The sequence below is a fragment of the Hyaena hyaena genome, unplaced genomic scaffold, assembly GCF_003009895.1.
Source record: "Hyaena hyaena isolate Hyena2069 unplaced genomic scaffold, ASM300989v1 scaffold_378, whole genome shotgun sequence".
NCBI classification, from domain to species: Eukaryota; Metazoa; Chordata; class Mammalia; order Carnivora; family Hyaenidae; genus Hyaena; species Hyaena hyaena.
Window position 1 is genome coordinate 737183 of NW_024081009.1, and position 144179 is coordinate 881361.

General features: G+C 41.0%; 2 protein-coding genes and 1 pseudogene across 8 annotated transcripts; 2 read left to right on the forward strand and 1 right to left on the reverse strand.

The window, feature by feature from the left end:
* Nucleotides 1-15257: 15257 nt before the first annotated feature.
* MYL4 (myosin light chain 4) lies at nt 15258-43850 on the reverse strand. Of its 2 annotated transcripts, none has more exons than XM_039250650.1 (8): nt 43613-43850; nt 27111-27261; nt 23882-23909; nt 18472-18621; nt 17071-17244; nt 16516-16593; nt 15913-15957; nt 15258-15419 (listed from the first exon to the last, which is right to left on the reverse strand). In XM_039250650.1, the coding sequence occupies exons 1-7, from the start codon at nt 43633-43635 to the stop codon at nt 15929-15931; spliced, it is 633 nt and encodes a 210-aa protein (XP_039106581.1). In that variant the 5' UTR covers nt 43636-43850; the 3' UTR covers nt 15258-15419; nt 15913-15928. The 2 variants fall into 2 exon arrangements, with proteins under 2 accessions (XP_039106581.1, XP_039106582.1); XM_039250651.1 differs by having other exon boundaries at nt 43242-43850.
* A 123-nt stretch (nt 43851-43973) lies between these two features.
* On the forward strand, nt 43974-117595 carry CDC27 (cell division cycle 27). 6 transcript variants are annotated; one of them, XM_039250644.1, is made up of 19 exons: nt 43974-44141; nt 59101-59176; nt 69359-69506; nt 71109-71234; nt 76016-76113; nt 76874-77028; nt 77130-77341; nt 78340-78454; nt 81163-81278; nt 88777-88876; nt 89830-90037; nt 90244-90416; nt 93076-93228; nt 95199-95407; nt 100065-100182; nt 105182-105310; nt 112164-112238; nt 113047-113203; nt 114818-117595. In XM_039250644.1, exons 1-19 carry the CDS (start codon nt 44115-44117, stop codon nt 114898-114900), a joined length of 2478 nt encoding a protein of 825 aa, XP_039106575.1. In that variant the 5' UTR covers nt 43974-44114; the 3' UTR covers nt 114901-117595. The 6 variants fall into 6 exon arrangements, with proteins under 6 accessions (XP_039106575.1, XP_039106576.1, XP_039106577.1 ...); XM_039250645.1 differs by having other exon boundaries at nt 90247-90416; XM_039250646.1 differs by having other exon boundaries at nt 113111-113203; nt 114818-114908.
* Nucleotides 95775-97813, forward strand: LOC120244251 (annotated as a pseudogene).
* Nucleotides 117596-144179: the final 26584 nt, after the last annotated feature.

Below are 144179 nucleotides of genomic sequence, written 5' to 3' on the forward strand. Positions count from 1 at the left end.
AGGGTCAGAGAGAGAGGGAGACACAGAATCCGAAGCAGGCTCCAGGCTCTGAGCTGTCAGCACAGAGCCGGACGCGGGGCTCGAACCCACGAACCGTGAGATCATGACCTGAGCCGAAGTTGGATGCTTAACCGACTGAGCCACCCAGGCGCCCCTGGCCTCCACTGTTTCTGATGAGAAGTCAGCCACCTCTGACATTCTTGTTCCCCTGTCTTTTCCCTCTGTTTGTTTGTTTTGAACTCATTTACACTTAGAGAAAAATTGCAAAATCCTATAGACTTCTGTCTCATCCTTCACCCAGTTTCCTCTAATGTTAACATCCTATATTACCAAGTCATAATTATCAGACGCAGGAAAATAACATAGACACAGTAGTATTAACTAATCTAGATACAATATTTGGATTTTGCCAATATGCCCCCTAATGTCCGTTTTCCAGTCCAGGATACAATGTGACATTTTCTCAGTCTATTTCTTTCCTCACCTTGACAATTTTGTGTCAATTATTAGGCCTATGATGTGTCCCCCAGTTTGGGTCTGTCTGATGTTTTCTCGTGATTGAGACATTCTAGAAAGAATACCACAATAATGGCGTGCTCGTGGACACATCATATCAGGAGGTACATGATAACAGTATGTCTTGTTACTTATGATGGTAACCTTGGTCGCGTGGCTCAGGTGGTATCAGCCAGACTTCTTCACTATAAAGTTACTACTTTCCTCTTTGTAATTAATAAATATTTTATGGAAAGACACTTCAATTCCATACAAATATCCATTTTTCTTCATACTTTCACTAATTTTAGCACCTATTAATGGTTCTTGACCGCTATCAATTGCATGGTGTTTGATTAATAGTGATTTCTACTTCCTTTTTTCCTTCCACCACTATAAATTGGAGTTCCACAATAAGGAAGGGTCACCTCTTCGCTATCACTTTAAAATTTTGGGATGCCTGGGTGGCTCAATCTGTTAAGCGTTCAACTTTGGCTCAGGTCATGATCTCACAGTTCATGAGTTCCAGCCCCATGTGCTGACAGCTCAGAGCCTGGAACCTGCTTCAGATTCTGTGTCCCCCCCACTTCTCTCTACCCCTCCCCCACTCGACTCTGTCTCACTGTCTCTCAAAAATAAATGTTAAAAATGTTAAATAATTAAATAATAACATATTAATTGAGCAACGATACTGGACACTGACTGTCCATTCTGTGGCTTTCCCAAGTGCCAGCGGATAGAGGAGAGAGGTGTTCAATGCATGACATGTAAAAGATCTTCTCTAAGATCTATTTAAGAGGCACAAATCATATTATCTGGCCCTTTGCCTGACCATAGGTAGACTGACACCAAACTAGGGATCCTTCCCCTCACTTATCTGTCCCACTGCAGAAGCCCGAGTCTTGTTCAGTTCCTCACTGTCCCACCACCGTAAGTTGGAGGAACCAGGCTTGTGGCCATTTCCTAGACCTCTTGCCTTAAAAGTCATGCTTTAATTCCCAATTGTACGAAGGGTCAAAGTCTTTGGATTCAGGCCCTTCCCCTACCTCTTATTAATTACATGATCTTGAAAAAGTCCAAATCTTCTCTATACTCATTTCCTGTGTCTGTAAAAAAATAACCATCTGGTCCCTGCCCTTTTCCTCACCACCAATCCCACTCTAACTCTAACCCTCACCCCTCAACACACACACATCGTTAGGAGGTTCTATGAGACCGTGGATATGAAAGCCCTTTGGAATCTGAAAAGGACAGAGGAATCTGTAATTATTATTGTTACTATTTGTGGACAGACTATAGATGTCTCAATGCAAGTCCATTCCTGTAGTTAAGGAGACTAAGTGTGGAACAGCATATTGGCTCAGAATCTTCTCCTCCTACACATTTGACAGAGCCTCTTCTGTCCATTGAGAAAAGGATGACCTAACTGTTCCTTTGGCTTGAAATAAAATGGGCTTTTAAGAGTACACAGTGACTAAAAATGATATAGCTTGGAATTTCTAGGCTTCGGAGAGCTCTCTGAGAAAGTGCTCCTAGATTTCATCAAGGTTGTTGGGGAGAGAGGAGTTCAACTTTGGCATTTTACATTCATTCACGAGCACATATCAAGTACCTGCTATGTTCCAGGTCCTTCTCAAGATATGGTAGCAAAGGACACCAGGCCCTGCCCTCCTGGAGCTTGAGCCCAGTTGGGCCCAAGACAAGCAATTTCTGCCTTGGAATGCATCCTCTCATGAACCAGAACTAGCTCTGCTGAGGAAAAAAAAAAAAAAAACAACAACAGTGAGAGCCTAAGGGCTTTCCATCACAGCTTAGTATACAAGGTACCACCTGGCCGAGACTGGATTCGAGCTCTAGGCCCACAGAAGGCATCGTATAACTGCTTACACTTCATCTGAAACCAATCCAGGCCCTTTCCCCATCCGACCCTGAGGCCAGGCTAACGCCTTGTTCTGATAACAGGGCTGCTGCTTGGCTTCTGGCCCCAAATTCCTGTTTTGGTATCTTTCTAAATCCCCGGTCCTTGAGATTCTGCTCCAGTGAATACAGCTTGCAGCTGAGCTCCACAACACATGTCTTAGCCCTTTCAAGCTCTCCTTGCTCGCCTTCTTGAGAGAGAGTAATGTAAGGATTGAACTCACAATAGTCCGGTGGCCAGGATTCAAATCCTAGCTCCACCATTTGTTAGTAACCTGGAGCAAGTTACTTAACTTCACTAGGCCTCAGTTTCCCCATCTGCAAAATGGGAGTTAGAGGGGGGAAAATTAACAGAAGTCCATTAGCACAGTCACTGGCATGTAGTAAGTGTTCGATAAATGTAAGCTAGTTTTTCCGCCTAAGGATCAACTCATGTCTGCTGGATTCCAGGTCAAAGTCCCCACATTCTGCCTATGAGTCAAGACACCAAGACACCGGCGGCTCTGTATTGCTCCTATCGCTAGGCCCCTGGACAATGTTGGCCAAATTAAAGTCGGAGGACATTATAGGCTGTGGGTGGGTTGTTGCTGGGCAAACTGGCCATCCTCTGATAGCTCCTAGGTCACGTTCCCTGCCCCATACTGATCTGTGGCTGATATTTGGCATATAGATAATGGTATATTGCATATATATCCTTCTCTTTTCATATGCCTCCTTCTTTACAAATATTGATTATCTTCCTTAATCCTCATAATAACTTTTTACAGAGGCAGAAGTGAAGCTTGGAGGGATAAAGAAGCAAGTAGCAGTAGCAGTAGCCATGGTCATAGTAGGAATATTTTAGCTGCCATTTTTTTTGTGGTTATTACACACAAAATTATGCTAAGAATTTTTACTTTACTTACTCAGCACAAAATAAGCATGGAAAGCCTGACTTTACCAGTGAAAAAAGGGAGGCTGAGAGAGATGGAGGAATTAGCTGAAGGCACCCAGGTAGAGGGTGGCAAAGCTGGATTGAAAAACAGGTTGATCTGATTCCATAACCCATTGTCTCCCTCACTCTAAATGTGGGTATAGGATGGTAGACACCCCCAAAAGTTTCAAGTGGGCATTGCTATGTTAACAAGAGAAATTCCTATTGGAATAAAACATTCTTGTACTGCCCATTTCTGAGATAAAATTGGGAAGTCCACAAAGAAAAAGTTATCTGTAGGGTCCCAGCAGTCCACATCAAGCTAAGGAAGTCTACACGAGGGAATTATGGCCCATGAAGGCACAAAAGGCCTTTTTCCTCAGAAAAGGTTTCTCCCTACCCTCCCACCCCCTAGGGCTGCTCTATTTCCAGGTCCTGACCACTTCCTGTCTTGACTATTATAAGAAGGTCTCAGCCATGCCCGGCTGACTTCTTAGATACGGCAGCCACACCGGAAAAACCTGGGCACTAGACCAAGGTCTGGGGCAAACAGAGGGCCTCTGGGATTCAGCCTTTCCCTGAAAGGATGACAAACCCTGGGATGACTGTGAGCTGGGAGTGTGATCAGCAGTATGGCTCACTTCCCCATGGCTCTGGCTGTTTCCCACCCAGTAAGACCTGCAGTCGTGGGCCCTGACCTGGAAGCCACGAGGCCTGAGGAACTGAGGAAGATGTGGAAGGGAGAGCCATGCCTCCTGCACCTTCACCCGGACCCCTGGCAGGAGAGCACCTCAACCTCTCTGGCCCCCCCCTTCCCCCACTCTCTTCTCCACCCCTCTTGCTCCATTCTCCTCCCCTCAGGGGCTCACACCTGTGACCCAAGGGCCTATTCCCCATCCCTAGCCAGTTTCTCCCAACTGCCATTCATCTGTCCTTCTGATCCTGTTTCTTCGGTCCTTCCCTAGCAGCTCTGCACACTCACCCCCATCCCCCAAATGCTCAGAGGAATTTGTCTGTGATAAACTCTTCAACTGAGACCATCCTACTTTAATGAATGCCTTGTTCTTCCTGGAGCTTTCCAGAATGCGATGTTTCCTATTGATTCAGAATTCTTACTGGGCAATCCACTGAATAAGCTAAGATGACAGAGTGGTAACAACTTCATAGCCAACATTTACTGACGGCTTTTTTTTTTTTTTTTCAATTTTTAAATGTTTATTTTTGAGAGAGAGACAGAGCATGAGCAGGGGTGGGGCAGAGAGAGAGAGTGGGAGACACAGAATCTGAAGCAGGCCCCAGGCTCTGAGCTGTCACCACAGAGCCTGATGTGGGGCTCAAACCCACAAAATGTGAGATCATGACCTGAGCTGAAGTCGGACATTTAAATGACTGAGCCACCCAGGAACCCCTATTGAGGGCTTATTATGCCACAGCCACTGTGCTAAGTGCTTCATATATATTATCTTGTAAAACCCTCACAGAACCCCTTAATGAGATGAGTATTGTTTTTATCCCCATTTATCAGATGAGGACAATAAAGTACAGAAAGGAACAGTCACTTGACCAAAGTCACTCATTGATAAGCCATAGTCCTCAGCTCCAAAACCTGACATTCTGACTTCTGAGCCCAAACATTCAATTAACAAGCCACATCCAGGATCCTTCAATGCCTAGGCCACCCCCCTGCCAAAGTGGTTGATAATGGACATTTGGGACACTCTGGCACGAATCATGGGTGCCTTTTGAGGCAGGGGGACAGAACTTTCAAAGCCCCTCAAAAACTAATTGGCGTGTGGCAGCAGATGGAGGACACGCACATGATAAAATTGCCAAAGTTTCAAGAAATAAGCCACGCAGTTCTAAGTCCTAAGTCCCAGCCCTATCTATCTGTGGCAATTTTTAATTGTATTTTTTTATCAAGATAGGAAAAAAGCAAGTAAAAAATGCTGGAGTGATTGTGTATCAAGACCACTCCTGGGGCTCCTGGGTGGTTCAGTCAGTTGAGCATCTGACTTCAGCTTAGGTCATGATCTCACAGTTCATGAGTTCAAGCTCCGCGTTAGGTTCTGTGCTGACAGCTCAGAGCCTGGAGCCTGCTTCGGATTCTGTGTCTCCCTCTCTCTCTGCCCTCCTCTCGCACTTTGTCTCTCTCTCAAAATATAAATAAACATTAAAAAAAAAAAAAAGACTACTCCTAACAAGTCCAAACCTGCAGGGAAAAAGAACTTTAGTTACCTGTCCACCCAAGCGGCCAATCTTATCACACCAGTGACTCACTGCCCCCCCCCCCCACTCTGCCCTAGAATACTCTCTTCCTTGTTCATCTCCCCCACTCAGCAACCCTCAAGATTCAGTTCAACCAGATGCCCCAGATGCTACAAAGAAAGGGCCAGGGGGGCAGGGTCACCGGGGAGCATCCCCTCATCTCACTTTCTCAACTGGAGCCAGGAGTAGCATTCACCGGTTCCTTTGAGGCCTGCTGCCTGGGAAGGGTCTCTGGTCACTTTCTTACTCCAAATCACCTCAGTATTCTAGAGTTCGGAGCCACTGGTTTGTTTGTTTTTGTTTGTTTGTTTGTTTTAACCTGCTGGCACATTTGTATACATGCAGCTCAGGGACTCGGGAGTGGGGAAGGGCCTCCAAGGAAGGCAAGGGGACTATAGCTGGAAACTCAATCCAGGCTTAGGCAGCAAATGAATGCGGGACTGATTCCTGAAGTTTCTGCTGGCTCATGAAGTGCCCTTGTGAGGCTTAGCCTCTATCAGCCTCAGTTTCCTCATTTGTAGAGTGGGGATAATCACATCTGCCCCAGGAGGAGTAATGGAAAGAAGAAATAAGGCGCCTGGGTGCCTCAGTCAGCTAAGCATCCAACTCTTGATTTTGGCTCAGGTCATGAGCTCATGGTTTGTGAGATGGAGTCCCTCATCAGGGTCTGTGCAGACAGCACAGAACCTGCTTGGGATTCTCTCTCTACCTTTCCCTGCACCTCCCCCACTCATTCTCTCTCTCTCTCTCTCTCTCTCTCTGTGTCTCTTGCTCCTGCTCTTTCTCTCTCTGTCAAAAATAAATACTTAAAAATTTTTTCTAATTAAAAAACAGTAAATGAACAATGTATACAAAGTACAGAAGAGCATTAGCACAGGGTAGGTATGCAGTAAAGGCAATTGCTATTATAATGAACATTATTTCTTCTCCATTTATTTGCAAGGTATTTCTGTTATATTGGGGGCTTCCCAGGAGAATAATAGTTCTTGAGTGCACTTGCCATGATGAGCACTGAGTGATGTATGGAATTGTGGAATCACTACCTTGTACGCCTGAACTAATATGACACCATATGGTAACCACGCTGGAATTAAAAAAGTTTTAAAGGAGAATAGTTCCTTCATTTTTCTCCTTTTGCTAGAGTTGTTCCCTCTTCCTAGAACATTCTTCTCCCCTGTAGAGCTAATAGTTACTAAGTCCTTACAATGTGACACTGTTTTAAGTGCTTTACATGTATTAATTCCCGAATTCGTCTCCTAATAAGCAAATGAGGTCAGTACTACCATTATCTCCATTTTGCAAATAGGGAAATTGAGGCTCAGAGAAGCTGAGACACTTGCTGGAAGGTCACACGGCTCCTAAGCATAGACCCACTGTGACCCTGAGACTACATTCTCTCTTTTTTCTAAATGTTTATTCATTTTTGAGAGAGAGAGCATGAGCAGGGAAGGGGCAGAGAGAGAGAGGGAGACAGAGAATTCGAAGCAGGCTCTGGGCTGAGAGCAACAAGCCTGACGTGGGGCTTGAACTCACAAACCATGACATCATGCCCTGAGCTGAAGTCAGACACCCCCTTGAGACTCTGCTCTTAACCACTGCTCTACCACTTCTGTGAGTGTGGATCAAAATCACCCCCAGCCTCTACACTTTCAATACCAGCTCCAACTGCCCCCAAAGAGCCTCCTGTGATTTCCTAACTGGAAATAAAGCCTACTTCTCCCTTTCAAGTCCCCCCCCCCCACACTTTCTTTGCTAGTATCGCTCTTATAAGCCTTTGCCTTCTGCTTGATATTTTCGTGTTTGTGCACAAAACACGTCTTAGCTTGCCTATCAGTCTTGATATTCCTTGAGGGCAAGGATCCGATTCTATTCAGTTTCCTAAACCCCAAAGGCCTGGCACAATACCAGCTTTTTCTTTATAAGAGACTAGACACTGGCAAACTATCACAAAGACAAAATTCTAAGTCAAATGAAAAGTTGCAGCACCAGCAATAAAATGCACTAAGTCAATGTTTGTGGAACTCTTCACATTCCAACTGGTAACCGTGCTGTCAACACTGGATGTTTGGCCCTGGCTTCCTCATAGCATGGAGGACACAGAGGAGCTGAGTTCAGAGAATGAGCATGGGTGGGGATGGAATGGGAGAAGGGGTAGTAGGGTCCAGGGGGCTACTTTTTAAATCTCCTTTGAAGCCTGAGGGTCAGGAGGCTGAGGGAGCCCAGACACCAGCCCAGCCAGATGTGCTGTTTCCAGTCCTCGGGTGCTAAGAACAGAGTCCCATATGCCCACAGAGAAACCTGAGACACAGACACCCCCAAGCCCCCGTTGGGGGTGTCCCTTAGCTGCCGGATGCACCATAGATGTAAACACAGAATGACACATACTCTCTTGGGGATGACCAAAAATTTATGAGATGAGAGTCATCTCCATTTGACAATAGACTCTGTCTAAGAAAAATGAAACTGGTAGGAGAGTAGGCATGAGAATACTGACCACCAAGAGGATTCACATCCACAGGGAACCCACTGTTTGAGAACAAAAGCCCAGAGGATGCCACCGAATGTGATAAGGGGAGAAGTGACGGTAGAAATTCAATAATTCAATAAGCTCCACACTGGGTGTTATATGGGAACCAACTTGACAATAAACTATTTTTAAAAATTCAAAAATTAAAAAATAAATAAAAAAAGCTCCAGCGCTGGGGGCAAGGGGGAGGGTTTCACACACAGGAAGATCCAGCTTGGTAGGAACACACAGTCAACTAAAAGTGGGGCCACAGATGAAGTAGAATTGCCTCTTTAAACCTAAGTGTGACTCAGGGATGTCTGGGAGAGAGGCAGAAGTGAAGAGAGTCCTTCGAGAAGGGGGTGAGCTATCTTAGAGGTCATGGTAGCCTGGAAAGAACTCTGGCCACACCAGATGCAATATCAAAACATTCAGGGAAAAGATAAACAGAATCCCACAAAGGCTCCGAAAAAACAGTTCTTACCCTTTTTTTGGGTCTCTGACCCCTTTGAAAATATGATGAAAAGTATCAATCTTCTTGGAAAAAGAGCACGAATGTGCCCACAAGAGTCTTTAAAGTTAAAAATCTCTATTCCTAGCACCAGGATAATGGGTGGTATTCAAAAGTAAATCGCAAACAACTAAATAAGGAAATAGGTGGGGAAGGGGCTCCAAAGAGGCTGATGGAGCTGAGGAAAGGGAGTTCTGAGGGTTCTTATCCATAAAGGTGGAAGGAAGGGCAGCTGAGGGCTGATTCTGAACATAAACTTGGGGCATGGGGCTGAGAGGAACAAGGCCAAGAAGGCATAGGTCCTAAATGAGGTGAAAATTTTTTAATGTTAGAATTAATAAAAATATGATGTACCTATGTTCAGAGCAAGAAGAACAAGAAGGGTACAATCCTTTGTGCTGGCAATTTTGACTTCAGTTCCATCTTTTCTGTCCAAAAGATTAATTTCCAGACTCTAAAGTGTGCAAGTAGGGCACCTGGGTGGCTCAGTTGATCAAGCGTCCAACTTCTGTTCCGGTTTTGATCTCACAGTTCGTGGATTCAAGCTCTACATCAGGCTGATGCTGACAACTCAGAGCCTGGAACATACTTTGGACTCTGTATCTCCCTCTCTCTCTGCCTCTCCCCTGCTCATGCTCTGTCTTTCTCTCTCTCTCTCTCTCTCAAAAATAAATATTTAAAAAAATTGAAGTATGCAAGCACATTGCTAAGAGAGAACTGAGCCCCAGATAGAACAAGTTAGACAGCAACTGGCCACGTGAAATGGATACAAGAATCTTGGCCTGAAACAAGCACCTGCTGGCAGGCGCTCAGCTGAGGAAAGAAGAAATGCAAATTTCTGTCATGGGGAATGTTGTTACATCTTTTCTGGGTTGTTTTGAAAGGCAGATCCAGGACTAGCTGATGCAAATCTCAGAAGTGTAGATATCAGATTCTTACTAAGAAGAGTATCAGAGTTGTTCTCAAAATGGAATGGGTTACTTTGAGAGGTATTGAGTCCCAGGTCATGGTAATATTCAAGTGAACAATGGGTAGTCATGTTACAAGGCTTTGATGGAAGAGTTTGAACTAGAGGTCTCTTCCCAACCTGGAAGTCTATAATTCTGTGGTTCTACAAGGTTAGGGGAGAAAAGAAAGTACTTTCCCACTTACCTTTAGATTGTTTTCATATCTCTTCTCTGCCTCTGAGTTTGGCACACATCACTCCAGAGTGGGGTCCCTGCTCACCCTTCCATCCTCTCTCTCTTCCTTTCTCCCTGCCTCTCATCCCATTCTCCAGTTCTTTTTCTCTCTCTCCTTTTATTCTTCCCTATTTCTTTTTACCAAATCCTAAAAGACAGAGACTCTGGTTCCAGTTGGTGGAGATCCAAGCTTGCCACACCTCTTCTGTGAGAGCTCTCACTGCTCTGCGGGAGCCCAAGTCTCTCCCTTGATCCATAGACTTATACTGCCTGGTGTCCTTTCTTCTATTTTGTCTTTTAACATAGTTTAACTTTTCACATTCAGGTCATTTGTCCTCCAGTAGAGTGTAAACTCATGGAGTGACACCACAGACCATGGGTGACTTTGGTTTGGTTTGGTTTGGTTTAGTTTTTAATCTCCCAAAGCACCTACTCTTGGGCACTCCATAGTTCTTCTGAGTGAATGCTTTCTACCACTGAAGGTTTTAGACGTGTATACACAACAGCAATGAAAAGAGAGCAAATGGACAATGGCGGAATAGCAAGAAGCTTGTTGAGTTCTAAATGATCAGTATCAGAGAGTTGGAAGGGATTAACGATGAGCTAATCATCCTCCTCATTTTGCAACTTGTAGAACTGAAGACAAGCACGGATGCGATATAGGAGCCGACTGGACGTGTCCAGAATAGTGTCCTCTCTTTGACCCCTTATTGCAAAATTTTGTGGGATTACTGAAGCAAGCTAACTGCTAGTTGTGAGTCTTTGAAAGTGAATAAAACCCCCATTTTCCTGAAGGCATAGTGATAGACTGAGTGACTTAAGGTCCCTTCCAGCCCAGCCTGGGAATTCCTCTTCCTCTGCCTCTCGGGGTCCAGCTGTGCGATCACACACCTGGGCGTCCAGCGGAAGCATGCCGCTGCAATTCTGCCATCTAGCGGTAGGAGGCTGATATTGCACCACCAGCCGTCTCCACCAACACACCTCCCACCTGAAAGCCCAAGTTACCAAAGGCGTTTTTCGGGACGCTACCCAAACACGTGATGGCACTATGCCACATGCTGCTCTCCAGTGATTACACTCCACTGGAAGTCTCCAGGGTTTTCTCTAGCGCTGATATCTTCGGTTCCAACTTGGCAGCTGGTTAAGGAGACTAAATTGTGGCCATTGATAATTAGCACAGAGACTTGCAGCGAAAGGCTGCAGAGGGGGGCAGCCTGACTTGGGTCTTGAAGGGTGGGAATCATTTGCTCAGAAAGAAGAGCACACAACAGAAGGGAGGAATAAAATGGATGAAGTGGACATGAGGGCGAGGAGGGAGATGAGGAGGAGGAGGAAGCAAAATGGAGGAGCTAAGGAGGAGAAAGAGTTCAGCAGGCTACATCAAGTGGTGTCCCTAGGAGAGTAGAGTCAAATAAAGGAGGAAACTGACAGAAAGCTTTGGGAATGACCAGTAGCTTTTGGGGAGGTTTTTTAAGTCCTAATTGAGGAAGCAACTTCATGAAAATGGCATTCTAGGAATATTAATATTATACCATGCTACAGCCTTCAACTAGAGGGAGGAAATTAAAAGACTAAAGGGTGGAGTTTGTTGTTGTTATTCTGTGTCATGTCTTAAAAATCTTAAATGGGGATAATGACTCTTATGTCCCAGGCTGCTATGAGAAAAAGTGATGTGAAGTGCTTAGCCCAGTGCCCGGCACATAATAGGTGTTCACTGAGTTGATAATGCTCTTTATTATCATCTCTCTGAAATCTGCCTTTGGCCTCAGCAGACCCCATTCCATAATCACCTTAGCTCTAGTGACTGCCTTCCCCATTTTGTCTCTGGGAGCAGGACAGACTCTGGGCTTAGGAGCCAGGATGCACACAATGACCTTTGGACAGGAGGTACGGAAGGGGCAGAGCAGGGAGAGTGTAAGAAGGAGCCTTCCCTAAATCTCCTCCCTGTGTCCTACCTTGGTTCATCCCCTCTGACTGTGGGAACTTTCAATGAAGCTACCCATCCTCTCTGAGCCGGAGCAGGAAGCCTCCTCTGCAGCATCTGTCCACAGGTTTGGAGTGGTGAGGAAGCTGCATCAGGGTCTGTGTTTATTGTCCCAATCCCTGGGAGACGGGAAGCCTGGCCTATGGGCACATTCAGTCACCTTCGTCCTTCCACAAGGACCATCATTGACCATCACCCCATCAAGATGGCACCATTGCTGGCTCCAGGCTAGAGCCCTCCTCCCATCTGCACAGGATCTGGGACGGCCCTTGCCCCCTTCCCCCTACCTTCATTCGATCTCCTGAAGGGCCACCCTCTTAGAGCCATAGTCGGCCACCCCTCAGGGTGGTGGAAGGAACCACAGTGGGCTCAGTCCTATTCCTATAGAGTATATGGTCTGCTAGGGAACTGAATTATGCTTCCAAATTCAGCCCTCAAATCGAATTCCTTAAATTCATATGTTGAAGCTCCAGCTCCCCATCCCCAATGTGAAGGCATTTGGAGGTGGGGCCTTTGATAATCATATTTGGGCAAAGTCACGATTGTAGAGCCCTCAAAATGGATTTACCTCTGTCTCTCTTCCTCTCCTCTCCCCACTTTTTCTCCTCTCTGGGAATACAACAGGAAAACCGGAAGAGAGTCCTCACCAGCCCAAGCAGGCTGGTACCCTGACCTCAGACTTCCAGCCCCCAGAACCGTGAGACATAAATGACTGTTGTTTAAGCGCCCATGGTCTGTGGTATTTTGTCATGGCGGCCCGAGCAGATGAAGACATGGCCTGAGTTGTGGTTTGAAATCCTGGAAGTCAGTCCAAAGAAAAACTTGGAAATAGGTCACCTTTCACCCACACCTCTTCTCAGGTGGGGCACGTGCTGAGCCTGACTGGCGCGCCAGGCCGGAGGGAGGCTGTGGAGGGACGGGGTGACTAAGAGGACAAGGGCATGAACAAGCCCAATGCCATAGAAGTCGTGCTGGTGTCAGAGGAGGATGCTTCCGGAACTCCTCCTCCTCCTCCGGTAGCAGTGGTAGCAGAGCCAGAGCAGCCATCTTAGACCCTGAACAGAGGTCATAGATAAAAGGAGCCTGGGTGCCGAGGACTTTGTGCAGAATGGCTGCCACCATCCCAGCCCTGGATTGCCAACCTCTGCACTTCAATGGGAGGGAAAGATGCACTTTTGTTTCTTTCAAACTGCTTTTGGTCTTCGTAACTCACAGACGAATATAACCATAACTGATAGCGCATTCCAAGAATGTTGGCTGTTGTCTGTCACACGATTACAACCATTTAATGTCTGTCTTCCCCTTAGATTGTAGGCTCCACGAGGGCAGGGACCATGACCGTACAGTGAATCCCCAAGGCCCAAGCCAGTGCCATCCACACAGTAGGCACCCAGTAAGTGTCTATTGAAGGAGTTGGTAAGCCCTGTTCAAGACCTTCTTGCTCTCTGGGGCTGAGCACCAGCCTTGGGGCATCTTTACCTTTAGGTCCCACTTCAAGCCCATCTCCCAGGGAGAATCTTCCCTGTCACTTCCTTCTGGTTCCTCTCCTTCCAGGTCCCCTGGAACTTACACTATAAGTTACAAGGATGAAGTCGTCCTGCTGCTGTTACGCTATTTGGCAATCATTTCCTGGTTAGTCCCTGGATGCTCCTGCCATTGCTGAACTGGACCATATGTTACTTTGGCAAGGAAAACACTTCCAGTTTTGTAATCATTGGGAGTTTTAGCCCCGATTCCTCACAAATGCATATAGTGAACAATAAACACTTTGTGAAGAAAGGAAGGAAGGAAATCTGATGAGGCCCCGACATGGAGGCAGAATGTCAGATTTCAAGTTGGGGAAGATGATTTTCAAAAAGGAGAAATAAATAAGGTCAAAAAAGAGTAGTCAGAATGGTAGGGAGTAAACAAGAGTGAAAAACTCCCAAGAGCCTAACTTGGAAAAAAATTTCAAAGGCAGGTTGGTGTTGAAAATGGGAAAAATAGGAGATTCTGGGAAAGTGGGCTGGACTTCTGTTAGCTGTGACCTTGGATAAGTCACTTCACCTCTAACGATCCATTTCTTTTATTTTTACAGTTAGGTCTGGCTCAATCAGTGTTCTTCTGGTTGTGTTCCAAGGAACCCAAATAGAGATTCCAAGAAGCTGGAATCCAGCCCACCGCCTCAGCCAGAGAGCTCGGTTCCCATCAGCTTCATGACTGGTTTCCCCATAGAGTAGAAGTCAGTTTAGCTAAAACAGTTTAAAAACCACTGGAGTCAACGACCCCTCTTACAACTACATAAAGATCTCTGGTTTTATGATTCAAACAGTTTACTCCCAAAGCGGGACCCCTCTTCAAAGGAAGAAGGCTTATACATGGGCCTTGGTCTCCTCTTCCCAGCCAGACTACAAATTCTGAGAAGGGCAAACTTGGGCTTGTGGTTCTCTGCTTCCCACGACAATCTTCCCATTTGGGCTCATGGAATCCCAACAATGGCTGGATTTATAGATGTTCCACAAAGTTCTGTGGTTGGATGTCCCAGCAGGGCAGCAGAAAGGCTGTGAGAAGGAGAATCGAATCCACTCTGGGGAGTTCTCAGGGATAAAAGGACCCCCATACAGGAGTAACTGGGCCCTGGAACTCCCATATAAGTGGTTCTGCTCTTGGGTGTGTTGTCTTTAACTTCATCACATCCTCTATCTCCTTCCCAATCCTGGTTTTCTCATCTCTCTCCTTTTCCCACTTGCCTTTTGCTGCTCCCTTGCCCTCCCAGGCAGAGGTCTGTGCTCCCTCTGACCCTGACACTTTCCAGGGCCCTGAGCTGGAGTCCTGGGTATGGAGCCCAGGGTTTGAGCAGTGAATCAGGAGGATGTCCAGGATACGCAGGGCTGAATAGGGTCCTGGGGGCTTTGTACTCAGGGAAAGAGGCACCTACAGGGGCCCACATCAAGTAACAAGGACCATACACTAAATGTGGTTACATACATGCAGTGGAATGCTATTCATCATTAAAAAACAAGGGAATTCTGACATAGGTCACATCATGGATGAACCTTGAGGACATTATGCTGAGTGAAACAAGCCAGATGCAAAAAGACGAATGCTGTATGACTCCACTTCCATGAGATACCTAAATCAGTCAAATTAATGGATATAGAAAGTAGAATGGTGATCACCAGGGGCTTGGGGAAGAGGGAAATGGGGAGCTAGTGTTTCATGAATATACAATTGCAGTTTTGTAAAATTAAAAGGTTCTGGAGATTGGTTACACAGTGTGAATATGCTTAACACTATAGACCTATACACTAAAAATGGTTAAGATGGAAATTTTATATTATGTGTATTTTGTCTCCCAGATGCCAGATACTACTCATTTCTCTGAGGAAAATGCATGAAAATTCATCTCTCTCTCTCTCTCTCTCTCTCTCTCTCTCTCTCACACACACACACACACACACACACACCTCAATTAATTACTTTTAAAAACACAATTCAGAGACTGGTTGGAATCCAAGAATTTGGCCCGGCTCGCCCCAGCTGTTTATTCACAGGGAGTCCTCGGGGCTGTGACACAGCAGTTAAGTCCAGGACCCCAGCTCCAGCTCAGTCACTCTGGGCCACTTGCTTAACTCGCCCCAGAAAGGCTAAGGCCAAGGGCCAGGCACCTGAAAGAAAGTGCTAGATGAACCCCCACACCTTATCACAAACCCCATACCCCAATCAGGATGGGCCTCGGCTCAGGGGAGCTCAGAGGAGGGAGTGAATAGGAACACAGTCCAGAGCACCAGCCAGGAGCACTCTCTCCTCTACCCAGGACCTGGTTTTCGCACATGCAGGAGCCTATACAGGAGGCCCAGGCCTAAGGGACCCTTAGAGACCCTAAGAAAGGCCATAAGGTATGACTGATGGGGGTCAAGATAGGGTGCAGAGACCAAGGAGAGCACATGGCCAGGCTGGAAGGGAGCAAGGGTGGGAGGCAGGAGCACAGAGAGCAAAGGTAGGCAGACCAGGTTGCTCTCCCATCGTGACCCCCCCACCCCCACCGCCCCGTTTCCCCTGAGGGGCTGGGTTGGAACAGAAAAGCTCTAGGGCATGTAGTGGTATTTGGGAGCCCCTGGCAGACCCCAGAAGGGGCCAGGAGGGAGAGGCCGCACTCACCCTGGAGAGGTCTGCTTCACCCAGACATGATGTGTTTGACAAAGGCTGAGAAAGAAAACAGAAATCAGTCACGCACTTGGCACCTCCCAGCCCCTGGGACCTCTTCCCCTCCCATATACTGCCAGACTTCCAACCTTCCCCTCTCCTTTTCCCCAGACCATGACTCTTTCTCTTATTTGGGGTTGATGGGGAGCAGCTGGAGGAAGAGACGGACCCTCTGCCCTGTGTCTTCTCAGCTGACAGTCCGAGATGGACAAAATGAGCTCCATTGTCTCTGCTAATCCCTGCAACCTTGAGAAAGGTGCCAGCACAACCCCATTGCTGAGATTTAAAAAAACTAAGGCTCAGAGAGGTAAGTGACTTGATCCAAGTCACACAGCTGGCCTATCACAGATCTATCTCCAAACTCTGGGCTCTTTCCGTTATAATATGCTGTTCACTCCAAGGATGGAAAAGAACATCCAATGGGAGCCGACCATCACCCATGTGGTCCACACAGCTTCCAGGCCCTGGATCTGCCTTGTCCTAGTCTACAGATCCGCCCAGCCCAAACTGTGCCCGCCATGCCTGGGTGCCCGAGGAAGTGAGGCCATGACCCAGTACCTTCATAATTGATGCAGCCATTGGCATCCTCTTGCCCAGCCAACAGCTGTTCCACTTCAGCCTCAGTCATCTTCTCTCCTGGGATTGGAGAAGTAGGCTCTGAGTTACAGATGGCCAAGGAGGGACAGGCAAAACCCAAGCACCACCTCGAGGCCCAAGGCTCCCCGGGACTGGGAGGGGGACATCCAAGCTTTGGAAGGGAAGCAAGTGTCTTAGATCCCTCCTACTCCCCGAGGCCTCGCCCTCTGCCCTACAGCCAGCACTGGGCCAGCAGACTAGGACCTCAGTGACTGAGGCAATGCCAAGGTCAGAAGCCCTGGGTTCCATGTTTCACGCTTCAGCCCTGCCTGCTCTGCCAACCTGCTCTTCTCTCCTCCCAAGCCCAGCTGAGCAAACCCAGTTGGGGAAGGTTGTTCCTACAGAGCCTGGGGAGATAGGACCTGAATCAGGATGTGATCCTCAGAACACAGGGGCCCTTGGACACCCCCAACATATGCCACTTGGGCACTTCCCACCCCTCCATTCCTCCCACCAGAGCTCCACCAGCCTGCATACCCAGGGTGGCAAGGACATGGCGAAGCTCGGCGCCCATGACGGTGCCATTGCTCTCCTTGTCAAACACGCGCAGCCCCTCCACAAAGTCCTCGTAGGTGCCCTGCTCCTTGTTGCGGGAGATGTGCTGCAGGATGGGCAGGAACGTCTCAAAGTCCAGCATCTTGGCATTCATCTCTGTAGGCGGGAAGGAAAGAATGTGCTGGGAGCAGAGGGTCAGCAGGGAGCCTTGCCCCAGCTCTGCCAGGCCAGGACCAGGGCAGAAGGGAAAAGCTGCCATGACTCCCACCCAGACCTCTCCTCCCGGTGGCCAGCTAGGCAGGAGAGCTAAGGGTGACTGCAGCAGGATCTGAGGGCACCCAAAGTGTCACAGAACCAGGCCTCACATTCACAAGGTAGACTTGTGATATGTGACAGGTCACAGAGGTAAACTGATAAGATTACAAAAAAGAGAATTTTGCAAAATTCTTCCTTTGGGTTTCATTACTAGACCACGTTGCCTGGAGCAACTCTGAATCAATAATTTTTATAAATTTGCAATCCTTCTGTGACTAGCCCACTTCTCCCATGTTGTAGTGTGTTGAAAGCTTTACTTTTTAAATACCACAAGAGTTGGCAATTCTTTCTTTTATAACAACATAGGAACCTCCAAACATGGAAATTCCAGGACATCTTTTAATCTCTAAGCAGGCCTGCTGGTCCTCTGACCCTTTCCTGTCCACATCCTTCACCCCACACTGCTGTCATCACCAGCAAGAGAAGGAGGGGAAGGATCCATGTGGGGCCCAGGAAGCCACTAGAGATGCCCCCCAGCCCCCACTGGGGGGCTCTGGCCAGGTCTGCCTGCCTCACCTAGTGCCCACACCTCTCAGGACATGTGTGTCAGAGCAGCTGTTAACCTTACTACCATACATGACAAGTGACATTCACAAATGGGACACATTCCCTTGTGCAACTTTGGAAACTCATTCCCCAAAACCTACTGAATGCAAATGAGCAAAAGAGACATCTTTACAGAGCTCATCTCCAGTCTGCTCTAACTTCTATTAAATGAGTAATTTGCAATCTTCAGTGCTCTGACCCTCATTAGAAACTAAGTATTTGTGATACAACTCATAGTGGTCACAGGACATTTCAGGGTAAGAGCAACTGGGTGCAGGGGTGCCAGCGGGTGGTTCGTGGTCAGATCCCCACCTCGCCTCCCTGCCCCCTGAGGCATCAGAGGAAGACACTGAAGCAATATAATGTCACTCTTGCTCTCCAGGAGCTCCGACCTCACTAGGAAAACAAGAACAGCTCCTAACCTGGGGAGGCGGGGCTGGCCTTGAAGGGTTAAAGTGGGAGAAGAGAAAGAGCCCCAGGGGCCGTGGGACAGACACCAAGAGCTACAAGGCCCACACTGACCTTCAGGCTTGGGCTTGCCAAGGACGCGCAGCACCTCGGCGTTGGTGGGGTTCTGGCCCAGTGCCCGCAGCACGTCCCCACACTGCCCATAGGTGATCTTCATCTCCCCAGTCGGCGTCCGGTCAAACAATGAGAAAGCCTCTTTGAACTCTGCAGAGAGAAGACCTGACTGCAGGCCCCTGGGCTGAGGCTGATCAGCCTCCACCTGCCCAGGATGAAGGGCAGCTCAATGTGATTGATAAAGCATTTGTATTTCCCCTTGGCCATCGTTCCAGCCGCTCCTTAGAACTACCCCACAGCATCTTCTGACAATCAAAGGGGAATCCTGGAGACTGCGTGACCTACTCCAGCGCTCCGCCTGGGGTCTCTTCTATCAGTCATGGTCATATAACCTCCCCTGCCTCACTGCTGCCATCCATCCACCCTCCCCTGCTGTAGGGGAGGTGCCTGACTGTCAAAAATGGCAGGGAAGTGAAAACAGCACAAGCTCAGAAGTCAGGATTCCCTGGTTCTCATCTTGGCTCTGCTGAGTAGCTCAGAATAAGCCCAGCTAAGATTCCGTTTCCTTGTGCAAACACAGGGAGCAAGGCTCCACTGAGTGTCAAAGGAGGTGGCAGTGGGGGGCCGGGGGGGCACACTGCAAAGTGATAAGACCTGTTCGAAAGCTGGCTACTATCAGCACTGCCTTTTCCAGGCCAGACAAGCTGACCTGGTGGAGACAGTCAGAGCACCCCAGCTCTAACACTGACTTGCTAGTGGCCTTGAGCAAACTACTAGCCTCAGTGGGCCCTCCTTTTTTAGCTCTAAGCAGGGATACAATGTCCACCTGAGTGGGTTGCTGGGGGGCAGGGGGGGTTGCCAAGTGCACCAAGCATGTTGTCTAGTGTATTTTAAAGGAATCCAACAAATGGTGGCTATTGTATTCCCTACTTCCAGAGCCAGCTCAGAGCTGGGACTAGACTCCCTGAAGGTACCAGGTCAGGTATCATAGAGGCAGGGCCGAATTAAGGCACTCCTGGGCCTTTTGCAGAGAACTTTAATTCCTCATTAATTTGGATTCAACCAGTTCATTACTGGGGATAATCCGGACTGGGAATGGCAAAGAAATGGTTTACTAAGCAGATAGATTAACAATATAAACCAAAGAACCACTTAGGAAGAAAGCTGCTTTTAATCCTCACCAAGTACTTTAGAAACACTTATCCCTTAGAGGCTGTTTAGGGATTATTTACAAACCATTCTGCACATCAAAGCAAGTTCCCCCAAGATGGTTACTTGCAAGTCTTTATTGGGCTTTGTAAGAATTTAAAAACATATAAAACCACATGTCTTTCAATTACTGAATAATTGAGTTCAAATTCCATTTCCATTGCTTACTAGCTGTATGACCTTAAGCAAGTAAATATTTAACCTCCATAAACCTCTCCTCTTCTGTAAATGACACCTACCTCATAGGGTTCTTAAATTACATTCAAATTGAATACAATAATGTATGTTACAAATCTTAAGAAAATATCCAGTGTATAGTAAATACTCAAACAATGGTGTATTATCTCACTACCACTTAGCTATGTGATCCTGGCCAGGCCACTTAACCTCACCGAACCTTGGTTTCCTCCTTTGCCAAAAGGAAATGACACCCACCTCACAGTTTTGTTAGGATAAAAAAAAAATTTTTTTTTTAACTTTTAAGGCAATGATCATGACTTCTAGCACAAATTTGGTGCTCAGTGAATACGTGTGAGCCGAATCTGAACTCAGACTTTTTGATCTTTTTTTAGTTCATTCTGAAGACTGAGGTCAGAGTTAATAAAAGAAGGAGTCCCCTCATCAAAGAACATAATGAAACTCACTAGGAGGGTGGAACATAAGGAGGGAAAGTGATAAGAACAATGACCTGTATTTGATCACTTACAATGGACCAAGCTCTGCACTAATAATGTTGTAAGGACATTTCAAAAACCTTATGTTGGGGCGCCTGGGTGGCTTAGTCAGTTAAGCGTCCGACTTTAGCTTAGGTCATGATCTCACGGTTCGTGGGTTCGAGCCCAGCGTCGGGCTCTGTGCTAACTGCCAGCTCAGAGCCTGGAGCCTGTTTCAGAGTCTGTAACTCCCTCTCTCTCTGACCCTCCCCTGCTCACGCTGTCTTTCTCTCTCTCTCTCTCTCTCTCCTAGAAATAAATAAAACATTAAAAAAACACACACACACAAACCTTATGCTATAGGTATTGCTACCCTCATTTATAGGTTAGTGTGCATGTGACTTCTGGCCAAGGATTCAGGACACCAAGGAAACAGTGAGGAGGGGGGAGGAGGGGAGAAGGATCTGCTGTGCCTGCTAATGCTCCAGCCTGCTGCAGAGTCCTGGTGTGCACAGAAGCCCTAAACACTGAAGTTTAGGGCTGCTACTAGGCAGAAGACAAAGCCAGTGCGATCTTGGGGTGTATGAGAAGTGATGTTCGTGGGCTCAGAAGAAACCTCTTCTCAATAGTCTGTAGTAGTCAGGTGCTTACTAGAGCAATGAGCAAATGTGGTAATCCCTTCCTACAAGAATATGGAAATCTGGAGAGGGACTGGTAAATCAAGAGTTAGAAGCTAATTCCTATGAGAAAAAAAAAATAGCATTTAAAAAATGGGACCAGAGCACCTCAGTGGCTCAGTCAGTTGAATCTCTGATTTTGACTCAGGTCATGATCTCTAGGTTTATGAGTTCTAGCCTCACACCAGGCTCTCTGCTGTCAGCGTGGAGCCCACTTTGGATCCTCTGTCTCCCTCTCTCTGTGCCGCTCCTCCACTCATGCCTCCTGCTCTCAAAAATGAATAAACATTTTGTTAAGACAAAATGGAACCATATCACCTGGAGAATATAAAGCTATGACAGGATTCAACAACTATCTTCAAGTAGATGAAAGATATGTAGAGGATTCTGAATAGAGTCACAGAATTTCTGAATTGAAAAGAACCAAATATATTACTTTGCCAATAAGAATATTAAGGTTCAAAAAAGTGTCTTGCCCAAAGTCTCATGGCCAATAATGGTAGAATTAGAGCTAATGCCAAAATCTGATTCCAAATAACATTCTTTCTAGCATACCACACAAAACTATCTTCAGCTTCATCAAAGAGCAAATGAAGAGATAGCAAGAGTAAAATTAAAACAGAAACAATTCCAGTCCAAAATAAGAAACAATACCTTCAAGGTCAGAGGGATGACAGACTGAAAGGAGTTAGGCCACAGCCCCAAAAATCCTTAAGGAGGAAAAGAGACAACCAGCTGTTGCCCTTGGCTCTGACCACAATTCCCACTTGGGAAATGAAAAGTTGGTATCATTAGTTGACTTTGTAGTCCTCATGAGTACCACTATGCTCATGTCTACACCAAAGTATATACTTAAGTAAAATACACTGATGTGAGTTTTAAGTGTTTTGCAGCACTGCAGGCTATTGACTGAAAGTGAGTGTCTACAGAGTGTTGCAAAAGCAGAGTCAGATTCAATTCATAAATTTCAAAATGTATCCACTAGTTGTCATGCCCTGTTTTTGGGTAAACTGGCATCACTTTTTGGGAAGGCAGTTTGGCAATAACTATTACAGTTTAAAATGCATGTATCCTTTGACCTACTGCTAGGAAGTTCCTCTGGGGAAAGCATGCTGATACCCCCCAACTGGAAACTGCCTGAAGGTCTATCACTGCTAGCCTGATTAAATTAAAAGGTACATCCATTCTTTTTTAGAGAATGTAATTCTTAGGGCGCCTGGGTAGCTCACTCAGTTAAGCATCGGACTCTTGATTTCAGCTCAGGTCATGAGCTCACGCCTTGTGAGATCGAGCCCTGAGTAGGGCTCTGCACTGACAACGTGGAGGCTGCTTGGGATTCTCTCTCTCCCTCTGTCTCAGCCCCTACCCACCCCAAAATAAATAAATTAATTTAAAAAAATAAAATAATGTAATTTTTAAAATGAAGAACTGTTTGTGTTAACTATAAAAAGATACCAAGATACAGTATTAAGTAATATATATTATATATTAGTAAATCCAAATATGTATTAAGTAGAAAGTATAGGACAGTATGTATCACATGACTCAATATATATAAATTTTTTAAATACATACTGATATACTACTATATTTTCTCAAAGGACATATAGTCTTATTAACAATGGATTTGGGAGAGGGATCAGCATGAGAGGAAAGCAAGGGGAAAATATTTTTATTTTTCATTATTTACTTTTAAGTAGTATATGGTTTTTCAACCATTTATTAGTCTACTTTTTAAAAATATAGTGTGTGCTTAAAATCAAGGGGTTGGATCAGAGGACCTTTCGAGGTCCCTCCCAGCTCCCATGATTTTATGTCCTGGAGGCATCTGGTGGGGAAAACGGATAAGGTGCAATGGCCATGAGCCCCAGCTATAAAGTAGATATCACTTGATGAAATATTCTATTCTCAGAACAGCAGACTCCTACAGGAGATGGCCAGTAATCAGGTGGCAGGGTAGGAGATCTTGAGGCTTATCTTGAAGCTGTACTTAATATCACTTTATGTCTTCCTCAGAGGTGGAGAAGGGTTGGTGGTGGGAATCACAGGTGGACTACACACCTCGAAGTCACCATTGGCCCTTCCTCCTTTAGCGGGTGAGCACCTCAGCAGGCTACAGGATGAGGGAGAGGATGTCAATGACCTAAGGAGGGCTTTCCAATACCAGGAACAGAAATGAGAGTTCTAAATATCTTGAATAGCAGGTTTGGGCAGTGGACGGGGAAAAAAGACATTTGTGCTATGCATCTACTATGTTCCAGGCAGTCTAGCAGAATAGGTGAGAATTCAGGTCTGGAATCAGATTGCCTGAGTTTGAATCCTGGCTCCACCACCAACTGCCTGTGTAAGATTGGGCAAACTACCAAACCTGTCTGTGCCTCAGTGTTATCACTATAAAATGTGAGTAGTAACAGTCTCTGCCTCATGAGGTTGTTGTGAGAATTAAGTGAGTTAATCCACGTAAAATACTTAAGAAATAACACACTTAGGGGTACCTGGGTGGCTCAGTCAGTTAAGCATCTGACTCTTGGTTTGCATTCAGGTCATGACCCCAGGGCTCCGTGCTGGGCATGGAGCCTGCTTAGGTCTCCATTTCTCCCCCCACCCCCAAGACCCTCCCCACCCCCACTCACTCTCTCTGAAAAACGAAAGAGAGAGGGAGGAAGGCAGGCAGGAAGGAAGGAAGGATAGACATATCTGTTGTAGTTGAAAATGGGCACACAGAAAACCTTTGGCAAATTCAGGTTATCGATGATGATGACAGTGACTATTATTACCGAGATGACAACTGCTCCTCTCCCTCCTCCTCCTCCTCCAGGAAAGTGCAACAGAGGGTGTGGGGGTGGGGGGAGTGGGGTTGTCAGGACTCACCTTCGATCTGGTCAGCAGTGAAGTCTATCTGTGGGGAGGGAAACACAGGAATGAGGGCTGAGACTGCCAAAGGCTCCCAAAGCACAAGTGGCCTGGAGTCACCTCCCATGGGCCACCAATGAGCAGGGCAGGAGACTGAGCCCAGAACCCCAGTCTCCTGATGGAGGAGCCACAGCTGACAGGCTATCACATAGCACAGCCGCCAGAGCACCTGCCGTCATTACCACTTGTGAAGCCATGGCTCACAATGAGAGGGAAAGAGAAATACCCTAGATGCTGACTCCCTTTTATAATTTCTTTGGATCAAAGGTAAATAATTCCTCATCGTAGCCGGCAAAAAACTGCACTCACTTTCATCCCTACTTTGCAATCCACCGCAATCCCTCCCCCACTGGGCGCCCACCACTCCTCACCCTCTGTCTCCCTCTTCCACTGGCGATACACATCCTTCTATCACGCCTTCCTTTCCCTCACCCCATTCCACCCCCACCTCTCCCTCGTAGGCACTGGGACAGCGAAACTAGTTTAGGTGGGTCCTCGATGTTTCATGACCTGTGGTCCTGCCTCTAGATATCCCCGGGTGGGGGGCCCCTTGAGGCCAGGGTTCCCTTGGAGCAGGCATTTTTGTTACTGTTCACAGAAATGCCTGGCGCCGGGTAGGGCCTCAAAGACTATGTGTTGAGGAAACGAATAAATTTTGGATTCGCCCCCACAACTCATGATAATCCAATGCTGAGTACAGAAGAGGCAGGTGGGAAGCTCTGAAAATGAATGGTAATGAACAAGCATGAGTCATCATTGTAATTTGGAATTTTGTGTGTTACTTCCTCGTCCTTCCCTAGCACCACCCTCCCCACCAGCGATGGTAACCACTCCTGGCACATCTTCTAGGATGGTCATTTCTAGTCCTAACTCTGCCACCTATGCTGTGGCCCCTCTCTGCCCCCCACAGGTTGACCTCTATTAATGGGGACTTCCGGGGGTGACTGGAAGGAGTTAGGAGAGTGAGGAGGAGTTACACTGGGTTGGGAAGGAAACTGGCAGTGGCCAGAAATGGGCTTTGCTGAAGGTGGGGTTGGTCAGGAAGGTAAAGGAACCCCTAAAATAGGGTAAAGGATGCTTCGCATGAACTCTCTGAGGAAATGGTGCATCATAATGTGTTAAGCCCCAGGAGTAATTGTGCAAGAGAAATTAGTATGAAAACATAAAATCAGTATAAATGGTCGTAACCACACATATTGAGCTTAAGTTTACTTTTGTTCTATCTTTGAGTGGAGTCTTCTAAGCAAAGGAACTGGATAAGTACAATAAAAGGAGAAACAGTCCTCATGAAGCATACGTAAATTCTTTTTTCACTTTAAAGCAATTTCAACAACCCTAATGATTGGAAGCTCCAGACATAGGAAAGAGGACTGCAACCAGGGGTGAGAAACTGGGGGAGGTGGGTAGATGGAAAGAAGCAAAAGGCCAAAGAGAAGGCTCTGATCAGAGGTCACTAGGCAACTGCCATCCAGATGCCAGGGACCAGACTGTCCTACAGAGTAGCGCATCATCAGAACAAAGCAGATATAAAAGCATCCTGGGTGCCTGGGTGGCTCGAGTCAGTTGAGCGTCCACTCAGGTCATGATCCCAGGGTCATGGGATTGAGTCCCTGTCAGACTGTAAGCTGAATGTGGAGCCTGCTTGAGATTCTCTCTCTCTCTCTCTCTCTCTCCCCCTCTGCCTTTCCGCCGCTCACACTTGTGTGGTTGCTCTCTGTCTCTCTCTCTCAAAAATGAAAAATAAAGTCATCATCCTTGTTTGTCTCTTTCTTTAAAAAATTGTTTTTTAAAGAAATAAAAGCATTCTGATGGGGGTGGGAGTAGTCAGCTTTCCTTGCTAGGCTCTGCCCATAGTGGGAGTCGTGTATGACCCAGGAACTTTCAAGGTCTTACACTATTGCCCCCATGTGGACCATAACCAAGCCCAGGGATGTGCAACTGCCTCCATCTCTTGGCCAATCCAGTTCTGCTTGACTCCTGACCCTTGTAGTGATTACCATAGATCGACCCCAGGTCCTTGGCACAACTGCAAGGTGTCAGGGGGCTGTGGGTGCTGGGAGGAACACTGAAGCGGCCAGGGAGGGTCATCCAAATTAGAGCCCAGAGCTTGTTTCCCTGCCTGCTTATCACAGAACCCAGTCCTGAGCTCTTATTTTGATCTAATTCCTCGCCACCCCCAGCCTTGCACTGGTGGATATCCCCAGGGGCCCACCACTCCCAACCTGTTATTAATAGCTCTTCATACCAGTAGCACTTGACCTCTTACATTCTGGTGCCAAGGCTCAGAACTGCTCCACTCTCCAGAGGCCTCTGACCCCTCCTTCCTCGGCCCATCCCCTCCCAGACCCATTCCTTCAGCAGCTGGACCTGATAGCTGGGAGGCCTAAAGTGACTGAGTCAGCAGGCAGGGCCTACACCAGCTCCAGGGAGAGGAACCTTCTGGTGTGAGAGGGAGCAGGGAAGGCAAAGAGGGGAGAGGGCCAGGGCACCAGAAGAAACCAGGCTCCCTTCTCTCACCAGGTTAGAGGGAAGGTCTCAGCCTGCGATGGGCCAGTTCACTGCTCACTCCAGCCAGGAGCCCAGACTGAGGCCACAGAGGGAGGGAACCACCTGGGGAGGGGAGGGGAGGGGAGGGGAGAGGGAACCAGCCTCCTCTCACCTTATCTAGAGCTTCTCCTACCCCACGACCCACCCACTGCAAGGGTCTTACAGGCAAAGCCTTTCCCAGACCCCCTGCTCCCTCACTGTTTAAATCACTTCCTCCAAGATGCACTGGCAGTTAGCATTACGTGTCTCTTCTCCAGAAGGACACTGTACTACCTCTGAGGAAAGGGCCAGTCTCTTTTTCTTTGCTATGGTGGCTCCCACAGTGCCTTAAAATTTAAGGCTGAATGGTTGGTTGGTTGCTTGCTTGCTTGCTTGCTTGTACCTCCCTGCCATTCTAACTGTGCTGGGTAAATTAGGGGTGACAGAGCAGAAACCCATTCCTGAGGGGAAAGGCCTACAACCCCAAGTACCCCCACCAGCTCCGACACCAGCTCCCCCGCCCTGTGCACTGTGTTGTGGGGCATGGACACCACAGCCCTCACCCCAGTCCCACCTCCAGGAAGTAGATCTCCAAGGTCCAGGACAGCCAGGATCCTGAATTTCATCCCCTCCTTCTTCCCAGTGGCGGAGGCTCACTCACCTTGACACTCTTGGGGTCAAAGGCAGGTTCCTTGGGGGGTTCTGGAGCTGGGGCAGGAGCAGGGGCTGGGGCAGCCTTGGCTGCTTCCTTCTTAGGCTCAGGCTTCTTGGGAGGCATGTTGTCCTGTTGGGATCTTCGGTGGAGGTGGGAGGTGGGAAGGAATCAAGAGATGTGGCGCCTGGGAGATGAGACAGGAGACTGGGCCGCCTCCCTCCCCTTTTATCCTGGGCAGGAGCCCCCACAGAGGGGCTGGGTGAGAGCAAGAGCATCTGTTCTGACTATAAAAGGAAGAAACACCAGCAGGGTACAGCTGACAACTGTGTATTGTCACCAGGTTTGGGGCAATGAGCCCCCCACCCCCACCTCACACTCCTCCTGGCCTCCACCTCTGGGACAGGCTGAACCCTTCCTGCCAATCGGTGGAAACCCAGAGGGGCCAGGGAAACAGACCCTCTCAAAAATGCCAGAGTCCAGCCAGAGAGATGAGCTGACTTGAGCAGTTGATAACCCTCACACAAAGCCCAGGGGAGGGTGAGGCTTTTTTTAGCCCCTCCTGAGCAGAGGCAGCCCACTGCACATTCCTTTTAAGCCAGGCTCCTTTAAGCTGAGAGCCACTCTGGGGCCTCGGCTCTGCCTCCGGCCTGGAGCCCTGAAGCAACAGCTGGTCCAGTCAACCCACACTGTCCCCACACCCTCCCTCTCCACGGGGTAAAGCCCTCCATCCTCCAGAGCAGGCAACCTAGGAGCTCCATCGGACTCAAGTCCCTGGGTTTATCTCCTCCTTCCCCACCAACCTCAATCATTCATTCAACAAGTACTGAGCACTGAACTTGTGCCTGGGGGGTCTCAGGTGAGAGGCAGGGAGGTGTGGCTGAAAGTCAATGAGGCTGGAGGTCAGAAAACTAACTCACTCTGTGCCCCTGGACTCTGTGTGTATGCATGTGCAGGTGTGTGTGTGTGTGTGTGTGTGTGGTACTTACTGTATACCAGGCAGTTAAGTGCTTTCATATAAAACCTCATTTCATCTTTGCCACAACCCTATAAAATAGATATTATTATTACTCCTCTTTTGCACTTGAGGAGATTGAAACTAAAAGTGGTCGGGTAATTAGCGTCACTCAGCTAATTAGCTATGACCTGGATTACAGCCCAGGTATGTCTGATTCTAAAGTTTATGCTTAAATCATTGATAGCACAATCCAATTTATGGGGCAGGTGTGCACAGATACGTCCATGTCCATCAGAAAGCTCAGGATGGTTACACACTAAACTGTTAGAAAGAAATACTCCTGGAAACTGGGGGGGGGGGGGGGGGAGAAGGGAGCAGGACAGCAATTTGTAGTTTTGTACTGTTTTCACTAACTGTATAGTGGAAATTTTTACAATGAGCATGTACTGTTTTTGTAAAAAACGCTGGAAGTCTATAAAGTGTTCAGAAAACATCAACAAAAGCTTATCCACCACACAGAATTGGTTTCAGCTGAACTTTAAGACTACAGTTCAGAGGGTAAGGAGAGGGCAAGCTGAGAGAAGCAGAAAAGTCCAGTTTCCTCGCCTTTAACACAGGGTTGCAGACTCCGCCACGCCGGCTCTCTGCCAGCTCCCCGCCAGCTCCTAGGGTTGCAAGTCCAGGAGCCAGCAGCGCCCACCGGCCCATTCTCCAGGCTCCCCGAGCCCACGCTCCATTTCCCAGATCTTTCCTAACTGAAAGGGCCCTTAAAGTTGGTCTTAGCCTACCTGGTTTTGTAAGTGAGGAGTCTAATGCCCAGAGAGACCTTTAGGCAGCCTCCAGACATCCAGCTATTTATAGGCACAGCTGAGCCAGTTAATTCTGGCCCCCAGTGTGTGGAGCTTACTCTACTCCACCGCTCCCGTAGCCTAGGTGTGCTCTCGCCACTGGCAAGCAGGGAAGCCTTTAAAGGAAACTGAGGCAGGAAAAGGGGCCAGGACTTGCCCGAAGGGGAACTAGAGCAGGATGCAAACCCTAGGCCAGTACTGGTCCTGGCTGGGACAGCAAACAGCTACTCGCTCTTTCACCTCACCCTACCCCTTTTCTGCCTCACCTTCTTCCTTTGACTTTGTGTTACCTGCTTCCCAGTGCCTCTGCTTGCACCTTTCCTTTTCCCTGTCTGTCCCTTCCCTGACATCCTCATTCCCCACGGGGCTGGGAGCCCAGGTGGTTGGTGAGGAGGAAGGAGGAGAGCGGAAGCCCTGCCTCTCCCCTCCTCTACTCCCACTGCATCCCCTTCCTGGACCAGGGGTGCTGCAGGTTTGCGAAGACACACAGGCCAGGGCTTGGTGGAAGGCTGCAAGCCAGAAGCACGAAGATCCAGACACTAGCCCTGGCCTGGCCAGCCACTCCCCCAATCTGGGCCTCAGCTTGCTTATCTCTAAAATGAGAGATAATCAGGAGCTCTCAAACAGTGCTCAACAGACACCCAGGTCTTCCTTAACTTCTTCTGGCTGTAAGGGACACAGAGAGGCCAGGTTCGCAGCTCTCCCTGCCATTTGAGCCAGCATTACTCCTGAGTTTTATGTACTGGGGCCCCAGGATCATTTTCTAAAAAAGTATTCTGTGGTTTAAGAGTCTAAAAATAACGGCTGATTGGGATGCTCTCAGACGTCCCCTTCCCGCTAAGAAACAAGTTATTCTCACCATTCTAATAAGAAGTTTGATCCTCAAAAGAGTTGGCGGCGGGGTGGGGGTGGGGGCGCCTGGGTGGATCTGTCAGTTGTGTCAGACTTGATTTCAGCTCGGGTCATGATCTCACTGTTCGTGGGTTAGAGCCCCACATTGGGCAGTGCAGAGCCTGCTTGGGATTCTCTCTCCCTCTTTCCTTTAATTTCATTTATCTTTTTCTTTTTTCATTTTTTTTACATTCATTTATTTTGACAGACACAGTGAGACAGAACACAAGGTAGGGAGGGGCAGAGAGCAAAGGAGACACTGAATCTGAAGCAGCCTCCAGGCTCTGAGCAGGCTTTCAGCAGAGAGCCCAACATGGGGCTTGAACCTACCAACTATGAGATCATGACCTGAGCTGAAGTCAGATGCTCAATCGACTGAGCTACTCAGGTGCCCTTTCTTTTTCTTTTTCTTTTCTTTTCTTTTCTTTTCTTTTCTTTTCTTTTCTTTTCTTTTCTTTTCTTTTCTTTTCTTTTCTTCCTCCCTCCCTCCCTCCCTCCCTCTCTCTCTCTCTCTCTCTTTCTTTCTTTCTTTCTTTCCTTCTTTCTTTTAATTCTAAGGAGAAGCAAAATATCCAGTCTGCTTGGGAACAGAGCTATGAGCTTAGAAAGCTGGGAAAACCAAATGGGGCTCGCTGAGCACTTGCCAACACGGAAAGGGTATGTGTGGGCTTTAGAGGCAGGCAGACAAGCATAGGGCTGAATCCCCGTTTTGCATTTCCTAATCTTGGGCTCAGTTCCCTAAGGACCTTCCACAGTAAACATTTCCTTCTCAAGCTGTTGTGAGATCTGCGTGAAACATCGTAAGCAAGCCTCACAAACCATCCCTGGAACCCTGGAAACACTCCTGGCTGTGAATTTCATTTTGCTTTCCCAGGCAGATGAAGCTAGACAAATGTTCAGGTTTCACAGGCTTCCCAGAAGGAATTCTAGGAGGGGGGACCACAGGGAGGAGGGACAGGTAAGGTGGCAGTGGCTGCTGGGATTATAAGGTGTAGGTTTAGGAATGAGGAAGAGGTGGAAAGGAATGGGGGCGGGGGGAGGATGGCAGCTGGGTAGCCACAGTGTGACATATTTTGTGGCTCCAAAAGCATGTAGCAAGTCCCCTGGGCCAGGAGGCCTGCGTGTCAGCCACACTCAGATGAGGTGCCAGCCTGCCTGAAACCGTAGGCCACAAGTGCCCCAGCAGGGGAGGAGACACTCCTCAAACCAGTTTCTGATTCTTTAAGCAACGCCAGCTTAAAAAGTGTCTGGCATTTCAGCAGCAGCTAGAGGAGAATGTGGTTTTCCAGGAAGAGCCATGCATCAAGAATCAAGACACCGGAGGCTGGCCTTGGTATTACCACAGCTCACGATGCCCACGGTTCACAAGTGCCTGTTACTGGAGTCAGAGAGTTCACTTTCATGGTCCTCATTCTGCTTCACAGTCGCTGACTCTTACCGCCCTGTCCATCTAGAGTATCCTGCACAGGATCTGTGACAGCCTCCCCCTCCAATAAATGTGGACCAATCAGAGCAAAGAGAAGAGAGAAGGAAAGCAGAGGCGGGGTGTGAAGAACTGAGTGTGGCAGGGGTCCTGGCAACCTAACCAGTACCTCTGGGAGGCACCGAATGGTTCCTGAGCCAGAGCTGCCCCAGCGCCCTCATATGCTTTCACCGGAAGGACGTCAGACTCAGTAGATGGAAAACGCAGGACAGAATTTCATACCAACCCATTTATACCCCACGTCAAATTCGGAGACAGATGCACAGAGAACTGTCATCAGCCCTCCTTTAGTCTGGGCTTACGCATGCTCACTCGCCCTTCTCCCCTCCCCTCTAGCCACGCAGGGCCTGTGTCCTGTCCTGAAAAAGATCCACCAGAGTCTCCTGCCTGGGATCAAATGCTGCTGACAGTAGGCCTGGCTCTTAATGCCTTGTCCTAGTCACCCTCCCTCCTCTCTTCTGGCCAACGCATAAGCTAGACATCATGGGGCAATGCCAACACTAATCTGTCCCCATACAGGGCACTGGGTGAATCAGCAGAGGGTAAGAGGGACCACTCAGGAGCCAGACTGCCTGGGTTAGAGTGCTGACTTAGTTAAGCAAGCTAGTTAACTTCTTTATGTTTCAGTTTTCCCATCTGCAAAATGGGGCAGCCAACATAACCTCAGAGGGTTAAACGAGTTAACACGGGTGACATCCTTAGAACAGTGTCTAACACAGAGCAAGTGCCCACAATCCTTGAGCTTGCGTCCTGATTGAAATACTGGGGATGCGGCTCCCTCTCTCAAGGTCAATAACAGAAGAATTATACAGAGAAAACACCAAGAAATGAAAAGAACTATGAGAAGCCCCTTAGATGAAGGAGGTGATGTGTGTGTGTGTGTGTGTGTGTGTGTGTGTGTGTGTCAGAGAGATGTAGCCGAGCATGGCTGTGGGATGACCAGGAAAAAAACAAAATAGGAGCTTTGGGGTTCTGATCTCTCTTTCCCACCACTACTGCCTTTGAACATAGTGATGCCCCATCTCCTGTATGACTCAACCCTGTGATCCAGGTGTTGGTTACAGTAACATCAGGACACTGAAGATGCACGGTGCTTGGAAAGAGCTGATTAAAAAAACCAAAACAAAACAGGTAAGAGGCAACTGAACTTTGGACAGTTGTTTTCTCCCTCATCCCCTAAACTCATAGGGCAGATGAATTACAATTTAAAAAGTGTCTTTCTTGGGGTGCCTGGTGGCTCAGTCAGTTAAATGTCTGACTTCAGCTCAGGCCATGATCTCATGGTCCGTAGGTTCTAGCCCTGTGTCAAGCTCTGTGCTTACAGCTCAGAGCCTGGAGACTGCTTCAGATTCTGTGTGTGTATCTCTCTCTGTGTCCCTCCTCTGCTCACGCTCTCTCTCAAAAATAAATAAACATTAAAAAAGTTTTTTTGAAAGTGTCTCCCCATCCCAAGGCTGCTTCACTCTGCCCTGGGGGCGGGGGGAGGCTGTTCTCAGTATTAGGGCTCATTTACCTCCAACACTTACCCCCTCCCTAAGCTCGATGGCAGTGGCATGCACTGTCGGACAGAGCAACCTATGTTCCAAAATAACAAGGCAGGTGAGGACCACAACTAATTCAAAAGGACACAACCTACTTGATTACAGATTGTACCTTAAGTAGAAATATGACAACAGGCCAAGATTTTAAAAGAAGCTTAGTACATCCTACTCTTGATTTTGGCTCAGGTCATGATCCCAGGGTTGTGAGATCGAGTCCCGCATTGGGCTCCACACTGAGCATGGAGCCTGCTTGAGATTCTCTTCCCCCCTCTGCCCCTCTCCCCAGCTTTCTCTCTCCCTTAAAAATAAACAAGCAAACAAATAAGTAAATAAATAAAAGGAGCTTAGTAAATATGCTAAAAGAGATAAAGGGAAATATTACCCCTATGATACAGGACAAGAAAACATAAAGAAGAACCAAACAGAAATATCAGATATGAAAAGTATAATAGTTGAAATAAGAAAAAAAAGCTTTCATAAAATAAGCAACATATTAGGTATAGAAAATTAATAATTAAAATAGAACACACAATAGATTTGAAAAGTAGCATAACGGACACAGCTAGAAAACATTAGGAAATTGAAGGGCAAAATAAAGAATATCTTACAGGAGATAAAGAGAAAGATGAGGCCCCTGGGTGGGTCAGTCAGTTAAGTGTCTGACTTCAGCTCAGGTCATGATCTCATGGTTTGTGAGTCTGAGCCCCTCACTGGGCTCTGCATTGACAGCTCAGAGCCTGGAGCCTGCTTCAGATTCTAGGTCTCCCTCTCTCTCTGCCCCTCCCCCACTTGTACTCTGTCTCTGTCTCTCTCTTTCAAAAATAAACATAAAAAAAAAAAAAAGAAAGGCAAAGAAATAGAAAAGCTAGGGAATACATGGGATAGAGGTCGAAGTGCTTTGTGGCTTAAAAGGGCAATCAAGCTGAGTAGAGAGCTGACAGAAATCCCACCAGTTCAGGAGGGACATGAGTAAGAAGGTTCTCTGTAGCATGACTTACAGTGGCAGAAGGTGGAAGCAAGGTGAGTCTCCATCACTGAGACAATGCCATGCCCATTAGAAGCAAAAGATTAGATGTATACCCAGAAGAAACACAGTGATGAGTAAGAAGCTGAACAAGATATAAGCCACAATGACACTTCCATAAATTTAAAATATCTGCATATAATCTCACTGATGCCACACTGCATATGAACATGCTACAACTCAAGCTCCAAGGAAAGAAAACTCTTATGTGCAACTTAGGTAGGTACAAGATTTTCTGCTAAAATTGAAGCCTCTCACAGTGCAAATTAATACACACTTGTCTAACATAAACATGCAGATTTTAATCAACAGCTTTATATAAACTAGCTGCAAAAATGGCAAGAAAAGTTTAACTGTTTTGTTGATATTAATAAATTCAGAATTCCTTTTCAATTTATGCAATGTCTTCTTGAATTTCATGTTAATAATATGGACTTTAGGGGCACCTGGTGGCTCAGTCCGTTGAGCATCCTGACTTTGACTCAGGTCATGATCTCATGGTCTATGAGTTCTAGCCCTGCGTCGGGCTCTGTGCTGACAGCCCAGAGCCTGGAGCCTGTTTCAGATTCTGTGTCTCCCTTTCTCTCTGTCCCTCCCCCACTCGTACTCTATCTCTCTCTCCAAAAAATGAATGTTAAAAAAAATTAAATAAATAAAGTAAATAAAATAATATGGACTTGACACAAGAGTTAGTGAATTAACTTAACTTGGACCTACTTTTGATACTGATATGCTTTTGCTTCAAAGTCAAATCAATTCTGGGGTGCCTGGGTGGCTCAGTCGGTTAGGTGTCCAACTTTGGCTCAAGTTATGATCTTACGGTTCGTGGGTTCGAGCCCCGCATCGGGCTCTGTGCTGACAGCTAGCTCAGAGCCTGGAGCCTGTTTCAGATTCTGTGTCTCCCTCTCTCTCTGACCTTCCCCTGCTCATGCTGTCTCTCTCTCAGAAATAAATAAAACATTTAAAAAAAAATTTTTAGGGGCGCCTGGGTGGCTTAGTCGGTTAAGCGTCCGACTTTCGCTTGGGTCATGATCTCGCGGTTCGTGGGTTCGAGCCCCGCGTCGGGCTCTGTGCTGACTGCCAGCTCAGAGCCTGGAGCCTGTTTCAGAGTCTGTCACTCCCTCTCTCTCTGACCCTCCCCTGCTCACGCTGTCTCTCTCTCTCCCTCTCCTAGAAATAAATAAAAATTAAAAAAAAAAATTTAAAAATAAAAAAAAATTTTTTTTAAGTCAAATCAATTCTTTTAAAATAGATGAAGCTATTTTGTCCATTTTGGAGGCAAAAATTAAAGGAAAATGATTTTTTTGGTACTTGATTCAGGTATTGGAAAATTTTAAATTATGCTTGGAACAACTTAGTATGTGAATCTACTTTTTCAACTGTTAAGTTACAAAATCTAAATACAGATCAAGTATTTCTGATGAAAATTTAACATCCAAACCGAGATATACTGTAAGAAAAAACACACTGGGTTTTGAAGACTTAGTACCAAAAAAAAAAAAAGAATGTAATGCAGCTTATCAATAATTTTTATATTGTTTACATATTAAAATAACATTTTGGCTCTACTGGGTGGAATAAGATATATTATTAAATTTTATTAAGTACATGCATACTAGGAGCATTACCTGTTATTCAAGAACACAGACAAACAAAAAATACACATTAAAAATATCTGAGGGTTGGGGCTCCTGGGTGGCTCAGTCAGTTAAGCATCCAGCTCTTGATCTGGCTCAGGTCACTATCTCACGTTCATGAGATTGAGCCCCGTGTAGGGTTCCCCGCTGAGCATGGAGCCTGCTTGGGATTCTCTCTCTCCCTCTCTCTCTCTGCCTCTATCATACCCTCTTCCTTTCTCTCTCTCTCTCTCTCTCTCTCTCAAAATAAACATTAAAAAACTTAAAAATATTTGAGGGTTGCTTATGGTGAGTGTTGTTTGGATGGGATGGAGCAGTGAGATAAAAGGGAGTAAATAAAAAAATTAAACAAGAGAGGCCTTGCATGGACCACTGATGAAAGAAGGCTACAAATTAAGGAGAATGATTAACCCAATCCCCTGTATCTAAGGTTCCTTGTGACCACAGAAGAAGGAAAAAAGCAATGAAAAACTGAAGTCTCCGTGACCTTTAAAACCCAGAACACCAAAGGTAAAGGTGAGAAGGAATGGAAGGATCTAAAAGCACAATTTCAAAGACTGTGATAGCACTGGTTCTCATCCCATCCAACTTCATTTCTTTGGCTGTTTAGTGTAGGTGGAGAAGGCTACACATTTGGCCTAATCACTTAGAGTCCATCTAAATGGTTGAAGCTAATTTCTGTGATCAGGGCAATGCCGCCTCGTGCTGTATCTGTGAGCTCAGCTGTGGGAGGAGGACGTTGGGAGGGGCCCCAACAACAGGTGGGTTAGAGTCTGAGACTCTAAAGCAGAGGGCAGGACAGCTGGTGTCTGGCAAAGTGATTTATAGTTGAAAAGCAACAGGGGGCAAGTCAGAAACCTCACAATCCTCATCAGTCATCCAAACAGCATTCCCTCCCGCCGTCGCCCCGCCCCGCCCTGACAACCTGTCAGCTGCAAGAGGTGCAGATAGAAGGGGGTGACTTGCCCAAGGTCACACTATGAGTCATGGCAGACCTGACTAGAACCATGGACACTACTATAAGGCAACGGTGAGAGCTGGTAGAGCTGATAGGGATTCCCTTATGAAGAGCCCTGGCCCCCAAGTGAGGAAGGGAGCAAGAAAGCACCAATGACAGGTGGCCTGTCCCCCACAGTATGGATGGCTCCTAGCAAGGAAAAAGAGACTCTACCCCTTAGCAAGCACTTTTTCTCAACATTTGGTGACGTGTTTCTAAACATGATTCTCTTTTCTTGGTTTCCCTTTCCACCGACTTCTTCTTTTACTTCTTAAATTCTGACTTCCTCCCTAGCATTCCACCAATGACTTTTCTGTGGCTAAATCTAGTGGTCTTGTCTCTGGGCCTTCTCTGTTGTACTTATCATACCAAAGTTCTGTCACTGACCCTCATCTCCTGTATCTCCATTATCCAGTTTACTCTCATTCATTCATTCATTCAACTAACACCCATTAAACACCTACAGTATGCCCTTACTGTTACTAAAATTAGTAAGAGGCCATCCCTGCCCCCAAGGAGCTTCCTGTCTGGTGTGGAGGATGCAGATATATAAATAGTTTTAATGTAATGATAAATACTCATACAGAGGTTTTAGAAGATGTTACATAACCAAAATAGAATGCATTTAGTTCTACCTGGAAAATCTCTATCTCCAGTCTCAATTTCTTTCCTAAATTGTTCAAGCTTCATATATTCAATTAAAATTTGGATATTTCTCACCCGAGGCACTTCAAACTCAATATATTTCAAACCTAGCTCATCACCTACCTTCCAAATCATGTATTTGTGACACATAAAACAAGCAAACAGCAAGAACAGGGTCTATTTGAGAAAACTATAGAAGAGACTCAAGACTGGGACAGAATCAAGTCTGTGTTTAATTCATTGCTATGCAATTTATTCAGAGAAAAATTAAAGTTTGCCTAGAAGCTAAAAAGGGGAGAAACAAAGAATCTATTATTTGGTGAATGTCTTCTCCAGATAATAGCAATATGTTTTATCTAGCAATCAGGTATATATGCCCCTTCTGAGGAAAAGGAGATAATAGCCACTGGGATCATTCAATTCATTCTTCTGGTGTGACTATACTCAATAAGCAGCCTTCTGGTTGGAATCTGAATGTCCTTAAAAAATGGAATTGGATAAGAATATTTCCCACTGTAAATGAGTAACTTGTAACTATTTTCATTTTCCGTCTTTTTTCAGATTCAGCTGATGAGAGAGAAAAAAGCAAGTTGAGGGCAAAAACTTGAGCTGACATCCTGCAACCCCCGCCCCTTAAGTGGCAACCCCCTGCCTTAAGGTGAAATATATATATAGGCACTAGTAACCGCCTAAGAACAAAGGCAGGGGGGAAACAAATGGTTAACTGATAAAGATCAGTCATGTAGGACATGAAACTCCACTATAGTTTGTAACAGTCTTTAATGATTTACAAGAAAAACACAATCTCAATAATAGACTGCCAGGAATCTATAGACTCAACTTCCTGGAGACCTAGCTTCACCTTCACCTCCATAGGCTAGAAAACCCTATATAATCAGTCACTCTTCACAATCACAATGCAGTTCTTTCTGCCCATGGGTCCTGTCCCCGTGCTGTAATAAAAACACCTTTTTGCACCATAAAATGTCTCAAGAATTCTTTCTTGACCACTGGGTTCGCAGACCCTGCATCATAACATCTAGGATACAAGAATAATGGAAATTTAGAATTGCCTAGACTCCCTAGCAGCCTCGTTGCTGTGCTCCTGGCCCCTACTGTCTCTCTCCTCCAATTCACATAATCCTCAGCTGTTAGCATAATCTTTCTCAAATTCCATTCTCCTGAAGTCACTGCCTAGCTCAATCACCACCAGCAGCTCCCTAGGTCTATTTTACCAACCTAAAGTCATCAGTTTGGAACCCAGAGCTTATCAACTGTGCAATACACCACCATTTCAACCAAGTTTAAATGGCCTCCACTCCAGGAAAGCTAATTTGCTTACCATTTTTCTGCTTTCCTGTGCTTTTGAAGTCTGTCTAGCCCTCCCTGCCATAGGCCCGTGTAGGCCATCTCAGAGCTCACCTCAACCGGGATGCATTTGATTAGCCTCAACACTTCGGAATGCTTTGACCTGAAATCCCTTAGGGACCTATGTGCAAAGCCAGCCTGTTCTCTGGGTCCAGAAAGGAACAGTCACAAGAGCATCAAGTTATGACCAATAAGGGCTAACATTGAGTAGTGATGTCATTTACTCATCAGATATATTTATAATATTTTAATAACTTTATATTTGTGCAGGACACTATACTAAATAATAGGGACTTCAGGGTAAGGCAAAGTCCCTACCTTCATGGAATTTATATTAAACAGATATAATTAAAATTGCCATACATACTATGGAGGAAAAGAATAAAGATGTTGTGAGAGAGAATCATAGGGTACAGCTAATAATTTTGGTTAGGTAGGACAGGGAATATTCTGAGGATGTAATATCAAGGCCTGAAGGATGAGTTGAATTTAGCTAAAGAGTAAGGGCAGGGGTGCCTGGGTGGTTTAGTTGGTTAAGCGTTTGACTCTTCATTTTGGCTCAGATCACGATCTCACAGTTTGTGAGATCAAGCTCCGCATCGGGCTCCTGGCTGGCGGTGTGAAGCCTGCTTCAGATTCTCTCCCTCTCTCTCTGCCCCTCCCCTGCTCATACTCTCTCTCAAAATAAACAAACCTTTAAAAATGTATAAATGAATAGCTTCTCTTTGTTAAAAAAAAAAAGGGCAAAGTGTTTTAGGAAGAAGTAATATGTATAAAGGATTCTACTTTAATCAGTATTTTTTAAGCATCTACTAAATATGTAATTCCTTTCAAAGAACATAAAAAGAAATAGAAGGCCTAGCCTTCCCTTAGAGAGATATGACATAAATAATCTTGATTATATTAGTCTGCTCAGCATGCTATAAGAAAACACCACAGACTGGGTGAAGTAAACAACTGAAATGTATTTTCTCACAGTTCTGGAGGCTAGAAGTCCACGATCGAGGTGCTAGCAAACTTGGTTTCTGGTGAAAGCTCTCTTCCTGGCTTGCAGATGGCTACTTTCTTGCTATGTGCCTCATGTGACCTTCCCTCTACCCTCTTAGGTCTCTATCATGGACGTGCAAATTAAATTGACAAAAGACAGATTAACACATTTTTTAAAACAAGAGTTAGAAACAAGAGGTGGTTAGGACTTAGGCATCTTACATACCATCTTAGCAAACAGCAATAAATTTGTGGAGAAGTGACAAAACAAAGGAGAAAAGTTTTGGCTTCTGGGGTAGTAAGTGGTGGAAAGGTAAATACATGGGGAAACTAACAGAAGATAAAGGTTATTTCAGTAAAGTTTGTGCAGATTCAAATCAGTGCCAATTTCTTGTTCTAGTGATAATGGTTGTTTTCCTCCTCCTGGTACAGGAGAGGGGAGAGGATACAACTTCACAAAGAGAAACCGATGTCCTGATTTTAGGCAAATGGGGGAAAGCAGAGAGTTCTTTCTGTGTTTGCTGCTTCCTAATTGTTTTCAGGTCAAAATAATCCTTATGCCAAAGTGACATATTCTGGTCTCCTTTGGGGAATGTAGAGTATAACAGGGAGGTGAGACAAGGCAGAGACTAGACCTTGGAGGACCTTATAAGAGAAGTTAACAGGTTTGTGTGATCTTCTGAGAGCAATGGGAAATCTTGAGTTGGGAGGGGAGGCTTAGGAGGGAGTCCTGACATGATCAGACTTGTTTTTGAGGGTAGGTAAGGCTGGAGAGAGGAAGAGACGAGAAGGTATATTCAGGGTAAAATTAGTAGGGCTTTTGTGACTAGACGTTAGGGTCAAAGAGAGAGAGTGGTTTCAGGCCTGGGCAATGGAGAGGACGGTGGTACCTTAAACTGACATGGGAAGTACTTCAAGTATGAGTAACAAGGAGTTCTATTCTGAACAAGTACCTATGAGGCATCCAGTTGGCAGCTAGCCATTCTGGTCTGTAGTTCTAAGAAGCACTCTGACTAGACATACAGATTTTGGAACAATTTTAGATGAGAGTGGAGGCCAAGAGAAGGGATGGGTTTGGAAAGGAAGAAAATGTAGGGTGAGAAGAAGGCCTAGAACAGTCCCATGAAGCATTCTAACATTAAAGAGCCTACAACGGAACTGATAAAAACAGAGCAGTAGGAGGAAAACCAGGAGACTGGGTGATCAGAGATGCCAAAGGAAGGAGATGATTTGACCAAGAGGGAGAAGCATACACAGGAGCAAATGCCTCAAGGTCAGGTAATATTAGATGGTAAGACAGCAGCATCAACAGGGACAAAAGAAGGTACAGACAAGGGGGACTGAAGGAATTCAGAAGAGTAATCTTGTTGGGGGCTATGTTTATAGCGGGACCTGCATCTTGGCAGTGATACCAAGTCTAGGTCCTTGAACAGTGCCCTAAAAGCCGGCCTCTGAATCTGAATGAACATGAAACAGACCAAGAGTCAGGCTAAGGAGAAGAGATCATTTACCATGTTTGGAATAATGCTTATTGTAACCCAGCTCCGTTCTCCAGCTAAACATATGTGGATAATGGATGACAGCAGGATGCCTAAGTGGTTGCTGGATGGCAAGTTAAAGTAGGTCAATCAGGAACACAGAAGGAAGTTAAAATGCTTTCAAAGATCCCATCAAAGCACAACTTCAAACAACGTGGCCTTGTTGTGGATGAGCAGAAAACCACAACAGATGTATTAGCCCAGTGAAGAACTGTTTGAAAAGAGATGCCATTTTTAGGGAGAAAAAAAAATCCCAGGAGATTTTAGAAGCAAATTGTAAGCTCAAAAGCCAGATTTTAGAAGCAAATTCTAAGCTTAAGAGCCAGAGCACAAAGCATAACAGACTCATTCTCACTCTAGATGCACATTTTCACACACGAAATATCATCATTATGTACCCTGTGTTGCAAGTTCCTACCTTCAAGTTTACAAGAATCTATGGCACAAAAATCTATTGGCAGCATGTTGTATGTAAAAGACTTGTGTGTGTGTAAAATGACCACAAGCTTTGCATGAGCAAATAATGTCACGTGCCAATTAAAAATGCAAATACAACTTTAGTCCACTTTACTAGAAGTGAACCCGATAATAAAAGCAATAGCCTTGGCGCTCTCTGCATTAATCAGAATAAATGTGGGGCACCTGGGTGGCTCAGTCAGTTGAGCGTCAGACTTCGGCTCAGGTCGCGATCTCACGGTTTGTGGGTTCGAGCCCCGTGTCGGGCTCTGTGCTGACAGCCAGCTCAGAGCCTGAAGCCTGTTTCAGATTCTGTGTCTCCCTCTCTCTCTCTCTCTCTGACCCTCCCCTGCTCATGCCGTCTCTCTCTCTCTCTCAGAAATAAATAAAAACATTAAAAAATTAAAAAAAAACAAAACGGAATAAAAGTGGTGTTACAACCAGCTAAAAGCATCACGTGTTAACAGTGATATCTCTTGTCCGTCTCCTTCTTTCCATTACTATTACAGATTCTCTCATCGCACATCTAGTAGACTGTTTCCAAAGATGGTCCAGCAATCAATTCCTTCTGGTGGCACAAGCCTTTTGTAGTGTCACATTGCTACTTCTCCCATCTAGAGTCTATTTCTCCTCCCCTTGAATCCACGCTCACCCTGTATCTTGCTTTAATCAATGAGAAGTGATGGGGGTTTGACTTACAAACCTAGACCTTAAGGGGCCTCATAGCTTCTGTTTTTACCCTCATGCTTGCCAGCCACAAAGTCAAGAATGGGGCTAGGCTACTGACTGATGAGAGAGAGACCAACGCTGAGACACGAGCCATGTGGAGATACGGAGGAGAGCTGAGGGGCTCCGCCAACAGCTAGCACCAAGGCCCCAAACATGGGAGTGACACCATTTTGGACTCCAGCCCCAGTCAAGCCAATGACAGCAATATTCTATATCTGTGCTATCCAGTATGGGAGCCACTAGCCACATATGTCTATTGAATCCTTGGAATGTGGCTAGGGTGTCTGAAAATTTTCGTTTTTAGTTCACTTGATTTTAACTAAGCTTTAAGTAGCTAGTGACTACCCAGTTGGACAGTGTAGAAGATTCATAATCCTGCTTTAAAAAAAAAAAAAACCATGACACAGGGCAGAAAATCACCTTGGCACTTACCCTTTATGGTGCTACAAATAAGCAATTACTAGAGATGGTTGGTGGTGACAGATATAGCTCTGTTAACTAGTATTAAAAAATAAAAACAAAACAAAACCTCTCCCTTCAATACCACCCAAAGGAAGGAGGTAATCCATTCTAACCTGATTTCATCTGCATACAATGTGAAAACCAGAAAGGGAAATTCCCACATCATAAATATACCATGAGCTCCACATTTAGCTTAGAGATGTCCTGAGTAGACAATCAACTTTCAAAAAGTGTTTTCATCATCTACCAAAAACCAAAATGTTCACAGTTCCCTGGTTCACACATTTTGGGGGGAGAGGGAGCAGGAAGGAAACCTGAAAGAGCCTACTGTGTGTGTTAGGCACAGCCACATTCACCAATCCATTTAATTCTTTTAATCATTATTTTCGGGCTAAGAAAATAGAAGTTCAGAAATGTGACTTGCCTAAGGACCTAAACCTAGTTCGTGCCAGAGGGAACGTTCAAAATCAAGCCTCCAGATTTCCCAATAGGCCAAACGCCTCTCCTGTCAGGAATAACAATTTCCATGATCTGGTCACCTAAGTCATTATTTCCAGTTAGTGACTTAACTCTTACCAGACTGATCTCATTTCTGCTTCCCTTCACTTGACACTCTTCTTCTAACTCCACCTATCCTTCAGAGTCCAGGTTAAGTCTCCCTATTTCCTTCCCTGAAACTTTTCTCATCTTAATCCCAATTTAATTCCCTCTCTTGGAATTTTTACGTCGCTTATTATGGGCGCCACATATAACAGTCTGTTACACTGCTTTTCCTTTAAAGAGGCCGTAATCTCTTCAGGGTGGACAGCCCATGTCCTCACTAGTCTTTGAAGGCTGGCAATCTTTCCAAATGTCCTAGTTCCCTTTGAGTCCGAAATGATGAATGAACTAAACTCAACAAATATTTCTTAATTCATTAAAGTCAACCCCACACTATAGTGTTTTACCCTCTCCTCAATCTACCGCGCATCAATTGATCCGAAGAGCCTCAGTGGCGAGTGGAAGCGGTAGTCCAGCCACGTAACGCTCCCCGCCTACTCCGGTAAGCCACGCCCAGCCGGCTGGTCGCCGATTGGGCGTAGCCCAGCCTGGGGTGGCCGATTGGGCGTGGCGTGCGTGAGTGAAGGCGTGGCCGAGAGGAGAAAACTAAGCTGTGGCTCAAACTCGGTAGTCCCCGGGAACCCTCGACAATTTCCGGCAACAGTCCCCTCCTCCGCTGATCGGCCTCGGGCATTTCCGGTCTCCTTCGGGCTTTTCCGTCTGGCTCCCGCGCGGATCTCACCACTTCGGGTATTTCCGTGTCCCGCTCGGAGGTACTCGGCAATCGCTCGGCCTCCCCCATCCCCCGGTAACGGTCGCTGGTGAGTTTAAATGAGCCGGGGCTGGCCGGGCCGGAGCCGCTACGGGGGGGCCCTGAGGCACTGCAGAAAGTGGGCCTGAGCCTCAAGGATGACGGTGCTGCAGGAACCCGTCCAGGTAATGATAACCCCGCTCGCCGAGGCTTGGCTCGCAGCCTCGGCCGGGAAGCCGCGTATGGCCACTCCGCGGCCTGGTGCGGCCTAGGCCCGGCTGCTTCTCCCGCCTCCCCTGCTGCCGGGTCCTGCCTGTCTCCGCGTCGGCTCGGAGGCCTCGCCCGCAGCCTAAGCCGGGTTGCCTCAGCTCCTGCGTTGCTTCCACCCCGGGTGTGAGCAGGCTTCGGCTATAATGCCTGGGTCCCCCGCCGGGCCACGGGCGGGCCAGCCCCTCCTGTCAGTCCAGGGGCCTGGCCCCCCGGCTGGGGTGAGAGACCAGGGGGCTGAAAACTCGCCCCAGGTGCTCCCTTGCCGCGGGATGATTGGGAAGCACATTTGATCAGAGCTTGTATGATCTTCGTAATGGTGGGGCAAGTTGTTGGGGTGGGGGTGGTGGGGGGTGGTGTTCGGTTTTGTTTTTGTTTTATGTGAGAGGGCGGAGGGCCGATAAGATCGGTATTTTTAATACTGATTTCTGTTTTGGTAACAGACGTCCTATAGCCCACGTTGCTTTCCTCGCTCAGTGAATTTCCCACTGGACAATGATCCGGGAAGAGAACTCCCGAGGCCCAGCGCTGAGGGGCAGGCACCTATGTACGAGGGGAGGGAGTGGAAACGACAAATCTGGGTGGTTTTCTTTTTTTTCTTCCGTGACCTGTGTGATGGGGATCAGGAGTGTTTTGTTGTGCATGTTGATAATGCGTTCAGGAAATGAAAGACAAATAAGGGTTTTTACATCCATTTCGCTGTCCTTACACCAAGGTATGCTTTGACGCACAGTGCTCTGTTGGCATGGGAGAAACCCTATTGGATTTGAGGTGTGATGCAGTGCCAAGTCATTTTCCCCCCTGCCATTTCAAGAAACTGAATCTTTTGTCCCTTACTGATGGACCAGGTCTGGGAGACTTTCAGCTCACCATAGGCTCTTTGACTTGAATAGAAGAGTTGACCTCTATCAAGTGCTGTCATTGAGTTATGGACTTTTTTTTTTTTTGAAGTTACAAAGCAAATCGATTTTAGAAATTACCTCCCATTACCCTTAATAGGCCTGTGATATAAAATAATAAATATTTTACTACATCGCTGCTTCCACATTTCCTTAAGTTTTCTTCCCAGAATGAAATATAAATTTCTCCCAGTTGATTTCTTTTACATATAACAACTATTAGAATTTGAACCAATATAATGTGGAATTCTGTCTTAGGAAATTTACCTGTTTGTAATTGTATCAATGCTTCCAAAGCTGTTTCTTTCCATCCAGATTCCTCTTACTGGTAGAGTCCCTTTTAGGATTTTTATTTTTAGGCCTAATATTAAATTAGAAGTTATCTGTATATTTTGTTGTTGTTGTTGTTGTTAAGTAGCCTCCACGCCTAGCATGGAGCACGGCCCTGAGATCAGGAGGCACCCAGGTGCCCTAAAAGTTATCTGTACCTTCTTAATGAATAAGTATATCTCTCAAGTTGTTTCATTTCTGTTTCATATTCTTGTAATTTTGTCTTCATTAATGATACATTTGCCTTCTCTGGCCCCAAAATTTTTCTCAAATGATAAACTAGTTTCAATGCTAGCCTATCACCACTATTTAATAACAATTTCAACTTGTGTAAAAACAAGGAGAAGAAAAAACTATGTAACCGCTTCCTAGATGGTATACATCAAGTTTCCTCTTTCCTTACTGTATTCTTAGCAGTAATGCTCTTAGGTGTTTTTAAGGCTTAAAAAAGTCAAATTTGTCCCCATTTTCTTCCCCCATACTACCTTCGTCCATTAGATTTGGGACTGTGGTAGGAAGTTTTAGGATCTGGCTAGGTGAGAATTTTGGTTGTAATTTATAGTAGAAGAGGTCAGATATTCACTAAGGGGTCTGTAGCAGTTGGAGAAACCAGCAACTTTAGCTGCCATGCAGATCAACTGATTAGGGATAGGGCTGAAAATGGGAAGGAAGTGCTAAGGAGAAAATAGGACAGATAGATACTATGGGGTTTTTTTAAAACTATGATAAGTAATTGCATGTACTTGTAAAGGAATGAGAGGAAGTTGGAAAGTTGTTTGAGGCATCATGATATTACCAGGCATAGGAAAAAATTGAGCAACCGTTTGCTGCTTTTATTTCTTTAAAGTTTTGACATGGAATAGTCAGTCTGATAAACTGCATCAGCCTAAATATTAGCTGCTCCTCCAAACTGTCTCTCATAGAAAAATTTTACTTTGTATTTGAGTCTTTACAAAAAGTCTCTCCTATTATGAGACAGAAATTCTGTCAATTATTTTATTTTTAATTGTTGGGGGAAGACACACAGCCTAAATGATTTCAATCAGTGTTAATTTGGATATTTATGAAATTCACCTGATAAAATTGAGTTTAAAAAAATCAAAGACATTTTAATGGATTTATCAGTTATTCCTGGGGGTAGCACTTCACAGACATGTTGGATGAAGTTGTAAACACGCTTTGTAAAAATTGCCTTAATAAGCAGCATAGTAAGTGAATACTGTACACATGATATTGTTTTAGAGATCATTTAGATAGTGAGGGAATACTTTTGGCTTGGAATAAGATCTACAGGGATAGCATCTAGAATGGATTCAAAAGGTACCATATTTCAGGTAACTTAGAATTAAATGTAGTGTCATTAGAAAAATTGTGTTAGATGAGAAAATGGCTTTGTTGATATCAAAGATAGATGTGAACAGTTTCCATAAAATTGTTCTGTTCAATGAGAATAGAAAAAAATGAAACTTGCAAATTTTGTCATTTAAAAAATATGTATGTGTAACTTGGGCGCCTGGGTGGCTTAGTCAGTTGAGCGTCCGACTTTCGCTTAGGTCATGATCTTGTGGTTCATGGGTTTGAGCCCCACGTCGGGATCTGTGCTGACTGCCAGCTCAGAGCCTGGAGCCTGTTTCAGAGTCTGTGACTCCCTCTCTGACCCTGCCCTGCTCACGCTGTCTCTCTCTCTCCTAGAAATAAATAAAACATTAAAAAATTAAAAAAAAATGTATGTGTAACAATTGATAAAGCGATAGGCATTTGATTATTCAATCTTCAGAAAAACTCATATACTTAAGTCAGCTGAAACACATTTATTAAACTTTCTTTTGGTAAATGGAAAATTAACCTTATATTTAGGTACAGTATAGTATCTTGAAGACACTGCACCTAGTATCTCTACTGGGAGAATAAGCTTTGAGGAATGTGGGTGGAGGAGGAGGTCATTGCAAACATATATAATAATTTCATTCCTTTATGGACTAGGGTCCTGACGTAGCCCCTTTTGTGCTTATGTTCTTTATATAGAGAAAGCATTAGGCAAATAATCGCAAATTAATGATTACAAACTGTGATAAGGACACTATAAATAGGGTGTTAGGAGAGAGACCTAAGAGGAGGGACTTGACCTGAGCCCAAGTGTCAGGTTTGCAATTGAACCACCAAAAGAGGTACTAGAAAATAGCAAAAAGTTAAGCAGCCTGAATGAAAAAATCCAATTGGAAAGAGTGTTCTTCACCTGCTATGTACCAAGCACGGAACAGTATAAACGACATTCTAAAATCTTCTCTAACAGTGGTATTAGGAAGGTCCTTTTTGAGCAAATGACATTGAAAAGCTGGGATCCGAAGGTTGAGAAAGAAACAGTAATTTGAAGAGCATAACAGGGAGAAAACAGTATGTGCAAAGTCCCTAAAACATAGCAGAACTTGGCATTGAAATAACTGAAAGAAGGCCAATGTGGCTGGAGTTGCATATTAATGCAAGGCCATTATAAGGAGTTCAGTTTTCATTCTAAGTGTGTGGGGAGTCACTGAAGGATTTTCAGAAGAGGGCTGAGTTGATGAAAATGTTAGATCTCTTGGCTACTATATGTGAAATGTAATGGAAGAAGGAGGCAAGAGTAAAAATAGTCTTAGAGGGGCGCCTGGGTGGCTCAGTCGGTTAAGTGTCTGACTTGATTTCAGCTCAGCTCATGATCTAATTGTTTGTGTGATCGAGCCCTACATGGGATTCTGCGCTGACAGTACCAAGCCTGCTTGGGGTTCTCTCGTGTGTGTTCTCTCCCACTCGTGCTCTCCCTCTCTCTCAGAAATAAATAAAAACTTAAAAAATAGGCTTAGGATGAAAGTAACCTAGACTAAAGTGGTAGTAGTGGAGTAGGAAAGGGATTGATAAATTCAAAAGATGTTTTGAACCAGTGAGACATGGAGACTGATTGAATGGGAGAGGGTGGGGATCAAGAATAGCTGCCTGGATTTCATTTTGGTGGTGCCATTTAATAAATGAAGAATCCTTTGCAAGGGGGACAAATCTGAAAAAGGATAATTAATCTTTTTTTTTTTTAATCATTTATTTGAGAGAGAGTGCATGCATGCACGGGGGAGGGGCAGAGGGAGATGGAGAGAGAATCCCAAGCAGGTTCCATGCTGTCCGTGAGGAACGTGACTCGGGGTTTGATCTCATGAACTGTGAGATCATAAACTGAGCCAAAATCGAGAGTGTGACACTTAATGAACCGAGCCATCCAGGCACCCTGACAATCTGTTTTGAACAAAATGAGTTGGAGATATTTGTGAAGCCAACCAGTAGAAATGTGGAGATAAAACCTCTGATCTTTTGAGGGGTCTAGTCTTGTTGGAAAGATAAGAATGTTTAACAGGAACAATTGGATAATGTTACAAGTCAGTATGTATTTAATTGCACAGATAATAATAAAGAAACTCAGGAAATAGATCCTTGTAGACTGGAAAAATGGGGTTTCTTGATGGAGTAGAACTTCAAGCTTTAGAAGATGGGAAGTGTTTGAAATGTTTGTGTGGGAGAAGAAATGAGTAGAGGAGAAAAAAAAAAAGGAGAAAAATGGTTTTAGCATGGTATAACACAAGCAAAAGCACAAAGTTGAGAATGGTATTTAGAACTATAAAATATTATAGCTTTGGTTGGGATGGGAATTGAGATCAGGGAGAAGAAGGTTTTGCTAGCCAGGTAGAATAAGATTATAGGGGACTTCATGTCCAGGTCGAGGGGTTTATGGTATTGGTAGTATATAGCCATTATACATTTTTGAACAGAAGAATTTGCAATCAAAGCACTGCTTTGGGAAGATTAATCTGGTGCTGTTGGGAAGGAGGGACAGACAAGAGTTAGGGAGACATACAGGCTAGTAAAATAATGCAGATACATGGTAATGTACACCTGAGCTTCTCATTCTTGGCACTGTTGACGTTTGGGGCAAGCTAATTCTTTGTTATAGGAGACCGTGTCCTATATATTGTAGGGTGTTCTGCAGCATCCCTGGCCTCTACCCACTAGGTGGCCCCCTCTGTTTGTGACAACCAAAAATGCCCCCCCCCCCCCCCCGCATCTCTTAGGGGGCAAAATTGCCCAGATGGAAAACCACTGATGTAGACCTAAACCAAATGAAAGTTCTAAAAATTAGATTGTAATGTGTAACAGGAAAATTCCATAGTGATATTTTTTTCCTTATACCTCATTTATTGTCTGAAGTTCTTATTATCCATTTCTTTTATGGTTCAAAAAAAAAGGCAGCTATCTTCTTTTTTGACAAAAACAAGAATAAAAAATAATTTATATGGTCACATTTAGGTCTGAATTAGTTGTACATTTACAGATGTTTGTTTATATTTTCAATAATATTACATGTTTAAGAACAAACAAGGAAGGAAGTTTGCCATTTTGGGCAAAAGATGAATTTTGATTCATCTTTTAAATGAATGCAACCTAGGACTGACCCATTAATTTAATGAGTAGGAATTCTCTTTTAAACTTTTTGTTTTTCTTTTTGAGGATGGGTGTGGTGTTGCTCTATTTGTCTCCCTAACTGTTAGCAGTATTCACCCATCTGGCTTTAATTTGTAGAAGTCCTGAGATGATGCACTGAAATTCTTTCAGGGGCAGATCCACACCAGCAGTTCTGCCAAAGTAGATGCCTAGCCAGGGGGCCTGCTCTTCATAAGCTACCAATCTGTAGTGTCTTAGAAAATAGCCTGTTTTCCTCCCTGTTCCTCCCAAAGAGCACTATCACTGAGGAACTTAGAGGTGCTTGAGCAGAGTGGTGATAGAAGCTATATGTGGGTTTGTCCAAGTGGCAAATTATATGTCTGGGGTATAGGAGAGTTTGAGTTGGGCTTTACTATCACTTTCTGACCCTCATAAGAATTGGTAATAGGGGTGCTTGGGTGGCTCAGTCAGTTAAGCATCCGACTTTGGTTCAGGTCATGATCTCACTGGTTTGTGAGTTTGAATCCCGTGTTGGGCTCTGTGCTGACAGCTAGCTCAGGGCCTGGAGCCTGTCTTCAGATTCTGCGACTCCCTCACTCTCTGTCCCTCCCCTGCTCACACTGTCTATCTGTCTCCCTCTCTCTCAAAAATAAATAAAACATTAAAAAAATTTTTTTTAATTTGGTGATAAAAGAATGACGTTCTCCTGAGCAAAGCTTGATTTTATATCAGAAATGGGTAGAACCTTTGATTATGACACTTTTTCTCCTTTTCCTTTCTTTAATTTTAAAAAGACAGAAAAAAATGCAAAGTTCTAGGACTTTATGGCCATAGTATGTATGTGTCAAATTTTCCTGGTGATCAGTACTACTAAGTTAGCTGGTGGATCATTTGGGTCTTTTGTGGCTTACATGTTAACAAAATAAGCAATTGTGGCAGATATGCTGGGAGATGTTATAATACTGGAAACTGTATTTATTGAATTTGTTTATATTGGAAGACAGGAAAGGAGAAGGTTTTTAGTGTCTACTGTGTGCTAGTCAGTATACTAGGACCACTGTATGTATATCATGTCATTTAATTCACACAAGTCCAAGAAATAGAGCTCTGTTTTCCAAATGAGGAAATTGAGGCCGAGAAGAGTTAAAGAATTCCCCCAAAGTCACGCTCGTGGAAGTGCTGACACACAAATTTGAATACATGCCTCCAAAATTAAATCCTGAGTATATTGTTTCTACTTACCATGTTCTTTCATTTACAACAAAATTGTGATTTTCTTAGCAACATTTTCTTTTCTCTAGCTTACTTATAAGAACAATAATACATATACAAAATATGCATTAATCAACTATTTATGTTATTGGCAAGTAGACAATAATAGGCTAACAAGTAGGTTCTTAGGAAATCCCCATATTTTGTAAAAGAGTAATTAGGTGGTAATTGTTTGTATCACAGGATAATAATTCTGTGTGCCACAGAGTTTCTTTCAATAGAGATTTCCAAAGATTCTTAACTATTGGACCTATAGTTGACCCTTGAACAAGGCAGGAGTTAGGGACACTGACCCCTATGCAGTTGAAAATCTGAGTACAGCTTTTGACTCCTCAAAAACTTAACCACTATTAGCCTATTGTTGTCTACTTGCCAATAACATAAACAGTTGATTAATGCATATTTTGTATATGTATTATTGTTCTTATAAGTAAGCTAGCGAAAAGAAAATGTGGCTAAGAAAATCACAAAGAAGAGAAGATACATTTACAGTAGTGTATTGTATTTATTGAAAACAATCCACGTGTAAGTGGACCCATAAAGTTCAAACCCATGCAGTTCGAGGGTCAACTGTACACGAATACAGAGAAACTTAAAGCTAAGGCTAACATAAGATGCTAACAGTGGTAGGTCTGGCAGTAATCAAAGATCAGTTGTTTATTCATTCAACATCCATTAGTTAAGCGCTTGCTTAAAAAGTACATAATAGATGCTGCGAATCTAATAATGAGCAAAACCAGATGTAGTCCCTACCTTTCTGCAGTTTATATTATAGTGAGGAAGACATTACTTACTTAGTCTCCTAAGTAAATGTAAAATTACAGCAGTGAGAGGTATTACAAAGGAAATGTACTTAGTGCTGTTACAGTATATAATAAGAATGCCTGACGTCATCAGAGATCCCAAAAAAAGTGTTCCCTGAGAACGAAGTCCAAAGAATGACTCAAATTTGCATAGTTTGGAGGAAAAGAGGAATGTGCCAGGTAAAGTGAACTGTGTGTATGTTTAAAGGGCCTGTGGCAGGAAGGTAATGTGGTAGGTTTGAGGAGCTAAAAGAAGGCCATTGTCCTAACACAGAGAGCATAAGAGAACATGATACAAGAGGAATTGGAGAGGTAAGCACAGACTATACCAACCCCTCTGGTTTGGTGGTTTGGATTTTTATGAGGACAATGAGAAGCGAGAGAAAGATCTTAGGCAGAAGAATAATATGATCAGATCTGATTTGTGAAAAACTCGCAGAGAGAAAATGAATCATAGGGTAGAAAAGAATTCAGGGAAGACAAATAAGACACTATTAAAAGTAATCTGGGGAGGAGGGGTGCACCTAGGTGGCTCAGTTGGTTGAGTGTCGGACTTGATGTCAGTTCAGGTCGTGATCTCGTGGTGGTGGGATCAAGCACCACATATCAGCTCCGTGCATGGTGGGCATGGAGCCTGCTTGAAAGTCTCTCTCTCCCTCTGTTCATTGAGTTTCTTCCTTTCATCATCATATTGCAGTTGCCTAATTTAAATGAGTATCATTTTGACAGATACCTATATGTATGCCTGGTTCCAGAGCCCTAGGTCATAGGTGGTCTGGTAGGGACACCAGAGGGATAGAGAAGTTCTTACGGAGGTTGAGAATTCAGCCAAGTACTGTCCTAGATTTATCTCAAGGGTAGTGTTTTTGTGCTTGTTTTACAGATGATTAAAACTGAAGGTCAGAGAAGTGACTTGGTGATCTTGATTACTAAGTGTCAGAAGGTTAGGGTTCATCAGCCATGGGTTGGAGCTGGAGATTATATTAAACATATAGTTTAATGATGTTTTCTGGAGGCGCCTAGGTGGCTTAGTCGGTTAAGCGTCCGACTTTCGCTTAGGTCATGATCTCGCGGTTCGTGGGTTCGAGCCCCGTGTCGGGTTCTGTGCTGACTGCCAGCTCAGAGCCTGGAGCCTGTTTCAGAGTCTGTGTCTCCCTCTCTCTCTGACCCTCCCCTGCTCACGCTGTCTCTCTCTCTCCTAGAAATAAATAAAAATATTTTTTAAAAAAATGATGTTTTCTGAGCTATTCCACAGTGCAAATGCTGAAGTTCTCTGAGGAAAACACTCATAGTTTATCACATTACCTTTTATGTATGTCTTTTCTGTGTCATAGTACAGAGGAGACATAGGCCAGATAGCAGAGTCTGTAGCATATTTAAAACCTGCTCTTATATTCACTCCTTGCCAGCACCATGTATTTTTGTTCTAAGGTTCACCTTCCTAATTGTTTGATTAAAAAAACAAAAACAAAAACAAAAGCACAGGGGCGCCTGCTGGCTTCTTCAGTAGAGTATGCAGCTCTTGATCGTAGGGTTGTGAGATTGAACCCCATGTTGGGTATAGAGATTGCTTAGATAAATAAACAAAGAAAAAAGCACATTAGAAAGTTCTGAATAGGGAGGAAGACGTGATGAAGATGATGGCAGCACAGCTAAAATTTATTGAGTAATTTATTAGGTATGTACATACTACGTTATGTACTTTATATAGCATTAGGTACATATTAACCATTATGGACTCTTATGTTTTAAAACAAGAGACTTGAGATATTGTTACTTGCCCAAGACACAGAACTAATAAGTCATGGAGCATGGATTTGAACGCAGGCCTCTTGAGAGCTATCATCTTCTGTTCAGCAGTGATGATATTTATGTTTGAAGAATGTAACTCTGGGACAGGATGGATTGATTACCTACAGCTTACAGGCAGGAAAACCATGCAGGAGGCTAAGAATTTAAAGGAAACAAGATTGTTAACAGAATGGGACTAGAAAAGAGGGGAAAGATTCTAGATACCATTCTTTAGGTGCAGTTTTATAAATGATGGTTAGACACTAAACCAGCCCGTTTGAACTGCTTAAATTGATAATGTGCCCAGATTGATTTACCAATACATTCATTATTTCATCTGCACTCAACCCAACATCCGTGACCTCACGTGGTAAAGGTGTTTTGCATTTGAAACCGTGAGGAACACCTCTCTTGCTGGCAGCAGCGGTGCCCCTGGAGGGCCCTGGGACTGTCCCATCTCGTGTGTGCAGAGGAAGGTCCCTTCTAGCTCAGGAACTTGTCTCTTCTCCTTCCTCTTAAGTGTCTAAATTCAATTCTGCAACTATTTATTGAAACCTATTATGTATCAGGCTCTAATACTGTCTCTCATCAGTTGGACCAGTGCTACTTACTGAACCAGGATATCTGTGAACACCTAACACTGCACACAGATTTTCTGCGTAGATATGTACATGTGCTTTTTTCTGAAAAAGAGGTCCATAGCTTTTGTAAGTTTTTACAAAAGAGCGTGCTGTGAAAGGAAGGAGAGCTACTTATCTAGAAAAGTAGAAGAATGATTCTGAGCCCTGAATGCTTACCAGTGGAAAGGTTTAAAAGTAAAGATACCTAAACTCAGTCCCGGCTTCCAGGGATTGTGATGCAGTGGGTTTGAGGTACAGCATTGTCAAGGGTTGGTGGCCACTGATCTAGGCAGGAGTAGCTCTGAGAGGTACAACATGAGAACAGAAACTCTTGGTTAATTAGTGTAGATAGAGGTACAGTGTCTAGCACATAATAGGTACTTAGTAAATATTTATTGAATGAGTGAGTACTAGAACTCTCCAGTTCAGAAAAGTTAAAAAAGACACCACTACCTCCTCCCTTCCCCCCACCATTGGTTTTCAGTCATGCTGGAATCAGTAAAAAAAAATTTCCTCACACAACCATAGTATACCTTTGTACTCTAAATAGCTGAGGATGTTGTAGATCTCCATCACAGGCAAATGTTATCAGAAATAAAGTCAAGGAGTAATAAGGAGTAGGAACCTCAGATCCTTGGTTAATGGAACATGGAAGAATTATTAGCAGCAATATGGAACATTTTTATTGGGGGTTCTGGCTGTTTCAGCACAGCTTGTCTTTGGAATCTTTTTTATTTAGGTGGCTCTAATTGGGGAAGAATCATACGGTGATCTAACAGTCCTCCTTAGCAGATCCTGTTGGTATTCATGGTCTTCTCTTTTTTTTCTTCCCATCTATTTTATTTCCCAAGTAATAGAGAGGACCCTCCAATTGCTAATGAGTCTTTTTAGTGTAATATGATATTTCAGTTTTTAAGTATTCCTTTCTATGAGATTGAGGGGCATTGTGGGATTAATTCATATGGAAACAAGCATGTGTGGTAGCTGACAGAGAGCTGAAGTGTGGCAAAATTACAATTGCGTGAACCCCTTTGTCTTCTGGAAATTATGAGTAGGAGTGATCAATCAGGCTTTGGGACAGCAAATTATCTTTAGTACGGAGTTTGTAAGTATCTGAAAATTCTAGGATTTCCCTTATTTTTTATGTATACTCTTGGAATCCTATAGATGATGCCAACTACTTCTGAAAATACTTGAGGGAGAATGAGATGGTACATTTTAGACCAAAGGGAGATTTCTTTGTAGCCCAACCAAATTGAGTGGATTATGAAAGGAGATGGTATTGTGATTCATTTCTATTAATATATAGGCTGTTTTATTAGGTATAAGAAATGGATTAGAGTCAAGAAGGAACATGAAGGAAGACCTACAAACAGGAGGCTTTGAAAGTTGAGTAATTCAAGCCTTTCTTTTAAAGCTAAGGGACATGGCCTAAAGGATTAGGATGTATTTTATTCATAACATCTTGAATTAACATTGGATGAGACAACCTCTTTGGCTTTGGGGAATCTGCTGAGCAGGGATGTTTTTAATTAGAATAAGTCTTTTTTAGATCAGTCCTTTTCAAACTCTAATATGCATATAAATCACCTGGGGATCTTGTTAAAATGCTGATTCTGATTTAGTAGGTCTAGGATTGGGGCTGAGATTCCACACTTCCAGAAAACTCCCAGAAGATACTAGTGTTGTTGTTCCAAGGACTACACTTTGAAGAGCAGTTTTAGATAGTTCTTGAAGTGGTAGGAAATGACTGGATTAAGAACAGGAACATTAGAGAGAAAAAAATGCGGTCTGTGATAGTATAGATTATTCAAAATTAAATTTAAATTCCCACCTTTTTCCTTTCCCTTGCGTCTGTATGGAAATGGTCAGAGTAGACAGTCCTGAGACTTTAAAAAATTTAGACTGTACGGGCACCTGGGTGGCTCAGTCGGTTGAGCTTCCGACTTCAGCCCAGGTCATGATCTCACTCATGGGTTCGAGCCCCGCACCCAGCTGTGCACTAACAGCTCAGAGCCTGGAGCCTGCTTCGGATTCTGTGTCTCCCTCTCTCTCGGCCCCTCCCCTGGTCACACTCTGTCTTTCTCTCTCAAAATAAATAAACCTTAAAAAAAAATTTAGACTGTATAGAAAGTAAGCTTAAACAAGAGGCTCTAGAGACCCCAAATGAAGTTCATTTTCGATTTTTTTTCTTGAGGAAATAGAAAACTACAGCCTTGGGCTAAGTAAGTCATCAATTATGGCTAGAACTTTTAATATAAAAAATTATGATTAATAATACTCATAGAAATGTTATTAAACATTTGCTTTTTCATTCAAATATTTGAGCTTTAACTGTATCCAAGGCATATTAATCAATTGTAATCTAGCTTTACTGTTACAATGTTAGCTATTGGTCTTCATTGGGTAATCCCATCTTACTGGTTTTATTGTAACTATATTAAACTATTCAACAAATTATGAGCTGTATACATACTAAAAATAAACACTTATATCATGATCACTTGTAAGATAGGGCTTATGACTTTTTAAAAAATTAATTGGTGACTTTTATATCTTGTGATCGACCAAAAGTTAAAAAGAAACCCAAAAAGATCAAAAGAAACTCCTGTGGTTTTGTGCTCCTAAAAATGCTAGGCAAAACAAAACCTATATAAACACATAATTTACAGTTACATAATTTACATAACAGACTAAAAATTAGTGTTATATGACACACTAAAACTTAAAAAAAAAAACCAACCTATCTGGTTTAGTGCTTCAAAAAATGCTGGGAAAAATAGTAAGGAAAGGTAAATCATCTAACAGAACAATGAATGACACATGAAGTAGCATTTGCCAGAAATTGATAAATGTGAAATAAATTACCATTGAACACATTGAACTCATTTTAATATTCAGAGAAATGTTCATTAAAGGTACTACATAAGCATTTTACATCTGTCAGACTGGTAAAAATAAAAAATTGGAGGGCACCTGGCTGGCTCAGTCAGTAGAGCATGTGACTCAATGTCAAGGTCATGAGTTCGAGCCCCACATTGGGGGTAGAGATTACAATTAATCAGTCAATAAACAAAATTTTTTTTGACCGTACATAGTGTAGATAAGGATGTGGAGTGATGAGTAGTCATACATTTTTGGTAGGAGTGTAATTAAACCCACAATTTGAAAATGATTTGCATTACCTAGTAAAGATGAACCTGTGTATGAACATGAATTCAACAACCCCATAATTTCATCCTTAAGTATATACCCCAATTTAGAGAGATTCTTAAATAGGTACCCTAAGAGATGAACATAAGAATGTTCTTTGTAGCATTATTATAACTGGGAGGGAAAAAAACTAGAAATTACCAAATGTTCATATGCTGTAAATAGACAAAATGGTATATTTATACAATGGATTATTTATTCTGTAATCAAAATGAGTGAATTCCAGCTACACAGATTGAGAATGAATTTTTTAAATATAATATTGGATTTCAAAGCAAATTATAGTAGAATATTTACAACATGATTTTATTTATTTAAAATTCAAAACCAGGGAAAGTTAAGTGTTGCATTGCTTAAGGATGATACATACCTACAAATGTATAAAAATCATAAAGAAAACCTGAAGATTAACAAAATTCAGAATGATGGTTTCAAAGAGGTTATATGACTGTTGAGTACTTGTGGGAGAGGGCTTCAAATATATTGGTAATTTATTTCTTGAGCTAGTAATTTATATCTTGAGGATAGTGAGTACATGGATCTAAGTGTTTTTGTTCATTATGAATTAAAATGTCTTTCTATCAGTTATATACTTTATAGCTATGTTTCTTAGCTCTAGAAAAAGAAAATTATAATTCAAATAGATTAAAGGTTATTCCTATAATAGCTTACTCATTTGTATCCCAATATGCTTCCTCAAGTGGGTGAGAATAGGGTGACTTTAAAGGTAATAGACAGAGGGGCACCCGGTGGCTCTGTCAGTTAAGTGGCTGATTCTTGATTTCACCTCGGGTCATGATCTCACGGGCTCCGTGTCAGGTTCTGCACTGAGCATGGTGCCTGCTTGGGATTCTCTTTCTTCTTCCCTGTATCCCTCTGCCCAGCTCTCTTGCTCAAATAAAAACTTTTTTTTTTAAATTTTAATAAAAATTAAAAAGAATAGGTGGGGAAGTTTTTGTGGAGGATGACCTACATTTCATGTATCATGAAATATTGTTTAAACTCCCCTTGTAACTTTAGAGCAGTGTAGTTTATGGGGTGGGCAACTTGTAAACAAGCAACTGTAACAAAATATGAGTGCTTCACCAGAAGAGAGATGTTTACAAAAAAAAAAAAAAAAAAAGCTAGGAATCAGCCAGGAAACCTTTATGAAGTAGATGTTAATTAAGTTGAATCTTTAGGGATGAGCAATTTGTAAAAGGAGGTACATGAGGGAGCCCACATTCTTCTGTGGGGGAAGAGGAAGTACAAAAAGGCACAGAGGCCTAAATGTCCCTGGAGAACTGAGTGAGTAAATTCAGATATGTTAGGAGCCGTGCTGTGAAGTGCCTTGTCTGGCATGCTGTGGAGTTTGCACTATGGACATTGAGGTTTTACTTTATTACTTAAAATAGGGTCATTGATTTGATTCTAATATGTCCGGCTCCACCTGGTGTTACTTTGAAACTGTGTATTTGTATATTTATGTTCTTTTCTTTCTACTTTCAGGCTGCTATATGGCAAGCACTCAACCACTATGCTTACCGAGATGCCGTTTTCCTTGCAGAACGACTGTATGCAGAAGGTTTGTAATCTGTTCATTTCTATAAAAATAAATGGAATTGTGTCCTTTCCTGTGACTTAAATATAACAAGATCATGGGGATTGCTTTTGTTTTTTTCTGTATGATTGGCACTAATTCATAAAAACTTTTCCCTGTATCTGTTAGCTCCCTTATAACTATAGAGTTGTTTTAGGTTTTATACTATGGTTTACTTAGTCATTTTCCAATCTTTAGATATTTTTTTCCTAGGTTTTCTGTTAAGAGTCTATATTCCGTGGCTAAGAGCATGAATTTAGTCTGTAGCTTTGGTACAAACCCTAACCCCGTCACTTAAATATGTAGTTGTATACCTTGGGCAAGTCACTCCGTGTCTGAGTATTTCAGGTTTCTCATCTACAAAGTAATGATTATTGCTTGATAACATTGAAGAATGAAATGAGATAGTGTATTTAAAGGCACTTGGCACAGCCTTCTGGCATGGTAACGAATGTTCAGTAAACATGTGCTCATAATGTATGTTTTGTTTCTGTCATTCTTGTAACCCTCTCAGATGCTAATGTAGATAATTAGGTACAGCTTTTCTTTTCTTTTAGGTCATTTTTTGGGTTATATATTCTAGAATGGAATTTACAAGTCAAATAGCATGATCATTTCTACAACAAATTATTTCTTCCCCAGTTGATAACCCAAAAGAGAGAGGTGTAATAATCTGTGGTGTGACCAGCAGCATAAGACTTCCTTCATAATCCTTTCGGTATCAGATTTGATCAGTTTAATGTATTTTTGCTTACTTGAGAATTATGAGATATTTTGTCTTGCATTTTTATAACTACAAGGGATTCTGGGTGTTTTCTCAAGTGTTTGTTTTAAATTCCTAGTTCTGTGAGCTATATCTTTATTGTATATTTTCCCCCAGATTGATGCTTTTTAATCTTAATTCTGTTGGTTTTTATTATCTTGATATTGAAAATTTTTATGTAGTTGAGCTCCTCTGCTTTATCATATACACTTCTGTTGCTTCATAGCTAGAAAAGTTATCTTTCTACAACTACTATTAATATGTGGTTATTGGTGGTTAAAGAAATTTAAAGAATTTTTCATGGCATTGTTACTTAATTTATTCAATATTGTATATTAAACAATGCTTTTTTCCCTACCGCATGGTATTTTACTTGGTTTTATATTAAATTTTTAAAAAATGTTTTCTTCTGGGGTGCCTGGGTAGCTCGTTCAGTTGAGCATCAGACTTGGTTTAGGCTCAGGTCATAATCTCTCAGTTAGTGGGGTCATGCGCCACATCAGGCTCCACAAGAGCTTGGAGACTGCTTGGGATTTTCTCTCTCCCTCTCTCTGTGCCTTCCTCGCTATGCTTGCTCTGTCTCTCAAAATAAATAAATAAACTTAAAAAAAAAAAAAGCTTCGTTCTGTCTCCAGAATTTCTCCTCTCTTCCATTAGTTACTTTTCTGTTTTAAATCCAATATCATACCTCTTTTTTTTTTTTTTTTTTTAAGAGCAAGAGACTGCAAATCAGGGAGTGGGGAGAACCTGGGTGAGGGGAGGGAGATAGAGAGAAAGGATCTCAAGCAGGCTCCACACTCAGCATGGAGCCCTATATGGGGCTTGATCCCATGATCCTGGGACCATGATCTTAGCCAAAATCAAGAGCCTATCACTCAATCCACAGAGCCACCCAGGCACCCCCTTACCATTTTTAACACTTTGTTGTATTTTAATATTTCATAAGCCCTATCTGCCATCATTTTTTTCTTTCCAATTCATTCTTTGATAAGAAGTCTTTCCCCTTTTTTTATCCTTTATTTTTCTATGTGTACTTTATTATTGCCTTGAAGTTTCACAAAGATTTTGATCAATGCTGACCTATAAACATAAATTCTCTAATTACTTAGATAGCCTTCCCAACCAGAAGTAGTCCTGCCTTCTTTTTACTCGGGTGTTTGTTTGCATAATTCAGTTTATATACTTTTTGTGTAAGTTCCCATTAGATTACTTGCCAAGAGTTTCCTTTTTTTTTGTGGTTGTCGATGAGCTTTATTTTTGCATATTTTGTATGTTTTTGTATGAATTGCTAGTGGAACCTTTTTGATTAGTTGTATGATTTTACTCTAGTAGCAAGTGCTTAGTAACCTAACTGCAAGCATAAGAAGGTAGATATTAGGGATTTGCCAGGCATGTGTCCCAAGAAAGGACTAGGAATAAGAACATTAAAAATATAGACAAGATATGGACCAGGAAATGTAAACTATAGGAAAGCTAACACAGAAGCAGATTGGTGAATAAGATACAGAGAAATGCCAGAAATCCAGATGAGGTTGAACTGGGAGATGTGGGGGAATAACATGGGAGCAGAAGACCATGAACTGGTACAGAATTTTTCCATTAATGAAACAGAATGTCCTGCATTAGGAGCTGAGAGTTATGAGGAGTAGGTATGTACTCAGGAGCAGGGAGTTTCACAAACAGGCAGAGTCATGCTTGGAAATGGGTTTAAGAAGCAAAGAGGAAACCTTACCTTACTCTGATGAAAGTGGCATATGAGGGAAATAGCATCCCTTTGAAAGTGCTGTCAGGTCCTTCAAGGGAGATGGGAAATTAAGGAAAGTGGGGAGGATCTATGTGTGGAACAGGAGTCTGAGGTCCCAGTGAAAAGATTTAGAAAGTGAGAGGCTTAGAAAGAAAATAATGCGATAGACTACCTACTCTACTAGATTTTTTAAAAGCATGCATAACCTACTGACATATTTTCTTTTTTTTAACACTTTTTTTTTTTAACGTTTATTTATTTTTGAGTCAGAGAGAGAGAAAACACGAACTGGGGAGGGGCAGAGAGAGAGGGAGACACAGAATCCAAAGCAGGCTGCAGGCTCTGAGCTGTCAGCACAGAGCCCGAGGTAGGGCTCGAACCCACAGACCGCGAGATCGTGACCTGAGCCGAAGTCAGACTCTTAACTGACTGAGCCACCCAGGCGCTCCCTGACATATTTTAATTGGTACCTACACAACCTTCATGTTTTGCTGTCTTATACTTTATTTTTTGCATTTGCTTATTAAAGAATTGGCAGTTTCTAGTTTATTATAGTTAGGCTCTAAAAGATTGTGGATTAGCGGTTTCAAATTCAAACAAGTATGTTTTCCCATAGAATGGGGGCAGGATTCCAGATGAATCCACATAGAGCTGTTTAATTCACTTTGTGTTTGCTACAGTGCTTGACACTTGGAAAGTTGCTCAGTAAGTGTTAGTTTCTCTCAACATACAGTTGACCCTTGAACAACATAGATTGGAACTATGTGGGTCTATTTGTATGCAGATTTTTTAATACAGTATAGTACCATAAATGTATTTCCTCTTCCTTATGATTTTCTTTTTTAAATTTTTTTAAATATTTATTTTTGAGAGAGAGAGAGAAGGGGGGTGCAGAGAGAGAGAATATACAGAATTCGAAGCAAGCTCCAGGCTCCAAGCTGTCAGTGCAGAGCCCGATGCGGGGCTCAAACTCACAAACTGTGAGATCATGACCTGAGCTTAACCAACTGAGCTACCCCTTATGATATTCTTAATAGCATTTTGAGAGAGAGAGAACATGAGCAGAGGTGGGGCAGAGAGAGAGAGAGAGAGAGAGAGAGAGTTAGTTCCAAGCAGGTACCATGCTGACAGCTCGGAGCCCTGCGTGGGGCTTGAACTCACAAACCACAGAGATCATGACCTGAGCCAAAATTAAGAGTGACGCTTAACCAGCTGAGCCACCCAGGCGCCGCAACAGTAGGCTTTTAGTAGTTAAGTTTTGGGGGAGTCATAAATTACTTGCAGATTTTTGACTCTGCAGGGTAGGTCCCCCTTAGGTCCCCCTAGCCCTCTCATTGTTCAAGGGTTAACTGTTGAACCTAACCATTCTGTTTAACTCTAATTTCTATGAGGGAATTTTCTACGGAAGCAGATAGTATCCTAGTCAATAATGACAGCAGTAACTTCTACAGAACATTTATTGATTTCTTACTATGTACTAGATACTCTAATAAATACTTAACACTGATTTCTTATTTAGTTTTCAATAATCCTACAAAATAGATATTACTATTGCCATTTTAGAAATGAAGAAATGGAGGCCAGTATTCATAGGAATCTTTCTGATTCCATTTTACCAAGGGTAGCAAACACATGCCACTCTGACTCATAATAGACGCTACTAATCTGTCATACTTCTTGTTCCTGTTGAATCAACCTCAGAATTCTTATTAACACAGTGTTGCTGGCTGACATTAGTTGATCAGAATTGGTATGTTAGATGTAACCTGTCTGCCCTTTTGCTCAGTGGTGTCCTATGCCACTAGTGGTAACTTCTGTGTTTTAGAGAAGGACACCGACACCCTATAGGGCATGAGGCTAAAGACACAGATGGATAGGACCCTCGGAAAGCCAAATTCTTGAAATAATTTCTCAATTTCACTAATTCTTTGTCGTCCATTTGTCCTTCTCCTAAGAATTGCAATAGCCCACCTAAGACTGTGGTGTAAGCAAAGTGGTGTAGAGTGTCAGCTCTGATAGTTCATTAGCCATTTGATCTTAGGAAAGAAGTTACTCTGAGCCTAATTTTCCTCGTCTTTAACTTAGGACGAGAGATATCTATTTAACAAGATAGTTTTAAGGACTAACTATAATAATCTGTGAGTTTGGCGCATAGGAAGTCCTTTACGAGTTCCTCTCCCCTAGCCTATTCTGTTATGGTGGCTTTTCAGATTTTTTTTTTTTTTTTTTTTACTCTTCTTACATATGATGTACTCTGTTATTTTTCTCTTTCACTGTTTGTTATTGTTGTTTTAATGAAGGTTGATATCCACTAAATTGATTTCACAATTGAGCCTTGCTGTTTGGAAAAACTTCTAATCTTGTCACCTCCCTCCATATCCCCCTCTGCACCTGTTTTTCCTTCCCACTGCCATACCTGAACTCCTTGATTAAAGGTTTTCTCCATTTCTAATTGATTAACTGTTGGACAGAATATAGATTCAGCTTTTCCCTTTGTCCTAATAGGTAGCATGTAGGACTGCAATTTCCAAAGTTTTTAATTGCAATTATATGTATTTAGCTATTGAGAATAAATAGAAGTGGGTGGTTAGGAACAAATAGAAGCAGTCGTAGATTATATGGGCAAAGAATATATTAATACAATAAATGTGATAGGTCCTTGGAGAGAGATGATTTATTTATGTTCAGAAAATTATAACCAGATATAAGTTTTGTGTGCATTATATTATATCTGGGGAAAGATTAAAAATTGCTTTCTGTGAGACTGCATGGGACTGGCAATTATAACTGGTGAAAAGCAAGGAAAAAGAAATAGCTGAAGACATTGCGTCAACATATATTTTGTAAGTTGTTCTGGGGGCCCTAGTACAAAGCTCACAATTGCTTGAAATCTACTGTTCTATCTTGATGTAGATTTTGCACCCCCCACTACAATATGTTGATTTTTAAATATGAATATATTTTAAGTTACTGTAAAATTGTTCACCAGTTTTCTACCTGTCATAATGATCAATGGGCCCAGATGTGGAAATTGCACTGGGTATATCAATTTCAGTAAATTGGACTTAGTTGAAGAGAACCAGAGTAAAAGGCTCAGCATCTGTTTCTCTTCTCTGTCTTAGCTATGATATTGAGAGCCAAACTCACAGAAATATGTGGCTACAAATGGCAACATTAAAAAAAAATGTTTACCAAGTTATGTTAAGGGCATCATTGAGGGGAAATGTCCAGAGTACTGCTAATGATATGGCATAATGTTTCATTTTTAGGCCATTACTGGAAAATTTAATAAATATATCTAGTTGCTAAAATTTTCAGTCAGTTGTATGGGAGAGTGGAAAGGGTACCAAAAGAAGGCCTGGCCTATTGGCCTCACCTTTTACTGTCAAAGTTAAATGTTTGCCAGTGAAAAAGATGATGCTGTTTAATTTTCAGTTTTCATTTTTTTAAATGTGTTAGTGATTGAGACTCAAATGTTTCATTGCATTAACTTAGCCATTTCGCACAAGTATCACACACCTCAAACTCAATGTGTGTAAATCTGGATTCATAATGTTCCCACGCTAATCTAAGACATTACTACCTCTTACTAAAAAAGCTTCCTTACTGGTTTTCCCATATCTACTCTTTCCTGCCTCTTCCCTTTCCCCTTGCCAAGTCAACCCATTCTCTTTACTTTCCTTCTTAAAATGCTTCAGATACGTGTAGTTGCTGTAAGGATTTATCCCTAAATCTTTAGATAGCTTACAAAACCCTGTGTGATCTGGTCATCTGCTTTCTCCTTACATATGGTCACTTTCCACCTTCAAACCCTAAGGAGCCTTTTTAAAATTTCCTCCAGCCCTCTTGCCTGTGGTCTATTTACTCTAAGCATGGTTTCAAAGTATTTTAAAACATTATTAATCCTATCATATACAACAAATACGAAACCAGTTAATATTGAAATTTAGGATGTAAACAAATCTAGAGAAAATAAAAACTGGAAATAGTATTAAAATACTGAAGTTGTGTATGTGGATGAGGTATTCACCAGAAGAAATGACTCTGAAGGATGGAATGAATCATGCCGCATCTGAAAAGTGTAGCACCCGGGCAATTGAAATACTTCAGCAAAAGAAAAGTTAGTGATGAAATGGAATTGTTTGACCTTGTGGCTCAGTATCACATATGTGTAACACACCTTACTATCAACTGACTGACTATTCAGGTATTGTAAATTTAGGAGAAAGCTAATAATAATTTAATAATATCACATATAGGCCTTACTGTGTGTCAGGCAATATCCTAAGTACTCTGTATATTAACTCATTTAATCCTAATAGCAATCCTTAGAGATCAGTGTCTCTATGTCCTTATTTTACAGATGAAAAAATTGAGGAACAGAGAAGTTAACTTGCCATAAGTCATGAAGCTAATAAGTGGTGGTACTGGAATCTGAACCCAAGCAGTTTGACTCTGAAGTCAGTGCTAATGCATGTGCTGTATTGCCTTCCATTGATTTAAGAACTTGATGATTCGGGCACCTGGCTGGCTCAGTCAGTAGAGCATGCAACTCTTGATTTTGGGATAGTGAGTTCAAGCCCCACACTGGGTGTAGAGCTTACTTTTAAAAAGTAAATAAAAATATTTTTAAAAAACAGAACTTAAGGGACACCTGGATGGCTCAGCCAGTTGGGCGTCTGACTCTTGATTTGGGCTCAGGTCATGATCTCACAGTTCATGGGATCAAGCCCCATGTCGGGCTCTGTGCTGACAACAAAGAGCCTGCTTGGGATTCTGTCTCCCTCTCTCACTGCTCCTCCCCTTCTTGTACATGTGCTCTCTAAACAAACAAACAAACTTAAAAGATAATCAGGATGAAGCATGTGTCACAAATTATAGATGATTTCAGATTCTACACCCTTTGAATACTTAATATATTAAGAGTTCGAGACAAGGCAGCAAGCAAAGTACTTTAACCTCTAAGCAGTTCTTGATGGTAATTGTAGTGTATCAAGGCTAAGAACCCTCACCTTAGCAAACTTTCACTGGTCCATTTTGGAAAAGTCTGCTCATTTACATTGTAAGTCAGTATGAAGAAGAGGTCTCTGTCTGATTTGAAAGCATTGAAAGACTAATTCACCTTCCTGTTTGATGGAAATGTATCTGGAAGATGCAAGTTTAAACCTCTCTTAATTATTTTGGACTTATGAAATGACCTTTAAATTTTTGAAGGCTAGCCTTCTTGTAAGAAGAAGAGCTTCAGTATCATTTTGCAGCTTCTTTTGTTTTGTTTTTTTCACTTAAATCTATTCCGGAAATACCTTTTTTTTTCCTTTGACAACTATGATGAGTTGTACACCATATGGATGTACCATAATTTAACTAGTACATGATTGATTCCTCAATATTATGTTAAGAGTGACTGGAGTCAATGCTCACTTTATTTCGGATTATAAAATAAATTGTGGGACTTATAATTCCCAATCACATATTTTAATTAAGGCTCTAAGTAAAGAATGGTAAATAAATGTCATGGAGACATCTGTAACCATTTCTAGGTCCTGTTGCTTTGATTTCTGCACTTACTATGGAAGCCATGAGCCTTAGAGTTTTTCTGAATTTAGCACTAGAGGCAGCCACTGTCCATCAGCTGGAGTTACTGTTCCAGACAAAATCTATTTGTTAATAGTCTATGCTACTTAGTTTTATTATAACTCCTTACTACTGGCTCCCTGGTTGTATTTAGGACTGTCGAGTTATTTTGGGGGGAGCCTCCAAACCACCCACGTCTTTCCATGTCTTTCACAACCCTTCAAGTTGTTCTGGATTTACATCAATATCTTACATGTCCATTAATCTTAAGATGTGGTTTACCTTCCAATCCATATTCCCATTTGAACTTGTAGATTTTAAGTTATTGCACTTCAAAAAGGTAATTGCAGTTAAACACTAAAATTATACACACACACATACAGAATATTTGGTACTTTTATGTTATTAGGGGATTTTACTGCAGTGAAAATGGACCTAAGCATAAACAAGTATTTGTAAACAAAACATTTGATAAAGCATTGCTATGGCTAAAAGTTAAACTAGTTTTGGGGAGCCATTGCTTATTTGTATAACCAGTAGTTTTTAAAAACTTAATTTATAAGGTAACAAGAAACTAGGCCTTTATCGCAAAATCAAGAAGAAATCACAGCTTTCTAATTCATGTGAATTAGCACCTACAGTTCAGTGAAATTAGAAGTTTGCTCCCACTGCAGGAGAGTTCCCTATTCATTTTTTTTTTTTTTTTTTTTGCTTCTGAAGCACTAATACTATGTTCACCCCATTAACATGTATGCCAAAGTTCCTTACCATTTACTACATATCATTCATTGCATATTGTTTTCTTACACTAGGGTTTCATGAAAAATCGTAAGATGGACGAGAGAAGAAGCATCCTGGTTTTGCTTGCATGTATATATGATCCAAAAACCCGTGTAATAGTAAACTTTCAAATTACCTACTTTTTTATCCTAAACTTTGCGTGAAGTTAACAGTTTTTTATCCCAAACTTGGGATGACGTTAACTTTTTACAATGTAGCAAGTACTTCAGAACAGTGATTCTCGAACTTTAGCGTTCCTCAGAATCACCTGAAGCACGTGTGACAAGATCGCGGGTCCTCACTCCCAGATTTACTGATTCAGTGGGTCTGAGATGAAGCTAAGAATTTCTCACAAGCTCCCAAGTCATGCCGTGCTGGTAGAGGGGCAGCCACACTCTTAAAACCTCTGGCTTAGAACATCCTTCAACCCACTAAGATTATTACAGAACCCATTTTTAGAAGCACAGATTTGTGATTTTCTGTCTTTCTCTCTCCTTTGTTGTTGGCCTCTATAGACTCTCACCTGGATTGGTTGGGAGATTGCAAGGCTAGAAATGAGATGATGGTCAGTTTGGGAGAGAGTAAATAAGGGGCGAAATGCCACATTTCATTAAGTAGGACAAAAGAGGCATTTCCTAGTATGGAGACTAGGAGACAGATCCAACAATTCAGCTTTTGCCATTGCAGGGCAGTATAATTATTGCTGTAGAAGTGTTTAGTCTGTCAGTTGAGTGGATTAAATGCCGTGGGTATTCACAATTTAGAATTTTCCTTCTGTCTTAAATTATCTTGAATATAATTTGGTATAAATTTGGTGTTAGAAATAAGTATGTGTTTTTTAATCTGGTCCTTTTTTAATGTAGAAAGTAATCTCAGATTGTTAATCAGCTTTATAACCCTGAGTGTCCCTTTCTCATGAAATTTGATTTCTGTTCTCTCAAAGAGTCTGTTAGAAAAATATTACCAAAAAACAAGACCGTTTACCGGTAGTCTATTTAAAGGTAGGTGTGAGTGTGTGGGTGTGCGCACAAGTGTGCACTTTTGTTAAGTATTTACAGAAATACCATGATTGTCTTCATTGTATTACTTCCTTGGTTCTTTGTAAAAAGAAGGTAATCAGAACTTGGGGGGACTAAGATTTCTATCAGTAAAGTATTTCTCAGTTCAAATTTGGATTAATAAATGATTGTTTTATATTAAATAACGTGACTAATTTTTTGTTGCTAAACTTGTTTATTGCCAGATAAACAGTGATTACCATTCAACATACTGAATAATAGCCATTTTTTTTCATATGTGCTCTTAGTACACTCAGAGGAAGCCTTGTTTTTATTGGCAACCTGTTATTACCGCTCAGGAAAGGCATATAAAGCATATAGACTCTTGAAAGGACACAGTTGTACTACACCGCAGTGTAAATACCTGCTTGCAAAATGTTGTGTTGATCTCAGCAAGTAAGTTTTTAAATCTTTTCTATCTAATATTGTTTACTTACACTGTAGAATTTTGGATAAAATCCTTATAATAGATTAAACTCTTGACTCTTTTTCTCCCCTCTTTTTTGGTAGTAGAGATTTGTCTATTTCAGTAACTTTTAAAAATGTTTATACTGTTGCCTGTGGCATTATCACTTTTGTTATGGAGAAATTTCATTGTTATGGTAGTAAATAATACAATTTAACTCTGGAGAAACTTAAGTTAAAACTAATTCCTGTCATTTCCCAGAATTATCCCAAGTGTTATTTCCTTTCCTTTGCTTTCAATTGGAATAAGCCCGAAAATCTCCTTACCTGTTCACTTGAGATTAACGCTTCATTGTGTCTAGATAGTTATGTAATTATTTGGCTTTCAAGACCATTCTATGTGCATACCACTACTCCTACCCCTTTGAAGCAAGGGGGCAGATTCAGAGAACACTTCCTTTGAACATTACAATTAAACATGTCAGCTATCCCTATTCTGAATCTGGAGGCAGGTAGAAATATAGGTAGTTATCTTCTGTTAAACTCTCTTCTGCTGTAAGAGATGGAATGATGCTAACAGGGACTAAATAAATAGGTAGATAATTGTAAAAGTGTGTTTGTGAATGTAATTGGTAAGTTTATAGTGAGAGGACACAAATGAGCCTCATGAAGTCTCCATAGACTAATAATAACTATTGTATTTGTCCAGTATCTAACTGATGACTGAAAACTAGCTAAAATATCTATAAAATTTCTGAAACATTTGTTACTGAACTATTTTTACTCCAAAGGTTTAATGCTAAATTCTTAAAAATATATTTAATTTGCTAGTTTCTTAAGCCAATTCTTACCTTAGACATTATTATTTCACTTACAAATATTCATGGTTTTTTAAAAGTTCTGCTGACCGTAAAAGAAATAAAGACATTACCTTTAATGCTGTGTAAACTTACTTGAGTGTTTTCCACATGATGATTTGAAAAAAAACTTTAAAAGAAAACCTTATAAACTCTGATATGCTAAAAATATGTAGTGAAGTCAAGTAACTTTTTCCCCCTTTGGGGAACACTTGTGACTTTCTATATCAAAAAAACATAATTGACAAATAAAAAGAGATGAAGTGCCATTCAGCTTTCTTTTATAAACCTAAAAACAAGTAAGACCATTAAGTATGCAGTTTTTATTAAAATCTGTTAGTCTTGTTTAATTTGCTTGCAAATTCTATTTCAAGGAATTATAGAACTAAAAAGGACCACCACATCTGTTAATGAGGAACCATACACACTATCCCCCAGTATAATGACCTTCCATTTCTTTTGACATGAGTAATGTGTATGTTGCTCACACTGCATTTGTACATATTGGGACTAAATTGAACTGGTTCTGTTCTTAAAGGCAAGACTGGAATTTTAAGATCATAAATTCCCAGTCTTCCAAATGATTCTAAATACATGGCTGTTGCTCTTCTAAAGGTGCCATGGACTTTTTACTTTATCTATCTCCATATTTGGAAGTATTGGTAATGAAGGATGTCTTTACACACAGTATTTTTTATATTGACTTTTTTTAATTCTGTAAATTTGTGTTTTAAAGGCTTGCAGAAGGGGAACAGATCTTATCTGGTGGAGTGTTTAATAAGCAGAAAAGCCATGATGATATTGTTACTGAGTTTGGTGATTCAGCTTGCTTTACTCTTTCCTTGTTGGGACATGTATATTGGTAAGTAACAGTGATTCACATTACCCGAAAATTGTTTCTAGTGCTAGAATTCTTTGTGGCTTAAAAAAAACTTACATTATCTGTGTTTATCATACAGCACTTGGCTGATGAGTACAGTCTTTTAGTTCTGTGACCTTATTAGACTTATAAAGTAGTAGAGATGTTGATCCCCTTTTTCACTGTCTACTTTGCCTTAATGATAATAGCTACAGCAGCACTACCTGATAATTGAGTGAACCTATAAGGTTTTTTTGCTTTGGGCGAGGAGAATATCTTCATGTGATCCACTGAGGAAAAAGAAGAAGTGAACGAGGTTTTTTTTCTCTAATATTAAATATCACTTCGACTCCTTAGAACAAGGCTTGAAGACAAATTTCAGTAATAAAGAACAGCAGTTCCCATCTGGTTTGCCATACTAATTTTGAGGCATGTCATAAGAAATTTCCACGATGGTTGTTGAAATAATACTGATTTGCAAATCATTAAAAAAATTTTTAGACAGAGACTCGTGAGCAGGGGAGGGGCAGAGAGAGAAAAAAAGAGAGAGATGCCCAAGCAGGCTCCACACTGTCCATGCAGAGCCCAATGCAGGGCTTGAACTCATGAAACCGTGAGGTCATGAACTGAGCTGAACCCGAGAGTCCGATGCTTAACTGACTGAGCCACCCAGGCACCTGCAAATCATTTCATTTATTTTTTAATTTTTTAAATGTTTATTTATTTTTGAGAAGTAGAGAGAGACAGCGTACAAGCAAGGGAGGGACAGAGAGGAAGACACAGAATCAGAAGCAGTCTCCAGGCTCTGAGCTGTCAGTACAGAGCCTGACAAAGGGCTCGAACCCACAGACCATGAGATCATGACCTGAGCCAAAGTCGGATGCTCAACCAACGGAGCCACCCAGGAGCCCTGCCTGCAAATCATTTTAAATGTAGTGCCATTTCTACATTTCTCTACATTTAGTGTTTTGAAAGCAAGTGAGAGTGAATTCAGAGTTATCACTATAATATTGTTCTCACTGGTTTTTATTCTGAAATACTCCTTGAGTTGGGGAGTAGAGGGTGGAGATACAATTAGGTATCAGGAATTGTTTAGCCGCGCATGGGAGTGCATCACATGTATAAATGTCACCTGTTACATACTGTAGGAGAAGTGGCTGAGGATTGCTTGTCTGAAGAATTAGGAAAGCACTTGTTTTAAGATAAATTGAGGCTAGTTTGAATAGTAGGTTTTTTAAAACCTTGAAAATGGTTTTGTTTTTTTTTTTAACAGAATAAATTATTTGGCTGAATTTTGGGGCTCATTTTCAGATGACACCACTCTTTTGAGAACAGGAGTAAATAAAGATACAACAGCCATATCTTCATTTATCTTAGTAAAAGGACAAGGAATAATGAATTTAGCTCATGCAACTATGATTCTTCTGATCATTTATTTGAGAAACTTTGAGGTCCATCCTCCATTTATGGCTAGACATAGTACTTGGTCCTGGGGATGTAAAAATAAATAACTCACAGTCCTTGCCCTCAAAGGTTTGTAATAGAATAGGAGAGAAGCAGTAAACAAAAGTTTGTGAGTTTTCATCATCACAATGAAAATGCTGTGGTAAAATTTGAGTGTGATAAAATTTGAGCAGGGGGCACCTGGGTGGCTCAGCCAGTTGAGCATCAGACACTTGATTTTGGCTTGGGTCATGATCTCAGGGTCCTGAGATGGAGCCCTGTGGGCATGGAGCCTGCTTAAGATTCTCTGTCTACACCCGCACTCCTGTTCTCTCTTTAAAAAAAAAAAAAAAAAAAAGGCAGTATTTTATCCAATGGAGGGAAAAATCAGTTCTACCTGGTTAAGAAGGAGTAGTAAGATGCTAGGTAGGAAAGACTTGGTAGAAACAGTTTTTTGTTTCTTGAATTCTCAATAATAAGAAAATTCGAAATTAGGGAATTAATTAGTATCTGGGTGAAATATTTGAATAGATACTTCACCAAAAAGTATATATGGATGGTAAGTAAGCACATGAAAAGATATACCAAATCCTTAGCTATTAAGGAAAGGCAAACAAAAAACACCATTAGAAACCACTACACACTTGTTAAAATAGCTAATATAAGAATAGACAGAAGCGTCTGGGTACCTCAGTCCAGTCCATTGAGCATCTGACTCTTGATTTCAGCTCAGGTCATGATCCCAGGGTCATGGAATGGAGGCCCACGTCAGGCTCTGTGCTGAGCATGCAGCCTGCTTGAAATTTTCTCTCTCCCCCCCTCCCCAACCCCGGCCCTCTCCACTTGCACTCTCTATCTAAAATAAGAAATTAAAAAAAAAAAAAAAAAAAATATATATATATATATATATATATATAGTACCAAGGGTGAGGAAGCAGAGCAACAGAGTTTCTCGTAAAACATAGATACGACAAAATTATTATGATAGGGACAGATCAGTGGTTGTCAGAGGGGAGAGTTGAGGCAAGAATGTGGCTGTGCAGAGGCAGCTGTGGAGTTTCTCTAGGCTGTTGAAACAGTTCTATCTATATCTTGATTGTGGTGGTTACACAAATCTATACCTGCGATGAAGTTTCACAAAACCATATATAAACAAGTAAGTGCTTGAAAAAACTGCTGAAATCAAATAAAGTCTGTGGTTTAGTTTACAGTATTATGCTATTGTCCATTTTCCAGTTTTGATGATTGTGCTATGGTTATGTCAGATGTTGTCATCGAGGGAAGCTAGATGTAGGGTACATAGCAACTCTATTATTTTTCAACTTGTGAGTCTAAAGTTATTTCAGAATAAAGTTGAGTAGAACAAAATTAAGTATTACAATCACTAAAATATTATATATGTATTACTAATTATTTTAGGAGCACCGAGTTGCCTCAGTTGGTTGAGTGTCTGACTTGATTTCAGCTCAGGTCATGATCTCACAGTTGATGAGATTGAGCCCCCTGCAGAGCTTGCTTGAGATTCTCTCTCTCCCTCTCCTTTTCTCTCTCTGCCTCTCTCTCTCTCACTTTCTGCCCCTCCCATCGCATGCACTCTCTCTCAAAATAAACATTTAACAAAAAAAATTTTTTTAAAGATTAATAAAAGTTTTAAAGGAACAGGGGTGCCTCGGTGGCTCAGTCAGTTAAGCATCAGACTCCTGATTTTGGCTCAGGTCAGGATCTCACAGTTTGTGGGATTGAGCCCTGCTTCCAGCTCTGTGCTGACAGTGTAGAGTTCGCTTGGGATTCTCTCTCCCTCTTTCTCTGCTCCTCCCCCGCTTATACACACATGTGCATGCGTGGGCACTCTCTCTCAAATAGATAAAGGTTTTTAAAAAAATTGTTTTTTGAAGGTAGAGTTGAATCAATCCCTAACCATGAAGAAGGGTTTTTTCCCCTTCTTTAAAAAAAGAATGAGGGAGGCACCTAGATAGCTGTCAGTTGAACAACCAACTTCAGGTCATGGAGCTCACGGTTTGTGTGTTCAAGCCCTGAGTCCAGCCTGTGCTCCTATGCTGCTAGTTTGGAGCCTGTTGTCTCTCTCTCTCTCTCTCTGTCTCTCTCAATAATAAGTAAACATTTTAAAAAATTTTAAAGCATAAGGATGGAGAGTGCATATAGGTGACCCAGATGAGTATCCAACTCTTAATTTAGGCTCAGGTCATGATCTCATGGTTCATGAGTTCAGACCCCTGTTGGGCTCTGTACGTTCAGTATGGAACCTGCTTAGGATTATCTTTTTTTCTCTCTCTGCGCCTTCCCCACTCATGCTCTCCCTCTTTCATAAAGTTAAAACAGTATATTAAAAAAAAAATAAGGATATTTTATTCATTATCATTTTTATTCATTATTATTATTAAAGGTTAAATATCCAGTGGGAGGAAAACTCTGCTCCAAAAACTGGCTTTTCATTTCAGCCATCATTTGCCTGTCTTATGACCAAAACTGCACCCAGTAATCTTGATACATATCTGTTGTGGTATTGTAGCTGCAGTTTGTTAGGATATCTTTTTTAACTCCGCTGTTTTGATAGACGGCTTATTGGTCTTTTTGTCTAGATAGCTCGTGGAACTTCTGTTTAGGACACAACTGGTAATAAGCCTGGTTCTTAGAATAACCTGTTTCTTCCTAGAGCCATCTAAGGATTTTTTCACCCCAGTTTCTTTGGGACTTTTTTTTTCATTAAGAGCTACCACTTCGGGGCACCTGGCTGGCTCAGTTGGCAGAGCATGCAACTCTTGATCTCCTCAAGATTGTGAGTTCAAGCCCTCCATTGGGTACAGAGATTACTTAAAAATAAAATCTTAAAAAAAATTTTTTTTTAAAGAGCTACCACCTCCACTTCATTAGAAAGTCTGATCATTAAATATACTATATTTAAAGCATTTAAGTCACTTTTGAAATTACCATTGGTATGTAACATTAAAAGTTAAGCACAAGACTGAAATATTTGGGTATTATCCATATCTCCTTCAGTAATTCTAGATTCTGACAGGAAATTAAAAGCAATCCTAATACTCAAGAAGGCAATGATAATTGATTTTGCCAGCATTCCGTTCATTCACGTTCTGCTTGCTTTCACCAGACTTTTGATTCAAACTACCCTAAATAATAGATTAAAGGATGGTAAGAAGGGGAAATTGGTAATTTAGGGAAGTGTCAAGAAGAGTTCTCTCAGAACTTCTATATGTTGTATGTACAAGTACATATATAGGAGTTACCTAGTTTTTTGTACCAGAAATTTCTATATGATGTTTTGGGTTGTGTGGCTTGTCTAATCTCTTTGTTTGTCTTTACAGCAAGACAGATCGGCTTGCCAAAGGATCAGAATGTTACCAAAAGAGCCTTAGTTTAAATCCTTTCCTCTGGTCCCCCTTTGAATCATTATGTGAAATAGGTAGGTTTGTAGAGGTGGCCAGGGGAGAGTTCCTCCACTTCCTCTTCTCTTCTGTCCCATCGCCTTAATTTTTGGAGAGTGACACAAATTATTCACAAGAAAAACATTTTTCAAAGCTAAAGGCCGTTAAATTGAGAACAAGAAATAAGGTAATAGAATCTTGTTTAAGGACTGATGTGGCCTTGTGTCCTCTAGAATGAGTTGTATTGTGAGTATAACACTAGGCAAAATAGCTTTCTGGATAAGGAAGGAAACGAATAGAATGCCTGGAGCAGAAACTGTTATGTAACGAAGACCTAGACAATATGCGGAAAGAATGTCTTAGTATATGAGCTCTAGGATGTAGGAGGATCATTTGAAAACACCGTGGATGTATACATGGAAATGTTTCCAATTTTACTGTAATATCTATTGGGTTTCAGCTCTCTACTATCACTCCTTACCGTGAGGAAAATGAAATCTAGTTACTTTCTGCTTTAAAAAAAAAAAAAAGGCACAGAAATCTGCATTTTCCTATGTTTATAATATTTAAAATCAGTGTTATTGTAGTTCAGTTTATTTTCTAAATCTACAGCTTTATCTCAGGGGTAAATTTTTATAATAATGATAGGTGGGCTTTGGGAAGTAAATTTGATTAGCCAAAACAGGAGAACTTTAAAAATTTTGGGTCAGGCGTTATTTCCACTGATATATTGCATACTTGAAAAAAGATACTAATCTTCATTTCCTCAGACGCATACATTTTTTTTTCCTCTCACAGGTGAAAAGCCAGATCCTGACCAAACATTTAAATTAACATCTTTACAGAACTTTAGCAACTGTCTGCCCAGTTCCTGCACAACACTAGTCTCTAATCATAGTTTATCTCATAGACAACCCGAGACCGTTCTTACGGAAACACCCCAGGACACAATTGTAAGTAAAATTGTATCCTAGTGTTCAAATATTATGAAAAACAAAAAAGAATGAACTAAGTAATGGATCATAAATGACATGGTAGAAATTTTCTGTTTCAGGAATTAAACAGACTGAATTTAGAATCTTCCAATTCAAAGTACTCCTTGAATACAGATTCCTCAGTGTCTTATATTGATTCAGCTGTAATTTCACCAGATACTGTCCCTCTTGGAACAGGAACTTCCATATTATCTAAACAGGTTCAAAATAAACCAAAAACTGGTCGAAGCTTATTAGGAGGACCAGCTGCTCTTAGCCCATTAACCCCAAGGTAAGACCAACAAAAACTACTTTAAAATGTGCTATAATATTAAATGATATGTAATAATTTATATTATTGGTAATATAAGTTAATATGAACAGCAACTTCTAAATCATTATGGAAAGAAATGCATTTAGTAAGTTAATAATGGACCTGCTCTGTTTTCAGAAAATGAAGTAAAAGAAATATAATAGCTGTGATAAAAATTTAATGTTAAACATTGGAGAATTTAAAACTCTTAAATATGCCTTCTGCAGCTCGTGTATGCGTTAAAAGATACTGTCTTTTTGGCTGTGTGTCAGTGAATAGCAGTGAACCTTCTTTTGAAATGTTGGAATGCTTATGATCTAATCACAGTGGTAGCAGTGGTTACTGTTAAAGTTCTGTTTTCCAGACCACAGAAGAATTGACATGTATCAATAGGAAATATTTCGTCAAAAATTATTAGAAGTATATGTGTATATGTGTGTGTAAATATAGGAACCCAACCCAGAGGCTACATATCCAAAAGTATCAAAATAAAAAACTCTGTGCTAGGACTGACGTTAGGAGTTGGGTCCCGGGACCAGAGAGCTAACTAAAGTAGCACGCCCATGACCATGACGTTACACAGCTCACCAAGTCCGGCTGTGGGTTTCCTGTCTATAGAGACATGCTCTCTGTGACAGCATTGTCTAACTCCAGGGAGTTCCAGGAATTTGAAATACTTTGATCATTTGGATCTTCGCTTTTGCAAAGCCATTCTCCTTTATTTCCAATAAATCTCCCGAGATCAGTAGTTGCTGCTCAATTTAGTTCCTTGTTTGATTTTTTTTTCTTTTTAATTTTAGTTACGGTGGGTGGAATAGTCTACATTCACAGCTTATTTTAAATCTGCCCCTCAGATCCTCACTGCCCCCAAGACTGATTTGCCATTCTCTTCCTTTTAGACCTTCTAATTTAAGTATACTGCTGCTTTATATATGCCTTGATGACTTTTTGACACCTTGATTTCAACCTCTTCTCAGTTTTGGGATTTTGCCATTAGAAACCCCAAGTCCTGGAGATGGATCCTATTTACAAAACTACACTAATACATCTTCTGTAATTGACGTGCCATCTACTGGAGCCCCTTCAAAAAAGGTATTTTCCATGTGAAGTACAGTTTTTATATTGATGAAAGAAATTTGTTTAAAATTCCAATCTGTTAAAGGCAATCTCAGAGAGAATCCGACTTTATAAATTTACTGTTGCCTTAGAGTTGTTGATCTAAATGTGAAAGAAGGTCATCACTGTCATAGGCTGCTGATTCTAGCAGGAGCCACAAAGCTCTTTGACCATGTAAGATCGTAACTCACAAGTATAGTTTATTTTCACGCGTAGCTAAATAAACACTCAGATTTGTACTTTTGATTCCCCTTCTTTAAACCAAATTAAAATGGTTTCTATTTTCTGAATATAAATAACAGAAACTGTACTTGCCATTGTTTAACTTGTCCCCACCACTGTATTTGTCATCTAACTGTACTATTATTAACATGAAAAAAAATTGATTTGCCAGCTATTTTTGAAAATAAAGTTTTTATGGTAGATTCCCATAGATGTATAGTAAATTTATAGTGAAGGCATAGTAAAATGAAAAATATTTGCCAGTATCCTTACCTCAGAGTAAATACTACAAGTTTTGAGACTTTTTAAATAATGTTCTCTAATAGATCTATGGCAGTAGAGGTCAGAGTGTCCTTTATTTCAAACATCTGTGGGTACAGGGTTACCTTCTGGGAGAATTAAATTAGGTTATATATTTAAAATCCCTACTTCCATAAGCTTAATAGATGTTTAAGAAATGGAGCTAAATAAGACATACTAGTTTGTGACTGATACAGCCCCTTTACCCTCCTAGAAACATGTATATTCTTGTTTTTTTACTCCAAAAATTCCTTAGAGTCTGCAAAGTTTTTTTTTTTTTTTAATGTTTTATTTATTTCTGAGAGACAGAGACAGTGTGAGCAGGGGAGAGTGAGAGAGAGAGGGAGATACAGAATCTGAAGCAGGCTCCAGGCTCTGAGCTAGCTGTCAGCACAGAGCCCGACATGGGGTTCGAACCCATGAGCTGTGAGATCACGACCTGAGCCAAAGTCGGGCGCTTAACCGACTGAGCCACCCAGGCGCTCCTGCAAAGTTTTTTTTTCTATAATAGCTCCTTAGTTAGTAATAATAGATACTCCAAGAATAGTAAAAAGGGGCTGCAAAGTACTTAATGTGTTGGATTACTTTAAAGCTCATTCTTAAGAGTTGACAACTACCTGCCATTGGATTGTTATAGGAGTGAAATGTAATTATGGAAATTAGTTTATTACAATTACAAGAAGGCAGAGTAGGATGGTAATTAGCATGTCAGGTGAAGTAGGCCAAAACCAGGTGAGCCATAGCAATCAAGAACAAGTTAGTGATGGGTAGGCGATTTCAGTGCCCAAATGATAAGGCCACTTGCTGTCTCATCCTCTTCTGCCTTTGCCCTTTTTTTTACCCTACTCAGGACATTCCTAGGAAAGCTGTACTTGTAGGGCTGCATGTAGTATCAACTAAAAATATCAAACTGAATATTGTACCAATATTTGTACTTGCAGTACCAAGTACATCTTTGTTAAATAAGAAAGGCCCAGAATTGACTTTGAAGTTTTGTCCCTTGGGTGAATGTAGAATTCCCAACTTGGGGAAGGAAGAGGAGGAAGGATTGTAGTTTTGTTTTGATGTGGCGGTAGATTAGATGAAAATATTTAGTGGATAGTGAGTCATAGAGGAAAGAATGTGGCTTGGTGATAGAAATAATTGTTAAAGCTATTAAAATAGCCAGGCTCTCCTAGGAAAAGGGAGTAGCGAAAAAACACAGAACATAATTAAGAGGCATATAAATAAGAACATAAATAAGAAGAGGCAGCAAATAAAGTGACGGGACAGATAATCAAGATACCATACGATTTCAGAAGTTATACAGTTTCAGAAAAGGGGGGCGTGATCAGTGATGTTGAATACAGCAAAGGCCAAAATAAAGCTTTCCTATCTGGTGAGAAAGTTATTAGTTATTAATTATAATGTGCAGTTTGAGAATTATGTATAATGCCTATCAACATAATGGTAAATTTGGAAGAAAATTATCTGGCTGTAAAAGAAATTAAAATATCCACTGAATGCCAGAGTCACAGAGCATTTTATAAAGAAGCCAAGTGATGAAAATGAATAGAAGAAAGGTGATAAGTTAGAGACAGAAGAGGCAAGCAAGTTTTTTTCCTCCTCCAAGGGAACAAAGACCAATTAATGAAGAATTGAACACACAGAAAGAAATGTTAATTCTAAGAGCAATATACTTAGAATGTGGGAAATAATCAGATGATTTTTTTTTAAACTTATTCTTCTGGACTACTATAGAATGTTTTTACTAAAGTGTCAAAGAAGGATTATAAAATCTTCACTGTATTAATATTTTTTTATGTTAGATCATAAATCTTAAGAAGAGTAGCTGTCTTAAAATTCTTGTAACACTTAGCTCCAGCCAGAAAACATGTAATAACTGGCTTTTTAGGAATTTTTCAAGAGTTTGAACCTTTCCTTAAAAACTAAAGTGAAAAATGAAAGGATAGTGTAAAGATAAAAATAGTGATATTAAATGAGTGAGGAAATAGTTTGATATCAATCCTAATATATTAATTGACATTAATTTGTGTTTTCAGATGACAGTATATATTATGAAATCCTGCAATGGGAAAATGTAGATGGGAGCATCATGGTGTCTTTTATCATTTTCAATGCAATCTATAATTCACAAACCTTAGACTTTTTGTGTTTTACAGTCTGTTGCCAGAATCGGCCAAACTGGAACAAAGTCTGTCTTCTCACAGAGCGGAAATAGTCGAGAGGTAACTCCAATTCTTGTTGCACAAACACAAAGTTCTGGCCCACAAACAAGGTATTTATTGTGGTGTCATTATTTGATATCATTTGGCTTTTCTTGCTATAAAACATGACTTTATTCCTTTTAGGCAGGTTTTGACCTTCCCTAGGATTCTAGAATGACTATTACAAATTTTGAATATGTCAAATTAGAAATTTCTATGGGCTCTTGGGTGGCTTAGTCAGTTGAGCATTAGATTCTTGATCTTGGGGTTCTAAGTTCAAGCCCCATTGTTGGATATAGAGATTGCTTAAAAATAAGATCTTTAAAAAAAAAAAAAGAAAGAAAAAGAAGTTTCAAGCTTACTGAAAAGACTAGTATAATTTTTAGTTGAGTTTCTTTTTTTTTTTTAAGATTTATTTTTTTATTTTTGAGAGAGCGCAGGGGAGGGGCAGAGACAGAGACAGAGGATCTGAGGCAGGCTCTGCTCAGTCAGCAATGAGCCCATGGTGGGGCTCGAACTCACGAACTGCGAGATCAAGACCCCAGAGAAGTCCAAATGCTCAACCTATGGAGCCACCAAGGTGCCCCTAGTTGATATTCTGAACACTCCTCCAAAATAATTTTCTTTTTTTTTTTTTTTTTCAAAATAATTTTCTTAATACATGATCTTCATTGGTCAAGTACAGATAGGTTTCATTCTCCTCTTCCACTTTTGTATGCACATCATCTTCTGGTAAATCTTTAAATAATGAATCCACTTCCACACAGAAATGTGTTAAGTAGGATTTCTTTTCCTGTTCAAGCACTCAAAAATAAATTATAGCTAGTGTTTTAAAAGGAGAATACAGCTCTGTCTTCTTCTAAAATAGTGAACATGTACTATAATACTTAAAACAGACACACATGTGCATATACCTTGACATATAAAAGGCCTCCATATTTCTGAAATGCCAGGATGGTAGGCCTTTTCATGAGTGCGAGCTTCCCGACAGAGGACAGTGATTGCCTGGGGCTCAGTTATGAGAAGGAGCCTGAGGACTCCTGCAGAACAACTTGATAGAGGCTGAGTAAATGCTAATCCTAAAGAATATGTAGGCGTAATTTACTGAATAATACATTTCACTTAAAGCTAAACAAATACACTAACTTTAATAAGCAACTATTAATAATTTTGTATGGGGCTTTTTTTTGTATTATTGATTCCATTTTATCTCCTTTATTGCCTGTATTAGTTTCCTACAGCTTCCGTTACAAGGTATTGCAAACTGGGTCACTTAAAACAACAGAAATGCATTCATTCACAGTTGTGGAAGCTATAGACCAAAGTCAGGTGCTGATAGGGTCATACTTCCTCCAAAACCTCTAAGGGAGGATCTTTCCTTGTCTCTTCCAGCTTCTGGTAGCCTCAGGCATTCTTTAGTTTGTGGGAGCATAACCCAGTATCTGCCTCTGTCTTCACATGGCCATCTTCCCTGTGTGTCTCTATATCCAAATTTCCCTCTTTTTTTTTTTTTTTTTTAATGTTTTATTTACTTCTGAGAGAGAGAGACCGCATGAGCAGGAAAGGGTCAGAGAGAGAGGGGGACACAGAATCTAAAACAGGCTCCAGGCTCTGAGCTGGCTGTCAGCACAGAGCATGACATGGGACTCGAACCCACCAACTGTGATGATCATGACCTGAGTCAGTCGACGTTCAAGCGACTGAGCCACCCAGGCACCCCCAAATTTCCCTTTCTTATAAGGGCATCAGTCATACTGAATTAGAGCTCACTCTAATGACCTCATCTTGATTACATCTATAAAGACCCTGCATCTAAATAAGTCACATTCATGGGTATGAGAGTTAGGGCTTCAACATATTCTTTGGGAAACCAGTTCAGCCCATAACATTGCCTTATTAAAACAGGCAATGTTTATTTTGTCTTTGCTGTTTTAGTGTTTAGAGCATACATTTTAACTTAAAGTATTTTCAAGTAATTTTGTACCACATCATATATAGTATAAAACCTTATAACAGTATGTTTTCATGTTTCTCTCCACATCTTTATGCTATTACTGTCATATATTTTGCTTCTATATATGTATAAACCCCACAGTGCATTGTTGTAGTTTTGCCCGTAAATAGTTACCTTCTACAGAGATTTTTTAAATAAGAAAAAAATCTATTTTATATTTGCCCACATATTTGCTATTTCTGGTGTTCTTTCTATAGGTCCAAATTTCAAATTGGTATCCTTTTCCTTAATTTTGAAAGACTAAAATTTCTTGTAGTCTAAGTCTGCCGGTAATGAATTTCTTCAGCTTTTGTATGTCTAGAAAAAAATTTTATTTCACATTTGTTGTTTTTGAAATAAATTTTCACTGGATATAGAATTCTTGTTCAGTTTTTTGTTTTTTAAATATTCTACTTTCTTCTAGCATGTGTTGTTTCTTTTTTTTTTTTTTTTACAAATAGTTTATTGTCAAATTAGTTTCCACATAACACTCAGTGCTCATCCCCACAAGTGTCCTCCTCCATGCCCATCCCCCCCTCCCCCCCACCTCCATCAGTCCTCAGTTTTTGTCAGCATTCAAGAGTCTCTCATGGTTTGCCTCTCTCCCTTTCCCCCACCATTTACTCCCTTCTTCTCCCCCTTGTTCCTCCGTCAAGTTCCTCCTAATCCTCCTATACGTGCAAACATATGATATTTGTCCTTCTCTGCCTGACTTATTTCGCTCAGCATAATACCCTCAAGGTCCATCCATGTTGCTACACATGGCCAGATTTCATTGTTTCTCATTGCCATGTAGTATTCCATGGTATAGATAAACCACATCTTCTTGATCCATTCATCTGTTGATGGACACTTAGGCTCTTTCCATGTTTTAGCTATTGTGGAGAGTGCTGCTATGAACATTGGGGTACCTGTGCTCCTATGCATCAGCACTCCTGTATCCCTTGGGTAAATTCCTAGCAGTGCTATTGCTGGGTCATAGGGGAGTTCTATTGTTAGTTTCCTGAGGAATCTCCACTAGCATGTGTTGTTTCTGACCAGAAGTCTGATCTCATTCTCACTTTTGTTCCCCTATATGTAATCTATCTCTTTTTTCCGTTTTTATGATTTTCTTTTTATCACTGATTAAGGTCATTTGGTTGTGATGTGCTCTAGTGTAGTTTTCTTCTTTCTTGGCCTTCAGATTTATTGAGCTTCTTGGATCTGTGAGTTCATAGTTTTTATCAAATTTAGCTAATTTTTGACCATTATTTCTTCTAATATTTTTTCTGGTCATATCCCCTCTCTCCTTATGGGACACCAGATGTATGTATATTAGATTGTTAAGTTGTCCCCCATAGCTCAGTGTTGTGTTCATTTTTGTTTCTAGTCGTTTTCTTCTGTTTTATTTTCGACAGTGGTTATAGCTATGTCTTCAAGTTAACCACTTTTTTCTTCTTCAACATCTAACCTGCTGTTAGTCCTATCCAGTATGTATAGATATTTTTAATCTCAGATATTCTATTTTTCATCTCCAGAAGTTTGGTTTGCTTCCCTCCTTTAACATCCTCATTCTTTCTTCTACTTTTTTGAGCATATGGAATATATCTATAATAGCTTTTTTAGTAATTTTTGTCTAATTTTACTGTTATTTCTGGATCTGTTTTTTATTGATTTTTTTTCTGTTCAATATAGGTTATATTTTCCTGCATCTTAGTATGCCTAGCATTTTTTTTATTGGAAAATTTATTCTGTTGAGTGCTAGACTATTTTATTTTCTTTTTTTTAAGTATTTGTTTTGTTCTGGGATGCAGTTAAATTACTTGTTAACAGTTTGTTCCTTTCAGGTCGTGATTTTTAAGTTTTGTTAAATAGAACAAGAGTGGCCTGTAGTCTGGACTAATTTTGTCCCACTATTGAAGCAGTATCCTTTGAGGATCTACTTAGTGACCTGTTGAGAGAGAGGTTTCTTAATTCTGGCCGTTGAAAATATGAGCTACTCCAATCCAAACCCAGTTGAGCTCCAAGAAATGTTCTGCCAGCTCCTTTCTGGTAGTTCTTTCTTTGGATTTGGATAGTTTTCCTCACTGTAATACTATAGTAAGTTCTGATGCTAATCACCAAGACTTAGTATAGACTATGCAGGCTAAGATCATAGTCCCAACAAGACTTAATCAAATTTTATTGACTTGCCCACTGCAAATTCATGGGTTTCCTGGGCCACCTTCACCTCTAACCAATTAGCTACAAATTTGAGGGTTCTAATTACTCCCTCAGGTTTAATAATTTGCTAGAACAATTCACAAAATTTAGGAAAGTTCTATGCTTATAGTTTGATCATAAAGGATACCAATCAGGGCCAGACAAATAAGACCAAGGTCTGGGAGGGTCCTGAACAGAGCTTCCAGTCCTTTCCCTGTGGAATCAAGATATGTCACCCCACCAGCACATTAGTGTGTTCACCAACCTGGAAATTCCACTGAGTTGTTAGTTTTTATTGGGGTTTCATCCTATAGGCATGATAGATTGTATCGTTGGCCATGTGATTTAACTTAATCCCCAGCCACGCTCCCCTTCCTAGCGGAGGTCAGGCTGTTAACACCTAGCTCAAAGCTTCAGCCCTCTAATTCGTGGTTGGTCTTTCCAGCAAGGGTAGCCCAGTCATCTCATTAGCATAAACTCAGAGGCCCACCGTATATAACAGACACTCCTATCACTTGGGAAATTATAAGAATTTAGAAGCTTCTTCTCAAGAATGCAGGACAAAGACCAAATTATTTCTTTTTTAGAACATACCTTATTATAACACACAGTTGCACGACTGTTTTCAGCTGAAAATTCTAGGTTCCTGCAGAACTTTGAAGCTCTCCCTCTTTGTAGCTCTCCCCTTCCTAGTATTCTGCCCTGCATATTCTAGCTGTCTTCACTGCCCAAAAGTCTCCACACAGGGAGACCCTGAGTTCTGATAGTGTTCCCTTTCCCTGCGCTGTGTCCTCAGAATACTCCTCAGGTGTTGCTGTCCAATGTCTGAAAAACATCGTTTCGAATGTTTTGTTAAGTGTTCTAGCTGTTTAAGATGGGAGAGTAAATCTGGTCCAGAGGGCTGCATTACAACTGGCAGTGGAAGTCTGTTCTTTTTTTAGAAAGTTGTTTTTTTAGCAATGATTAGAATAGCATAGTTCTCTTAACTAAATTGCCCCAAAAAGTGTGTATGTCATCATTTTCTCTACATATTTTAACCTCTAAAAATCATTTTTATAATCTTTCCAAGGCATCTTCTTATAACTAGTAGGATATTTCAGATTTTATTACAGAGCCATAAAATGATACTATTCACAAAAGCTTTTTAAAAAAGTGTTTAATATAACTGGTACATAATGACATAGGTAGTAAGTGATAGAACTTGATTTCAGACCTCAACAGTCTTGATTCTAGAGCACGTTCTTTTCCTTCTCAAACTCCTAGTTAAACAGAGGCAAATTATAAAGAGATATGTATATTTCATATGTGGTGACTAATGTTTCAAAACGTTAGACATAGTATCTGCTGTATTTTTCTGAAGCCTGTCAGACTTTGAACATTTTTTTCTTTTGTCAAATTGGCCTTTGGAAGTAACAGATCCCTATTGAAAGTCATAATATAGGAAGAATTTATCTTCTTCAAACTCCTAGCCCCAGAATCTTCTTACTATTATTTTTACTTCTACCCCCACAAAAGTTATGTTATACAACTTTCCGTGGCATTTAAGAAGTCTCAGCATTTTTCTCAGAATTGTCCTCCCTATAAACTGCTCCATGGAGATCAAATTATTCCCTCCCACTTCTCAGACAAACTCTTCTATAATTAGGTAACGCTATTGACAACATATAATTCACATTTGTAATGTAAATGACACATAGTTGTTCAAATAAAGAATATTGTACTTTTAAAAATGGACTGGTTTCTGAAAAAGACAGAACTGTGGAGACAATAGAAAGGTCAGCAGTTGCCAGGAGTTGGAGGGGGGGGGATGAAGAGGCAGAGCCCAGAGGTCAGGGCAGTGAAAATGTTTTGTATGTACCATAATGGGTACATGTCATATTATACCTCTGTGCATACCTACAGAATGAACAAAACCAAGAGTTCTGTTCTGTCATAAACTATGGACTTTACAGTATGTCAGTGTAGGCTCATCACTTTTTACGAGTGTAGCAGTCTGGTGGGGGGTGTTTATAATGAGTGGGACTTGGGAGAATATGGCAGATCTCTCTACCTTCCCCTCAATTGTGCTGTGAATTTTTTTTTTTTTTTTTTTTTTTTTTTTAGTTTTATTTATTTTGAGAGAGAGAGCGTGTGAGCAGGGGAGAGTCAGAGAGAGGGAGAGACAGAATTCCAAGCAGGCTCCACACTGACAGCACAAGCCTGACACAGGGCTTGAACTCAAACCATAAGATCATGACCTGAGCCAATGACAAGCGTCTGATGCTTAACTGACTGAGCTACCCAAGCGCCCCTGCTATAACGTTAAACTGCTCCAAAAAAATAATACTAATTTTTTTAAAAATTATTATAAAATAAAATTAATTCATCAACCTAAATCACCTCACTTGCTGAAATCCCTACATTGAGATTCTATTTTTGAAAAGGCTAAGGACTACCTGGGCTTTCTTTACTCACTGAGCAGTATCTCTTTTATTCTCAGAAGCCTCTTTGACTCAAATCCAGGTAACTTAGTGGGATTTCTCATAAACTGTAAATCTTTGAGCCCATAAACTTACCACTGTCAGATAACTTTAGGTTTTTTAAGTTTGCTTATTACCTTTTTTTTCTTTTTTTCTTTTTGAGAGAGAGTGAGCATGAGCGAAAGTGAGGGGGGGCAGAGGGAGAGAGAGAGAGAGAGAGAGAGAGAAAGAGAGGATCTGAAGCAGGCTCCACACCTAGCATGAGCCCAACCAGCGTGGAACCCAGATCAGGGCTTAATCCCACAACTCTGAGATCACAGCCTGAGCCAAAATCAGTAGTTGGATGCTCAACAACTGAACCACCCAGGCGTCCCTAAGTTTGCTTACTTTTGAAGAACAGAATCCTTGTATCTTAGGGTTTGCCTTTAAAGTTTAAAAAAAAAAAAAAAGAGTACCCAATCAATTACTAGATTTCTTTTGTCCTAACAGAATAAACCTTACTGTGGTTGTGTGAATTTATAGGGAAATAATTTCTCAAGTGTCAGTTGTTCTAATGGTATTTATTTATTGGCAGATAGCCCACATTTAGACTGTCCATGTCCAAGTGTCCTTTTCTCTAACTTGGTATAGTTGTAAATGAGGGCTAGAGAGAATTAGTTTATAGATGTGTTTATCATTTATTGACCCAGAATTTTTATGTGGATTGTTTTAAGTTCAAATTAGCAGTTTCAGATAGAGTGAGGACTAGTCCTATAATCTTTCTCATTTTATGGTAACATAATTTGTAAATCCTGAGTTTTCCTGATAAACAGACTGATCAAACTAGAGTGCAAACATGGATGAATATTTGATAATGCATCTGAATCAAAACAGTAGTTAATGGTCATAGCTGGGGTTTTTTTTAAATGTCTGATTTTTATCATTTTTTTTTTTTAGTACAACACCTCAGGTATTGAGCCCCACTATCACATCTCCCCCAAACGCACTGCCTCGAAGAAGTTCGCGACTCTTTACTAGTGACAGCTCTACAACGAAGGTAGTGTAAAGATTCCTGTATGTCACGTTTCCTTAATACGTCCCTCTCTTAAATTTCCATTCATTCATGACTCCATCTCTAATGAATACATTCAGAGACTATTTAAATTATTTTAATGTTTTTTTGATTTGAAAAGCTGTCTATAACACTTGTAAATTTTCTTGGTCCTTCAATAAATATTATAAAACCATTGTTCAAAAGACAAAATTATTGTGATGGGAAACAGCTCAGTGGTTTTTAGGGGTTAGGACTTGGGCAGTGTGACTACTCAGGTATAAGCCAAAGGAATTTCTTTGTATAATAGGCAGACAGTCCTGTATCCTTGCTGTCCTGGTTGATTACACACATTATACATGTGATAAAATTTCATAGACTTATCACACCAAAAAAAAAAAAAAAACAACATGTAAAAACTGATGAGATCCAAATAAGATCTGTAGTTTAGTTGATAGTATTAAACCAGTTCTGGTCTTCTGGATTTGATGGTGTGCTATGGTTATGTCCACTATTATAACACATGTTCTGTGTTTTCTTTGTACAATTGGAGGGCCTCATTATGCCCTTGGTAAGTTTTCTTTGGTCCATTAACTCTGACATGAACAAATCAACAATTCTATGACTTACTAGCTGTAATACTCTGAGACAATTAGGTAGTATTGCATTCATTTATTTTCTTATTTTTAAATAATAAATGAAACTGCTAGACTTTCAGAAAAAAGCAACAAACACTTAATTCTGATTTACCTTACATACTAATTCGTTAATACAATTTATTTTCAGAATTGCCACATTTAAAATTAAATGAAAAGTTTTGATTTATAAATCTTTTCTGAAGAAAATATAGACAAGTGAAGACTGTATACTTTTTTGTGTCGAATACTTGAAAAAGGATTGGGAAATCTAAACTACAGGAGTTTAACAAGTATGGGATTTTCCTTTTTTTTTTTTTACAGGAGAATAGCAAAAAGTTAAAAATGAAGTTTCCACCTAAAATCCCAAACAGAAAAACTAAAAGTAAAACTAATAAAGGAGGAATAACTCAACCTAACTTAAATGATAGCCTTGAAATTACAAAATTGGACTCTTCCATCATTTCAGAAGGGAAAATCTCTACAATCACTCCTCAGATCCAGGCATTTAATCTACAGAAAGCAGCAGCAGGTCTGTTGTAAATGCTTAATGTCTCCTTTGTATTTTATTTCATTCACTTACTTTAAGTAAATTTCTTTATGTTCATTAAAGTACCTTCTGTTTTTTCCAGATAGATGTTGGAATTTTTAATAAATTATTTTGTAATTAGCCTTTCTAGAAAACCAAACTGTTTTACTGTGTTTTTCTTCTTTGTTTACTATATTGTTTTCTCCTAGAAGGTTTGATGAGCCTTCTTCGTGAAATGGGGAAAGGTTATTTAGCTCTGTGCTCGTACAACTGCAGAGAAGCTATATATATCTTGAGCCACCTACCTTCTCACCACTACAATACTGGTTGGGTACTGTGCCAAATTGGAAGGGCCTATTTTGAACTTTCAGAGTACATGCAGGTAAGAGATAATTTAAATTTAATTAAGATGCCTATGTTTGAAAAAAAAAAAAAAAAAAGATGCCTATGTTTGAGACAGCTAGATCTAAAAGGTCAATATTTATTATGTAATGTCTTTATTTTCTGAGCATTTGTCATTTATAAATAGACAATTTTTTTTCTTGTGTTTAAGGGGTGAATAATTTAACTTCCGAGGGGATTGCTTGAAATTGATTTGTAGAGGGGCTCCTGGGTGGTTCAGTCAGTTAAGTGTCTGACTTCGGCTCAAGTCATGATCTCACTGCCTGTGAGTTCGAGCCCCATGTCTGACAGCTCAGAACCTGGAGCCTGCCTTAGGTTCTGTCCCATCTCTCTGCCCCTCCCCTGCTCATTCTCTCTCTCTCTCTCTCTCTCTCTCTCTCTCTCTCTCTAGTCTCTCAAAAACAAAACAAAACAAAACAGGGGCGCCTGGGTGGCTTAGTCGGTTAAGTGTCCAACTTTCACTTAGGTCATGATCTCTCAGTTTGTGGGTTCGAGCCCCGCGTCGGGCTTTGTGCTGACTGCCAGCTCAGAGCCTGGAGCCTGTTACCGAGTCTATGTCTCCCTCTCTCTCTGACCCTTCCCTGCTCACGCTGTCTCTCTCTCTCCTAGAAATAAATAAATAAATAAATAAAAATATTTTTAAAAAAAACAAAAAACAAAAATAGACTTGTAGAGACTCCAAGTCATCCATATATTCTTATGTGGATATTTGTACACTACTCAGCTGGATCTGAAAATATATATCACCATGTAATAGATGTTTATAATCAGACTTTTTTCTACTATATGCAGAGTTCCTACTGGGATGAAATTTTGGCATATAATATGTTTAATAAAACTTGAAAAGAGCTATGAAGAAAATTTTATATAATCGAGGACAGTATCCTTCACAAGACTTTTACGCTTTTAATTACATTCATTACTTAAGTTATCTGTTTATACCAGAAAAGGAGATTATAAAGCCAAAGAAAATTCTAATTTCCAATTTAAATTTCCTTCCCAGTTCATCTTCCAAGCATTTTTTCTCCTCACCCCTAAACTTAAAAAAATAAAAAATAAAAACTTTAATAAACCTATATATTAATAAAATTTCCCTAGTACAAATTATTTAAAGTTTATAATAAAGTTACCTTTGCTCTCTTTACTTTCATTTCTGTTTATTCCATGCATGTTATGTCCTAGGCTCTTCTAGACTCTAATACAGCTAGATAAATAATTGCTTACCTTTATAGAGCATGCATTCTAGTAAAAGAGACAGATTGTAAGCCAAGCAATCTATATGGACAGGTAGCACTAGGTCATAGGAAGTTAGAAAAAAATGAAGCATGGTAAGATTGCAGGGCAGTAATGTATGGTGCTATTTTCTAAAAGCATTCTCAGAGGAAGGTCACTGCTCCCTTCATGAACCATGCAAAGACCTGAGGGTGAAGTGTTTTTTCTTCCAGGGAGAGCATAAATACAGAAGATACCACCTCGTGTATTTTTGTATGGTAAAGAAAGAAATGGTGTTGTCGACAGATAGCCGTGTTCATTGCTAGAAGTTCCATGGTCCTTTCAAAATTATTTCTGATTTATTATTTTACAGGTACTTTAAAATGCATAATTTTTATTGTTTCCCTCTAACTATATGGCAGTGACACAGATACTTAACAGAAGACTTTGTTTCAACTTAATTTCATAAGGATTTTTTCCCCTTTTTTTTTTTTTTTTGGCCTATGCCATGGTCACTTTTCAGAAGAAGCAATAGATCCTGAAAAGTTTTAAACCAGAATATTTGTAGAACCTGTATTTGACTTGTGGTTAAGTCTATCTTCTTATAACAAATGCCAATTTGAAAAACTTACCTATATAACTTTTAAGAGATATCAGGGAAGTTACAAATCATTAAGCTAATCATAGATCTTGTATGGCCATTTCTTGGAGTTCCTAGTTTTATAAATGCTGTTTTCTTTTTTCTGCCATCTTCATTTCATTACGAACAGTCCTAATATTTTTTATTCATTTAAAAAAATTTTTTTAACATTTTAATTTATTTTTGAGAGAGCGAGAAAGACAGAGCATGAGCGGGGGAGGGTCAGAGAGAGAGGGAGACACAGAATCTGAAGCAGGCTCCAGGCTCCGAGCTGTCAGCACAAACCACAAGATCATGACTTGAGCTGTAGTCAGACGCTTAACCAACTGAGCCACACAGGTGCCCCTTCCCCTAAAGTTTTCAACTCAGCCTCTTAATAGAAGTCAGTGCAAAAGTAGTTTTGTGTTACAGAAGTCATTATTCTCTGACCTTTCCTGAGTTATTCTGTAAAGCCATTATTCAAATTTGGAAATGTATGTTTTGTGAATAAAACAATTGGCTTGGCCTTTGTAAATCTTAATTTTGTATAGTTTTCTCCTCTTTTTGGTGGAACCATAGATTTCTTTTCACAGTTCATCTTCTTCCCTTTTTACCATGACTTGTGTATGTCTGGTTTGACCTACCGTCAAAGCTGTTCAATTTGGCCTTGTGTATCACTCATTCGCATTAATGCTGTAAAACAAGGCAGCATTTAGGTCTTATGAAAACAGTACCCAGTATTTTCCCTGTATATATGTAAATTGTATCAACTTGTTTTCCCCTTAACTGGTTTTTTTTTTTCTTTGAGGCTGAAAGAATATTCTCAGAGGTTCGAAGGATTGAGAATTACAGAGTTGAAGGCATGGAGATCTACTCTACAACACTTTGGCATCTTCAGAAAGATGTTGCTCTTTCAGTTCTTTCAAAAGACTTAACAGACATGGATAAAAATTCACCAGAGGTACGTTAACTGAAACCCTGGGTTTATGTTGTTGTCTTTTGATCACTTTTAACATGTGGGGATGAATCACATATTTCAGACACCATTTAGCATCATCCGCACTTATTTTTACACACTTCTCTATAGGCAGAGACGGCTTAAGAGAAGAGAAAGTCCTAGAATATGTGGTGCAGATTCACAAGCACTGATTTTATTCAAGACTAATAAAGATTTGGCTATATTACAATTGCTGTTGTCAGCAAAATTAGTGTTCATTAAGCAGAAATCATGTAGATTGGAAAAAGTGCTAATTTAAATTAAAATAAAATAGTGTTTTTTATTGTCATTTTAAGACACAGGCACGGGGCGCCTGGGTGGCTCAGTCGGTTAAGCGTCTGACTTCGGCTCAGGCCATGATCTCACAGTTCGTGGGTTTGAGCCCCATGTCGAGCTCTGTTTTGACAGCTAGCTCAGAGCCTGGAGCCTGCTTCAGATTCTGTGTCCCCCTCTCTCTCTGACCCTTCCCTGTTCACGCTGCCTCTCTCTCTCTCTCTCTCTCAGAAATAAATAAAAAGCATTAAAAAAAGTAAATAAAAAGACACAGGCACAACTCATTTACATCCTCCAGTCCTGTAACAATTCTATTTTGTTGCATATCAAGAATAATTAGTGGTACTTTTGTAACATATTTAAGCTTAGAATTAAAAACATTCAGGGGGCCTATGTGGCTCAGTGGGTTAAGCGACTAACTTCAGCTCTGGTCATGACCTCACAGTTCATGAGTTCAATCCCCGCATTGAGCTCTGTGCTGACAGCTCAGAGCCTGGAGCCTGCCTCAGATTCTGCATCTCCCTCTCTCTCTGCAACTCCCCTGCTTACACTCTGTCTCTCTCTCAAAAATAAATAAAACCTCAAAAAAAAAATAAATAAATAAATAAATAAATAAAACCTTACCAAAAAAAAAAACCATTCAGTTCTCATTATTCTTGATAATTATGTTCAGTAGTTTCTGTGAACACTGAGTTAGCAAAGACTGAGCCATTGCTTCCAGGACACATACCTCACGCGGAGTTGTGTGTGTGTGTGTGTATTTTTTTTTAAGTTTATTTAAGAGAGAGGGAGAGAAAAGGAGAATCCCAAGCTGGCTGTCAGCGCAGAGCTAGACTCAGGGCTTGATCTCACGTGAGATCATGACCTGAGCTGAAACCAAGAGGCGATGCTTAACTGACTGAGCCACCCAGGTGCCCCAGATTATATTCTTAAATCGTAAAAACAACCCATCCTGGTAGATTTCTATTTTCTTTATTTTATAAAAAAGAGAAAATGAGGTTCAGAAGTGTTAAGATGATTTGCCTGAAGCCACCCTAACAAGCAGGTGCCAGAGTTGGGAGTCCATCTCTGTCCACCGGGCCCCAGTGCCAATTTCTTGCACTGCACTGCCCCTACACTCACTCATATCTGCAAGAGTGGTGAAACAGGGAGGCCTAGAGTTGCCTGTTTTGACCTCATCTGAGACCGTGCCTGTTGGACCACTCATATGTTGGGTCCACAGCAACTGCTAACCTACTCCCAAGTGTTGATTATGGTTTAACAAATACTGTAAATTTTACCAAGTAGACAAATTCAGTAACATGAAATTTTTTTTTTTTTAATAATTTTATTTATTTCTAGGAGAGAAAGAGAGAGAGACAGCGTGAGCAGGGGAGGGTCAGAGAGAGAGGGAGATACAGACTCTGAAATAGGCTCCAGGCTTTGAGCTGGCAGTCAGCACAGAGCCCGATGCGGAGCTTGAACCCACGAACCGCGAGATCATGACCTAAGCGAAAGTCGGACACTTAACCGACTAAGCCACCCAGGCACTCCATGAAATTCTTAAACAATGAAGGTCCACCGTATCTATTTAAAAGTCTTGATTTTAGTCATAAATTTGGTTAGACAAATAGAAGCAGAATTTTAACTATACATTTGTGTTTTGTTTCCATTTTTTAAAGGCCTGGTGTGCTGCGGGGAACTGTTTCAGTTTGCAACGGGAACATGATATTGCAATTAAATTCTTCCAGAGAGCTATCCAGGTGGATCCAAATTATGCTTATGCCTATACTCTATTAGGGCACGAATTTGTGTTAACTGAAGAGTTAGACAAAGCATTAGCTTGTTTTCGAAATGCTATCAGAGTCAATCCGAGACACTATAATGCATGGTAAGTGCTAATGAAATGCAAAGACAATATCCTCCTGATAGGACTGATCCTCAATAATTTTTCTGGTTAGAAATCTCTTTATTGTCATGAACTTAATACTTAAGAATAGTACATACTGGTTGCTAAGTAGTAACCAAATATTTTGTATGTAAAATGTATACCTTTAAGAAACTCTTAAATTAACTAATGATGATAGAATACCAGATCCTTATACTCCACGGTTTCAACCTTTTCTCCTACCAACTTTTTGAAAATAATTGATTTTGTTACTTGATTTGTTTCTTTTTTCTTAGAACACTGACATCGTGATTAGATAGAGACTGATTGGGAGGGAGGGGACACGGGCTCTTTGCCATGTGCGCCGTGCACTCTGTCCCTCACTCGCCTCCGAAGGCCTGCCTCATCGCCCGCACGCCCTGCCGCTGCCCCACAGAAATGCTCGGATTATCCTCAGTCCTTCACCGAATTAGGCCACTGTCCAGGGCACTGGCTCCTCATCTCACTCGGGCGTATGCCAAAGATGTATAATTTGGTGCAGATGCCCAACATTCATGCTTTAAGCTGTAGACCTTTTAGCCGCTGCTGTAGCTGTTACTGTGGGGCCAAAGGGAAAAATGGTGATTATTGAACGGAGTTGGGGCAGTCCCAGAGTAACACAAGGTGGTGTGTCCATTGCAAAGTCAATTGACTTAAAAGATAAATATAAAAATATTGATGCTAAACTTCTTCAAGACATTGCCAGTAACACAAAGAGGCTGGAGATGGCAGCACTACTGCTACCGTCCTGGCACGCTCTGCCGCCGAGGAGGGCTTCGAGAGGATTAGCAAAGGTGCTAATCCAGTGGAAATCAAGAGAGGAGTGATGTTAGCTGTTGATGCTGCAACTGCTGAACTTAAGAAGTAAGTCTAAACCTGGGACAGCCCCTGAGAAAATTGCTCAGGTTGCCACCATTTCTGCAAATGGAGACAAAAAAACCTGGCAACATCATTTCTGATGCAATTAAAAAGGTTGGAAGAAAGGGTGTCATCACAGTAAAGGATGGAAAAACACTAAATGATGAATTAGAAATTATTGAAGGCATGAAGTTTGATTGAGGTTGTATTTCTCCATACTTTATTAATACATCAAAAGGGCAAAATGTGAATTCCAAGATGCCTATATTCTGTTGAGTGAAAAGACAATTTCTGGTATCCAGTCCAGTTGTACCTGCTCTTGAAATTGCCAATGCTCACTGTAAGCCCTTGGTCATAATTGCTGATGATGTCGATGGAGAAGCTCGTTTTGAATAGGCTAAAAGTTGGTCTCAGGTTGTAGCCATCAAAGCTCCAGGTTTTGGTGACGAGAGAACCAGCTTAAAGATATGGCTATTGCTACTGGTGGTGCAGTGTTCGGAGAAGGGTTGACTCTAAATCTTGAAGATGTTCAGCCTCATCACTTAGGAAAAGTTGGAGAGGTCATTGGGACCAAAGATGATGCCATTCTCTTAAATGGAAAAGGTGACAAGGCTCAAATTGAAAAACGTTTCCAAGAAATCATTGAACAGTTAGATATCACAGCTCGTTCATATGAAAAGGAAACCCTGAATGAACATCTGGCAAAACTCTCAGATGGAGTAGTAGCTGTGCTGAAGGTTGGTGGCACAAGTGATGTTGAAGTGAATGAAAACAAAGAATTACAGATGCCCTCAATGCTATATGAGCTGCTGTAGAAGAAGGCATTGTTCTGGGAGGGGGTTGTTCCCTGCTTTGTTGCATTCCAGCCTTGGATCCAGTAACTCCAGCTAATGAAGATAAAAAAAATAATATAGAAATCATTAAGAGAACACTCAAAATTCCTGCAGTGACCATTGCTAAGAATGTAGGTGTTGAAGGATCATTGATAGTTGAGAAAATTATGCAGAGTTCCTCAGAAGTTGGTTACAATGGTATGCTCAGAGATTTTGTGAATATGGTAGAAAAGGGAATCATTGATCCAACTGACGTTCGTAAGAACTGCTTCATTGGATGCTGTTGGAGTGACTTCTCTGCTAACTACAGCAGAAGTTGTAGTCACCGAAATTCCTAAGGAAGAGGACCCTGGAGTGGGAGAATGGGTGGAATGGGAGATGGTATGGGAGGTGGCGTGTTCTCATTTCTGGAATAGTGTTTTACCATTGTTAATGAACTGTGAGAGGAAGCTCAGGGCAGTGCTCCTCAACAGTAACTTCAGAGAAGCCGGTTGAAGGAAATGACTGAAGAAAAGGCAGACTGATGTCTAAGAAAATCACTATCCATCTGTTATTGGTTATAGTTGACAACATATAATGGTTTACTGCTGTCATTGTCCATGCCTAAAGATCATTTATTTTGTATTTTTGAATAAAAACACATTTCTACATTCCTGATAACTGAATGCAAGAGCCATGCACCAATGTACTGCATTCAATGTAAATCACTGAGGCATTTTTACCACTCTTCTGTTAAAATCAGATTATAGTGCTTGCCATCACCAGATGAAAAGTTAAGAAGCAACCTTTCTATGGAGAGTAAGAATAATTGTGTACAAAGTAGAGAAATATCCAATTATGTGACAACCTTTGTGAAGGGGGGAGAAAAGGATAGGAACTGGGAAAATGGAGAGGGCTGGTATAACACCTATTGGGTCGTAGAAAATAAACATTGAAAACTCTCCACTAATTGTTGCTCTTTGGCTGTGTTCTAGTTTATTAGATACTAGTTCAGTTCATTGGGTTTATTTAGAATTTAGTGTTCTGGATTGTTAAGTACTGTCTCTATTTAGGAAGTTACTACCTGGCTCACATAGTTAAACTAAGAAGGCATTAAAAAGCATTAAAAAGTTTGTTTAAAAAAAAAAAGGTTCTTATTTCTGCCTCAATGCTATATCTACTGCTGACATTTTTATTATATTTTTCTTGACTGACTTAATGATTTAAATGACTAAGTATAATTGTGATATCATAACTCTGCTACAGTTTCTATGTCAGACATGTTTTTTTTAATCTCTTGAGGTAATCATTATAGCAGTTGCATTTTCATTCTGTCACTAAATGTGAATCACTATCTTACCAAAACATTTTTTATTTGTGTATATATGTTTTTTTAGTGGAGTATACCTCATTTCTGAGTAGGCACATTACCTGAGAGACGGCCTGGCCAGTGCTAACTTCTGCTGACATACAGAGCAGTCAGGCTTGCTCCTACTGCCTTGTCTTCACATAAAGCACTGCCAGATTTTAATAATTCAGTTCTTCATAGGACTTGTGTTGTTTTTTAAATGTTTGGGTCTGCCCTATATTGCAATAATTGTGGTCTAAAAAAACTATACCATATCAAAAGTTGTTATAAAAATAATTGTTTCAGTTAGAAAAAAAAATACTCAGATTGGCAAGCTTTCACAGGAAGAATTTAAATAGTGAGGGATTTAGGTAACTTTATGTATATAACTAAATGTATTATTCCAACTCCACAGTAAATAGTCCTCCTTTTGTTATTCTACCATCAACATTGTTAGCACAGTTTTTATACCTTTTTGTCACCCCTAACACAATGATAATGGTAAGCAAAGCCACTCAAATATTTAAAAAAAAAAAAAAAATACTGTGCTTTTTTCTTATTTCATTCATTTGGTGCTTATTCCCTATTATCATTATCTAGTAGTGCCCAAAAAAGGTCTCCTTAATGTAAATCAGTTACATTTTGATGTTTTAAAAATTCAGAAGAAATGCCTGTGTATCAACTTAATATACTGTTACATAGCCTTTAAAATTTATACTTTTGAAGTTTATAGAACATATTTTTGATATAGTAAGTGAAGAGAGGGGAAGCAGACCATCACACTATGCGTACATAATTATAATGATATACATGCATTTGCACCAAGAATATAGAAGTTGCATTATTAGGAGGAGTTTAGAATCATAAAGGAAGGCTCTGATTAGAATCCTTATTAGCTATTTAGGGGCACCTGGGTGGCTCAGTGGTTAAGCGTCCAACTTCGGCTCAGGTCATGATCTCACAGCTTGTGAATTTGATCCCCGTGTCAGGCTCTGTGCTGATGGCTCAGAGCATAGAGCCTGCTTCGGTTTCTGTGTCTCCCTGTCTCTCTCTGCCTCTCCGCTGCTTGCTCACACTCTCTCTCTCAAAAATAGGTAAACCTTTAAAAAAAAAAAAAGCAGAGAATCCTTATTAGCTGTATAATTGTGGGCAAGTTATTTAACTTCTCTAGACTCAGTTTCACTTATTTGAGTGATAACAGTACCTGTCTCTTTGTTTCCTCCTAGGATTAAATGAGATAATTGACATAAAGAATTTAACAAAGTTAATTGGCATAATATCATTAGCCACTCAGTGAAAATGAGCTGTTAAATCTAGATCATAATGATGGGTTTAAGGATGTAGGGTTTTTTCCTCATCATCACAGTTCTATTTGATTGATTGAATTTGATTTATTGTTTTTACTTATAAAAGGGACTTGTCTAAAATGCTTTGATGATTTTTTTTTATCATGATTGATAGTCTTTGCCTTCTCTGACACCAACAGTATTTTTCTTTAGTTTATTAAGATGCCAGATTCTATATATACCCTTTTATTAAGTTGAACTAAATTAGCAGTCAGAAGTTCATATCCCTAAATTTATATTTTATTTTATACTTTCAGGTATGGTTTAGGAATGATTTATTACAAGCAAGAAAAATTCAGCCTTGCAGAAATGCATTTCCAGAAAGCACTTGATATCAACCCTCAAAGTTCAGTTTTACTTTGCCACATTGGAGTAGTAAGTAGCTTTCTAAATATTTTTCAATTAATCTCCCTTTTGAAATGTGTTGGTTATTGACTTAATTGCTATGGTGAAAATTAGGACTTGTTTTTTTTTCACATTCCTAGGACAGTATTGTGGATTATTTTATAGCCAAAAATATCACCTTTTTCTATGACATAAAGAGAAATCACTGGAGTACCCTCATTCCTTGGGGAAGCCCATTTAAGTTTATATATTTATTTTGAGAGAGAGCATGAATAGGGAAGGGACAGAGAGAATCCCAAGCAGGCTTTGTGCAGTCAAGGTGCAGAGCTGGATAGAGCAGTGCACCTTCAAAACCATGAGCTCATGACCTGAGCTAAAATGAGAAGTCAGATGCTTAACAGACTGAGCAACCCACACACCCCAGAACTAATTAAAATTCTTTTTTTTAACTTTTTTTAATGTTTATTTTATTTATTTATTTATTTACTTACTTACTTATTTATTTTGAGAGAAAGAGAGACAGAGCATTAACAGGGGAGGGGCAGAAAGAGGGAGACACAATCTGAAGCAGGCTCCAGGTTCTGAGCTGTCAGCACAGATCCCGACACGGGGCTCGAACCCATGGACTGTGAGATCATGACCTGAGCCGAAGTTGAACGCTTAATGGACTAAGCCACCCAGCTGCCCTACTACTTAAAATTCTTAAAAAGAGATGTAGATCACCATTATTTTAAAGAAACTTTTTTTTTACTTGTAAAATAAAGTTATCAATTAAATCTTGGTACATTTTATAAAAATAAGAGGTAATTTAATAAAGCAGCAGTAGCCTTGTCAGGCAACGTGCTGTTTGTTAACTTTGTGCAATAAAATACTTTGTTCATGCCACACTTATTCAACATGACTAAAAGTTACTATAGTCACTTCAGGAAGTTCATGGGCCTCCCACGGACTTACTGTTGAAACTGAGAGATGTTTACAATCATAATGTGCTGTGAAAACTTGAAAACATTACTTCTAGTAAGAGATAATACTCATATTATTTGAATTACTTTTAGCTCCTAAACAGCTGAGTTACAGGACTGAAAGTGAAAAACATCCTAAAAGCCCCTGAATACTACTGTTCACACCATTCTTCAGAGCACACTAAACTTTAAACTTGTTTGACGCATTTCTCTTCATATATAGCAAGCAACAGCACCCAATAAAAGCCTAAGATAAGTGCTGCTGTGTAAACACTGCCAACTATTCCTGTAAAAGAATTATGGGATATATACTCCAAAGCTGCCCCTTCCCATCATTTGTGTTGCATAGATCATATAATCACATGTACATATATACGTGTGTGTGTGTGTGTGCCCGCACACGCATGCAAAAAACATATTAAGATGGGGACACCTGGGTGGCTCAGTCAGTTAAGTGTCCGACTCTTGATCTCAGCTCAGGTCATGATCTTCCAGTTAGTGGGCTCAAGCCTGGCTTTGGGCTCTGCGCTGACAGCTGGGAGCCTGCTTGGGATTCTCTCTCTCTACCCTTCTGCCTGATCGTGAGTGCTCTCTCGCTCAAAAAAAATAAAAAAAGAAAAAGGACCATGTTGAGATGACAGTGAAGTCTAGTCACAGAACAATTTATAGGCTCAATATATTTTTTGACACGTTGCTTGATGGAAAATTTTAGTATTTTACAGTCTTTTAGTAGACATTCTATATATTGACTTTATGAAATCTGAAAGATACTGAAATAATTTTTTCCAGTATTTTGGTAACAAAACAGTCAGCGTTCCCCAAAATACTTGTGCTATCTACATGACCTGTTTGACCTGATAACATCTGATCACAAAAACTGACTCAGTGAAATAAGTAGAAAAATGATGAAGGCAAAAAAGTTTACCAATTTGATGAACTCAACACGGAGATTTCAAATAACTGAGCACATCAGGATTTGATCACTTGTCTAAAAAACTCCATAACCAGTTAGTTTGGTGCTACAGGTAGAAGAACACATGGTGGAAAGTACCAAGTATTGACTCTCTGGGTGACACTTGCTGGAAAGGTGCAGTATCTGGTGGAATGGAGAGGAACGGCCACTTCCTGACTATGGGACTGCACGTTGTATTCACTGCAATCCTGTCTTCTGTATGCACAGTTTGAAGCCCTAGCGGAGTCTGGCTTTTACTATCTTTCTTAAAAAAAAAAAAAAAAAGTCAAAAATTCACAAGAAGCTATGAAAAGGTACCCTTAACATGTCCCTGTCAGGGTCATGGATATTGTTTTAGAAAGATATCTTTTTTGTTTTTAATGTTTGTTTATTTTTTAGAGGTAGACAAAGTACGACCAGGGGAGGGGCAGAGAGAGGGAGACAGAATCTGGAGCAGCTCCAGGCTCTGAGCTGTCAGCACAGAGCCCGACATGGGGCTTGAAGTAACAAGCTGTTGAGAGCATGACCTGAGTCAAAGTTGGACATGTAACCAACTGAGGCACCCTGAAAGATACCTTTTAAAAATCAGAACAGAGACTTAATTATTTTAATCTGAAGATTTGTAGAATGTTTCTAGGATAGGATATTTAAAATGATTCAAATCCATGCATGATGTTCGATTTTTTTAAGTGTTTTAACTGATAAGTTATACTTTGATAGGAGAAAAAGGCTGTTTGCTTTCTGAAATCTCATACTAGTTTCTCTGTGAACATGGTACCAGAAGTTTTTGTTCTTGCCTCTTACCCAGCTCCTTCCTCTTTCCCTCCTCTGCCCTTCTCTTTCTCTCAGCAAGCTTGGCTTTTGTGGGAATGGGCATACAATGTGAGGAAATTATGTTAGTTTGAAATTTCACTTTTAATTTTGGGAGAAGAATTGTAGTTCTTTATAGTTCTTTTTAATTGCCATGGTAACTTATTTTTTATAGTTAGGTACTATGCAAAATATATCAACAAAAAATTTTTCTTCATCACTTAAGCAAATCAAACTTGAGTATCTCTTGATATCTTTTAGTGAAATTGGACACCTTTTAAAGCAGGCTTTCTTGGGGCACCTGGATGGCTCAGTCTGGTGAGCATCCTACTCTTGACTTTGGCTCAGGTCATGATCTCACAGTTCGTGAGATCAAGTCCTACATCAGGTTCTGCGGTGATAGAATGGAGCCTGCTTAGGATTCTGTCTCCCTCTCTCTCTGCTCCTCCCCTGCTTGCTCTCTCGCAAAAATAAATAAAAATAAACTTTAAAAAAATAAAGTAAGCTTTCTTCTTTAAAATGTTTTCATGTTGGGGCGCCTGGGTGGCTTAGTCAGTTGAGTGTCCGACTTTCGCTTAGGTCATGATCTTGCGGTTTGTGGGTTCGAGCCCCGCATCGGGCTCTGTGCTGACTGCCAGCTCAGAGCCTGGAGCCAATTTCAGAGTCTGTATCTCCCCCTCTCTCTCTGACCCTCCCCTGCTCACGCTGTCTCTCTCTCTCTCCTAGAAATAAAAAAATAAAAAAATGTTTTCATGTTTATTATTCATTCTGAGAGAGTGAGATAGAGCATGAGCAGGGGAGGGACAGAGAGAGAGGGACACAGAGAATCCCAAGCAGGCTTTTCACTGCCAGCACAGAGCCCGATGTGGGACTCAAACTCACCAACCATGAGATCAGAACCTGAGCCAAAACCAAGAGTTGGATGCTTAACCAATTGAGCCACCCAGGTGCCCCAAGTAGATTTTCTTCTAAAGTGATTGTGGAACAGATTGTTTTAAAATTTTGTGTGATGTATTTGAAGAAGTTTTCAGGTAATAGAGTATGCTTTTCTCTGTTAGAGAACTAGAGTTTAGGATTTCAGTTCTGTGGGCAGAATATTTGCGCACATGTAGTAATAATGTTTTGCAAAGATCATTACATAGATGAATTTAGCAGCCAGATTTTGGCAGTTCTTGTTACTGTGGTATTTGTTAAAGTTACACAGTCACATCCATTCACTACACTTTCTTCTTAACATACAGATCATGCACGGAAAAACACAGCATATCAGAATGTACACATGAATGAATAGTGATGGTTGGGTTTTTGTGCTGGGTTTTTAAGTTATTTAAAATATTTACTTCCCAGTATTAAAGATCAATGTTTTAAAATATATAAAGCAGAAGAATTGTTTTTAAAATAAATTCCTAAAATAAGTAGAAGTATAATTGTTCTGAGTGAAACAGAGTTGGCAAGGGTTTAAAGCCAAATCCTCTAGGGGTCCTTTGAACCTAGTTTTGAAAAACCTAACATTGGGGCACCTGGGTGGCTCAGTCTGTTAAGCATCATGACTTTGCTCAGGTCATGGTCTAACCATTCATGAGTTCGAGCCCTGCTTCAGACCCTGTGTTGACAGCTCAGAGCCTAGAGACTGCTTTGGATTCTGTGTCTCCCTCTCTCTCTCTCCCTCACCTGCTCATGATCTGTCTCTCAAAAATAAATAAACATTAAAGAAAAAGAAAAGCCTAATATTTAAAGGACCATAATAAATCTACTGAAATGTAAGTATTATTTAGCTAAATAGTACAGATTTTCTAATGAAGGGAAAACCAAGGTTTTTGTCTTTTAGGCTGAGCAGTGAGTGAATATCTGCTCTAAAGGTAGAATTATCATTTATGGATACATAATGGTGGATTGGGTTCTGACCTAGGTTCTGATCCCAGAATAAATTATCTAACATTCTGGACTTCAGCATTCTCATCTTGAAAGTGAAGCAGTTGAACTAAATAGAATTGGAAGAGATTTAAGAGATATTCTATTAATTGATTAATTAATTATTAAGTCCATTTAACGCTGAGGAAAATCCAGTTAGACCATACAACTTTAGTAGTTTCATATCTTTTTTTTTTTTTTTTTTTAAGTAATCTTTATGTGGGGCTCGAACTCACAACCCTGAGATCAAGAGTCACATGCTCTACCAACTGAACCAGCCAGGTGCCCCAGTAGTTTCATTATCTCTATGTTGGTTTTGAGTCACAGTATTTGGTTCTCACCTTTCTTCATAAATATCAAAGGGAAACATTAATATGGTCTTTACTTCTTACAGGTTCAGCATGCACTGAAAAAATCTGAGAAGGCTTTGGATACCCTAAACAAAGCCATTGTTATTGATCCCAAGAACCCTCTATGCAAATTTCACAGAGCCTCAGTTTTATTTGCAAATGAAAAATATAAGGTAAGATATATATTTTAATGGTTTTCATCATTTTATTGCTCAAGTTTTGCCCCTTCTTTTAATAGGCCAAAGGTTATTTATACTTTCTCATCTTTGATAGTTTATTTTCCCATTTTCAAAAGCTATTTATTTTCTTTTGTGATTTTTATTTCTTCATGAAATACTGACAGGTTGGTTGAGTCTGTGGATATTTAGTAATATGTCATTATCCCTTGTAAAGATTCTATTTGTAGAACGGCAGTTTTCCCGTCAGGGAGTTATCTTAAAGGTAAAACCTAAACCATCCCCTAAGACCAATATATCTGAGCAGGTGACAAATGAATGTTTGCATGTAATCTGACAAATATGTACTGAGTACCTGCCTATTCCGTGTCGGGGACTAGGGATAAAGTGGTGGAAGCAAAGCAATCATATCTCCTGCCTTTGAAAAACTCACCACTTAGTACCTTCCAGAGGGACAACAGACATTAATCAAATAATCACAAAAAGAATACAGGTTGAGCACATAAAGGAAGAAAAGGATAGTGAGTTACGAAAGCTTAGAACAAGGGCACTTGGTCTAGTCTGATGTGTTTCTCTATTTAATTCTCACTCTGTTTTCCAAATTATGAAGCTGTAGCCTGGAAAAAAACCATAAGTATATATATGCGTATATATATATGTACACACACGCATATAGAGAGAGAAAAGGAGATAAGAAAAATTGAGAAAGATAAGATGCATAAAGTGACATGGGATTTTTGTGATCATTTAATGAATTGTAAACCATGACTCCAAAGCGTTGATTGAAATTTCAGGTTACTTTTTTAATAAATTTAGGCTCTTCTTTCTTTCTTTTTTTTTTTTAATGTTTTTATTATTTATTTCTGAGAGAGAGACAGAGACAGTGTGAGCAGAGGAGGGTCAGAGAAAGAGGGAGACACAGAATCCGAAACAGGCTCCAGGCTCCAAGCTAGCTGTCAGCACAGAGCCCGATGCGGGGCTTGAACCCATGAACTGTGGAGATCATGACCTGAGCTAAAGTCGGACGCCCAGCCAACTGAGCCACCCAGGCACCCCAGGCTCTTCTTTCTAAAAAGAGTAAAAACTTGTCAAACAAAAAACCCCAAAATTCAAGTGCACAGAAAATGTTGGGCCAAATAATCCATTTCAGTAGACTCTCCCAAGAAATCTGTTCTTCCAGTACACATTGACATTTGCTGAAACTGTAAAATATAAAACCAATAATAAGCTCTTAACATTTCCAGACTAATAAAGATATATAAGGGATCAACCATATTTGTTCTCATTTTTTCAGTTATTCCCCTAATCATAGTCTGTTTTTCTTTATCAAAGAAGTGGAGGTCTAGTCCTTACTGTTTTTGTTCTTTTATAAAAGCTTCTTTTAAATGTAATAAACAACTTTTCAGGATGCCCGGGTGCCTCAGTTGGTGAAGTGCCCAACTGTTGATTTCGGCTCAGGTCACAATGTCACAGTCATAGATCTAGCTGGTATCGGGCTCTGCGCTGGGCATAGAGCCTGCTTAAGATTCTCTCTCTCCCTTGGCCCCCCCACTTGGACCACGTGCACACACACTCTCCAAAAAAAAAAAAGGAAAAAGAAAAAATAGATCTAATAAACACTTTTCCACTTTTAACTTGTTCTTTGAGGTACTATTATTGTAATTCATTGTTTTCATGGTTTTGCTTCATTGTACCTCTTTTTTTTTTTTTTTTTTAAGTTTATTTGTTTATTTTGAGAGGGAGTGAGCAGAGGAAGGATGGCAAGGGGTAAGAGTGAGTGGAAAGAATCCCAAGCAGGCTCCACACTGTCAGCACAGAACCCTACACGGGGGCTCAAACACGAACCACAAAACCGTAACAACTGAGCCACCCAGGCACCCCTGTAACCACTTTAGATAGGGGATCAGGTTCTTCAGTTGAAGGATTTTACTCAACTAATTATTCTTAAAGCCATTTTAAGGGCACCTGGGTGGCTCAGTTGGTTACGCGTCCAACTTCGGCTCAGGCCACGATCTCACGGTCTGTGAGTTCAAGCCCCACATCGGGCTCTGTGCTGACAGCTCAGAGCCTGGAGCCTGCTTCAGATTCTGTGTCTCCCTCTCTCTACCCTTCCTCTGCTCACGCTCTGTCTCTCTCTCTCTCTCAAGAATGAATAAACATTAAAAAAAAATTTTTTTTAAGCCATTTTAATGCCAACACACCTACCAGATATTACGCCATTTAAGTCAGCCCTGTAGTTGCTTCAAGAAGCCCAAGTTCTAATCTGACCCACTGCTCAAGTTATAATAGTCATAGCCATTATTGAGTACCAGCTTAGGGTTTGGCTAAATTACAAGACCTACGTTGATGCATGGGTATATCCAATATACCTATATTAAGATAGTATAAAAAGGGGCATGAGTAAAAGTTACTCATTGTTTCCAAAATGTCTTGGCTCCAGAATGAAAATCCAGTGGTGTTAGAGGGCCACCTCATCCTCTCTGTGGCAAAAGCATTGCTAATATCTCCCCCATTTAATGTGCTGTAAGTCTTAAGTCTTTTTAGAGCAAAAATGAGAACTCTGATACTCTGTTAGACACTGTTTGTCAGTGAGTCTTTGTAATTAGATTTTCGAGGTGGAGAGGTATGAAAGATCCATGAAATTTTTATAACAATTACAGCGCACAGTTATAAAAGAAAAGCTGTCAATTCTGAACTGTGTGTGATATAGCATAGAAGGATTGGGGTGCATTGTTCTGAGTAAGATTTCTTTAAAGCAGTGATTCTCAAAGTATGATCTGAGAACATCTGGAGGGCCCCAAAAATCCTTTCAAGGAGTCAACAATGTCAAAACTATCTTCATAATAATATTTAAATGTTATTTGCCTTTTTCACTCTTATTCTCACAAATGTACAGTGGAATTTTCCAAAAGCTACATGACATAAGATTGAATGCAGAAGCAGACAAGAGAGTCCAGCTGTTTTCTATTAACCAGAGATTTGCAAGAATATTAACCAATGCCATTACTCTCACTGACTTCTTATTCTGATAAAATTATTTTTCATTAAAAAGATATTATCTATGTTAACAAGTAATGACTTTATTGTTGTTACTATTAAACTAGTGGATAAATATTTTTAAAACTGTTCAAGTTTTAACTTCTGATATGGTAAGTATTGATAGCTATAAGCCACATTAACAAAAATTCTTTGGGTTCCTCAATAAGCTTTAAGGGTATAAAGAGGTCTAGAGAACGAACAAGTATGAGAACTGCTTCTCTGCAGTATTAAAAGTCAGTCCCAGGCTGCTTCATTGTAGTACAGGCTTCATCAGTCCGTGTCAGTAATGTCTGACAGGTGTCACAGTGATTGTAAGTAACGGATAACTGCGACCATAGATCTTTTATCTTGAGACTTTATTCCATGTATATTTTACAATATTTACTAATATGGAAGGAAAAGAGAACGATCTACCTCGTAGACTTATCACATGTAATAAATCTTCCATTCCTAGACAGGCAGGTGTGATTCTCAGACCCATTCTGCCCGGCGGTCCTTTGAATTTATTTCTCGTGGATTGCCAGCAGTTAGGAAGACAGTGACCTGTTCAGGATGCACCAGAGCCCCCTACATACTTGTGTAAAAAACACAGCCTTTTAAACAAATACACTGCCCAGAGAGAGAGGGAGAGAGTGTGTGTGTGTGTATTCATGTGTGTGTGTTTGCCTTTTTTTTCCCAATTCTTTTTATTGCAGTTTCAGGCATCACTATAGTATGGTAATGAACCCATGGAATCTACCATACAGCTACTTTCACACTACTTTCCACAAGAAGATTTTATGTGAATCTTTTATTTTAGATAATGCCAGTGAAAATTTTACAAAAGCCAAGAAATTACATTTGGCCTTAGGTAAAAGAAGGGTGGGGTGGGGCTGTCTTAAGCTATATAACTGTGAAGTAAGATTGGTTTCTTTCTACCCTCTTCAGAGAAATAAAACTAGTCTTCTACCAATCAATGGATAAATCCCCTTATGTTACCTAAACTCTATAATCCTCTGATACATTTGCTAGCCCACTTAACTATCTTTGACCATTGCTTTAGTCCTTATATCTTTGTGGGGGCTTTTTATGAAAGTAATTGGCCTATTGCCAAAGAACTCAATAATATGAAAGTATTTACAAAATACAGTTGAGGAGTGCCTACGTGGCTCAGTTGGTTGAGTGTCCGACTTTGGCTCAGGTCATGATCTCATGGCGTGTGGGTTCGAGCCCCACATTGGGCTCTGTGCTGACAGCTGCCTCAGAGCCTGGAGCCTGTTTCAGATTCTGATTCTCCCTCTCCCTCTGACCCTCCCCTGCTCACACTGTCTCTATCTCTCTCTCAAAAATAAATAAAACATTAAAAAAAATTACAGTCTCATAAGCTGACCCTCCAAGGGAGGAGCATTGTTAACAACTCAGAACACTCTTCTTCTCTAGATCTTTTTCTCATTATTTACATATTTTTAATTGTCCCTAACAAGGTAGGCTTACACCACTGTGGTAGGTAGAATAATGTCCCCTCAAGAATGTGCAGGCCCTAATCCTTGGTTCCCGTGAATGTTACCTTACACGGTACATGTGATTAAGGACATGGACCTTGAGTTGGGGAGAGGACCCTGCGTTATTGAGGTGGGCCCAGTCTAATCACATGGATCTTAAAAATGGAGGATCCTTGCCAGCTGTGGTCAGAAGCAGCATGAGAAGGACTCAGCCCACCTTTGTTGCCTTTGAAGATGGAGGAAGGAGGCTACAAGCCAAAAATGCTTGCAGCCTTTAGAAAGGCAGGGAAACAGATAATCTTAAGAAAGGAAGACGCCTTGATTTTTTAGCCCAGTGAGATTCAGATTGGATTTCTAATGCACAGACTGTAAGATAAAAAAAAAATTGTCTCATTTTAAGCCATCAAAACTGTGGTAATTTGTGGGGTGCCTGGGTGGCTCAGTGAGTTCAGCATTGGTCTTCAGCTCAGGTCATGATCTCGCAGTTTGTGAGTTCAAGCCTCGCGTGGGGCTCTGTGCTGACAGCTCAGAGCCTGGAGCCTGCTTCAGATTCTGTGTCTCCCTCTCTCTCTGCCCCTCCCCTGCTCACACTCTGTTTCTCTCTCTCTCTCAAAAAATGAATGAAAGAACATTAAAAAATAAAAGACCTTTTAAAAAAAAACTGGTAATTTGTTATGACAAAATAAGAAGCTGATAGAACTACATATATTGTTCTGTAATTTGCTTTTTTAAAATTTCTGTGGATATTTGTATTTATCTTTTTTTTTTTTTTAACCTAACTTTGGATTTTGTTTTACTACAAAGCAGTATAGAGAAGAAGAGTAGAAATCTCTGTGGACATTATAGAGAAATAAAGTATAATATTTATGTTAGAAAATTCAAAAAATAGAGAAGGCTACCAAGGAAAAAATAAAAGGTCTTCCCTCCCCCTTTACCTCAATCATCCTCTTCAAAGGTACGCCACTCTTACCTTGATTAGAAGCATATAGGTATTGATTTCTGCCAGAAAAAAAGAAAACTTATATTTATGCTCACATAAATATATTTATAAAGTGTTTATGAGAATACCCACATAACTATTTGTATATGTGTCACATGCAGGTCCTGTTACAAAAGAAATACTATTGCACATACTTTATTGCATCTTTTTTTTTTACCTAGATATGAGGACCTACAAATGTAGTGCTCCATAGAGAGGGACCATAATTTATTTTACCTAGGCTATGATTAGACACACCTTCATTGCTTCTAATGATTTGCAGTAACATGTTGAATGTTCTTACAAAGATGATCTAATGAACTTATTTGAATATGTCCTTGGGATGAATTCCTAGCAGCAGGTTTGCTGAATTAATGGTTACTTGCAGTTCTTAAATGTTTTTTTTTTTTTTTTTTTTTTTTTATTTATTTCTAGGAGAGAGAGAGAGAGAGACAGCGTGAGCAGGGGAGGGTCAGAGAGAGAGGGAGACACAGACTCTGGAACAGGCTCCAGGCTCTGAGCCGGCAGTCAGCACAGAGCCCGACGCGGGGCTCGAACCCACGAACCGCGAGATCATGACCCAAGCGAAAGTCGGACGCTTAGCCGACTAAGCCACCCAGGCGCCCCTTGCAGTTCTTAATAGATACTGCTAACTAGTGTTCACAAACGGGCTTTGCACCAGTTCACCTTTCAACCTTCAGTGATGGGAGTGCCTGCAGTTGTGGTCACTTTATGTATCAGGTTATTTTTCTTTTTGTCCATTTGCTAGGTGAAAAGCAGACAGTATCTCAGTTGGGGACCCAGTTTATTTTTGATCATCATGTCTTTCTTTTAAATACAAATCTATTTCTCTATCCTTTCTCTCAGTTTCCCCAACCCTTTAGCAATGGTCAAAAGATTTCTAGACAGTTTAACTTAATTCAGAGGGTTAAGTTGTAGACTCTTTCTCATTAGTTAAAATAGCAGGTTGGTGTTCAAAGCTTAGTGCTTGAATCAGGGAGAAGGTCTATTAACAGAACTTCAGAATTATTTTGTTCTGCAACGGGGCTTTTCCGCACAGCGTGATGGGGCATTGTTATTGTATGTAAAATGTTGGCCATGGCAGGTCCTGTCACCACCTACAGGTGTGTGTTCTAAGTGTACTCTGCTGAATTCCTGCCATTTCTTAGTTCCTGTTGTCATAAATACTTTTCATGCCTTTTTTTTTTCGTGACAAGAATTAGATTCAATAAGGAAGTACACTGATAAAGATCTAATAAGCTTTAGTTAAGATGATTTGGGAAATCAAATAAAAACGCTTAGTTAGAACTTTGTAAAATTTTGCTACTCTGTTTTTCTTTGCTTTTTTCAGTCTGCTTTACAAGAACTTGAAGAACTGAAACAAATTGTTCCCAAAGAATCCCTCGTTTACTTCTTAATAGGAAAGGTAAAGATTGGGGCCATGATCCTAAACTGTAACTTTCATAACAAATACTGACTTCTGAAGAAGAAATATTATGCAACATCTGTTGAGCATATTCAACTAGATCTCTGAACTAAATGCTCTGGGAATGAAGAATGGAGTTAGTTATAACATTTAAGAAGATGATCTAATAAAGGAGCAAGAACATACACCCTGTATCCTAACCATACTATAGTTTTGGAAGCATGCTAGCACTTGCAGCCAGTGGCCAGTCATGACTTCCTAACTGAGACTACACCTTGGAAAGCTCTTAGCTTCCAATTATCCATAAAAGGATAGGCATCCCCCCAAAAAAGAAAATTAATGGCTCTGTGTTTTCTTAATTAGAAGAAATGACTTCCGAGATTTCTTAGGCCAGACTAGTCAAGACTTTACAGACTGGGTGCCTAAATGCCAACTGGTTAAGGTAGCTGAGAATGGTGGACAGGTGTTGAGAGTTGACATAACAACCTTTAGAATCAGTGTAAAAAAATTGCTAATCAAGCAGCTTATAGTCCTTTTTTTTCAGTTGTCATTGATCTGATCAGAATATGATCAATCTATTGGAAACTCACTATTGGAGAGACAGAAGCAAGGAATTCTGAAAATATCTGATTATATTAAAAGAAACTCAAAAGGTAGTCTGAGTTATTCTATAAGATGAAAATGACCTACTTATCAGAATGGGTTTACAGCATGTAAATTAGAAGCCTATTTAAATTAATAATGTTTAGGATTTTATAATTGAAGCTCACAACTTAATGAAAAATGTAGTGCTGCTGTTTATTTTTAGGTTTACAAGAAGTTAGGTCAAACGCACCTCGCCCTGATGAATTTCTCTTGGGCTATGGATTTAGATCCTAAAGGAGCCAATAACCAGATTAAAGAGGCAATTGACAAGCGCTACCTTCCAGATGACGAGGAGCCAATAACCCAAGAAGAACAGATCAGTGAGTATCATCCATATAAATTAGATTTCTATGTGTATCAAACAAGAGAGCTAGTAAAACATCACTGTTAGGCAAAGCAGAACAGATAGTTCTTTATGATGCAGAATAAACATTTTATTCAAGTATCGAGTATTCAGAAAGCTACCTTTTGCATCAGAATTTGTGGGCTGCTTTTTAATTTTCTTTTTCTTTTTAAGTTTATTTGAGAGAGAGAATGAGTCAGGGAGGGTCAGAGAGAGGAGGACCCCAAGCAGACTCCATATGAGATCATGACCTGAGCCAAAATCAAGAGTTGGACACTTAACCAACTAAGCCACCCAGGCACCCCTAATTTATTTTTCTAGCCATGGTATATTCTTTATACCAAATGGAATTTTAGAGAAATTAAATAGGGCAATATATTACCAAAGTGCATGTGGAGTCAGGTAACTAGTCCCAGTTTTGAGCCTCATTTGCTGTGTCACTTTGACAAATCCATGACAGATTTTTACCTGGATCCCAATTTAAGTTTAAATATGTAACTATTGCCTGCCTTACCTGCTTCATAGGAATTCGGGACGGGATGGGCAGGGTGATAGTAGATATGACAGCATGTTGAAGACATCGTAAGTGCTAAGTAAATTTTTAATGTTTATTTTTGAGAGACAGAGAAAGAGCATGAACAGGGGAGAGGCAGAAATAGAGGGAGACACAGAATCCGAAGCAGGCTTCATTCTCTGAGCTGTCAGCACAATCCAAAAATATGGCTTTTATATATATATATAAATTGAAGAATGAAGAAAAAAGGAGGGAACAAAGAAGTAGTTGAAGGCAGTAGTAAATACTCTATCCCTAAATTGATTATATATCTTAAAATAATTAGTGAGAACTAAATCCTAATATAACAGTATTTTTTAAGGGCACCTGGGTGGCTCAGTTGGTTAGGCGTCTGACTCTTCATTTTAGCTCAGGTCATAATCTTATGGTTTATGAGATCGAGCCCCACATCAGGATCCGTGCTGACAGCACAGAGCTGCCTGGGATTCTCTCTTTCTGCCCCTCCCCTGCTCATGCGCGTGTGTTCTCTCTCCAAATAAGTAAATAAATAAACTTTTTTTTTTTTTTTTTTAAGAATAGTATTTCTTTAATACGAGACTTGAGAAACTTCTGATGAGGTAAACTAAGATGGCTTTGTTCCAGAAAACTTGGCAAAAGACTTTAATTAAAATTAAAATTCCTACAATCCCAATAACCCTTTTTAAACTGAGGGTTATATTCTGTATTTCTGTGGACTAGCAGGGACTGTTCCCAAAATGGAGTCAATAGTTGGAGGGAATGTCAGTCTTTTTTTTAATGTCACAAAGAACTAGTTCTAATTCCAAACGTTGGAATAAGGAATTCATTAGGGAGCGGTAGCTCTGTTAAAACTCATCAAGGTTAAATGCAGTAAACCAGTCTTCTCAGACATGCTGTAAAATAAGGAATCTGAACAACATTTGTTGGGAGGATGTCAGGACCTTTAAGGGCCTTAATTTAAGATCTCATCTCTGCATAGAATAATTTCCCTTGTTTTCGTGAACCAACAAGAAATAGCCATCAGACACCTTACTGTAGACTTTTGTTTTATTTTTAAAGTGGGAACAGATGACTCCCAGGAGAGCAGCATGACAGACGCGGATGACACACAGCTTCACGCAGCTGAAAGTGATGAGTTTTAACTCCTGGAAATCAGACTTTTGCAACTGGATGTGTGACTAGTGCTGACATGTTTCTTGTCCCTCCATATACTGAGTCTTCACTCTTGAGCCGGCAGTGTCATCATCCATCACTTAGACCACGAGTGTGCCACTGTCACTGGACCCTGACTGTACACAGAATGAAAGGCAGTGCAATATTTAGCTGCTAACAAGACTGGCTCTTTCACCAGTATGAATGACAATTTAGGGGGGTGAGATGGGGAACTTTCTTTTCTTTTCTTTTTTTTCTTTAATCTCCCTTTGTTGGAAGCTATCATGGAAGGAAGAGAACGTTTTATCTTGAAGGAACCATTAGATATGGAAAATAGTGATGAACCAGAATTTCTTGGTTGTTTTCCAAAAATTTGTTTTCATTTGGTTCTGTTCCTGATTAACAGGTGACTGACCTTCATTTCTAGGTTCTTCAAGAATGGTGTTAGCAAGTGCCAGATGGAACAATAAAAGACATTGCCTATAACAGAGTAACTTGATTGCCAAGGAATGTAAATTACCTTAAACTTGCAGTGTCTCCCATAAACAGATGTAATGGGCATATTGGGACTCATGTGTAGGAATCAAATATCCCTCCATACAGTGTACACTTATTCTTGGCAAGAATGCTTTAATGTCTAACCAAGAATTTTAATTTATTCATCTTGCTTCAAAGTGTTGATCATTGTCTTGGTATTGCAGACTTTAAAGTTGTTCCTTGACCATATTGCCTCTTCTCTTTGAGCTCTGTGGGATCACCTTTAACAGTCAGAGATGATAGAGTGTTTGCCCACTGAAAAGCCAAAACAAGGCCCTTAGTAACCATTTAAGTTCACGATAAGAATCAAAATGAGAGCACTAAAGTGGAGAGACTTAAAAGAGATCATGATAGCAAAGCCTTAATACAATCAAAATTGTACCATAACCTTGAATCTATATTTGTTCAAGAAAGTATCCCTTTGGCTTTTCTAAGTGTTTAAGCAGGGTGCAAGAATGTGTAGTTACCTTTGGTTGAGGTCATTTCCATTCTTTTCGGCTCTCGCTTCAAATTATTTTCAGTAGTGTGAGTCACCAAAACGTTTACCAAGAGTGATTGGGTTTAGGATATTAGAAATTTTTAGCTGGGGGTTGGGGGGAACATTCTTATGAAGGAGTTGAGTTCTCTCCTGAGTGTGTCATAATATAGGTTGGTGTCTTTGGGGAATGGCCACAATTTTAAAGATCTAATTATGCATAATAAAATGGGAATTATTGGAATTTCACAGTAACAGATTTAAAGTCTTAAATTGTGTATCTCCTTTATTGTAATGTATTGAAATTTTTAGAGAAACTTTAGTTGTTAACATTTTTTTAAGTGCCAATGTCAGAATATAACAAATTATAGTTTCTTATGAATGACAGGCCTACAGTTATTATTTTGGAATCTTTGATGAAGGACAAATTTATCTACTGGTTACCTGTACTTGTTAGTCAAGTTGTGAAAATAAGGTGGACTACAGAAGATGTGAAGAGAATTTTAGCCTGTAGACTCAGTAACTTTCTATCATTTACTGTTAATCTCATTTGAATGTGGATTAGATACCATTATAAATTAATTCACGACAGAGTCTTAGATTAGGTAATCGATGCCAGAGAGATATTTAACAAAATTTCCTACCTAAATCTATATACTATGTGCTGCTTAAAAAAATATTTATAAGAAAAAGGAAAGTTTGGAAGTAAAGGAATATCATTAAAAATTCCCAAAGGCTAGCACTTGGATTCTAACAAATATTCCATTTTATTCATGAGTTCTGTAATATTTAATTTTATATTTTTTAATTGGCAAATCATAAGCCAGCTCTATAACAGTATCAAATACAGAATTTCATAGAGAGCTTCAACCTGAGCTCTTTTACAAAGCCTGGAGAAAACTAAACTCAGAACATAATTTGCTGATGTATAATTATCTTTTTTATAGTAGGAATTTATGTCCTGTGCCAGAGGTAAGAGCCTTTCTGGCATTTATTTTGAGACCAAGCATAAAAAGATAGCTGTGGAAGGTACACCGTGGCAGTGGCTGGCCTAGGGACACTTAGCCCAAGCTTAGCCTGCCTGATGTAATTTTCCTCACACCTACTTTCAAAACATCTAGCTATTTGAAGCCTTATTCCCACCTAGTAACTGTTTCTGGTTTGCTTGCTTTTTTTGTTTTTGTTTGTTTTGTTTTGTTTTTTGGGTTGTTTTTTTTTTTTTTTTTTTGGCCTGGAATGAGGATCAATCAACCAGAAAAGGACATACATTTTGATCAAGCAAAATGTTTGAAATTTCATAAGTTACTTTGAAGGAAATTTAAAATCTAAGATCTTTAACACCCTTTTTATCTCTTTAAGCTTTTCACACACTTACATATCTATGTACACACACACACTTTTATTCACAAGTTATGTTGTGGCATTGGATATTTCTCCCCCTTGGAAATAGTTCTCTGGGATTTTAGAAGGTTGGAAATATTTTTTCAAGTGAACAATGGTACTCAAAGTAATGAAAGGTGGTCCCGACTTTTTCTGTATTTCATTATTTTAAAATTTTTGTTTTTTCCAAGAACTGCAAGTTACATTTGAACCATGCTGCTGTTGTACCTTAAACAAAAACTCAGTGATAACCAGTATTTAGTCTATTAAAAATGCTCTTTTTGAAGAAAAAAGTTTGGAAGTCTCTGATTAGCCAGAGTTTAGTGTGGGTCTTCATTGAGAAATGCGGTGACCCGCTTTCTTTGTGAAAACCTGGGGAAATGCAAGTGTGGGTGTGATGTGTGTGTCCTATTTGCATTGAAACAATGTAACTTTGTGTCTTTTTTTTTTTCTTTTCCTGACTTATAGAAATTGTACAGTGGAGGGGTGGCGGAGGGGGGGAGAAAGCCTTTTCTGTTAATATATTTGCAATTCATTAAAGGATACAGAAAATCCAAATAAATTACTTTTGAAAGCAATTTATAACCAAGGTGTTGAAGATATATAAGAGCTGTGCCATCTGTATTTTTATAGTAAGGCACAGCAAAATACTGAAAAATTAAGTTTTACATTCCATAAAAGTCTAGGTCAGTGTTTCTTTATTTTTTAAAGTTACACCCGCTTCTGATACATACATATACTTTTTTTTTTTTAACTCACATCCTTTTTTAGTATTTGGTATTTCAAAATAAACACTGACAAAAATGTAATTTTTAGAATATATATTATTTTTGAACAACAGAAGCCTTTTGCCAGCAGCTGCTACTTTGCAAGTCACCTGCTTGTTCTTTAATACTATGATTTCTGAAATTTATTTAAAAGGGACACATAGCTTTTTTGTTCCATTCAGGATCTATTTTAAAACTCAAGAAAGAAAATTCTAGAGAAGCAGAAGATAAAAACTAAATTTCTCTCTGATCTGATTATCTTGGGTCAGATGCAGAGAGCTGACTTGCCCTGTTCAGACTGGAAGAGGGGTAGCAATAGAGAAAATACGTCCAGTGGGATCGGGCAGATCCGTGGGAACAAGACTGTCCTCTTCCCTAGTACCTGCCTCTTACCGTCAGCTGGACTGGGATAACCAGGAGTGTAGACACGAAGCAGTCTTTGGCTTGTCCTGTTGCTACCTAATGGTTCGGTATAGGCCCTATTTTTCTTTCTAAGGGCAAACTTTGCTAAATAGCCACATTTAATGAAAGCTTGCCATATACACTATGTGACTTGATGTGTACACCTGCTTTCAGTCTTCAGTCCTAATAAAGCAGGTATTACTCCATTTTACAAAAGAGAAAGCAGGTTCAGCTATGAGATGATAGAGCTGGACACTTTGGCATTAGCATTTGGACTTCCTCTGGAAGTTTCAAATCCTGTCTAATTTTGACTGTTTGGTGTCCTCTCTAGTATTTTTAATTGTCTACTGAAGAGTATCCTAACCGTTCAGGTTTTACAGAGGAAATGTCAGTATTTAGATGCTAAATCTGTCATGCGCACAGCCCTTTGGAGGCGCGTCTGTCTGTACCCTGCCTTCTCGTTTTTCCTCACTGAACTTAAAAGCATGTTATTCCTCCTCAAATGACTAGAATTTGCTTTAAACTAGAAAAAAAATTTTTTTTTAAATTTTTTATTACCAATTTCCCCTCCCTATCACAAGCATTCTTTTTATACTTGATATCCTCAAAATAGAATGTTCAATTTAGGGCTAAAAGCTATAGTTGAGAAAATTCATGGTCTTGAAAATGCATATACGGGTTCGCTGGAGTTTGAATAAGAAAGGGCGTACGAGTGAAAGCTGAGAAGAACAATGAGGTAGACTTGAGGTTTCTAATCATGTATTTTTAAAAAAGCACTAAACTGATAACTAGGAAATGAGGATTTTGCCTCTAAGTAGCTCTGCCGACCTTGAAGAGTCACACTTAAAGCTTTTTCTGATCAATACAAAGAAGATAAGCTCTACCCTCCTTAGTTCACAGAGGCCTGGGGATCAAAGGTGTTAAGTCACCGTGGAAGTGCTTTGGTCACACTGTACAAATGTATAGAGATGATGGTATGGAAAATTGATCGGGTTGATCCCCCAAGACATGATCCTGTGAGACGAGTTCACTGTAGAACAGCAAGCTGTGAGTCTAGGACAGGGATTGTCTGTGGTCTACAGGCCAACTTGGCCCGTTGCCCATTTCATTTTATTAGAACTAGCTATAGCCATTTGTTTACACGTCCATGGCTGGCGTCTCACCTCAGTGACAGAGTTGAATGGTTGCACAGAGTCTCCATGGCCTACAAAGCATTAATATTTACTATCTGTATTTGTGTGTATATATATTAACATATACATGTAGTGTAGATTATACTGTATATATAACCTGATATTCTATACTTTGCACCCTCTGATCTAGAACTTCTAGCTGTATTGGCATAAATCTGTAAATCACTCAAATAGCACATTTTCTATGGTGCTAGATTCTTCTCAGTGTTTTATAAGTTAAATCATTGGTTCAAGGTGCTATGCAAGAAGAAAAATTCATCAGTTCTTAGTTTTGCTTTTAGTTTTTTTAAGTTTACTTATTTTGAGAGAGAAAAAGCAAGGGAGGGACAGACAGGAAAAGAGAGACTCCCAATCAGTCTTCATGCCATCAGCACAGAGCCCCATGCTGGGCTCAAACTCACAAACCATGAAATTATGGCCTTCGCCAAAATGAAGAGTCAGATGCTCAACTGACTGAGCCACCCAGCTGCCCCAGTTCTTAGTTTTTTTAATAATAAGATTTGGTTGGGTAAAGGGATTTCTTTGTATATAATGGCACTCCTTAAACTTATTGCCAGTTTGTAGCATTTACATCAGTGCTACATCTGTGCTCATAGTCATCTGAATATCTTGAATAACACTAGCATTTTACTTTTTATTTAGCATTTATGGATCACTTTGAAATGAGAATAATCTAACTTCATTTTTATGATCCTAAAAGGTAAGACTTGATACAAGGCTTGATATCTGCTTGATACAAGAGAAAACTAAAGCCCCAAGAAGCCAGAACATTTGCAAAAAGTGGAAACTCCCAGGAACAGCATGGCGGATTTCTGCTTACGTATTATTGGCCAGGAGTGGGCCATAGAAGCATCCCTGGCTACAAGGGATGCTGGTAAATTTAGAATCTGGTAAAAGGGAATTTGTTGGCCGTGACTGATTCAGGTAAATCATGATTTATCTCCTGGGGTTGTACACAAACAGATTTTGTTAGCAAAGAAGGAGGAATGGCTGTTGGTTCAACAGCCATGTGCCCCTGCCACACTGCTGTAAAAGAATTACTGCTTTTTGACCATTGATCTTGTATTCAACTTACGGAACTTACCTAAGAGTTTGTAGGGTTTCGATTTCAGATTATACTATCTTCAAACAATGATGTTAATTCCTCTTTGATCTTTTATAACCTACCTCATTTCTTTTTGTAACTGCTGTAGCCAAGATCACCAATATTATATTAAGTAATAGCAGCCATAATAGCAAGTACTCACTGTCTTGCTCCCAATGTTAAAGAAAATACTTCTTAATTTTCTCAAACTTTCAACTCCGTGATAAAATCTCAAACCACTATTATGCACTATGTCCCCTTTGCTAATCTCATTGTCAATCCTAACATTCAACTCCTACTTCAACTACCACTTATAACCAGTGCTACTCAATTAAGATAACCTTTCCATTGCTAGTTTTCAATAATTTTCATCATGACTAGGTCCTGAAATGAATCGGTCAAGCATGTTGAGACTTCCAAGGTTCGAAAGCAATGGCAGTAGCCTGATTACACATCTGCCCCTCGCTCTGCCAAAACAACTGTCAAATCAAGCAGAACAAATAAAAACTACACAGAGTTGGTGCCTTCATTACTGGAAGACTATAACTTCAAATTTCCTGTAAATGGGGTTGGGGGGGTTCTGGTAGGGGATCCTGCTACCACCAAGCATGAGGAAAGAGGTTAAATCACCCCACGGGACAGACCAGAAGGGAGCAGTGGACTTAGAAAAAGCATAGACAGGGGCACCTGGGTGGCTTAGTCGGTTAAGTGTCCGACTTTCACTTAGATCATGATCTCACGGTTCATGGGTTCGAGCCCCGCGTCAGGCTCTGTGCTGACTGCCAGCTCAGAGCCTGGAGCCTGTTTCAGTCCGTGACTCCCTCTCTCTCTGACCCACCCATGCTCACGCTCGCTCGCGCTCTCTCTCTCTCTCCTAGAAATAAATAAAATTTAAAAAAAAAACATAGAATCTACAGGGTGGGGGGAGGGAAGGAAACCACAAAATACCACAGTTTGGCACTTGGAAGATCACAGTCCTCACTTTAGGGAAAGGTTTGAAAATATGTGGGGCCAGGAGCAGCAGCCTCATAGAAGCCGGGTTTCTTGGGGAGACTCGGGCAGTGAAAGGGGGAAATGTAAGACTAACAGGAAAGAGAAAGAAGGCCCATCAACCTTCCTTCCAAACTTTTAAATGGCACGAAAGTGGGTGAAACTGACAGATGAGGGCTCTGAAACTAAGAATTCCATCCATGAAATTGTTTGGAATAGGGTACGGCCGTCCACGTCCTATAAAACTGTTGCAAAAAGTCAGAAAATGTAAATTATTAAAGCCTTCCTGGGGGCGCCTGGGTGGCACAGTCGGTTGAGCATCTGGCTCTTGATTTCGGCTCAGGTCATGATGCCAGGGTCATGGGACTGAGCCCTGTATCAGGCTCTACACTGAGCATGGAGCCTGCTTAGGATTCTTTCTCTCTGTCTTTCTCTCTAACCCTCTGTCCCTCTCCCCACCTCCCATGCACTTGCTCGCTCTCTTGCTCTCTCTCAAAAAACAATCAGTTAAAGCCTTTCTGCTGGTGAAAAGTCTCCCCAGCAAACAACCACAGAGCTAAAGAAAAGACATATCCTTTTAAAAGCATCGGGGGGGGGGGGGTTTGCGTGGGTGGCTCAGTCAGTTGAGTGTCTGACTTCAGCTCAGGTCATGGTCTCACAGTTCGTGGGTTCGAGCCCCACGTCAGGCTCTGTGCTGACAGCGAGCTCAGAGCCTGGAGCCTATTTCAGATTCTGTGTCTCTTTCTCTCTCTGACCCTCCCCTGCTCACGTGCGCTCGCTCTCTCTCAGAAATAAATAAAAAACATTTTTTAAAATGTTTAAAAAAAAATCTGGGGCGCCCGGGTGGCTTAGTCAGTTGAGCATCAGACTTTGGCTTAGGTCATGATCTCATGGTTCATGAGTTTGAGTCCTTCCTCAGGCTCTGCTGACAGCTCGGAGCCTGGAGCCTGCTTCAGATTCTTTGTCTCCCTCTATCGCTGCCCCTACCCTACCCACCCTACCCACACTCTGTCTCTCTCTTAAAAATAAATAAACATTTAAAAAACGTAAAAAAAGCATCTGAGAGGGGTGCCTGGGTGGCTCCATCAGTTCAGCAACCAACTCTGGATTTCAGCTCAGGTCGTGATCTCAGAGTTCATGGCTTTAAAACCCCCATCAGCATAGAGCCTGCTTAGGATTCTCTCTCCCTTTCTCTGTCCCTCCCCCATGCATGCTGACACACACACTCTCAAACTTGAAAAAATAAAAATTAGAAATAAAAGCATCCAAGAAAGTGAAAAGCTACCCTAAATCAGATTTTAAAAAAAACAGAAATGAACAAAAATGGTGAATTTGACTATGCTAAAAACCTCCATGACAGAGTACAAATGACAAACGGGGAAGAAATATTTGCTCACATATCACCAATAAAGGGCTAGTACTCCTAATGTATAAAAACGTTTGAGACAGGACATGAACAGACAATTCCCAGAAAGATTTAAAAATGGCTGTTAACTCTATAAAGTTGTTCACTTTCACTCAATAAGAGAAAACGCAAATTAAAATTACATTGAGAGGCTCCTGGCTGGCTCAGTCCAGGGAACATACGACTTGATCTTAGGGTCGTGAGTTTGAGCCCCATGTTGGGTGCAGAGTTTACTTTAAAAAAAAAAAAAAAATGCCTACACTGAGATGTCAAATCACTATGTTGTACAGCAGAAACTAATGGAATCCTGTGTGTGTTTGCTATTCTTATAAAAATCTTAAATAAAATACTTAAAAACCTATATTGAGGTACAATTTCTCATCCAATCATTGGGCAAAAATTCAGAACTTGACAATAAACTTCACTAGCCAAGCTGTGGGAAAACGTACTCTCCTGCATTGGTGATGGGAAAGCAAAATGACAACTCTTAAGGAGAGGAAGTTGGCAGTTTGCAACAAAGTTCCATACACATCGACTCTTCAACCCAGCAAACCCACTAATAGGAACTTACCTTGAAGAGACACCTCAAAAAAAAAATACATGTGCATGATTTTAGTCATCACAGGGTTATTTGTAATTGCAAAATACTGGGAACTCTCTAAATGTCCAAGCACAGCAGCTGGTTGCAAGAACTATTAGACACTGTGGAGTACTATGCAGCTGTACAAAAAAGAATGATGGTGGAAGCTACCTTTCTGTCTCTCTCCTCTCCCGAAGTAGCAGAAGCAGCTCAGAGAATTTCCACACTCACCGAATTTTCCAGGAATGCAACTACCATGTAAATTGAGAGAAGACTGCTTTGGTGTGTTTGAAACTTTACCAAGGAAGCTGCTTGTCTGGGAGAATGGGGTCACCTAGAGCAACGCTGCCTGCCTGTGGTATTTGAATGGGCAGCACACACACCTTTGTCACTCTGCTTTTGAATTTTCATACGCAACTATGTAACAGAGCCGTTTGGATTCTCCTTTTAACTGCCTTACAACCCAAAACTTACTAAATCATCAAAGAGACACAAATACAAAGATTAGTTTCGTTGCATCAAACAGGGTCTAAAAAAGAGAGAGGATGAGAAAGATCTCTATGAACTGTTATGGGATGATTTTCAGATGTTATTAAGTGAAAGTAAGGTACAAAAGATCATGTTACTTATTATGTAAGGGAAAAAAGGGAAAAATATACATCTATCTCCTTGTCTTCACAAAAGGAAGCACTTGAAAGGAAGGAGAGAAAAGGAGGGTGTTCAGGCTACTGTAACAAAAACACCATAGACCAGATAGTTCAGACAACATTCTCACCGTTCTGGAGGCTGTGAAATTCAAGATCAAGGTGCCAAAAGATTCGGTGTCTGACAAGGGCCTGCTTCCTCGTTCATATATGGTGGTTGTCTAGCTATGTCCTCACATGGCTAAAAGGAGTGAGAGAGCTCTCTGGGACCTCTTTCATAATGGCACTAATCCCATTCATGAGGTCTCCACCCTCCTCACCTAATTGCCTCCCAGGGCCCCATCTCCTAAAACCATCACGTTGGGGAATCAGGATTTCAACCTATGGATTTGGGGAGGACATAAGCATTCAATCCATTGCATTCTTCTTCTTGCCGCACCCCCCCCCCAAAATCCATGCCCTTCTGACATGCAAAATACATGAAAGGCATCTCAACAGCTCAAAAGTCTTATCTTATTCCCATATCAACTCAAAAGTCTAAAATCCAAAGTCTCATCTAAATATCATGTAAATCAGTTCATCCTGAGGTAAATTCCTCTCCAGTTATGAACGTGTTAAACCAAACAAGTTATGTGCTTCCAAAATACAATGATAAGGGGCGTCTGGGTGGCTCAGTTGGTTGGGTGGCTGACTTCAGCTCGGGTCACGATCTTAGTCTGTGAGTTCAAGCCCTGCATCGGGCTCTGTGCTGGTCGGGCTCTGTGCTGACAGCTCAGAGCCCGGAGCCTGCTTTGGATTCTGTGTCTCCCCCTCTCTCTGCCCCTCCCCTGTTCAGCTCTGTCTCTCTCTCTCTCTCTCTCAAAATTAAATAAACATTAAAAATAAATTTTTAATTAAAAAATTAGGGGCGCATGGGTGGCTCAGCTGGTTAAGCATATGACTTCGCTCAGGTCATGATCTCACAGTTCATGGGTTCGAGCCCCGTGTCGAGCTCTGTGCTGACAGCTCAGAGCCTGGAGCCCATTTCGGATTCTGTATCTCCCTCTCTCTCTGACTCTCCTCTGCTCGCACTGTCTCTGTCTCTCAGAAATAAATAAAACATTAAAAAAAAAAATACAATGATAAGAGAGGAATAGGATAGATGTGCTCCCTCTAAGAGGGAGAAACAGGAACAAAAGAAAAGAATGAATTGTCCCAAGTAAGTCCAAAACCTAATGGGGCAAATTTCATTTGACATTAAGTTTTGAGGATAATCCTTGCGGCTCGATGCTCTGCCTTCAGACCCACTGGTGGCAAATGCCTGGTAAATACAGGGTGTGTGCTAGTCTCATTCTGTAGCAATGATAGTAATGATTGAATGAGGCAAGAATCATCCATGGACGATAAATCTGGAGGGGAATTTTGATGACAAGCACTATATTTGCATGGTTTTACATTGTTTTCTCTCCATGCAGCTTATTAACTGCCAAAGACAGACTCAGCAGTGGAGAAATTGATAGTCAAAATTGTATCCCGTGAAGGACAGCTAGACAGTGTGTGCCTCCAGGTGTAATACCCTGAAAGAGACACATCATCACCTACACAGTATTCCTGCCAAGACTGTTTAACCTTAATTTAAACAAAGGAAACACTGGACAAAATGCAAAATAAGGCATATGCTATTCTAGAAAACCTTTTTTGAGGACCGTCCATACTGTTTTCCGGAGTGGCTGCCCTGGTTTGCATTCCCGCCAGCAGTGCAGGAGGGTTCCCCTTTGTCCACGTGCTCGTCAACACCTCTTGTGCTGACAGCACAGAGCCTGGAGCCTGCTTTGGATTCTGTGTCTTCCCTTCTCTCTGCCCCTCCTCCACTCGTGCTCTGTCTCTCTCTGTTTCTCAATAATAAATAAATGTTAAAAAAAATTTTTTTAAACAGACCATGGCATTAGGGTTAGGGGAAGACACTCTTCAAGAATGTTAATGTCATAGAAGATGTCTGTGGAAATGTTCCAGATTAAAGGCCATTAAACTGCAGAAACAGGCCCATATAAATACGGAGAACAGACTGGAGGGTGCCAGAGCTGAGAGGAAGGGAGGGGGGAATGGGCAACATGGGTGAAGGGGACTGAAAGGTACAGGCTTGTCATGAAATGAATTGGTCACAAGGATTAAAGGTACAGGGTAAGGAATATAGTCAATGGTATTAAAAAAAAAAAAAAGATATGAAACTAAATGCAATACCTGGCCCTAGACTGGATCCTGGCCTGGAGAGCAAAAATACTCTAAAGAACGTCATGAGGGGGGCGCCTGGGTGGCTTAGTCGGTTGAGCGTCCGACTTTCACTTAGGTCATGATCTCACGGTTCGTGGGTTCGAGCCCCGCGTCGGGCTCTGTGCTGACTGCCAGCTCAGAGCCTGGAGCTTCTTTCAATCTGTGACTCCCTCTCTCTCTGACCCTCCCCTGCTCACGNTGCTCACGCTGTCTCTCTCTCTCTCCTAGAAAAAAAAAAAAAAAAAACATTAAAAAAAAAAAAAAGAACGTCATGAGGTCAAATGACAAATTCAGAATATGTATGGTGGGGCACCTGGCTGGCTTAGTTGGAAGAGCATTCTTGATCTTAGAGTCATGAGTGTGAACTGCATGCTGGGTGTGGAGACTACTTAAAACAAATAAAACTTAAAAAAAAAAAGAATATGTAAAAAAAGAAAGAAAGAAAAAAGAATATGTATGACAATGTATTATAAATTTATGAAATGTTATGTAAGAGAATACCCCTATTTTTAAGAAATACACACTGAAGTATTTAGGTGGTAAATACAGACCATGCTATTTATAATTTAGCCCTAGACGTCTCAGAAAAAGGAATGTATATACATACACACATATAATTATATGTAAACAGATATAATCAAATCTATAGACCCAAGCATATATAAGCATATATGTATGTATGTGTGCCTATGTGTAGAGAGAAAGACAGAAAAGGAGAGCACGTAAGGTACATATTAACAATAGGTGCATCTGGGTAAGGAGTGTTTTTTGTACCATATATATATATATATATATATTTTAAGTTTGTTTATTTTGAGAGAAAAAGAGTATGAGCAGCGGAGGGGCAAAGAGAGGGGATCCCAAGCAGTTTCCATGCTGTAAGTGTGGAGCCCGACAGGGAGCTTGAACCCACCAACCACAAGATCATGACCTAAGCTGAAATCAAGAGTTGGATGCTTAACCAAGTGAGCCACCCAGATGCACATATATATATATGTATATATATATATATATACACATGCATGTATGCATGCATACACACACACACACACACACACACACACACACACATATTTTCAAGTACGCTTTACACTCAATGTGGGGCTCAAACTCACTACTCTGAGATCAAGAGTAACATGCTCCACTGATGGAGCCAGCCAGATGTCCCTGTACTATTTGTATTTTTGCAACTTTTTGAAAGTTTGAAATTATTTCCAGATAAAAGGTTTTTTTAAATCCTGTTATTTTTATTCTTTAGTCTGTTACTGTTGTAAATAACATCACTAGATTTTTAAATGATGAGATATCCTGCATATTTGCAATACACTCTCCTAAAGCACATTATGTTTTCTTTTCTTTTAATTTTAGAGAGAGAGCAAGAGTTGGGGAGAGGAGCAGAGGGAGAGAGAACCTCAAGCAGGGTCCCCATGTGGGGCTCAATCTCATGACCCTGGGATCATGATCTGAGCAGAAACCAGGAGTTTCATGAGGAGGGAGATGAAGGGGCAGAGAAAGAGGGAGAGAGAGGAACCCAAGTGGGCTCCACACTGTCAGCGCAGAGCCTAGTGTGGGGCAGGAACCCATGAACCATGAGATCATCACCTGAGCCGAAATCGAGATCAAGAGTCAGACACTCAACTTGGGCCCCTCTTTTTACACTTCTTTAAAAAAAATGTTTAGGGGCACCTGGGTGGCTGAGTTGGTTGGGCAGTCGACTTCGGCTCAGGTCATGATCTCATGGTTTGTGAGTTCAAGCCCTGCGTCGGGCTCTGTGCTGACAGCCAGCTCAGAGCCTGGAGCCTGTCTCAGATTCTATGTCTCCCTCTCTCTCTGACCCTCCCCTGCTCATGCTGTCTCTCTCTTTCAGAAATAAATAAAACGTTAAAAAAAATTTTTTAATATGTTTAATTTTAGTTGACACATAATGTTACACTAGTTTCAGGTGTACAACATACTGATTCAACAAGTTTAGACATTATGCTGTGCTCACCACAAGTGTAGCCATCATCTGTCACCATACACCTGCTAGTACAATATCGTCACAATATTCCTTATGCTGTGCCTTTCATCCCTGTGGCTTACTCCACCCATAACTGGAAGCCTGCACTTCCCACTCCCCTTCACTCACATTGTCCATCCCCCTACCTCCTGTATAGCTTTGTTTCTTTTCTTGTTTGTAAGATTCATCTTTTTGTGTCTAATTCTAGTTTATGCCATTCCACTGTTTGAATTATACCACCATTTATTTATAATTTTATTGTTGATGGACATTTGGAGTGTTTACAATTTTAGGCAATTAAAAATTTTTTCTTGGGGCACCTGGGTGGCTCAGTCGGTTAAGTGTCCAACTTTGGCTCAGGTCATGATCTCATGGTTTGTGAGTTCAAGCCCCATGTCGGGCTCTGTGCTGACAGCTCAGAGCCTGGAGCCTCTTTTAGATTCCATGTCTCCCCATCTTTCTGCCCCTCCCATGCTCATGTTCTGTCTCTCAATAATAAATAAAAATGTTAAAAAAATTTTTCTCTAATGAACATTTTGTACATAGATCCTGGCACACATGGAATACAAGTGTCTAGGGCTGAGCTATTGAATATGGCAGCCACTAGCTACATGTGGCTATTGAGCACTTACAATGTGGTTAGTCCAAATTAAAATGTGCTTCAGGGCTGCCTGTTGGGCTCAGTCGGTTAAGCATCAGACTTTTGATTCAGCTCAGGTCATGATCTCACTGCTTGTGGGTTTGAGCCTCAGTTCCGGCTCTGTGCTGACAGCACGGAGCCTGCTTGGGATTCTCTCTCTCCCTCTTTCGCTGCCCTTCCCACACACCCCCCCACACACACACACACATTTCCTCAAAAATAAATGATTAAATATTTGAAAAGAAATAGAAAAAAGAATTGAAAAAAGAAAACAATACATGTCACTATTTGGCAACTACCATACTAATAATTGGTTGGGGCAAGAATGATCACTGAATGCTAAAACTAATAAGCAGAAATTTGAATAAAAATAAGTAATAACTTTATAGTGGAGAATCTTGGCAGATGCTGCCTTTAACCACATGATCAAAATCCATCTCTGTAATGGGACAAGTAGATGTTACGTGCTTCCTGATAGGACGCATTGGGAAGTATGTGGCATCACTTCTGGATGTGATAGCCCCACCCAAAATGCATAACCTGAATCTAGTTATGAGGAAATATGAGACAAAACTCATTAAAAAAAAAAAAAGATTTTATTTTTAGGTAATCTCTTCACCCAACATGAGGCTCAAACTTACCACCTCTGAGATCAAGAGTTGCATGCTCTGGGGCTCCTGGGTGGCTCAGTTGGTTAAGTGTCCGACTTAGGCTCAGGTCATGATCCCACAGTTCGTGGGTTCGAGCCCCGCGTCCAGCTCTGTGCTGATGCCTCGCTCAGAGCCCGGAGCCTGTTTCAGATTCTGTGTCTCCCTCTCTCTCTGACCCTCCCCTGCTCACGCTGTCTCTCTCTCAGAAATAATTTTTTTAAAAAAATTTAAAAAACATTAAAAAAAAAAAAAGAGTTGCATGCTCTGCCGACTGAGCCAGCCAGGTGCCCCAAGACCCTCATATTGAGGGACAATATGCATAAGGAACCCATAGTCTTCAAAAGTTTCAAAGTTATGAAAGACCAAGACAGACTAAAGAAGCATTCCAGATAAAAGGAGACTAACAGACAAATAAATGCTGCGGATGATGCTGGATCAAACCCTGGTCCAGAATATTTTTTTATGTTCTTTTCCTATGAAACACATAAGTGAGACAATTAGCAAAATTCGAATAAGGTTCATAGATTACATAATAGTGTCAGTGTTAATTTTTTTATTTTGATAACTATAAAATAAGACAATAGACATTGTTAGAAAATAAGTGCTTAGAGGTAAAGGGACATTATGTCTGCAATTTATTCTCAAACAGTTCTGAAAAGAATCTTTGAATGCATGTGTATGCACAGAGAGATAGAGAAAGAAAATTATAAAGTGAATGTTGTAAAATGTTAACATTTGAAGAATCTCAATAAAAAACAGACAGGAATTCTTTGTATGAGTTTTTAACTTTCTGATAAATATTTCAAGATAAAATGTTAAAATGATATACATATTATAAGTCTATTTGCAAAATTATTTTAAAAGAAAAAAACTAAACTATGTTTAGTAATGCATATACATTGATACAAGTCTTTTTGTTTTTTATTTTTCAAATTTTTTTAATGTTTTTATTTATTTCTGAGAGAGAGAGAGAGAGCATGAGCAGGGGAGGGTCAGAGAGAGAGGGAGACACAGAATCTGAAACAGGCTGTCAGCACAGAGCCTGACGTGGGGCTCGAGCCCATGAACCATGAGATCATGACCTGAGCCGAAGCCGGATGCTTAACAGACTGAGCCACCCAAGTGCTCCTGGGCCTCTGGAGTTTCTAATCAAATTTCAAAAATGTAGTATCCAAAAATGTAGTGGATCACTTAAAAGACATTATAAAATAATGACCACATATGCAAACCAGATCTTCAGGACCTATTACATAATACATGCTTTTAACGAAGGCACTGGGTACCTAAAACATGGATTGTTAAAAATATGGGGTATTTGGGGCACCTGGATTCTCTCTGACCCATAAAATTAACTTCTTCCAAGCTTACTTCCTTCCTTACTCCTATTTCCTCAGTCAGTTAGTTCTTCCATCTCCTGGAGGCAAGAGCTATTCATCTCTTTTTTTTCTTTAACCCTTCTTAAGGCAGTGCCTGGGTGGCTCAGTTGGTTGAGTGACCCACTCGATTTGGGCTCAGGTCATGATCTCATGGTTTGTGAGATTGAGCCCCACATTGGGGTCTGTGCTGAAAGTTCAGAGCCTGTTTGAGATTCTCTCTCTCCTCTCTCTCTCTCAAAGTAAATAAATATCTAGAAAATAAAAATAAAGAGGCACCTGGGTGGCTCAGTTGGTTGATTGTCCAATTTCAGCTCAGGCCATGACCTCATGGTTTGTGGGTTCAAGCCCTGTTGTTGAGCTTTGCGCTGACAGCGTGGAGGCTGCTTTGTATTCTCTCTCTCTCTCTCTCTCTCTCTCTCTCTGCCTTTCTCCCAGTCACAGTCTCTTCCTCCCTCTCTCAAAAAAAAACATTAAAAAAAACTAAAAACTAAGCAAAACACACACACACACACACACACACACACACACACATCTTGATTTTCTTCTTTCCTAATGAGTCTTGGCTTCACAATCATTTAAACCAGGGGCTGGGGGAGGGTGGTCACAAACTAGAATGATGCCAAAAATTGAGTGATGCAGACCCAGGGCTTAGCTGGCTCCACTGCCATTACAAAATGCCATAGACTGGGGGGCTTAAAGAACAGAAATTCATTTTCTTTCAGTTCTGGAGGCTGGAAAATCCAAAATCAAGATACGGGCGAGGCTTGGTTTCTGGAGAAGGGACCCTCTTCCTGGCTTGTACACGGCCACCTTCCGTGTATCCTCACATGGCAGGAGAAAGACGGACCCCACTTGTCTCTTCTCATAGAAACACTAATCCTGTTGGATCGGGACCTTACCTATCTGGTCTCATGGAACTGTAATTATTTCCAAAAGATCCTGTTTCCCAATACAGTCACATTGGGGGTAGGGCTCCAACATGCGAATTTTGAAGGGACACAATTCAGTCCCTAGCACCTGGGTATTAAAGCTATTCTGGGAGATGATAGAGATGGTGACAAACTAGAGGAGCTCAGGCCTGGTCTACCACTGCCACTCGACCCCAGAAGACATCGCTGTAGAGCAGAGGCCGTTAACAATAATTGTGCGATGGGGCATTTTGACAATCCCATTAAGGCTTTTGAATGCCTTCTTCAAGTGACATTTTAAATGCACAAGATAGGGGCACCTGGGTAGCTCAGTAGGTTAAGCGTTGGGCTCTTGATCTCGGCTCAGGTCATGATATTGGGGTTCATGAGTTCAAGCCCCGCATCAGGCTCCCAGCTGATTGCACAAAGACTACTTGGGATTCTGTCTCTGTCTCTGCTTCTCCCCTCCTCTCTCTCTCAAAATGGATTTTAAAACTTTAAAAAAATAAAATAAATGCACAAAATAAAAACATACACACTCAACAAATTTGGACTAGAAGGAAATTTCCTCAACTCAGTAAAGGGTGTCTATGAAAACCCCATAGCTGACCACATACTTAATGGTGAAAGACTGTAAGTTTTTTCTCCCAAGGGGTGCCTGAGTGGCTCAGTGGGTTAAGCGTCTGACTTCAGCTCAGGTCATGATCTCACGGTTTGTGGGTTCAATCCGCATGTCAAGCTCTGTGCTGACAGCTCAGAGCCTGGAGCCTGTTTTCAGATTCTGTGTCTCCCACTCTCCCTGCCCCTCCCCTGCTTGCACTCTGTCTCTCACAAATGAATAAACATTTTTTTAAAAGTGCTTTTCTCCTAAGACCAGGAGCAGCATGCTCTCACCACTTCTATTCAACATTGCACTGCCACTTCCAGTCAGAGTGATCATCATGAGAGAAAAAGAAAAGGTCTCCGAAATGGAAGGAAAAGAAGTAAAATCATTGTTACTTGCAGAGAACATGATCTCATGTGCCAAAAAAAAAAAAAAATCCCCCAAACTGTTGGATTTAACAAATGAGTTTTGCAAGGTTGTAGGATGTCAGATCAATACACAAAAATCAATTGTATTTCTACACACTAGCAATGAACAATGAAAAAAAATCTGAAAATGAAATTAAGAAAGCAATTCTACTTACAATAGCTGCAGAAAACAACAACAGCGAATCACAGGAATAACTTCAGCCAAAGAAGTGCCAGCCTTGTACACTGGCAATTATGAAACATCATCAAGGACTCGGGTAAAAACGGCACACCAGCAAACCCCAAAAGTCCACCACTGGCTAAAATGGTCGGAATCAACTTGATTGGAACTGAAGACGGATCAGCAGTTTACAGCAATGAGGCCCAATGTGTCAGTTGAGGAAAAACAAACATCTGGATCTTGGTAAGAGAATTTCATGGTGTCTTAACCTTGGCCCCATCTTCCACTGCCGGGCTCAGTGGTTTCTGCCTAGAAGACACGGCCTGCATTCCCTATACAGGTTCCTAGTGTCAAAGGGAGCGGAATGGACCTTACTTACTCAAAGAGCCATGGCTGTGCTCCCCTGAAGAATCGGCTCGGAGGGCTTGCCTTTACTTCTCCCCACTCGGAACTCTCCCAAAGTGGAGGCAGCTATCCAGGGGACATTAGTCTCAAACATTTAAGGGCAAGTGTATTAGCCGCTGCCACTCAGGTCAAGGGATAACTGACAATATCTTATTTCAGTTCCTTGCGATTTCTCCAGAGTTTTGAACGGCAGCCCCCACCTGTGCTCCCCAACTCCAGTCTTGCTTTCTCTCAAGTTTTTCATATTGCATGCAGAGCGATTTGCCTGAAAGGTAACTGTGACCGTGTCCCTTGCAAGCTTACACTCCTCAGAGGTGCTCGGCCCTCCCCTGCTCAGGGTGAAGGGCACAGCTCTGTGCATAACATTGAAGCTCTTTACAATTGTCCCTACCCCTCTTCTTTAGATCAGTGCTTCTCTGAGGACGACCCTCGGACCAGTGGCACTTGCTGGTAGCCTCCCTCCAACCAACTAGATCCAAATCTCCAGGGATGAAGCCCAGGAAGCTGTTTTCACGTGGGTGGTTTTACGCACATTCAAGTTTGAGAACCAGGAATCCAAATTCATGTCTTCTGGTTTCCTTTTCCAAATGTCATGCTTCTGCCATGCTGAACTATTGATTTCTGGAAAGCAGGTGCTGTCTCTCTTTGCACATGCCATTCCCCCTGTGCTGTCCCTCTCCACCTCACCCCCAACAGTGCCCTTTATCTCAGCCTTTAGCCCATTCCAGGGGTTTCGCCTATTCTTGTCTGTCTTCCCACCTCTGTGTAAACTTTGAAGGCAGGGCTCCCATCTTATCACTGCATTTCAGGGCCTTGGCAGTGCCTGGCGTGTTGCTGGTCTTCAATAATGATGTTCGTGATGGCTACTGAGGTTGAGATGGACAGAGAACTTAATTGCTAAAAGGAGGCAGCAGGCAGCTACTGAGGGAATCATGAGGCAGAACCCAGTGACCTGTGCTATTACTTAGGAATAAATAGAGTCAATGTATACTCCACCTACTTGCATTTTACTCCAGCCCTGCTGAATAGCTTAACTGAAAGATCACTTAACTAAGTTGAAGACAGGGGGAATAAAAGGAAATGACAAACTGATATTGTAAAAGAAAATTGATACAAATGAATGGACACGGGGGCAGTACGTTCAACTCAGGACCTCATCTCTTATATTTTAATTCAGATGGCCAGAGTCCTAATGCCTGAACCCCAGCAGCATCAGTCAGCCTATGTTGAGCACCTACTATGTACCAGACTTTATCTATGTTAATCTTCACAACAACCCTAAGAGGCAGGTATTAGTATTTAGAAAACTGAGGAATATAGTAATTAAATATTTGCCTCAGGGGCGTCTGGCTGACTCAGTCAGTAGAGCATGCAACTCTTGATCTTGGGGTTATAGGTTCAAGCCCCATGTTGGGTGTAGAGATTACTTTAAAAAAATATTTGCCTCTGATTCTACATGGTAAAAGCACTGCTTTGGAACTTAACTATTAGTGAGTTACATGACCCCTGAGTGACATGGCCCCGAATTAGATCCTGGCTCCTGACATCGACAGACTGACTGATCACAGTGAGGCCCACAGATGCAGGTGAATAGATCCACCAAACTTAAGGAACAGGTCTTTTTTTTTTTTTTTTAAATATACACTTTTGTAAAGTTTATTTGAGAGAGAGAGAGAGAGAGAGAGAAGGCATGCACAGGTGTGGAGGAGGGACAGAGAGAGGGAAAGCCAGAGTCCCAAGCAGACTTCATGCTATCAGCACAGAGCCGGACTCAAACTCATGAACCATGACATCATGACCTGAACTGAAACCAAGAGTCAGGTGTTCAGCTCACCAAGTCACCCAGGCGCCCTAAGGAACAGGTGTTTCTGATAAAGGTTCAGGTGTGTCATCTTTGACTTGAAAACATGATCCAATTGTCATATCATAAGATCTAAAGGTGACTGTTGGGGTAATAAACTTGGGAACAGAATTTGCTTCCTCCCCTGAGATATGCACCCATTGTCACCAGAACCTCCATTCTCCTAATTCTCCACACCGAGTAGTGTAATTACTCGTTAAGGAAGGAATTTGGTTTTCCCACAGCACAGTACGTGGTGGGGGAAGTTATTCTAGTGCCCAACAAGCCAAGGTGGGACTAGCACAGGCTCCTTAAACTCACCTGCTCTGCCTCGTCACAAAGTGCCATCCAGCATTCTATGTATAAAAACTTAAAAAAAAAAAAAAAAAAAAAAAGGATGGAAAGTCCAAGTTCACTTTAGATACTGTGGTTTGGAATTTAAACTCCTGTTCTTGGGGTGCCTGGGTGGCTCAGTTGGTTAAGCGTCTGACTCTTGATTTTGGCTCAGGTCATGATCTCATGGTTTGTGAGTTCGAGTCCCACATCGGGTTTTGCACTGATGGTGTGGAACCTATTTGGGATTCTGTCTCTCCTCTCTGCCCCTATCCCGCTGGTGCTCTCTCTCTCTCTCAAAATAAATAAATAAACATTAAAAAAAAAAAAGAAAAACCTGTTCTTAGTTTAGAATGCCACATTAGATACCTATGTGCCTGATTTAGAAAAAAAGAACTTTAAGTGATCTTAATCCTTTTACATTTAAAAACAATTTAATGTTTAATTATTTTTGATAGACAGAGTGTAAGCAGGGGCGGGGCAGAGAGAGAGGGAGACAAAGAATCAGAAACAGGCTCCAGGCTCCGAACTGTCAGCATCAGAGCCTGATGTGGGGCTCGAACTTGTGAACGGCAAGATCATGACTTGAGCCGAAGTCTGACACACTCAACTGACTGAGCCACCCAGACGTTCCAATCCCTTTTAAATTTTTAAGAAATATTTCATCCAGCAATTATTCATTTAATTGTACTTCTGTGCCTGGCAGTGCTTTATGCAAAATAAAATACAGAAGACATTTAGAATATTTAATTAATTTTTTATTTTATTTTTTATTTTTATTATTTATTTATTTATTTCTGAGAGAGACAGTGTGATCAGGGGAGGGTCAGAGAGAGAGGGAGATACAGAATCTGAAACAGGCTCCAGGCTCTGAGCCGTCAGCACAGAGCTCGACATGGGGCTCTAACCCACAAACTGTGAGATCATGACCTGAGCGAAGTCATACGCTTAACCGGCTGAGCCACCCATGAACCCCTAATTTTTTAACTTAAAAAAAATTTTTTTAATGTTCATTTAATTTTGAGAGAGACAGAGACAGAGACAGAGACAGAGAGACAGAGAGACAGAGCTTGAACAGGGGAGGGGCAGAGAGAGGGGGAGACACAGAAACCAAAGCAGGCTCCGGGCTGTGAGTGGTCAGCACAGAGCCCGACCAGCACAGAGCCCAATGCAGGGCTCGAACTCACAGACTGAGATCATGACCTGAGCTGAAGTCAGCCACCCAACCAACTGAGCCACCCAGGTACCCCATTAATTTATTTTTTGAATAAGTGATACTTTGACATGGTTCAAAAGTTTAAGGAGAGAAAAATTCTCCTCTTTCCTCATCTTCCAACTGCTTTTTTTCCCTCTCCTTGGAAGCAACCAGAGTTACTTAACTGTGTATCCTTCCAGGAACATGTTTTACTTTTTTATTTTATTTTTTAAATGTTTATTTATATTTGAGTGAGAGACAGAGCCACAGTGGAAGCAGGGGAGGGTCAGAGAAATAAGGAGACACAGAATCTGAAACAGGCTCCAGGCTCTGCTTTGTCAGCACAGAGCCAGATGCAGGGCTCGAACTCATGAACCGTGAGATCACGACCTGAGCCAGTCGGACGCTCAACTGACTAAGCCACCTAGGCGCCCCTCCAGGAACATGTTTTAAGTGTATACAAGTATATATGTAAAGACAGTTTTTCCTCTCCTTCCTTCCACAAATGGAATCATGTCATCAACATTGTTTATATACCTTTTTTGTTTTCTCACTTAATATATTTCAGAGATAATGCTCTATCAGGACATGTAGGGAGATTTCCTTTTTTTCAAATAGGTGGATACTATTCCATTGTATATTTGATAATAGAAAGACAGCAATAATAATAACATTTAATACTTATGTAGAAGCTAAACACTATTCTAATTGTCTTTAATTAGCATATTTAATCCTCTCAACAATGCTGTAATATAGGTATTATTATTATTCCCATTTTGCAGAAATGGTTCCTGAGGCACCGAGGGTTTAAATAACTTGCCCAATGTCACAAAATTAGTAAGCAGTGGACAGGACCAGCTACCTAATTTGAGGAACCCAACTCAAAATAGAAATGTGGGTCCCTTTATTCAAAAAAGCAGGAAAGAAATGCCATTGAAGTTACTAAAATATTAATTAGCCTTTTCGTTTCTTTCATGGTTTCTCTCCTGACTTGTTATGGTGTTTTTCATTTGTTATGTCATCTAAGTAAAGAAAAATTAAAAATTTAAATCATTAGTATGAATTGTACCATTCATCTTTATATTGTGCTGTGCTGAAACACCGAAATTCTACAATTTGTATTTTGTAGCTTTTACTTGGACATGTATTTTTTCTTACCAGGACAGTGGGGACTCTGAATAAAGTATGCTTTGATTTCACTTTTGATACACCCATGTTCTACCAACACATTGCCTTCCACTTACTGATGAAGAATGAAGGACGGAAAGGGTAAGGAACTCTGGGTTGACTTGTCTGCCTTTTCCTTCTGCATCATCATTTTTAGCAGGAGCGAGGGGCTCATACGGAGACATTACACCAGTAAGAAAAGATAGGTTATGTGTCCTTGGTTTTTTGCGTTTCTTAGAATACCACTGTCTTCTTTCCGGGTTTGAAGCAAGTTTCTACTTTGAATGGAAAGCATGGCCTCTCAGAGCTTACTCAGTCATCCACGTAACACACTTACCTGGCACTCACTTTGAGTTTTGCTGAGCTCCTGTATATCACGGGCCCACCAGAATTCAGGGGCCATCACCAATGCTATTTGTGAATGGAGCGCCAAGGAATGGTGACACCTAATTGTGCCTATCTCCTCTGCTTATGCATTTGCTTCATTGTCCCATCATACTTCTCATACAAAACCCAAGTTCAAAAGTAAAATTGTTAAGAGTTTCAAAACGGCATCAGCAGTGTGTGTGTGTGTGCATGTGTGTGTGTGCTTGCACAGGGTCCCATGATCATAATTTGTTGAATCAGTCCCGCAATGATGTGCACTTAGCTTTTATTCTCCTCTTTTGTCTTTTGTTATTATAAACAATTAAAAGCAAACAAACCGATAACCTTGTTTATACAGATTATCTGAAAATTTGGAGGTAGGGAAAATATTTGTTACGTTCTTTTTCATTTTATTTAATGTGCCCTGATATAATCGTAATTATATTCTCAGGTTGAGATTCAAACCTTCCTTTTCATAAACCACCCCGTGATAAGAATGAAATGAACAGCCCCATGTTTACAAACTTTTTGGAAAATATATCAGTAGGTTAAATTCTAGAGCAGAAAACAGTGCCTGTTACATAGTAGGTGCTCGATAACTATTGAGGTAATAAATAAATACACTTCTAGAGAGAGGATTGCTGAATTAAAAGGTATTTGCATTTATCATTTTGATGTCTATTGCCTAATTGCCCTCTGTAGATATTGGAACAACTTATATTTTCTCCAGTGATGTATGAAATAGCTATTTCCTCCTCCACTGCCAACACAATGCATTAGCAAATGTTGTTTATCTTCATGACCTGTTAGATGAAAGTAGTGGAGCTTTAAATGCAGGTCTTTGAGAGAAGGTAAACGTCTTTTGTCTCAGAGCCATTAATATTTTCCTCTTTGTGAAATTTCTGTCATATCCTTTGTCCGTTTTTCTTTTTCTTTTTTTAAAGTTTATTTATTTTGAGAGAGTGCGTGCGCACAATCAGGGAAGGGACAGAAAGACAGGGAGAGAGAGAAGCCCAAGCAGGCTCCACGCCACCAGCATGGAGCCCCTCATGGGACTCCATCTGACAATCGGTGAGATCATGACCTGAGCTGAAACCAAGAGTCGGTCGCTTAAGGGACCGTGACACCCAGGCGCCCCGTTTTGTTCATTTTTCTAAAGAGATGCTGTTTTTAAAAATACTTTCATTGTGAAATGTAACAGATGTACAGAAAAAGATATAAAACTTTTTTGGTACATGTTAACAAATAGTTTTAGAGCAAGTACTTGTTTACCCTGTTACCTGATCAAAAAGTAGAACATTGCCAGCCCCTGAGAAAAACCCCCACTCCCAATTAAACACAACTCCCTCTGCCCCCTACTGGCCCCCCTGACCTTTATTGTATTCATTTCCTTTTCCTTAGAACTTTACCACCTGCATATGCTTCCCTCAACAATATAGTTTTGTCTCTCCTGCTTTTGAACTTGAAATAAATGGAATCATACTATATATATATTTTTGTACCTTGCTATTTTGTATGTGTTCAATATTACCTTTGTAATTTATTTGTGTTTTTGAAAATAATCGTAGTTTATTAATTTTCATTGCACATACATACCACAATTTAACCATTTTATGCTTGGTAGGCATTTGGGATGTTTCTAGTCTGGGGCACTGAGGAATGATGCTGCTCTGAATATTCCTGTACCATTATTCTAACATGTAAAATTCTGCATTTCCTTGTAATATATATCTAGTAGTGGGACTACTGGGTTGGAGGATGCATATTTTAAATTTTCTTAGATTATGTAGGTCTTCCAAAGTGGCTGTACTAGTTTACATTCTCACGAGCAGTGTATGAGGATTGCTGGTCTTTATTTATTGATTTGTGGAAAGTCTTTAGGTACAGAATTATGGACATTAGCCCTTTGTAATGTGAGTAGCCAGAATATTTTTCTGAGTTGACAATCCTTTTGAAGAGGCACTGAGGCTTTTCCCTCACTAGAAGAACGAAAATGTAACTGGAAGCAGTGGACATTCTAATTTTGAAGAATCTAAATGAAAAACAAGTGTTCTGGGTTAACCCTTGATTGCTTTTCATTTGCTATTATACATGACATTAATACAAATGATCATACCAGAAATTTTCATGGAATGACCTGGTTTACAAGATGCTAAATATAATAATAGTAATAATAATAATAGTTAAAACCCAGTATTCAGCTTGTGTCAGGTACTATTTCATACATCCATTGTGTGTATTAACTAATTTAATACTCATCAAACCATAGGAAGTAGGTACTATTTTCCCCTACCACTTTACAAATAAATGAAATAAGGAACTAGATTGAAGATGTTTTCTAGGGCTGATTTAAGCAGAATTCATCAACTCAGGGAAACTTTTTTTTCAAAGCCGATACAGATATTTTCTGTTTATAATGTGTTTTCCCTCTTGGGAATGAATGACACCCCACCCTGGGCTCCTTTTCACCATCTTGTCACATCTGCAACATACCTCATAACTTTCTCGTTTCTTTGAGGAAAGACAAAATGTGTGTATCTTTCTTGCAAATGTCATTCAGAGCTTCTTGTTCTTTGTGTCACAGGGACATTAGACATCTGTGAGCAGTCAGAGAGAGTGCTTGGAGCAAGTGGGCATGGGGAAGAGAGAGACAGAGACGGGTGAAGACAGAGTCACATTCCTGCGTGGATGTGTGGAAGGTGGGAAGGATGATTACTTTAGGGGATCTTTTTTTTAACCTGTGGTCCACAGATTAGGAAATTCATGAACTTTGATAAGGAAAGGTAATACGCCTTTATTTGCTAAGGTCTAAAGAAAATTAGCAGTACCTTCAATTCCAAGTGAAGTCAACAAGTCAAGCAGTATTAATTAGTACCTGTGACCATGTCATTAACAGAAATGTCAGATATTTTCCTGTTTTATGACAGTTGTTGTAAATATCGAGAAATATTATTTATGCTCATCTACTCCCTCAAAATTATGGTGGTGATTATGCCTGCCATTAGATCTTATTATTTAATACATTAATGTAAAGCACATATACTACTATATCACACTTCTAAAAATATTTTGAAAACTGTGTTTTTATATAATCGGTTTCCTTTGAATTTGTAGGTATTTTTCTTATGCATTCAAAATATTTTGACAAGGGGTCCATATGTTTCACCAGACTGTCTAAAGCCTCCGCTGTTTGAAAAAGTTAAGAACTCTGCTGTACAGGTGTTTTCTTGGCTTTTCTTCTTGAATGAGCCTAAAGAGGGTCCCTGAAGTGAGCCTCTCCAGGTTCTATTATTCTATTTTTCCAGAGATCCTCCCTCCCTTAATTTTCACCATGTATTGTTTTTCTTACCTCACTGATGGCCTGTTTCTTCTCACCTTAACTGTGGGCGTCTTTTTATGCTTCTTTGGGGAGTTTATACTTTAGCAAGGATTGGTCATCGTATTTAGGTGGACAACTGGAAATCTCCTTTAGTCCAGATTGTCCACGCTCTCCCAGTTCATAACCCCGGCTGCCTCTGGGACATCTCCACTTGCTTTTATCACCGATATCTGGAAGGAACATATTAAAAACTAAGATTCCTCTCCACATCTGCAGGCTGTCCCACCTTGCCCCCACGACCATCTTGTCTGTCCTCCTGATTTTGTGAGCTTAGAACTATTTAAAAGTGTAAATCAATTGATTTTTTTTTTTTAACCTGGAATCTTTTGTCAATGGTACAAAAAGCAGAAGATACAAAAGGATATGCAGTGAAACGTTAAGTCTTCCTCCCACCTGGTCTCCTAGGCGCTCAGTTTCCCTCCCAGGAGGAAACCACTGTTAGTAGCTCCTAGAGTGATCTGTGATTCCTTCTTATTTTTGGCTTTATCTCAAGTCCTTCCCTGTCTTTAAGGTGAGTGCCCTTTCCTCTCCAGGCCCTCGTGATCATATATGTGGTTGACTTTATATATAAGTATTGGTATGTGTATATTTTATGTACATATATAAAATCTCCCCCTGTGGCCTTCCGGCCTCGAGTTTTCATCGCGTCGCTTCCTGGATGAAGAACCTACAGGGGTGAGGGGCCGGGGTTGGGGGTGATGGAGAAGAGGATCTACAGGACACTTAGGTTGGGGTTTGGAGTGGCAGACTGGTGGGAAGCTCTGTCAGGATTCCTATTTCTATTCCTCCCGCCTCGGGCCCCCTTCCTGTCCTCTTGTCCAAATGTCTCTCGTTTCCAAGAGCTGAGACAGAGACAGAGACAGCGAGATACACAGAGACGGAGACACCGAGGCACCAGCATCCCTCTCCCCGCTCTGTCCCGCCCCAGCGCCCTGACGGACATCCTCCCTCAGCCAATGGCGCTCGCGATGTGCCCCGGAAGGGCCAATGGGAGACAGAGGAGGGCGGAAGATTCCCCGCCCCCACTTCTAGGCTTGGTTGAGCCGTGCAGGTAGGTCCGGGGCCGGGGGAGCCGCCGTTGGCACTGGTGCCCGGGGGGGTGGGGGCAGGAGTCGGTAGGGGTGATGGTGGGGAAGGGGAGGCGGCCCCGACTGCGGGAGTCTGAGGGGGCGGCGCGGCCGGGAGGCAGGGGGCCGAAGGGCCCGGGGAACGGGCGCCGCCGAGGGCCCTGGAAGCGGCTGGGCTGGGGGGACGCGTGTGTGGGGCGCTGGGACCCCCGCCCCGCGCCCACCCGCAGGCCTGGGCCGCGGGCTGCGGGCCGAGGGGCCGGGGGACCTGGCTGCCCCGAGGCGGGCCGGAGCCGGGCCCCGGGCCGGGGGCGCCGAGCAGAGCCCGGGGCGCCAGGCCGAGCCGAGGTGGGACGGACCGACGCTGAGAGGAAGGGAAGCTGCATCCCGCGGGCCGCCCCTCCTGAAGCAAGCCGGGGCAACGGCCGCTGGCGCCCCTGCCCTGAGCCCACTCCCCCCCTCGCCCCCACCCTTACAATGGGGATGGGGCAGAAGGAGTCGCCCCTCAGCGGGAAGGGGGGGGGCTAGGTTTGGGACTAGGGTCCAAGGTGGGGGGAGGGGTGGGAACTCAGGCTCTCCCCTTTCTCTTCTCCCCTTGGCTTTTGCGTTGGGGATCTTGGAGGGGCTGTTAAACCCTCCTGAGACTTGGGTCAAGAATCAAACTCCTCCCCCCCACCCGAACCCCCCCCCCCAATCCGATGAGCGGTGAGGAAAGTGATGCTAAGTCTTCGAAGCAGAAGTGACAAGCGCATAGCAAGAACAAATCCACTCCAGAGGTGTTTATTTTCAATTTTTCTTAAAAATGAGGGTACTGTAGTCTTTGATTTTTCAAAATTTATTTTTGCGGGGTGGGGGTGCTGTTTTTTGGTCCCTGCTCGGGCAAGCCTCCATTTTAAGCGAAGCAGTAACTGGTTAAGCTGGAATTTTCATCCAGGCCTAAGACTTGAACAAGGATCCGACAAGAGGTCATTTAATCGATCCTCCTTCCCCCACATAAACTTGCCTCCTTCTCGTCCTCAAAATTAAGTTGTTTGGTCTGCTTTTA

Coding starts and splice junctions, on each gene's coding strand:
- MYL4 (XM_039250650.1), bottom strand. CDS start 43,635: ATGCGCGGTAGATTGAGGAGAGG. Junction 27,262..43,612: donor CGCGGTAGATTGAGGAGAGG/GTAAAACACTAT, acceptor ATTCCTTCCCAC/CTCCCACCTCCACCGAAGAT. Junction 18,622..23,881: donor CACTGCTGACCAGATCGAAG/GTGAGTCCTGAC, acceptor TTCTCTCTGCAG/AGTTCAAAGAGGCTTTCTCA.
- CDC27 (XM_039250644.1), top strand. CDS start 44,115: ATGACGGTGCTGCAGGAACCCGTCCAG. Junction 44,142..59,100: donor TGCTGCAGGAACCCGTCCAG/GTAATGATAACC, acceptor TTCTACTTTCAG/GCTGCTATATGGCAAGCACT. Junction 88,877..89,829: donor GTGACAGCTCTACAACGAAG/GTAGTGTAAAGA, acceptor TTTTTTTTACAG/GAGAATAGCAAAAAGTTAAA.